Source organism: Lissotriton helveticus, chromosome 5_1 (genome assembly GCF_964261635.1).
Source record: "Lissotriton helveticus chromosome 5_1, aLisHel1.1, whole genome shotgun sequence".
Classification (NCBI taxonomy): Eukaryota; Metazoa; Chordata; class Amphibia; order Caudata; family Salamandridae; genus Lissotriton; species Lissotriton helveticus.
The window spans coordinates 1,537,391,609-1,537,535,787 of record NC_136065.1 but is presented as its reverse complement, the minus strand read 5'-3'; the positions used below and the strand labels follow the sequence as shown (position 1 = coordinate 1,537,535,787).

The 144,179-nt window shown below is 46.5% G+C and overlaps 1 protein-coding gene across 2 annotated transcripts; it reads right to left on the bottom strand.

The window, feature by feature from the left end:
* Positions 1-24,919: 24,919 nt before the first annotated feature.
* Positions 24,920-141,039, bottom strand: SLC41A1 (solute carrier family 41 member 1). 2 transcript variants are annotated; one of them, XM_078644594.1, is made up of 11 exons: positions 140,909-141,039; positions 117,870-119,247; positions 57,646-57,753; positions 47,732-47,803; positions 47,084-47,228; positions 38,833-38,979; positions 38,420-38,567; positions 38,217-38,296; positions 35,846-35,980; positions 35,468-35,616; positions 24,920-28,734 (listed from the first exon to the last, which is right to left on the bottom strand). In XM_078644594.1, the coding sequence occupies exons 2-11, from the start codon at positions 118,224-118,226 to the stop codon at positions 28,549-28,551; spliced, it is 1,527 nt and encodes a 508-aa protein (XP_078500720.1). In that variant the 5' UTR covers positions 118,227-119,247; positions 140,909-141,039; the 3' UTR covers positions 24,920-28,548. The 2 variants fall into 2 exon arrangements, with proteins under 2 accessions (XP_078500720.1, XP_078500721.1); XM_078644595.1 differs by having other exon boundaries at positions 140,828-140,929.
* Positions 141,040-144,179: the final 3,140 nt, after the last annotated feature.

Here is a 144,179-nt window from a genome sequence, read left to right as displayed (position 1 = left end):
AGGCTCATCTTACTGGAATAGATGGCGAAGTACAGCCTGGCCCACAGCTGCATCCTGCATCAGTTCCGTATCCAGGTAGTAGTGCCTGGTAAATGTATGCGGCGATTTCCAGGTCGCTGCCCTGCAGATGTCCAGAATCGGTACACCAGCGAATAGTGCCGCCGATGTGGACACAGCCCTTGTGGAATGCGCTCGGACTTTGGAATGTAATGGGCGTCCGGCTTTGTCATGGCAAAAAGCAATTGCCGCTGATATCCATCGCTTGGTTTGGAAAGTGGCATGCCTTTTCTAGGTCTGCTGAAAGCGATGAAAAGCTGATTCGTTTTTCTGAAATGTTTTGTTTAGGTAAAATTTTAGACATCTTTTTAGGTCCAAACAGTGAAGTGATCTCTCAGCTACAGTACTGGGGTTTGGGAAGAATGAGCGAAGTACAAGTGGTTCATTTAAATGGAAGTCCGAGGGGACTTTAGGAATGAAGCGAGGATTAGTTCTTAAAAGCACTCTGTCCTCTCTGAACTGCATGAAAGGTTCTTGTATGGAAAGAGCTTGTAACTCACTGACCCTTCTCGCTGAGGTCAAAGCCAAATTAAGTGCTGTTTTCCATGAAATGTATTTGATATCAGCCCTATGGATGGGCTCAAATGGGTGTTTCATCAATTGGTTGAGTACCACATTAAGGTGCCATGTTGGTGGAACTCTTCTTGGCCTTGGAAATGATCTATAGAGCCCTTTAAGGAATTGTTTTATTAATCTGTTGGACCATAGGGAAGGTCCTTTTGAAGTTCTTGTAAAGCAGGAGATTGCTGCCAGATGAACTCTAATAGAGGCATGTGCAAGTCCCGATTGTGCCAGATGTAGTAAATATGGCAGTAACTGCTCTGGAGTGATCTTGAAAGGATGGAGATTGTTGTCCTTACACCAAACACAAAAGCGTTTCCAATTCAAGGAATAAGTTTTGTTTGTGCTAACTGCTCTTGCTTTAGCTAGGACATCCTTGCACTCCTGCGGGATGTTTAGGTGGCAGAACTCTCGGTACTCAGGAGCCATGCCGATAATCAGAGATTTCAGATTCGGGTGGAGTACCTGGCCTTTGGACATCGAGAGTAGAGAGGGATGTTGATGCAGATGGATTGATGGTTGGACTGAGAGGCGACGGAGGTCCGTGAACCAATGCTGTCTAGGCCAGTATGGGGCAATGAGAATCAAGGTGCAGTGTTCCATTTTCATTTTCCGAATGACTCTGGTTATCAGGGGAAATGGCGGAAATGCATACGCAAACACGTTGCGCCATGCGATGGAAAATGCATTTCCTAGTGACCTCGGTTGGGGATGCCAGCTTGCGAAGCTGTGGCATTTGGCGTTCTCCCTGGTGGCAAAGAGGTCTATTTGCGGTTTCCCCCATTTCAAGATGATGTCGTTTAGAACTCGTTGGTCCAGTTCCCATTCGTGGGACAGTGACCTCTGTGTGCTTAGAGCGTCCGCTATGACGTTGTCTTTTCCTGGGACATACTCTGCTGTTAATTTGATGTTGTTGTGTACTAGCCAGTTCCAATTTTTTTGCGATTCGCAAGATAGTGTCAGCGAACGTGTCCCTCCCTGCTTGTTCAAGTAGTGCATTGTGGTTGTGTTGTCCGTTCTCACAAGCACTACTGAGTTTTTGATGCGAGGGAGGAAAGCTTGTAGAGAGTGTAGAACTGCTCTCAGTTCTAGGAGGTTGATATGTAGAGTCCTCTCTTGTTCCGTCCACTTGCCACTGATTTGCAATTCCTGAAGGACTGCACCCCATCCTTCTAGAGAAGCGTCTGTGGTTATGACATGTGGAGTTGCCGGTATCAAGAACGTCAGATCTTTCGATAAGTTCTTGTCTGTTTTCCACCACAGTAAAGCCTTGGTTATTTGAGTAATGACGATGTGATCCTCGAAAGAACCTGTACATTGGGTCCACTGCTTGATCAAGGCCTCCTGAAGGGGGCGCATTCTGAGCCGACAGTGAGGGATGAGTAGTATGCAAGAAGACATCATCCCTAGAAGGGACTTGAAAGTACGGACTTTGATGGTGTTTTTTGAAGACACTGCGGTAGCCAGAGCGATCAGTTTGTGTTTCCTTTCTTGAGATGGGAAGGCTTTGGAAGAGGTTGTATTTAGAGTTGCCCCCAGGAATGTTATAACTTTGGTGGGCTGTAAGGTCGATTTCTCGTAGTTGAGAGTCAGACCTAGGCATTGGAAAATAGTGAGACAGGCGTTGGAAGACATTTGCACGTCTGTCATAGATGGTGTCTTCACCAGCCAGTCGTCCAGGTAGGGGAAGACCTGGTGATTTTGCTGTCTCAGGAAAGCTGCCACAGGAGCCAGGCACTTTGTGAAAATGCGTGGCGCCGATTTGAGGCCAAATGTGAGGACACAGAATTGGTAGTGTTGACCTGCTACTTCGAATCGTAGGAATTTCTTGTGGCGTTTGTGTATTGGGATATGGTAACATGCGTCTTGCAGGTCCAAAGACATCATAAAGTCTCCTTCCTCTAGGCATCCTAGGATTTCCTAGGATAGTCACCATTCGAAACTATTGGCTCTTCAAGAATGTATTGAGTGCCCTGAGATCTAGAATGGGCCTCCATTTCTTCTTCTTCTGTTGAATTAAAAAGAAGCGGGAATAAAATCCCTTCCCTTTTTGAGCTGATGGAACTCGCTCTATTGCTCCTTTCTTCAACATTGAAGAGATTTCTTGCAGGAGTAAACGAAGGTGCTTGTGTTGAATTTTGCGAGGAGGAGTTAACGGTGGGATTGAATTGAATTCCAATGAGTGACCGTGCTGGATTAATTGGAGTACCCACCGATCTGTCGTCATCGATCTCCAATTGTGGAGGAAGTGTGTCAATTTTCCTCCAATTTTGAATGGACAAGACGGTGGGGGGACTGGCTGCTGGAAATGGTCATGGTCGTCCGCCGGCTGGTTTCCTCTGATATTTTCCCCTGAAGTTCGATCTCCCGTAGGAGGTCTGACGACCTTGTTGCTGCTGTCGCTGCTGATATTGTGAGCGATTTTGATTGTAGAAATAAGAGGATTTTCCTTGATATGATCCCCTGTAAGAGGGTTGACCCCTTCCTCTGTGCCCTCGAAAGGACTGGTTCTTAAATTGTAAAGTGCCGAGAGCTCTTGCAGTGTCTGTCTTTTTTGATTGTCTGCAAGGCCTCATCTATTTTTTCCCCAAGTAGGTGTTGTCCGTCATAAGGCATGTCCAAGACTTTGGTTTGGACCTCTTGTCGGAAAGATGTGGCTTTGAGCCATCCTTGTCTGCGCAAAACTGCTGCGCCTGCCAGCTGTCTGAAGCCTGTCATGGCGACATCTACAGCGGAATCGATGATCTCCGATGCTGACATTTGTCCCTCTTTAAGGAGTGATTGAACCTCATCCTTCAATTCTTCGGGTACATCCGCTAGATACGGAACAATGTCTTCCCATAATTGTCTATTGTATCTGCCTAGTAGCGCAATGGCGTTGGCCACCTTGATAGTCATAGCGGACGTTGTAGAAAAACGTTTGCCGATGCTATCCAATTTCCTGCCCTCCTTGTCTGGTGGTGCTGACAATGGCGAGGACGGATTTCTCGAATTCTTTTGTGCGGCTTGGGTGACTAACTAATCCGGCTTGGGATGTGCATTAAGGCATGTAGGTGCTGTTGTTGGTGCCTTATACTTTTTATCCAGTCTAGGTACCACTATTGAAACTGATGCAGGTGTTTGCATGAGTTGCTGGCCTTGTTCCCAGATGTGATCTATTATGGGAATCGATCTAGCAGTCTTTTTTATAGGATCCTTAAAGTCATATAAGAAACAATCTGTTTCCTGTGATTCTATAGTCATGTGGAACCTAGTGGCTGCTCTCTATTAAATTGTGGAATTCTCCGATATCCACTGGCGGAGAGTCTGAAGTATTGGGTTCAGGTGTGGCTAGAGAATGAGCGACATAACTTTGTCTCTGTTATGGGACAGGTCGTCTCGAACCTCTCCTTCTTCTGGTTCATCGCCTTCCTCATCAGAAGATTGAATGGGATGAACTGTTTCCCTCTCCTGAGGAATGTCCAACAGTGGTGGTCTTGACTTTGGAGATGGTTGCGGTCTGGATGATGCTGGAGATTTCTCCGTTGAAGGGGCCGTTGGCGATTCAGGGAATCGTTTTTTGTAGTCCTCGATCAAGAATTTTAGATCAGTGACTATAGCTGCCGGGAGGCAGATCATTGGAGTGACGTGAGTTTGTACTTGAGGTCATTTTTACAGAAGAAACTGTTCAAGCTCATCTCCATCATCTGTGCTCTGGCATTTTACAATGAGATCCAATGGACTAGTAGCCTGATCGAATTGGTCGTCCTCTGATTCATCATCTTGTAATAGACAAGATGGAGGTAATTTTTGAACCCTACTTGGCGATGTCAAGTCTGGCGTAATAGGGAGTTTGGTAATCTTTTGATGGAATTAACTCCGATTTTTTCCATGGCGTCGACGATGTTGGCGTCGACGACGATGACGTCGTCGGTGTCGTAGACGGTGCTGACGTCGATCATTTCTCAATTGTCGACGATGAGGTCGTCGACGGTTCCCTCGTCGACGATGAGGTCGTCGACGGTTCCCACCGTCGACGGTGCGGTCGTCGACGGTCCTGTCGACGGTGCCTTCGTCGTCGACGGTGCGGTCGTCGACGGTGCCTTCGTCGTCGACGGTGCCTTCGTCGTCGACGGTGCCTTCGTCGTCGGTGACTTTGGCGTCGACGATGCTCTTACCGTCGTCGATGTCTTCGTCGACAGTGCGCCAGATGTCGATGGTGTCTTCGGCGACGGTGTAGGCGTCGCCGTTTTTTGTATCGTCGTCGACGGAGTCTTGATGAACGTCGACTGCTTTTTTATCAGTATAATCGATGACAGTGGCTTACCCGTCGTCGACGATTGAGTGGTCGTCGATGAAGAGGCTGACGACGCCATTGTCGTCGAAACCGTCGTCGTCGACGTGGAGACATAGGTTGTTTTTCTTGAAGAAAACGTCGACGAACTCGTCGACGATGACTGCGTTGGCTTTCTGAAGGTGGGAGCATCCTTCACAGACGTATCAGATCTTACCTCAGAAGACTTTGTGGTAGTCTTTTTATGAGGGACGTCTGTAGGGCTAGGGGAAGCAGCCCTTGGCCTCTTCAAGGACAGTTTTGATGAAACTGAAGCCATTTCACTGCCCTCTGAGGACAGTACATCATCCTCTCTGGTTTTAAGTCTGTTCAACCAGAGGAGCAGTCTCCCTTCTCTGTCTTTAAGAGTCTTAGTAGAGAATGTTCTACAAATCCAACATTCTTTAGGAGAATGATCAGGGTAAAGACAGTAGAGGCAAGTTTCATGCTCGTCATCGACGTGCAGTCTCTTCTTACCACAAGATGAACAGGCTCTGAACAGGCCTTTCTTATGCTGATCAGCCATTGTTGTTTGTTAAAGCAAATTATCCAAGTTTTATGAAAAAGAGAGATAAATCCAAGACACCTGAGGAGAGCTCAGGTGGAGACTCCCTAGCACAACGTGCGGTAGAAAATCTGAGACTGAGGCTCCTGGCAGGAAGGTTCTAGAGGGAGGTGGTAGCTGATTGGCTACCTTCAGGATTTTGGTCCTTTTTACAAAAGGACATAGATAGGCTTCTAAGGCAAGGCCCTTAGGCCTACTTTTTTCTATGCACGTCTATAGGACATTACTTTTCTATGTACCGGGGGCTCCCATCTCGACGACAGGGAATGATTCAGGCATGTGAATTTATGAAAGACACCCATAACACTGGATAACCCCCCCTTATGGGGTTCGGGCTCGCTCGCTACGGTGCAGTATGCAAATCTGTTTGCGCCCCACCACTTTCAAATGTCACCAGCCGTCCCCAACTTCATATTCAATGTATGGAACGTGCTGCTAGGGACCTCTATTCAGAGATTAGTGAAGGAGTCTGGGCATCATGATCATTTTGCAAGAGCAATCAGACCATGCACTGTTAACACTCTCTGGGAGGTCCCAGGAAAGAGCCTGCCTTTGTCCGGTTTCCATCTAATAAATTCTGTCGCATGAGGGAAATGTTCATTCCTAAATATCGAAATATGGAAGGTTCCTATTTATTGTATCATGTATCACCAGATCTTGCTGTGGGGCAGGCAGGGTAAAGGAGAAACGAGCACGTTTTGGTCCAATTTACTCCTAGTCCGGAAACTGCCTTGAGAACTGCCTTGAGCATCTCCAGTAGATCCTTAGTCAGTCACCTCAGCTAGAATGTCTTTGATGTAGAGCAAGAGGTCATCTGCATATAGGGACACCACATATCTCCCCTCCAATCAGGATTCCCAGCTCCACCCTTAGTTCGGAAGGCATTGCACCAGCACTTAGATCACCAGCGCAAACAGCAGTTTTGAAAGCAGATACCCCTAGCGTGTGCCACACCCCAACAGGAAGTATTCTGAGATCAGCCTGACAATTGTAACCCTTGCGGTCAGTGCAGTGTACAGGAGTCTATAATCAGCCAGATTATTTGGTCTCCCAACTCTATTTAATGCAGTACTACAAACATGTACTCTCAGTCTAGCATGTCAAAGGCCTTCCCCAGGTCCACTAACAAGCAGGACGAGTACGGCCAGTGCACTAGGGCCTCTGCAATGATGCTGTGCAGTCTACTGATTGAGAGACTTCGATCAGCCAGGTATGAAACCATTTTGATTCAGGTGGATCAGAGTTAGCTTTACACCCAATAGCCTTGTCAACAATAACCCGCTATAGATTTTATAGTCGCATCCTAGCATGACGAGTGGGTGGTATGAGGTGACCTCAAGTGGACAATGACTAATGATTAGGAGATTGCAGGTGGCCGACAGCCAATGGAGTGAGTGCACCTCGGGCAGTAGTGAGAATATATGGTAGCAGATCAGGTGTGGCATGCTGCTTCAGGGGCCATGTCCAGCCCCCATGTTTCACAGGTCGGCAGCCACCCTTACAGCACTTAGATTAAGACTTCAGCAGTTTGAGGTGTCATTGTCAATGGGATCATGGGTGCCATGCACGAATGGGATGCCCGCAAGTCTTTACCCGTGGAGGTGCTGCCGGAATCAGTGTGGTGTTGGGCCTCTGACTTTCTAAGTTGTGATGCATTGGTCAGTGCTAACAATTTCCCATGGCACAATTGCGATGGTCAGGGGAGCTCGAATTCTGGTACTGTCCATGCAGTCCTGTGGTGCACACTACACCCACCTCAGGCAGACCTGGAAGTGGACCGTGAAGGGCTCCTCGCCTGTCAACCCGCGCAGCGCACTGCCCCATCCCATACCTCTGCAAGTTCTTTGAGGAACTAAGATCAATGATCACTTTCAATTTTGGCAAAATAGGTGCGAGTAGTGAGGAATGTGGCTCGCTTGCGTTGAACTGCAGTAGTGTAGTCTGGAAATATCACATGCAGATCTTCAAAGGTATTGAGGCCTATCTATTTGGCAGCAAGCAGGATTGCATCCTAACCTTTGTAATTTAGTATTTTGACTATGACCAGCCTGGGGGAAGAGGGGCACCCAGTGCACCCACTCAACGATGAGCCACGAGGAGAAGCCAGTGGGAGCAACATATGTCAAAAGCAATTTTATCACGAAAGCAGTGGGATTCTCACCCTCTACGCTTTCAGGCAGCCCTACAATGCGGACATTGTTGCATCTTAACTGTCCTTCCACGTTAGACTCCTCTCCAGAAGACAGATCTTGTCAATCAGATTCGAGATTTGGCTGCTGTGATCCACAGTCTTGGGTTGTAGGTTTTGTACGGCCAACTCCACTATTTATACTTAGTCTTAGAATTTTTGCTGGTCATCACACAGGTGTCCCATTTCAATCACAACAACATCTCTTTAGTGCCCAGTTTTATTCTAGTGCTGTCAAAAGTGTAAATAATTTGGTTGAGCTTCTCAGATGAGAAGGGCACCGGGGGGTTAAAAGGCCATTCTGTTCCTCCCCATTAGAGGGAACGTCAATGTGGCTCCACAGAGTGTGTAAATTAGGCTTTCCAGGTAAGTCCAGCTTGTGGGAGGGCAGGGACCAGTTATAGCCCCAGGCCCAGTACAGGACCTCTCCGCCTGGGGAGGCGCAAAAAGTCTGATCCTCCTAACTCTCCCTGCAGGTGCTAAGCCTCATCTCTCCAGGTTGAGCCCCACTGAGTAGCTACAAGGTGAGGCATAGTCCCATACCCCACCCCCAGTGAGCCAGGAGTCTGGCCCTTCTCTTCAGTCCCACAAATACCAATACTCCCTGCGACTGGAGGCGGGAGGGCCCCTCTTTCCACCCTGATCTCACAAACCTGAGTGCCTCTCCCCTTGTGCTCCATAGCAGCACAAGATTTTCCCTGTATCCTCTGGATCCTGCTGTAAGGGCTGTACCCCACCAACGGCAAGACAATTTGGCACCTTCATGCTGGGGACCCACAGCAGCTCAGGGTGTCCAGTCTTCCCCTTGGCAGCATGTCAAGGGGGGGCGCACACACACCCCACAGTCAGGCACAACACCAGTCACGGCCCTTCTCTGGGACTCCGGAGCAGCTGTCACATTGAACCACATCCAATCAGTGCAACAGCTGTACCCAGCCACCATCAATTCTGCCCCACATGACACCTGCTGAACGTCCTTGGGCCTCCGAGAGTTTAGTCTCAGCCCCTTCGTGCGCTACAGCTTGCAGATGTCAGAACAAAGCTGGATCTCCACTAATGATACCCCCATCTTGCAGTGCTTGATGACCCCCCCCCCCCCTCTTAGTTAATGTGTACAGAGGTTTTCTTGCTGGAGAAGAATTGAAGAGATCCTGTGAACCACTATGCAAAGTGATGCTGTTGGAGGCAAGTTGAAATCTTTCAGTGGCAAAGATCTCTACTGCTGTTGGTGCTGGCACCAATGTGATCTGCAAGGGAGGTGTGCTTGGTGTTCGAGGTGTATGTATTTAAAGGGGGTGTCAAACGTGTTGCCCTTAAAATTCCCAAAGGACTTTTACACTGCTACAGCCCAAACAGAATTAGACCAAATTTGTCAGAAAGGTAAATGTTGATCCAGGGATGTAATGTGCCTTTGTGATTTGGTGTAAATCCGTTAAGTAGTTGCGGAGTTATTAACCGAAATTCAAATAAATATATATATATATATATATATATATATATATATTTGAATTTCGGTGGTCAACCTCACAGATAGGACACTGACCGAAGGTTTGGGGACACTGACCGAAGGTTTGGGGTTAACAATCTGTCTCAACACGAATCTGGAATACACTCAGACAAGGATCGATCTCTTCCGTTTCACTAGGAAGCTTAAGCTCCACAAGTATTTTAAGTTGAGACCGCACACAAAGAAGATCAACAAAACAAGGAGCAAGGCTTACAGCGACGGATGCGTTGAGCTGTAGAGATCTGCCTGGGTTGGAGGCTATGGAGGACTTAGGAACTGAGCAGTATTCAAACCTGAATATGAACATGACACAACGAGCATTGTTGCAGGGAGTGGAACAGGAAAGGGACGAGAGCCATTTTAAGCCGCTATCTGTCTTCATCCCACAATCACCTTGGGATACTATCGAGGTCTTCACTGAAGCAATGACCAGGGATCTGGTGAAGTTTAGAAATACTACAAACCCCAATGTTCGGAATATCACTGAGTCTCAAAGGAAGGCACTGCAAGATCTCATGAATGATAGTACCATTGTATGGCAATCGTCTGACAAGGGGGGGGGGGGGTAACGTAGTCCTGCTAAGTAGAGACTATTACCGACAAGAAGCGATCAGACAGTTGTCTGATGAATATATGGCCACTAATAGTGAGGTGTACAACCAAAGCATCAAGGACTACAATGCTTTAATACGCAAATGATACGATTTCGCTATGCTGGGCAGGGATGAGCATATTTTCCTGCGCAGCAATAACCCCATGACTCCCACGTTTTATAATCTACCTAAACTGCATAAGAATAACGTATGCCCTCCGGGTCAACCCATTGTCTCTTCGATCAACGGTCTGACAGAGAATATGTCTAGATTTGTGGACAGTGTATTGTTCCCGTTTGCGATTAAACTTGAGTCTTCTATCCAGGACACCAAAGACTTTTTAAACAGAATTATGGACATCACATGGAAGCCAGACTATTTGCTGATGGTGATGGACATTACCAGTCTGTACACGAATATAGATCACCAACTTGGTTTAAATGCAGTCAAATATTTAGACCAGCGTCAATTGCGCTATGCGCAACATAACATGATGGTTCTTGAATTCATGGAATTCTGTTTAACGCACAATAAATTTCTATTTGAAGATAAACTGCTCAGACAAGTGTGGGATGGCGATGGGCACCTGCTTTGCCCCCAGCTATGCAAAATTGTTCGTAGGCTGGTGGGAGGAGCAGGTGCCCAGGAGCTGCAGTGTGGTACAGGAGAGTGGGAAGGCTGTATATTGGTACCACTATATAGATGACCTATTCATTGTGTGGCAAGGGGCAATGAATACGGCAGTAAGATACAGCGAGATCTTGAATAACAACCAGTACAATCCGCACCTTTCGGGGTCCATTAGTCCGGTGGCAGTCGACTATTTGGACCTAAAGGTGTTTATTGATAGCGGTCAGATCCATACATCACTATACAGAAAGTCAACTGCTGGAAATTCCACTCTATTTGCCAGCAGTAGCCACCCACCCCCAGTTGGTCAGAAGCATCCCCTAGGGGGAATTGCTAAGACTCCGTAGGAACAGCTCGCGGGACCAGGAATTCGAGGCGGCTGCCTCTGATTGCCTGGCGCAGTTTAGCCTCAGAGGTTATGATGAGACACAGCTGCAGAATACCCTAAGAAAAGTGAGGAGGATCCAGAGGGTAGAACTTTTGAAGAAAAAAACGCTGAACAAGGAAACTAGTAGAGAAGGTAAATTCACGATGGCGACCCCATATTCATCAGGAGCTAATCAACAGAGCCATGATGAGGAAGAACTGGCATTACTTATTCAAAGATGGCGTCTGAACTTGACATTAATGGTTTAGTTCCTCGTTTGTTGCCATTATAACTGTGCGGCTTTATCAGTAGTCACGAGTCAAGTGCCACTGACACTGACGAAGGCTAAACGCCGAAACGTGTTTGTGGTACGAAAAATAAAGACCGTTGAAAATTGCCATCCCCGGAGTGCTGTTTTCCTGCTTTGAGCGAGAGGAGATTGAGCAATATATATATATATATATATATATATTACCTACTGGCGGTCGCCAGTAGGTATATATAGTTAGGATTTTTTCTCTATGGGTTTTTTTAAAATTCTATGTCTAATAACTTTGGCGTTTGTGGACGGAATTGGCTGAAATTTTCAGGAAAATGGCACATTTTGTTTCTGAGCAGCCCCTGAAAATTTTGGGGGGGTTCGTCAAGGGGGGGCCGAGAAAAAAGGGGGGTCCCAAAACGCGTTTTTCCCATGTTAATTTCCATAGGGCGGTTGGCCTCACTTTTAGCCCGAACGGCTGAATGGATTTGCACGAAACTTGGCAAAATTGTAGGGACTGGTAGCCCGATGTGCCTTTTGTAGGTCTCAATATATGTGCTTCAGTGGATTTTGAGAAATTAACGTTTAAAAAAAGATATATATCTGTAACAGCGGACCGGGCAGCGCTCTGGTTCGCGGACTTTTCGCGCAACGGAGCTTTGTGAAGCGAAGCTGATTGGTTCTCCGGCGTCTGTCAACATTCCAAACAGTCCGTAGCGGCCGCCATCTTGTCTCTCGGTAGGATCGAGAGACAAGAGGAGGCCAAAGCGAAGGGGCAAATGACCATAAGGGGGCATAGTACATTGTCGCTCACCCCCTAGGTTTGATGTGGAGGTTTTAAAAGGGCCCCGCGGGGCAAAAAAAAATAAAAATAATAATAATCGAACAGCTGAATGGATTTGCACGAAACTTGGCAAAATTGTAGGGACTGGTAGCCCGATGTGCCTTTGCTAGATCTCAATATATGTGCTCCAGTGGATTTTGAGAAATTAACGTTCAAAAAAAGGTATATATCTGTAACAGCGCACCGCTTCGCGTACTTTTCGCGTTACGGAGCTTTGCGAAGCGAAGCTGATTGGCTCTCCGGTGTCTGTAAACATTCCAAACAGTCCGTAGCGGCCGCCATCTTGTCTCTCGGTAGGATCGAACAGCTGAATGGATTTGCACGAAACGTGGCAAAATTGTAGGGACTGGTAGCCCGATGTGCCTTTGCTAGGTCTCAATATATGTGCTTCAGTGCATTTTGAGAAATTAACGTTCAGAAACAAGATATATATCTGTAACAGCGCTCCGCTTCGCGGAGATAAAATTATATGTGTATTACCTAGCTGTTGCTAACACCAGTTAGCGACGGCTAGTAGAAGATAGCGACCATCTTGGGCCCCACTTTGCATGTGAGTGATATTTATCACTAATGACATGCAAAGTGGGCATGCCAAGATGTTAGCGACTGGAAACAGTCGCTAACATCGCTATCTCCTATTATCAACTTTTGGAAATATTCGAGATAAGGGCGAATATCTCCAAAAGCTACCACCTGCCCTGAGCAGTTCTTAGCCATGTTATCCAATGGGAGGTGGATAACATGGCTAAGAGCATTAGCTCGGTAATGCATGAATATCGCTGAGTTTTCAGCGATATTAATGCATTGCGGTCGTTTTTTATCGTATTTCCGATAAACCTTGATAATAGCAAGGTTTATCTGCGATAATTTCTGACGGTAAAAAAATCGTTGCTAAGCATCGTTAGGGATAAATATCGCTTAACTTTGGTAATATGCCCCAACGTCTGTTAACGTTCGATTCGAAGGAAATCAGGAAGTGTTGAAAAACATTGTCTGCGCCATCTTGTCTTTTTTCAAATGCCACACTTTTGTCGTGCACGGCAGCCATTTTAGATGCCTTGACCAGACCCACTCTGTGCACGCTGTCGATCCTTAGCATGGCTCCCCACCCTCGCAAGCATCTCCCCCAGGCAGTGGTCACCCCCGCTCTCTGTCTTATGCATGGGTAATAAACCTCCCCCATCTGCGCTGCTGTTCCCTGAGAATCACACCCTGTGCCCGCCCGACACCTCCCTTTCGCCCTATTCACTACCGCACCCTCTGACACTCCTTTTCCTCTGTGTCCGATTGTCCAGGCTGGTCCTAGGGTATCAGCTAGCCCTGCAGATGTAGTTTATGGCCACAGCTGTAAAGAATCACCCCTCTTCAAAGGAGTTATAGTAGATCAAGGCCCACACTCGATGAGATCCGTCACAGCAGAAGCGTTGCTATTATCTGAAAACCATCCTGTATTGTGATTGGGGAGGGGACCGAGCCTGAAGCGGAAGATTCCAGGGATGACTGTTTGTACATCAAAGTTTTTACAATTATGTGTCACATTAAAAATATATAGCACTCCGACAAAGTAGTAAGATTATAAAACTTTAATAATTTATAAATATATACAAGAAAACAAAAATAGTAATAACATATAAACATTTTTAGGGAAAAACAACGAAGTAGCGGTCGGCTGTGCGAATAGTCCCAACGCAGCACAACGTCCAGATTTCCGGCGTGGGGCGTCGCGGGGGGTGGGTCATCAGTAGCAAACTGTTGTGCGAATAGTCCCAAGGCAGCAGAACGCGCCGAAATCTAGATGACACGAAAGTGATGTCTAGTAAGTTGCCACCCAGCAAATAACGGCATGGGGCGTCGCGGGGGGTGGGTCATCAGTAGCAAACTGTTGCGCGAATAGTTCCAAGGCAGCAGAACGATGGCACCAAGGTGATGTCCAGTAAGTTGCCGCACTGGTTTTGGTATCCTACAATGCTGCTCCGAATAACGGCGTGGAGCGCCCCGGGGGAGGCGGCGTGAACGGGCCTCTCCAGGTGGAGTGTCATCTGTTGTAGTGGGGCGCCCCTTTACCGTTTCAGTTGCCATTCCGTCCGTTTTTGGTCCACTGTGTCAAAAGCCGCAATTCAGCTGAGTTGCGCCCACTCTTGCGGTGCAGCGATAGGCGGCTGTCACAGGACTCTCAAAATGGTGGCAGGCTGTTTCCTTTTTGGGCCTGGTCCACTGAAATGGCCCTGGGACACCTTGGAAATCGGACGCTTGTCTGCTAGGTCTTGGACCCCATTCTCGAAAGCGTCCCCTCCGCCTTGAGAATTCATCAAAAGTTTTGGGGGCTCCGACTCCTGCAGGCTTCTGGTGGGGAGCGGCTGCCATGATTGCTCGCGGAATGACCACGACGGAGCCACGAGATGGTGGTGCTTTCATGCTGACGCCAGCTTCAGTCTGAAACATCCAGAAACAAGGTGGGGCTTTCATCGTTTGGGGAAAAAAAAAAAGTTTTCATCCTATGAAAAAAGTGTTGTTTTTAGGTCACATGATCATGCCTTCCATCATTAGGAAACCAAAAGTAAAATGAACCAATGAAAAGTTTTATAAACAAGTCACATGACCTGTTATGCGGCATAGGGTGTAAAATGCGGAGAAAATACGTTGGCACGTGAGGCGGCGTCAGTAGCGGACCGATGTGCGAATAGGCCGAAGGCAACACAACGCGCCAAGATCCGGATGGCACCGAGGTGGTGTCCAGCAAGTTGCAGCACTGGTGTGGCCATCCTACAATGCTGAAAGTCGGCGTGGGGCGCCCCGTTGGCCTGTGAGTTTGCGTCAGTAGCGGACCGATGTGCGAATAGGCCGAAGGCAGCACAACGCGCCAAGATCCGGATGGCACCGAGGTGGTGTCTAGTAAGTTGCCGCACTGGTGTGGCTATCCAACAATGCTGAAAGTCGGCGTGGGGCGCCCCGTTGGCCTGTGAGTTTGCGTCAGTAGCGGACCGATGTGCGAATAGGCCGAAGGCAGCACAACGCGCCAAGATCCGGATGGCACCGAGGTGGTGTCTAGTAAGTTGCCGCACTGGTGTGGCCATCCTACAATGCTGAAAGTCGGCGTGGGGCGCCCCGTTGGCCTGTGAGATGGCGTCAGTAGCGGACCGATGTGCGAATGGGGCCAAAGGCAGCGCAACAATATTTTCTGATTTGAAGACACCACAAGGCGCTGAGATGCCAAGATCCGGATGGCACCGAGGTGGTGTCTAGCAAGTTGTGGCACTGGTGTGGCCATCGTACAATGGTAAAAGTCGGCGTGGGGCGCCCTGTTGGCCTGTGAGATGGTGTCAGTAGCGGACTGATGTGTGAATGGGGCCAAAGGCAGCGCAACAATATTTTCTACTATATTTTCGGAGTAGAAGACACCACAAGGCGCTGAGATGCCAAGATCCGGATGGCACCGAGGTGATGTGTAAGTTGCGGACCGATGTGCGAATGGGGCCAAAGGCAGCTCAACAATATTTTCTGAAGAGAATACACCACAAGGCGCTGAGATGCCAAGATCCGGATGGCACCGAGGTGATGTCTAAGTTGCGGACCGATGTGCGAATGGGGCCAAAGGTAGCGTAACAAGATTTTCTGTATGGAAGATACCACTAGGCGTTGAGATGCCAAGATTCGGATGGCACCGAGGTGATGTCTAGCAAGTTGTGCCACTGGTGTGGCCATCGTACAATGGTAAAAGTCGGCGTGGGGCGCCCTATTGGCCTGTGAGATGGTGTCAGTAGCGGACTGATGTGCGAATGGGGCCAAAGGCAGCGCAACAATATTTTCTGACTGACACCACAAGGCGCTGAGATGCCAAGATCCGGATGGCATCGAGGTGATGTCTAAGTTGCGGACTGATGTGCGAATGGGGCCAAAGGCAGCGTAACAATATTTTCTGTATGGAAGATACCACTAGGCGTTGAGATGCCAAGATTCGGATGGCACCGAGGTGATGTCTAGCAAGTTGGTGTGGTCATCCTACAATGCTGAAACTCGGCGTGGGTCACCCCATTAGCCTGTGAGATGGCTTCAGTAGCGGACCGATGTGCGAATAGGCCGAAGGCAGCACAACGCGCCAAGATCCGGATGTCACCGTGGTGGTTTCATAGTTGAGAGGCACTTCATCTGCAGTGGGGCGCCGAGATCCGGATGGCACCGAGGTGATGTCTAGCAAGTTGCTGTACTTGTGTGGTCATCCTACAATGCTGAAACTCGGCGTGGGTCGCCCCATTAGCCTGTGAGATGGCTGTTCTTTGGATTTGGGCCTGGTCCACTAAAATGGCCCTGGGACACCTTAGAACTCGGACGCTCGATTTTTTTTTCCTTTCCTGTACATGCAAAAAAAGGTAAATGCCCGGTATGTTACACGCTTCATCTGCCACGATGAACTCTCCAGAGGAACCGAAAAAAAATATAGTTGTGGTAACTATACCATGCATCGTCATATGGAGAGGTGGCACCAATTAATTATAGTGCTGCATAAAAGAGAGAGATTTGGAGGAGAACCCCTGACCTGCTAGTACATTCATTAAAGAAGTGGCACTGAGAGCTTCAGAGGCAAGGGAAACGGTCCCAAATATTTAGAAGAACTTTGGAAAGATTAAAATGACATGTTTAGATTGTGGTAAATTAATTTCATGTGGGCAGATGAGTGTTACTCTAATAAATACAGCATATGAACATCATCATAGTCGATGGTTGGTAGAGACATTTTGACTATATCCTGGACCTGCCCGTCCTCGCCCAAAATGGCGCCGGAATAAATGGGACTCGTAACTCCTTGTTGTGTACTGGTTGCACAACCTTGATATCACGAGATACGTATGCAGTTTTGAAGCACATGGCGGGCGGGGACGAGAATTGATTGAATATTTCGACATCCCTATTGATATTAAGTTCTGATGTGTTATTGATTACTGTACTGTTGAAAATTCGAATTAACGTCACCCATGGTACTTGCCCGCAAATGTATATCTAGATAATTTTATTGTAACTGGCCCGGTCGTATTTTAATTATAAAATGTACGTCCACCGATTCCGTAACTGTTAGACACCTTAGTTTTTGCAACCTAATGGCCCGCCCGTTACGTTCCTCTACAGTGTAAATGTCTATTCATCATATACGATTACAGTTTGCTCCGTGGCAGGCCCACGTGGTTATAGGCTCGTATTTGTATAATGAAATTTTCACAATAAAGGTTTTTAAAAGAAAACATGGTAGTAGTGTATACATTGGTAAAGTTTTTAATAATAGTCACTGTTTTAGAATCATTAAAAGGCAAGTGAAATAAAGCAGACCAATTACATGAAGGGTAAAAGGTATAATACGAAGGAACGCAGTAAAGATAAATGGTCAAGGGCTGTTGTGTTTTCTATTCCTGCAACATAAAGTGATCGATAAGAATCTCATATTCAGGCGTATCGGCGACTAAGACAGCAGGTCGACCCTCTTTTGCTCAACGGCTCCGTCATGGGACGAAGAAACGCTCTTTTTCTCGAAAAAAGAATATATTTTACTTGCAGGACAGTTGTAAAATTTCCGGGAAAGTACATTAGCCTGGAACATTATAACATATATTTAAGAGAAAATAATGTTCGGAAGTAATTAAAAGCGTAATTTTTAGGTGATATGACCAAGGCTTTCATCATTAGAATAAGAAAAGTAAAATGAACCAATGAAAAGTTTTATTAACAAGTCACATGACTTGTTATGCTTACGTTACGCGCTGCGCGCCCCGGATGACTTCCGGATGCGCTAACGCGGCGCGTCATATGACGCATTACGCGACAACGCAGGTCCAGAATATAGTCAAAATGTCTCCACCAACCAGCGGTCGAAACACAACCCCTTTCAGCAGGCTAAATAGTTCTGTTAAATGACAACAGAAGGGACAGGCAACAAGAACCATCAGTCAAAGAGGGGAGGGCTAGTTCTTCTCTACCGGGTTACATTGGGGCGCTACCGGAACTGATCGAATTGGTAGTCTACAGTGTTTCTGGATGTTTCAGACCGAAGCTGGGGTTAGCATGAGAGCAGCACCATTTCGTAGCTCCGTTGTGGCCATTCCGCAACCAATCATGGCAGCCGCTCTTTATCGTTATTTTGGGCGGGGTGGGTGGCGGAGCCGAGCTGTTTTGCAGCCATCATTGTGTGGAGTTCAGTTCATCTCACTAGTTTTGTATTTGTCATGAGGGGTTGTTCCTAATGTTTCTATTTTAGCGAGGTCAAAAAGAGATCCCATTAGTGGCCTACTGATTTTGCTCGATTCCTTTTCTTTTTTTTTTACACGATTTTTCGTTATCTGCAAAGACTAAACAGAGTATTGCGACTCTGTGTTTGTTTGTAAATAGAGAATGAACCAAAGAGAACTAATTCTAAAACAGTAAATACTTGGATAACAATCAATCAAATGGAGAGAGAAGCAGGCACGACGGATTACAACGGGGGCAAAGGCCTGCGTTAACTACCTTTCACTATCTGCAAAGAGAGAGTACTCCTAATAGAAATGAGGGGGGGGGGGCACCATTCAAAGCAGATCAGTGTGCATAAACACGAAAATGTTTTCACTTACCACGTACTTGACATTCGACAGCTTATGATATTTGCTATTAAAAAACCATTGAAATTCACTGAAAAAACCATAGGTTATAGACCATATATAGTTAGGAATTAGCATTTACAAAACCTTGAAAATTCACTGAAAAAACCATAGGTTATAGACCATATATAGTTAGGAATTAGCATTTAAAAAACCTTATTTTACTCACACAAAACCATTGAAAATTCCATATATAGTTAGTTGCACTAACTATATATTGCGCACCCGCAATCCACTGCTGATCATGTCACATATTACATCATTCATGACATGGTCAGTGACATCACTGATGACATCACTGATGACATCTCAAATGACATCACTGATGACATCTCATTTGACATCAATGACCACATCACTGATGATATCATTCATGTGACAATACAATGCATCTCCTCACATTTTAATATAACCTCTGTTTCACCCAGTGTTAAAATACATAGTATAATTTTTGAAACCATTGACACACCAATACTAGTTACTACATACGTACTCACTGATTCCTACGTCTACACACACATTCACCCATACAATCATTCATACATACAATCACTCATCTTTACAACACTATCATATGCACTCATACACCTATACAGACACTCACACTCTGCCACTCATCCATGGAGTTACTCACACACCTAGTCAGTCCTGTAAAGAATCAATCACACTTCCATTTTCTTGTCTATACAGTTAAACATAGAGCACCTTACATTTTCAAACATATAGTAACACATACTTACTTTCTTATACAATCATTGATACAAGTACACATTGATCTGCACAGAGTCACACACCTCCCAGCCAGCCACACACACACTCAGTCTCCCATACAAATACTTGGACAATCAATCAATAACCCATATAGTTAATCATATAGCTACTGATCAACACATGCAGTAGTTTACAGAACAGACATAATGATGCACAAATTAAGACAGTTTAGTCACTAACCCATGCACTCAGTGAGACACATTTAATCACTCACTCATACATTCAGTCATGCACCTACTAAATCCTTCGTCCAGACAGTTATACATCTACTCATTCTTCAATATCTAAAACATATTTAAACTTTACAGAAACACACAGTCACTGGATGATGTCATCAGTGATGTCATCAGTGATGTCATTTGAGATGTCATCAGTGATGTCACTGACCATGTCATGAATGATGTAATATGTGACATGATCAGCAGTGGATTGCGGGTGCGCAATATATAGTTAGTGCAACTAACTATATATGGAATTTCAATGGTTTTGTGTGAGTAAAATAAGGTTTTTTAAATGCTAATTCCTAACTATATATGGTCTATAACCTATGGTTTTTTCAGTGAATTTTCAAGGTTTTGTAAATGCGAATTCCTAACTATATATGGTCTATAACCTATGGTTTTTTCAGTGAATATATATATATATATATATATATATATATATGTACTTCTAACACCCCCACCGGGGGGGGGGGGGGGGGGGGGGGTGTTAGAAATACCCATACCCGGGCCTAAAAACGCATTAAAAACATTTTTTTTAAAAAGAATTTCAGCTGGATCCATCGCTACCGACTAAATTAGAAAATATATATTTTTTAAACAAAGGGCAGCTCCCACACTTTGTTAATAAATAGGCCCCTGGGTGGGCCAGGTCCAGGGGATTTGTTCCTAATAAAGGAATGGGGGGCACTTAGCACCCCCACTCCTGGGGACTGCCACCTCCCCTCAGCAGAAACGTTTAAAAACTGGGGGTCTTCTCGGACCGCTCCCAGGAACCACCACCTCCCTGGGACCAAATGCTAAAAAGAAATTTGCGGGCCTCTCTGCCTCCCCATATGCCCCAGGGACGATCACCTCCTTGGGGCTACTATATTGTAAGGGGGGGGGGTACCTCTCTAAACCCCGAGCCTTAAGGACCACCACCTCCCCAGGGCCATCTTTTTAGATAATTGTGAAGGGACTAGGGGCACAAAACAGCAAAATTAACTCACGGTACAAATGTTATCATCGGGAATTTCGAAGATGGGTGGCAGGTTCAGGGGTGAGTGCCAAGTCGCTATGCCAGCTTCAAGATCATCCTCCGTGGAGAAGACGAGATGACAGAGGGATGGTGGCAGCTCAGAGGGTTCCCACCCTAGTCGCCAAAATATTGTAGATGAAGAGTACTCCAGGATACGAGTGAGTAATCAAGATAGCGTTTTATTAAGCTTGGTACAAGTATTCAGCCTCCTGCCTCAGCAACCGCCAGGTCGGAATGAAGGGAATCTGGAATCCACTGCATGCAATGCATGATTCCAGATTCCACATTCCATGGTGAGAGGCAGGAGAAGCATGGAGATTACAACAGGCACCCTTCCAGCCCGGTTCACTGCCACCTCCTTGGGCAGGCCCTACACACAGCAAAGGAGGGGGGGACTGATCAGCCCAGCTTCTGAAGCCATAAATGGCCCTGGGGACCGCCACCCCCTAAAGCTGGCTGCTACATGCTGAGCCCTGGGGAATGGGATACACGGGCCAAATATCAGCCCACGTTCCACAGTAAAACAAAACTTTTTTTAAAAAGAGCAGCCCGGCAAGTCACTGGCGACCCCGCCCCCTTTCTCCACCACTCTGCAAGCACCCCTTCTGGCACACAACTGTTTGGGTGATTAAGTCTTCTTTACTGCTGAGGGTCCTTGTTAGGCCAAAAAGCCCTCCTGTTACCTCTAGTAACTGAACCAGAGGGAGATTGCTGTGAGGTCTTCAGAGGCCATGCCCCCTTTCTCCAGCACTCTGCAGACACACATCCTGGCACACTACTGGTTGAGGAATAAGATACCCTTTGATGTGGAGGGTCCTTGGGGACCAAGAGTCCCTCCTGTGTTTTCCAAACGAGACTACTGGTTTATAATTAAAATAAAAAATCCAAATTCAATTAAAAAAAATCCAAAAAGGTTACAGGGATGTAAGTTAGGAAATAGAATTTTTTTTAAAACTTTGAAATTCACTGAAAAACAAAGGTTACAGGGACGCTATAGTTCGGCTCAGATTTAACCTGTACAAAACCATACAAATTCAGCAGTTCTAGTTACCTGAGCTAACTATAACTTATGCTCCCACAATGCACAACTTATGACCTCACTGATTATAATCACTCATGACATGGTCAGTGACATTACGGATTCTCTCTATACAGGGAATCTTCATGACTGCGTTGGATCTCGAGTATATCTACATCCCTATCCAGCATATGTACCGTTGATTCGTTATAAATGGTCAGAACAACCAAAAATTAACAGTACTTCCCTTTGGGCTCACTACAGCTCCAGTGATCTTTATTAAGTGCATGGCAGTGGTGGTCACTCATCTATTCATAGTGGACATGAACATTCCATTTCTTGCGGACCAAGAGCAGCAGCATGCAGCAATGTCTAGCGTGCACCAACAGCTCTAATCCTGCTCCACAACTTGAGGTTCACTGGAAACACAAGAAGCCCCACCAGCAGACCTTCCTGGGCTCCATCAAACCTTGTCATACAAAAAGCATACACATGACTTCATAATCCTACTCACTAAGGAGAGTCAGATTTAATCAAGATACATTATTTTGAGGTTCTACTGACCTAGTCTGGTGAGAACTCAAACTGGCAAAGAACGTGTGTTCTGCTCATTCAGGAATGGAATTCTTGTGGTCAGTGGGAGGTGTGTGACCATTTCACTAGAAATGTTTGGTCTACCACAACATGTATTTATAATAGGTTTATTTAAAGTGAGGGTTTTTAAAATTAACTGAGACGCATTCCTGCCCTTGCCCTGTGACAAAGCAATCAGTGAATTGAGAGGCATGTCTGGGGCCATGTGTATATGTGGGCTAGATATTATACATGGAGCATAATTTTACTCTACTAAATCAAACAAGAGTTTGTGTACAGCAGATATGCTGAACAAATTTGAAGGCTCTCTCCTGTGTGATAATGAAGAAACGTTGTGAAACCGAATATTTGCAGAGGTTCACACAATTTGAGACTAGTTCATGGGTCAAGCACAATACATTTGCGTAGAGAAGATTATTCAGACCACTAGACCCGCAGGTCTGGTAACATTTTTGTGATTTTTCGAGGCCCAATACTCTACCCTGCAGAGGGTAATGGCATGTCAACATCAGCTCCCTCTTTCTCCATCCTCTTGTCCCTGGACTATAAGAACATTAAAGCATTTGGTTATGGTGGGATCTTACCTAGCAATTTGCCACAGGCCAGAATGCACATATGCCTATACCAACAGTTCCTCACGAGGCAATAATCACAAGAGGGGGGAGTGGGAAGATCTAGAGCTGATAAAAGCCAGCAATCTGCGCTCCCTGCCATGGTGGACCAGTAGCAACTCGTTGCTAGGCAGTTTCTTTTCCCCCAGACCTTCTTCAGCCAATGATCATTACCAATTATTTATTGATTGCTCATTGAGTGGGGACTGTAAGTCATAGATAGGACAGTGCAGGTGGTTTGCAACCTCCCTTACACCATGTGTCATCAGAGGGGTGGGAGGGGGGAAGAATACATCTACTACCGACAGCTCATGGCCATTCACCTAGCTCTGAATACCTTTTACTCACTTGTCTATGCAAGGTGGTCCTTTTAAGTATGGATAATATGAAAGTGATCTAGTCCATATGGGCCCCCTTCTGCCCCGGACCCCAACCCCCTATTGTCTGTGCTGGCACAATAAATATGGCAGTAGGCAATCGAACACAAGAGCCATCTCCTGGCAGAACATCCTCCAGGGGTGGACAGCCACTTTGTAAACCTGTCAAGCAGGAAGCATCAACAAGTCCACAAGCGGGAACTCCACCTGCAAGTCCTCCATAGGTACCGCCAGTGGTGTGGAACCGCAGCCATCAACCTCTTCTCCTTTGTTGGGAATGTCCTCTGCTCCAAAGCCTTTTCTAAATGCTAAGCACTCCTTAGGGTCCGAAATGAAGAGGACTCGAGAACCGCCCTGTGCCGTGCCAATGCTTTACATGCACCCCTCCTGATCTCCCCTCAGAAGCACTCCAGGACAGTGACTCTGGCCTGAGTATTGAATGGTCCTCAATGCAGAATGTTTTCAGTTTGCCGTAGAGGTCAAGGGCCTCGAAGATGGCTATTGCTGAATCTTCAGGCACGCTTAACACCTATTTCTTTAGTACTTTACAGTTTTTTGCACACAAATAAATCACACAAGGACGTGTTATTGTTGAGACAGAGGTTGTGCATGCCATGGCAGTACACCCAGAGATACTTGACATTGCACTGTGGGCAGAACTCTAAGGGTGTGTGCTTCATCAACCCCTTCTATGCATTCTATGAGGTGAGCTCCGTGGAGTACGAAGAGGACTCTACTAAGACGGTGACCGTGGTATTGTTTACCTGGGCATCAATGAAATTCAAAGAACAGTGGTCTACCCGTCAGGAGAAAAGCATGCAGTGGTTGTTGTCCAGTCGTTAGTCTTGAGGAGTAGAACAGTTGTGATTGAAATAGCCACAAACAACGTATCAATCTCTGAGCCACTGACAAACGCATCAAAACCTAATTGTAAAAGCAATCTTATGCATGTTCACTGGGTAGGAGTCACATCTGTAACTCAATGTTTCTTCAAAGAAAAACAATTTGTGTTGTCCGAGCCCAACATTAGGTGGCGAAGTATTCATGGCATGTGCATCTGCTGCCAGCATGGTTTTAATAGCAAGGTGTGAGCAGCTCAAAGAAAGCTTAACACAAAATTAGGAAAATAGGGGAGAGGATGCAAGGCAGTCTGAAGCTGGAAAAAGTCACACCCATATGAAGAGTTAGAAGGAAAAGCCAAGATGGAAGCTTGGACTAGATCCAGAAATGAGGTTATACACGCGGACAGCGAAAGATCATCAAAGAACATGAATGGTCAGAAAAAGTGTTAGTTTCTGTAATACCTAAAAAGGTAAGTTACCAAAATATGCGACAAGGAAGAGACTTTGTGGAATCAGAGGCAACAAATGGAATACAGAATGGATGGTGTAAGGGATTAGGGATCTTCAACAGTAAAAGGGATAACAATTGCTAAATAGTTGTAAGGTAAAGAACAATGGATTAAAGTGCCCAATGCCAGGTCGGATCTCAGTGGAAGGTGGGATATGGTAACCATTAAAAATAGAGGCAGCAGCATCTGTACATGGCCAAAATATACACTAATTGTATTGAGGCGACAGCAATGTAATCATCCAAGTTTAACCTAACCTACATTTTTTCTTATGCAGTCCTACCTGGACACTAAGTGCAAAGTTGATATCCATTCATCAGTAAATATATTTGAAGAACCATGAAAACTTTTAGAGTTTGCTAGGGTCTCTTTACAGTAATAGAGACTATTTCTTACACCAGACAAGAATTTACCAACCCTAGAAAAGAGGGTGAGGGAACATCTACAACCAAACGTATTTTAAATAAACATCTTTATTATACCAAATATAATTTAGTAGCAGACCATTTGTCAATTCAGTAAATTGCACATATAAATAATTACTTTTAAAGACCTCTGTTAAGTCAGTTTGCTTGCCGAACGCACACAAGTACAAATAGAACTGACATCTGCTTCCAGATCGGACAACGTTCAAGTGCATGGTAGTACAAAACATGCAGGTAACAAAACACCCACACTGGTCGATCGCATCTCATGATCCCTGCAAATTATTAGAACAATCAAGAAAGAATACAAAGCTATAAGCCTCACAGACAAAATGGATCCAATTGTGCTGTACCTTCAGGACCTTTAAGCCAATCCATGCATGGGTCTGGGTCATGACCCAGGCCTTCCGTCCAACTTGTAAACCATTCCAGCTCTTCTGCACCCATTTTAAAGCAGTTCAACGTGGCAGCCATGTTATGGGTGCCTTTGCAGCATGCACGCATGCTCCAACGCATCAGTCCTCCAGACCAGCATAGACTATTTCCATTTTAAGAGTGCGCTGATAAAGACATCAAGGTTGAACAGCTAAGACACAAGAGTCAAATCTGAGAATCTCAGACAAAAATTCCTAGTTATTCCCCAGGAGTCAAAACCAAAAAACTGCACCTGTATAACACCAAGACGAGAGGTGCAAGACATAAGGACAGTTACTTGTGCAAATGAAAAGAACAAATTTAAAAGAAAATCGGTAATGATCGGGTGGGGAATGGCTAGTCACTCATGTGGAGAAACTTAATTTTAATTTGAAAGAATTTGCCAATTACACTGCTTTGCACAAATACTGATTTTTTTGCATGGCACTCCTTTTTTCCGAATATTAAAACATTTATACACAATGAGATTCACATTTTAGCCTCCTTCATGATCCGCCATTGGGTTAGCATCACAAAGAATGCCATAATTGTACATCACACCGAACCCATCCCACTGCCACAAACCTATAAGACGGGAGTGCTCCCCTCCTGTCCAGTGGCATGAGGTTCTTGAAGAATGAAGAAGCACATTCCACCCGGGGCTGGTTCGGAAGGCCTCACACTTCTATAAAGTTCTCATCTGTATTGTGTGGCTTTGGTGTCAATGCCAATCCCTTCACTGGGCTGGTTTAGTCCTTTTTCAAGGTCTTCATGCTCTTGAAGGTCAGGATGAGCGGATATGGCAAGTAGGAGCGCCGAAGCTTAGGCACTAATGCAGGAACAGAACCGCTACTTAACAGCTTTATAAAAAGAATACATTGGGGACGGTCATACGAATCAAGGTGTGCAGAAGATGCATTCGTTTGATCTTTGGCTCTTGCAGAACATTTCACAGCCTTGTTTTAAGGGTTGTCTATTTAGATTATTTTTCTATTTGAAAAGAATACAAACACCTCGTAATGACACAGATTAAGTGCCGTTAAATACTTATACCCAAACCCGAGAACCTTGAAGATGGAGAAAAATATACTCCGAAACAAAAGTGAAACGTTTTAAACTGCAAAGCTCGCTGTTTCGAGATACTTTAAGCAATTTTACTTCTTGGTTCTAATCCCCCAAGTTCTGTGAATACACCCTTAAGAAGTCCAACCCCTTCCCAAAGCGGAAATGCTCACTTATTTCCTGCATGCACGAACATCTCTTGCACACCATGGTTCTCTGTAATAAATCAGACAATGCACCAAATTGCCTTGAATTTGGAGATCGTGATTCTGCTGCCGCAGCAGTACTATAACCCACTGTGCGGCTCAGATACTGGGAGTTAAATTACCAGGAGGCATTGCAGCACTGACGCAAGGAGCACTTGTATAGTAATTGCAAAATGCCCTAGGCTTACAAGGACACAAGATCACGGCGCCTGCCCCCTCCCCACAAATATCTGCAACCATCAACGTTTGCAAATTGCAAAAGGACAGACACTCGTATGCCTGAATTCCAGCCAGACTACAGCAGTGCGTCCCTACCCAATCCCCACCAGCCCAGGCTCACGTATGAGCCTGAACACACTTTCAACCCTCCGGTTCTGTTCCTCTCCAGTTACTAGTTACCTATCATTCTTCCCCACACCCCGTGCCAGAGCATCACAAGCCTACCATTATTTGGAAGGACGAGCAAACTCTGTAAGAAACATTGAAAGTCACATTCATGGATTTTGGACACCACTGAAGAGTACACTCAAGCTAAGAATATCCCTGCCCACAATGACCAGATGTTAAACTGCACTGGTTCTCGGTTTAAGGGTTCCTTCTTCTTAAGGACCGTTCTTGAAGGAAGACTCCATCAGTGGACAAAAATCACACATCCCTACCCCCACAAACACCGAAAACACTGTCATAATTCTTCATTTTGGTTAAATAATACTACACAAAAGGATGGCACACATTTTAGGTGAGTGTATGTTGTTCAAGCTCCAAACATCTCGACTTGGCCAAGCTAGCAACTGGGAGGATAAGCAAATAAACACCTTAAACAGTAATTGGGCCAAACATGACCAGGCATCACGAATGAATAGCAACAGACTGCCATTGAGAGTCATTGACCTTAACTACACCTTAAGGTCCTCTTGTTCCAGACCTAAACACCTGCTGTCCCCAGCACTGGAACAGCCACCGTGCATGCCCCCATATTCCAGAGCTTCTGTGTGATGTGGCAAAGACTTGCACAACTCCAGTATTCCATTTCTCATTCCCTATAACCTAAGCCTTCAGGTCTCATTGGGGTAGAACGTCTATCGCAGTGTGCTTAGCCCACACATTCCATCCTCCAAACTACCTTTCCGGAGTCACAAAACAGCCACCCATTCATCCTTTGTTCCTGAACTCCCATTACTTTGTTCCTGTGCTTCAAGGCATACGCTGTTTGTTACTGACCTCAGACCCCTCCTTAATTAATATTTAGAGCTGCACATGAAGTCATAGTATTAGTCTTATTGAAGCAAGAAGTTGGGTAATGCAATTCACCACCGAACCTTAGTTATGAGAACATGGACTAAGACTCAGCAATTGCCTAGATATCGTGTAAGCCAAGCCACATTACACCCCAGCTCAAATTGAAAGAAAGCAGACATTTCCAGAAAGTTGCTAGGAAGTTCTTCGGGTTGTTGAGGTTTGCACTGCGCATTTTAGTGACTGAGAAGACAAGGAGGATGCCTAAAAGTGCATCTTGAAGTGAGGCTAGCCAACACTGCATGGGCAGCACCACCACTAATGCAGGGCCCTTAACCTCTTTGAAGGCTAGAACAGAATTCAAAAAAGTTCCAGACCTGGAAATCGTTATATTCAGTAATTGCACTTAGTGACCACCTCTGTCCACCTGCACAGTTTGCGGCTTCGAGAGACCAGCTGGCACATAGAGAAACCAGGCAAACAGACAAGTCCATGTTTAGAAAAGGCTGAGGCACACGCAGACAGTCACAGCTTGGGTACGTTTAGCGACATTCTCCTTATTTTCCCTTACATCACCTGCAGCTTTCCTGCGGGAGGAGGGAAAATCGTCTGTACAAATAGTAAGTTTCGGTAGCAGCCCTGAGCAAAGTCCCCATTGAAAAATAATGAGAACTGTTCGCCACAAAGAGTCCATGAGTCCACGTGTGAACAAAGTGGTACGAATAGAAGTTGGGAGGGCAGTTAGTCCCCAACATCTGTGTCTCGGTCCCCAATAAGCCAGAGGACGTGGAAGCTCAAGGCAAGCAGGCCTGTCCCAAGAAGGTCACCCAGTGCCGTTAAGTACGGAATAGCAAAGTTGTCGGGATCCATGCCACGGCCCCACATCCAGTGGATCATCCAATCCGCAATATAGAGCAGTGTCAGCACCTGCGATGAAAGAGACAGCGTTACAAACAATGGAGAAGGTGCACTGGATGACAGTGCATGCCTATTAAAAACCAGGACCAATGGCCTTTAACACCTGCTGCAATTTCAAAATCACAATGTTTTGGGATAGGATTACCACCCTCTGACATGTAAGGTTATAGGGTTTAATAAAGCTGCATTTCATGTAGGCTTAGGAGACAATCTATGGGCATGCCAAGGGTTTCACCCATGGCCTCTAGATTACGTACATATTGTTTATAGCAGTATCAGATTATGCGTATATTTTTAACTCTTACTAGAGCTCCGAATGCCAAAACACTGAGAACGGAGTTGCAACTACCAATCTGCATTTGTTAGGAATGAAAAACATGCAAAATTCCCATGAATAGATTTACTACACGCAAGTACAGAGGAAAAACACGAGATCATGCTACCTAGTTCCCATGTCATGAAGTGCACAACCATCTGATTTATTATTAAATACATAGCTGGGTGGTGCTTTTTGGAGCAGTACAAAATAATCACGCTTTTCTTCAGACGAATGCTTACAATGGAGATAAGTGGCCACTTAGCAAAGCATCTGCCTAGCACAGGGGGCTAGATGGTGTGGTTTCCCCGTGATAACTTCTGGTCAATTAAGAGCACTGGAACGCAAATCCTTTGGTCCTATAGGCTACCAATGGGCTTTATCACATCTCCACGTGAATCCATGAGAAAGCAAAGATACCCCATTATTACAATAGATTTTTTTAGCTCCTTCTACAGTTCCCTTTTGATTTTGGGACAACTGCCTCTACTACCTCTAGCTCACTGAACTGTACTCTCAACATTCCTGTGAGGGTCTGATCTAATCCACCCCGCCCTTCACTACTCGAGCCCCCCTTATCCCAGCAATCTCCTTCCCAGCCTCGGATTAGTGCAGATGGATAGATTTGTTTTTCCATGGTATTTTTTTCGTTTTAGATAAGGGGCAGATTTTCCCATATTGCTCTGGATGACTAGTAGGTCTAGGAACCCACAAGGACTACAGCTCAACTGTCTTTCACTCAAGAAGACTAGACGTTTACTGTAATCAATGGTACTAGTTTTTTTTTCGAGCCCTGTGTTCCCTCTTGGAATCTTAACTTTCTTTTAAACTATTTCGAGGATACACAAATATCACTGTAGCCAGCTTTTTAACCCATTGATCTATTTAAGATAGTTTGAAGAGGAAGGTACGGTAAATGTGGAGTGGTCATGAACTATCGCCACTGGACTCAAAGCTTTGACCTTCTAGTCAGAGACCTGCTCTCTCCCCGAGCAGCTCCGCTGTTGTGCCACTGCTGCAGATACGTGTCTGGTAGGTTTTTAAGGCCCTCCTCCACCTGCAGGCTACTGCCTGCGCCTGATCCCTGGTGGTCCAGTGGGAGAGCCTTGCTCTTCAGTTCCACTGTTGTGCCCTTGGTCTCTAGTCTGTCTTCAGTGCATTTTTAATGGTAATTTCTGTGCTTGTCTGACTTTTTCTGCCCTGCTTAGGTTTGTGCCTGTGCCCTAGTTTTTCTCCTCCGTATCAGTTTTCACACCACTCTTTTCCCGCTGCTGCTCCCCTGTGGCCCCTCCCCCTGCCGTTCCCACTCCTGCCTCAGTTGAGCTCCCCCATCCCACATTTAATGGCAGATGCCGCACAGCCCCACCGCTGGCACGCCAAAGGCAAGCCCGTCTGCAACCAGCACCAGAGACCCCCGGACGTCCGATCACCCACTTCTACAATTCTACCGCCCTCCTCGCAGTTAACCCTGGAAGAAACATCAACTGCCATCTGTCTACACCAAAATCCACCGACGGCCAGTTCTCCGGCAGCCGAACCTGGACCACCCTCTACACCCAGACAACTGACACCATCATGCCGAACACCAGCACCCCGTAGGCCTGAGGTACAACTTCCTCAACATGCGCTCCCTGCACAAACACGCCATAGAGATCCGAGACCTAGACACCACCTTGCCTTCATGAAAACCTGGACCACCTCCGCCATCCCCGACAGATACAAGATCTAGAGGAAAGACCGCCCAACTGCCCAAGAGGACGACTCGCCATCCATCCAACTCACCACCTCCGCCACAAGAGACTTCCAGTCCACCACCGAGCACCTCCATTTCCAGATACAGACCAGCCCCAGATCCACCAAACGTGGCACGCCTGCCTGCAGGCCCCCGGGATCTCGAACTACATTCACCACCACCATCTCCGACCTTGTCACACCATCGCCTCCACACACTTCATACTCATCGGAGACCTCAACTTCAACCTAGACAACCTCAACGACCCAAACTCCTTCACACTCCTGGACAACCTCGGACTGAAACAGCTAGTCACCACTCCCAACCACAAGGCAAGACACCCTCGCCACTATCTTCGCAGGAGGCAGCAATATCCACTTCAGCCACACCACGCAACCCCTCTGGACGGACCACCACTGCGTACACTTCCATGTCAAAACCACCGCCCCCAAACCTGTACCTCGCCCACCGCGAAGGAACTGGAGCAAGGTCACCGAGGAGCACCTCAACTCCACCCTCAACCACGATGCTCCCTCAACGTCAGCTGACGACAACCTTGCAGCCAAAGAACTACACAGATGTTTCTCCAACTGCACTAACGAACTCGCACCCCGACAGACAATGCTCCAGGAAAGCCACCTGATTAACCGCCGATCTTCAAGAATCCAAGCGCACCTCAAGACATCGAGAAGAATTGTCAAAACAGCAAAACGTTGGACCACCGCACCACATACAAGAACGCCATGACCGAATACCACCATCTCACAAGTTCACACCCAACGCCAGCAACTCAAAGGAACTCGTCAGCATCAACCATGAATCCACCAAACCACCCCCAGTGAGGCCACAGACATCACCCCATCCCAGGACCTCTGCAACAAGCTCAGCTCCTACTTCCATTTGAAAATTAAGTCCCTCTATGACAACTTCAACAAACGGACACTAGACTCCGAAACCACCTCCACCCCCAACAACGCCAGCCAACCCACTATCTCCGCCTGAACCCCAGCCACCACTGAAGACACCGAATCGACTACAAAAGGCATCCACGGACCCCTGCCCACTGCACATCTTCCACAAAGCAGCCGCCATTGCACTAGAACTACAACGCACTATCAACACCATCTTCGGAACAGGCATCTTCCCTAACTGGAAACGCACACCAGTCAAGCCCCTGCTCAAGAAACCCTCGGCAGACCCTTCGGACCTCAAACTACCGACCCATCTCCCTCCTCCCCAAAGTCATAGAGAAGACCATTAATGAACAACTAACGAAATCCATCGAAGAGAACTCATCCTCGACCCCTCCCAATCGGGATTCCGCAGCAACCACAGAACCGAGACCACCCTTCTCGTCGCCACACATGACAGGTGCACCCTCCTTGACCAAGGCCATACCGTGGCCTTGAAGCTACTAGACCTCACCGCAGCCTTCGACACAGTCTCCCACCGCCAGACTCCACGACGCTGAGATACGGGGAACCGCCCTCAAATGGCTCTGCTCCTGCCTCACCGGCAGGACCCGCAGAATAAGACTGCCTCCCTTCCTCTCTGAACCCACAGAGATCAACTACAGAGTAGCTCAAGGATAGTCACTTAGGCCCTACGCTCGTAAACATCTACCCGTCGAGAAGAGTGTAACATTCAAGATAAACACCCACGCCTTCAGATGCCTCCACAACACCGGACCCCAATACCTCAATGAGAGAATCTCCTTCCACACACCCAAGAGAACCCGCCGGTCCGCCGCCCTCACCCTCACCGAAACCCCACGCATTGGCAGAGCCAGAATGGACTGAAGAGCCTTTTCTTACATCGCGGCCAAGACCTGGAAGAGCTCCCGATCGTCATCAGATGCGCCCCCTCTCTGAACATCTTCAAGAAGACAATCAAAACCTGGCTGTTCGACTGAACAGAGCATCTTACACCCCCAGCGCCTTGACACCCTCACAGGAGATTAGCACGCTTTACAATACCCTGATTGATGGATGCTCTCCTCTGCATGGTTACAACCTTCTCCTAGATGGAATTCCATTAAGCTCACAATGTAAAGAACAAGGGTCATCCTCGAATACAAACACGGTCTGAATAAGATTGGTTGAAGGCTTATTTAAAGGAGTCAACTGTTCAGGAAAACTACAGAAGCATATAAAGGTGGGCCACAATGCTTACTTTCTGATCCAAAGGGAACATCAAGGAAAGATTGAACAGCCACAAACAGAGGTGGAAGAGTACAGACTTAGAATTGCTAACCTAGCAGTAGGGGCATGGGGCCATAAAATGGCTAAAATTAGGCTTTAAGCAGCACGGCTCAAAAGGTATGTGGGCCTCCGAAACAAATCAAAGCAACTTGGGAGTCATTGTGGTGGGGAGTAAGAGTTGGAATAAATGGTGTGAATGGCTTGGGTTCTTCACCATGCCCTCTGCCCTGAAAAACGAGTCTGCTGCTGCACTAGCTTGGAAGTTAGTGACTGTGGATAAGCTAGACCTCCGGAAAATACCCTACATTTTCTGTGCTGCAAGAATTGTCTGGATCGGCACAACCACAGCACCCCAAAATCAAATTCTCTCCACAGCTTGAACTGCTCTCACAGCGAATCAGCTTTTTCGCTGACCAGTCTAGATCCAAACCAAAGGAATATCCATAAGGGACACTTGAAGATTCCCTTAAACATTGGTTGATTGCATCCAGGTGTACCTTCTGGGCACTAGTATTGTGCTCAGAAGGTACACCTGGATGCAAATATCATGACATATGCCATTGGACGTGTCCAGGCATTAAAGTAATGCCTACATTTCTGCATGGTTTAATTCTTAGATTGTTTGGGTCAGAGAAGCCCTGTGGTCCTCCAGGACATCCGGCAATATCTCAGTGGCCAGGTCCCATAAGATAAGGAGAGGGAATAACTTTCCAGAAGGAATACTGCATTTCTAGACTGTAAAGTTAAGCAAGCTGAGGAAAAAGTCTGCTTGCCAAAAGCATTGTAGATCTCAACTCCCTAGATAGGGGAGGTTTAAAGAAAAGTGTTAGGATTGACATTACTTGTTTATACCTGCTCCAGAAGTCTTTCCAGCATCCAGTGTTTTGTAAACGTTGGAATTGGCATGGTCTGCTCTCAGCCACCAGGACAAAGATTGGCTCACTAGACTGGCTGAGCATGGCTTAGACTAAGTGGCCATGAGAATGCCCATTACAGACTTGTTAAATGGTAACAGTGGATCAGATGAAGCTGGACCTGGTCAATAAATTGGCTTCAATAATATACAGTTGCAAACCTAGCAACACTGCTCCTCTTCGCACTACTGCAGAAAAAGAGGCACTTTCATCTGTTGGGGGGGCCAAGCGGTGAATCCAGCTCGGTCTCCAGTGAGGTACCAAGCATACTGGCATTTTGTATGCCAAGTACAGCCCTTCATCATTGTAACGAGGGGCATTAGGAATGCCCTGGACCACATAGGAGTTGAAATTGTATACGGCTTCAAGGGTTTGCTAGTATTGCTATTCAAAAGGCTGAAGTTATGGCTGAATAATCACTGTTAGTGCTTTTAATTATTTTGTAAAAACAACTTCTGCCTGGAGCCGGTCGATGTCAGTTGAAGGTCAAAGACTGTGCTCAGAACAAAGTCCAGTATTAGCACCAGCCAAGTCCATTTTAGCACCAGCCAAGAAGGAACTGACATGTACTTGGGGCCAATGTGGACCTCTGGACTGGTGTGGTTAAGGGCCCAGGAATGGTTCCCATAGGGGTAGTCTGACTTTCCATGGTGGGGCCCTCCCCGGACTCAAACTGGATGCCCCGAAGGTGCCAGTGGGGCCTGAAGACAAGCCAGAGGAAGCAGAGGGCATCTACAAAATTTGCAGCATGGCTTCCTAGAAGATCTTTACCTACTAGAAGATCTCCATTTGTTGTGGGGAAGATGACGGTCTAGAAATTTGTGGTGCATTGGGACCAATTGCAGGACTGGCTCAAAGTCAAAAGATGCAAAACCTTTAGAGGGATGCTCTTGCGGCTTTACTAGATTTTGAGAGGCAGGAGGGGACAGAGTCCAGACTTGGTTTTCTTGTGAATCTTTGACTTTGGCTCCTGAAAAACATAGAATAGCAAAGACTGACCGTATGACTGCGAATGACCAGGTAACTTGGAACCAGAGTCAGAGTGCTGTATCGAACCAGACGTCCTATTCTTGGCAATGGAGAGCTTAATCCTTTGCTCCCTAATCATCTTTAAATGCATGAGGGCACACTTACCACACAATTGAGTAGTGCCCAGAGCACAAACACCACAGACCTGCTGTGTGGGACTGTGACAGATATCTGCAGCTATGGACAGATATCTTCAGTTATCAAAAGCTTGTTTTAATGGAAAAATATCTTCCATTTTCTTATCTGGAATAAATTTGGAGTGGTCAGGAAAAAATAGTTGGGAGCAGGACTAAGGATCCTCGTTGAGTACAGAAAGAAAGACATCTGCGCACTGGAAAGGCACTTTATATGTGGCTTTGCTTAATCACTCTGGGGAACTTATAAGTCACCAACAGGTGTGTGCAGGAATCTGGATTGGGAGATTTTTCCAGCAGTCTGGCACCTTTCAATATTATAAAGTTTAGGAATCCCTAGTTAAAAGTACCCACCAAATGTTCTATAGGATGCTTAGTCACTTGTGGAAAATCGTTCAGTTCTTTTGGGAACATACCTGGAGCAGAGCTGCCGTCATGTAGAAGACAACAAAGATGAGGGTGAGGGTGGTGTGGCCAGCCTGCATGGAGCCGATTGTGTAGAGGAAAACCAGATGCCCTGGAACAACCAGGAGGAAAAGCACCCGAGCTGAGCGAGAGTTCACACCTATAAAATTAGGGAAAACATTAGTGACCAAAGAAGGAACATTGACAGCCAAAGGACTTCACTCACGCTTCATGAGAGATCAGTTCATGTCTAAACTTAAGTTCCATATTGGCTCAGCACATATTTCACCCCACGTCTTCCCACATCACACTCCACAGGTTCCTCTCCTGGCCCGTACTCCACTCACCCATTCCCACTAGACTACATACAGGCACTGCAGTATTCTTACTTGAAGTGAAGAAGGTGCCACAAGGGGTTGGGCACTTGCGCGGCACCACAACCACTCCTTCTACTGGCTTCTCCAACATGTGCAGGTATGTGGAGATCCGGCTTGCCTGCACCGCCACCAAATTACCACCAACTCCTGCAACATAGAAGTGAATCTATAAAAGTTTTGCACAAATAAATTAAGGCATCCAGCAACAGTGGTCTGCAATAGTAAATGCCGATCTTAAAATTCACTCACCCAAAACTATTCTAAGCTGTAGTGCAAGATTAATATATCGAAAAATAATCTATACGTTTTTGTAAGACCTAAGCAGAGACCTCGAACTGCAATCTCTGCAATTCACTTGAATGAGAAGGACATTCGTTCTACTAACTGTATGCAATTCATTTACAAAATCAAATCACAGGCCAGAACCTTCACCAACCCACTTTGCAGCTCACAACCGCTGCATGTAACCTTCAGTCATGAAACTGGGGTTTGCCATCAGCAATCAACATCCAAACACACATGCAGTTTTGAAAGTTAAACCCAACTGGTCCACCAAATGGGGCAAAGACCATTAATCAATCTAAGCGTGGACACCCTCCTGCCCCTGCCCCTCCTCTTCACCCCCATCCAGTTTTATATTTTCCCTACTCAGATCTGCTTGATCTACCCCGCTTACTGGAGATCACTAGAACCTGAAATCCCTACAGTAATCCAACTGTACTAACAACCTGCAAATTCTCATGCAGACTCATTAAACATAGCCAGAGTTAACAGCAAATTAACATTTTTGAAAACCCCTATATTTTTCCCCTTACTTTGCCCAGTGGAGGTATTGACATAAAACTCATACCAGATGCTAGACAAACAAGATTTGTACAACAATGTAAATCTGAATCAAAGTTATTAGCAAAGACACGTTTTATCCCAGTCTCTTAACTTCGTAGGATCTGAAGAACCAGAAAAGCAAAAGTGTGACAATAGACTTGCCATGCTAACAGTTAGTATGCCAAATTTCACACAGATTAAACTGCACAAATGGTGTTGGCACAACAAAACGTCTATGCCCCTCCACCCGGCTGGGTCTGCACAATACCTGCCACACCAACAGGAGATGAACATGGTAAACATCTCCCAAGTATCATGTACAGTCATCAAAAGAATGGTATGATCAGTTAACAAATACGCGTTTGAACACCCCTTTTTTACCAAGTTCGGACTTAATGGATCTCCACAAATTTAAACTAAGAGTGAACTAAACATTCTAAGCGTCTGGCAAACTTTGTGTACGTTCATCAAATGGCACTAAAGTTACATGGAAATGTTAAAACAGGTTTTCTGTGGTCAATAGATCCTACTTTTAAGCTTATAAAAGCTGCTACAGATTTTTGTAATGCAAATTTCTTGAAATCTTATTAACTGGTTTACACCAAACCAAGCAAAGGCATTTCCTAGAGTAGGTTTTATTTTCATGCCAAGCTTGCTGCAATCCCATTCAACACTTTATGTAGGAGACTGGAAAGACTTCTATGGAAATAAAAAATGAGTAATGCAACTTTTTTGGCACCCCTACATTTACGCAAGACTAAAGACATAAGCAAAGCTGCCAGGTTAGCAGACAAAAATGCAGGCCAACATACGCAAAGGCACTTTGAAATGGTTGGGAAACTTGGTGGCCTAATGGCACCAATTACTTGCTCTAAGAAATCAATTTATCTAGGTCTAAGTGGGTAAATGGTAGTTTCTGATTTTGCTGGTACACAACCACCACCATGGCTGTCGGTCTCAAGCCATTCATAAGGCCAATTAGCTTACGGCACAGACACATCCACTGCTAACCAGTTATTAATTTGTAAAAGAATACGTGCCAGGGATCACATCAGGAGGCAGCTTGCACTAGCCCATTGCTCTTGTTAGCACCGCCAAAAACAGAACCAACTACTCACCTTGAAAGTGGGGAAAGGATTCGGCATATTGGCCAGAGCGGCCGGCTTCAGAGCTGGAGAACCAGGGTTAGAGTCTCGGCTCAACATCTAGGCAAAATCACTTAATCTCCCCATGCCTACCATAAATGAGTGTCCTTTACTAGTGCTCACAAAAAGTGCCGGTGTTGATGCTTAAGTGCAAGTGCTGAACACCGGAAATATCGGCTCAAATTAAGCACTGCTGCTCACCTTCAAATATATAGTGGCAGATAGGCATTAGGGTTTAACTTCATGCATCTGCGTTACATCGCAACCTGCACAATTGCAGTATCTCATGCCAGCTCCCTGAATGCATGCATTCCAGCCACTTCCGCCATAACTCTATATAGTTGGAGGAACATGCATGTATGAGGTAACTTCCAAACGCACTGCACACACTCAAGATACTATAGCCTACTCACCATTAATAACCGGTGTGAAAACTGCCATTCCAGCAAAGTTCGGATTCGAAACAGTTCTGTCCAAGATCAGACCACCGATGCTGCAAAAACGGAAGAGAATTTAAGACTGTCAGACATATATTGGAAGTAGAATTCACCTTAAGCACCTAGAAAAGAGTCCTGGCCAAAAGAGTTCATGCAGCTCCTGAAACATTGCCACTCACCTACTGATTCCCATTGCGATGATCACAGGCTCCCACCCAGAGTATAGCACTTCACGGGTGGCCGGGTTACGCTTGGCAATGATGATCCAAAGTGGCAGCAGTGCTACAAAGAAGGCACACACCAAGGGGTTCACGTACAAGTTGACCTCTGAGAAGAAGGCAAACCAGAGTGAATATATAATGCAAGGAGGGAAACCAGAAGGATAAAAAGATATATAGATCTAAAGATCTATATAGTCTGGTATTTAATTGGACTGCAATAAGTTGTGCACACCAAAACAAGTCCCACGAAAACGGAGCCATCAGTGCAAAATAATTTGGAGTGGTTTGCAACTTTAAGAAACTGTGCAAACAGACTGCGTGGCGAGGTTAGCAATTGCGCACTCTATGCCTAAACAAGATCATCAACTCACTCAGTTCCTTGTAGAGCCCCCAGCTTATGCCAGATAACAGGGCGAGGGTGATTAGGTCTCCAAGGCTGGCAGCGATGGGCGTGGCCACATTATCTGGATTTATCCCAATCTTCCTGGATCCAATTATGACCCCAACCATGATCATGCCTAGGAAAAAACAGCAGATAAGTAGAAACTTAGGCAACCTGCTCAAACAAACACCAGAAAAAGTATCTTCAAGTATAGCCATATAGTCATACAGTACAGTTTTACTTTAGAATGGATTCACTGCAGTTACGTTTCTTGCAAGGTTTTTTTTGTAGTAACGTTTATATTGTTTCATTCATCATTTAAATTTCGTTGATTCATTAATAGTATTTATTGTACCTTGATACAAGTCTAGAAACCCCAACACCAGTAATGTAGTTTTGATTGGGAGAACAGCACATCTTGCAGTGTGTCTTGAATCCAATTCTAGTTTCATTTACTGTCTGGGATCCTCCAACTGTACTTTGTGTCTAGTTTGTTTTCTACAACCTTCACTATTAGTTCTGTTCATCTGACCGTAGCACTAGTTCAGCTGCACGGTTTTTCGTTCTTGGTTGCCCATTTGTGTTCTACATCTCCTGTGTTGGGCTGCCATGTCCTCCTTAGGGCAGGTACTGTCTGAGAGCAGCCCACACATCCTGCAGTTTGCCTTTCGAGGGTGAAGCGGTAAATAATGGTCTACTGCATGGTCGCAGAATCAGCTCTTTAGTCCAAAGTTTGATTTAGGGCCGGGACCTCTGCCCCTGGATATCGCTACTCTGCAAGCATATGGCCAGTAGATGTGCCAGGGTATCGCTGCACATACATTAGGAGCTCTAATGTAGCCAAGTATGGTCTCTACGACAAAAGGATCAATTCAACGTCAATAGTTTTTTATTTCAATACACACTTTCCAGCAGAACTCTGCAATTAAAGCATGCACATTATTAATGTACAGCTATCAGGTATGAGAGCCCCACAAGTAAAGTCAATCCTAACACTTTCCTTCAAACCTCAAGTCTATGGGGTTGAGATCTATAAATGCCTTTCTTAAGAAGATGCCTTCCTCAGCTAGCCTAGCTTTGCAATCTTTGAATGCAGGGAGTCTTCTGAGAAGGTACACCCACTCCTTGGCTTAGCTTATGGGACCTGATCAGCAAGATATTGCCGACACCCTGGAGGATCTCCGGGCTTTACTGGCCCAAAATAATCTAAGACAGACACGTTGTAGCAAACTAGGTATTGGACACCACCTACTGCAAGGTCATGGTGTTGCCACTGGTACAGGGCTCAAAAGATATGCCTGGATATGATCAACCACTGTTTCAGGGGGGATGTACAGGGGGTGCGGGAGAAGATGTCCAAGGGTCCCTCGTGAATATGCTCATCGCTGGATCTAGACTGTTCACCGAAAAGGCCGCTTTAGAAGAGCCATTTACTTTATGCCTGCAGAGGCAGTTGCTTGGGTGAAGAACTTTGTTCATAGTTTTATTACATAGACGACAACCATCTTCTGGTGCACAGCAGTGAAATACCCCCTACGAAGCAATGGAAAACCAACTCCAAAACAGGCACTGTCAATTCGAATAGGTCTGGCTTATAAATAAGCGTCTAGTCTCATTCATGAGTTTACACACTCAATAAGTCATCATACATGCACGGTCGCTCATTCGGCCACTGACTCATTCATGCAGTCACCCTCTGGCACAACTAAAATAAAACAGACACAAACTGAACATATGCAAGGTAGGAAAATAAAAATGTGCTGCCATCTACAAACAGGAAAAGGTTTGCCATAATGAAAGTAAATATAGCGAGTGCCAGTTTTGCACTGGTTTTGTACATATTGTAGTTTCAAAGTCCCATCTGAATAAAAACATTAATATACAATCGATGTACTAATGTTTTTATTACAAGATCACGGCAGGCAGTAAAGCTGGTCAGGCTTTTGAAGAGATTCTAGAGAACTGTTTCAGTGCAAACAGTCTACCACTAGGGTTTGTCAAAAGGGGTAAACGCCAAACTACTTCGCCACAAAGGTAATCTGGGAGAGGTAACTAGATCAAGACTACTCCGTACTTCATTTGAACACATGGAGGTGGGTACTGCCACTCCTTTTTGGGGACCAGCGCTTATATTTCCTCAGCAGACATGGCAAAGGGTCACACACAAAAAAAAGGAGAAAGGACCCTACAAGAGTAATAAAAGCACAGCTGCGAGTGTCTAGGAGTCAATTAAATAGGCAGGCGGTGAATTTCAGCCTACGCTGCATTGGTATTTCTATGCGCCATCGTCGGCTGCAGGCTTTTGATCAGAGCTTTGAGCAGTGGCACTTATTTTTCGACAAATTAAACACCGAGCCTAGTTCCTTTGTTGCAACCTTTCATTACAAACATATCAGATCTAGGACATCTGAAATACTTTTTCCTAGTGAACCAATTAGGCTTACCGCTGTCATCATGGACTTGCTACAATAATCAACTCAGGCCTGCTGTATTGAGCTTAAGTTTTCCAAGAACACAATCCTACCTATAACAAAACTACATATGTACAGAAGTACAGAAGTACAGCTGTTACATAAATAAAACCCCTCAGAGTCTAACAAGGATTATCGTTCGTGCAAGTTCTCTTTTCCTAGGATTTCTTCGGTCGGGTCACCAACATTAAAACCCTTGCCTAGTAAAGAAATCTGCAAGATTCTCTGTAATAAAATACCAGACCACAGGCTTTACCACAGTGTTATATCAAACTACTATTTAAAGCCAATTTCCTTGAACACATGCTTTTAACAACAAATAAGGCAGGCCTAGTTTCTTGGATACAACTTAACAGATCACATTTAAGAAATCGGAAAAAACATCAGTGATCCGATAATGCCTAAAGCCTTCACTAATAGCTTGACACTATAACATAGGCCTACTGAAGTGTTCATAAGCCGGTAACCATCATGCATTCTGTTCTAAAATTACAAGTGTGCAAAAGCAAAAATAGCAAAACCAGATACAACATCCCAGAGCCAAACAAAAATCACAGTCCAAGGTTTTTGTTAGAATGGGTGACCAATAACAAAACACTTGCCTTCCATGGTAATCTGAAAGATTACAAATAATAAAATACCCTGCTACAGACTGCAACAGAGGGATAACAATTCACTGTTGGGGGCCTATTAGTTTTAGCAAATGCTTTACACCATAAATAGGCCAGGCCTATTGCCTTTGGTATTGCTTTCTAAAATAAAAGGACCACAAATATGGAATCTAGCACAACTTTGCCGTGCACCAATTGGGCATTCTGTAGTACTAAGTGTCCGATTTCCCACAAGACAACAGCCATACATAGAAGTATTTTGCTTTGCCATCTTTAGTTTTGTATGAGTTTGTAATGTTATATTTTCAAAGGCAGCCTAATCAGGATTCTCACAGTGCAAACAGGTTGGTTAGCTGGGGTAACCAACACCAAACCCCTCGTCTACTAAGGCAATCTGAGATTCCATGTAACAAAATACCCATCTGTAGGCTTCAGCATGGTGCAAAAAACAATCCACCCTTAAATGCCTATGTACATTAACATATGGTTTTCAAACTAAATAGGTCCGGCCTAGTGCTTTTATTGTAACATTTCATAACAATGAGGCCTATAACCTTTATCAATGGCTTATCACCATAACCAACTAAGGTGTACTATGCAGGCCATGATATGTCCCACCAAAGCAACCATCCCGTATACCATTATATCATCACAAATCTATCCAAAACTAGTTGTCAAAACAATATAAAACGCTTCATATGCAAGTCTGGCCTCCTGGCTCTCATAACGTTCAGTAAAATACAGATTATGTTAATAGAAAGTATGTTAACTTTTCCCTTTGAATCACTAACTCCTACAGTCTTTACCATTGGATTGACACAGACAGGCCTATTTAAGTGCACACACTGGTACACATCGGAGTGCGGGGTTGAAAACAGCAATCCCTCATGACTGCCTTCCTCCCATCTGTGATGCTGCCAGAAAAGAAAAAAAAACACAACAAAAACCCACCATAACCATTTCATTGATCTAAGAAACTTGACCAGCATTAAAGATACCTGTGCATGCCCCCGAAAGGAAGTAAAGCTTCATTCTATTTAAGGTTGATACTTTATTGGTGCGAGGGACGTTTCTCTAGGAAGCCACACTGCTCCAGACTCCAGCAAGGCGATACAATATTCACAGCTGCGTAGGAGCGAAGCCCTATCAGTGGAAGCACACAACGACTTTCCAATGAAAACGTACTTCTTTGCAAAACAGAAATGCAATTACGTCCATGACTCCTCTGGCTTTACCGTTTTATCTAACTGAACAGATTTTTCTTTTTCAACCTGAATTTCCATCCAATTGGGACCGGATCAATTTCACTAGGTGGTGGCCCGGTTTGGTTTTAATTTCTCACCCACAGTTGTGTTTATAGGCCCAATTTATTGCACATTTACTCCAAATTATTAAACGTCATAGGTGTCAATGCAATCAATATTTTAAAATTATTCTGGGCCCACATTTTTCTCATCCATTCTGCTTGCACCATCCGATGCAAGCAACAAAGCATTTACTCGGAGTACTTGGGACCTGCAGGCAAAGATCTAATTTAAATAACTCTAATTTTCCACATGCAGCTGCTTAATTTCCATTTTCCATCGTTTGAATGCTGTCAAAATCCCTTTCAGAGGGCCACGAGGTACTGGGCCCAACCATGAGGGTTAAGGTCTTCTGCTACGGATGTCCCGAGCCGGACTTCGTTTGGGTCCCAAGTAAATGGTCTAGTGCTACCTTTCCCGCACTTGCTAAGTGGTAGAGAGTCGAGCAGTCCAAGGCTTTTCTAAAGGAGGAAGGTGTGAGGCATACACAGGCACAAGACTTTACAGTCGCCTCTTTGCAGTAATAGTGTGTACGTAAAGTCAAATACTTGCTTTTAAGAAAAAGAAAAAAAGCAGTATTTTAATGAAAGCACACAAAGAATAGAGACAACACACTAAATAATATCCACAGACTCTTAAAGTCGGTACGCTAGCATCATCCTTGGTGGTATCCCAGGGTACCCCAGTCTTTCTACAGAGGCAGCTTATGTCCCATTATATAGGTAGGCGATAGTCCGATGCGGCAAACGATAGTCACCTGCGACAAAGTGCGAGTTTAGCCTTAGAGTCAACCTCAGAAGAGCCATGTGCTAAGCTCAAGCAAATCCCCAACATGCCTGCTGGCCTCGTACAGTCTTACCAGACCACATGACAGGCCGAAAGTGTGGGAAGACCACGACATTTTGTCTTTGCAGGCTCTTGTCTCCCGATGCTGGGGTCCGTGACCTCCTGAGGTCTTTACCAGATGGTGTGTGGCCGCCTTTAGTCTCTGTAAGACCCACGCTGATGTTAAACATCCCCCTTAGTAGCTCCTCACAGCATTCCAGGCATGAAGATCCATGACAATGTCCCTGCCTCCACAATTGTGCCCCGGCGTCGTCCCCCCGGCGTGCGAGAAAGCAAGTGGGGCGATGCTCCTCCGCCCACATGGAGGAGCTGCCCCTCCCTGGGGGTGGGGGTGTTTAGGGTTCAGTCCTCACCTCTCCTAGTGTGATCAGGTCCGTTGTTTCCAAAATGGAATACAAAGGCCTCCAAGTTCTGCACTCTAAAGCCCCACACATCCCACCACTCACCTACAAGTATCAAGCGTGGTCGGGCGCTACACACTATAAAGACAGGACACTGGCGCGTTAAGTGCACAGCCACAGAACTTTACATGAGTGGGCTAGTAGGTACAACCATTGTGATGCAGGTTTAAAAAAAAAAAAAAAAAACATACTGTTCACACTGATCACTATTAAGTACAAACCATGTATGCTGGCACCACTGTGCTCAAGTCACAACTTCAGATAAGGGCAGAAGCCCTCTACCACTGCAGTTAGCTATGGTGTGCCCCACCCGGTCTGGCAAGATTGGCCTAGGTCATGTCATTCACACATAAGTACCCTCATACGACTAAAAATTATTAGAAGGGAGTCCAGATATCCAAGTAGCCGGGCACTCAGTGCAAGGGTGGACATTTGTCAACATGCCGGGGACTTTTTCGGTCACAATATATGCATATGCAAAATACGTTTGAAACATTTAACTTTTTATTGCTATCAGCATGGCCAACCCACACTCCATTATTTTGGTATTGCCCAAATACGTTTTACAGTCTTGTACATAGCACCATTTCCCATTTCATCTTGAGGAAACAGACGTTTCCTAAATTCCTAACACTTCCTTCTTTATAGACAACACTCTAAATTGCTGCCAAGAAAAAATCTGTATTGGCTCTTTCTCTCTAATGCTTTAGGTCTGACAACAAAAATTGTGCATGTATTCCATTTACATTTCTTGCTAGTATTGCGAGGAAATTAGTTTCATGCGAACGCACCAAAATATTCCAAATTTACTGTCTGGTTTGGTGTCCGTTTAAATTGCTCCAAAGCTGAAATCTCATACGTCAAGGAGGAACTCTACCCAGACTGCCCAAACTGTTCGTCCAGATGCCATGCCATCACACCCCCCAACCCCGATACTTTTTATTCTCCACTTTTTACAAGAAACATGCCAGTAAATGATGGCGAGTGAAAGCGTACAACTATGTACTATCTTTGTAGAATTACGTGAAAGTAAAAAAGCAGCTGAAAGGTTTCTAAATCTGTAAGGTGTATACATTTAACACTGCGTTTTCAGTTGACCTCCAAATCATCGACAAGGACATTAGTAGAAACGTACCCAATAATCTTTACCTATTTTGCCAGCCATCTTTTCAAACACACAAATCAACAAACAGGGAAAGCGTCTCAAGGGGGAGAATCATCATGGTAAGAACGAGGTGGGGGGGCGACCATTATCACTACTAGCTGAGAGATTCAAGGTCAAAACAAGCAGTGGCAAAGCCAATGGGTCTGGAATTCAATGCTGATCATTTGGCTAGGTCAATTTTTTTTAGCAACGTTTTGCTAAAACCTTGGCAGAGTAATGTCTTGGCACTAAAGGGGGCTACTTTATTGTATGTGCTCTTAAGTGGGGTCAATCACTGCTGAATGCTGTAGTAGGCTGAAGACAATATGAATGACCATACTAGACAACAGAAAGAAGAGGGTTAGTTAAAGGCACTTTTGAGTATATTAAGCTACAGTTATAATACAATTCAAAAGGCCTTGGCTAATGGCAGAATTAAAAATAGCGTATGAAGCAGAGTTGACCGCAAGGAAAAGGAGTAGCAGACTATATACTAGTAAGCAAGGCGAAAGTGGTATAGGCAAGTTTTTCAAAACATTTACCAAATAATTAGACAAAGAAACACTGCCCTGAATAGGTCCACACCAATGCAAACAAACGAAAAATAGAGTAACAAAAATCGTTTAACAAAACGGTTGGGAAAAACAATAATTGAAATATTTTGGGGTGGTCCATTTTTTTAAAGAAAATAAATGTTACTTAGCATGAAAGGCCTCCAAATGGTCAAATAAGGTACTTTAAATGGTAAACCATGGAAAAATATTTAATTTGGGGTCACTTTTCATCAAAGTTTTCAATAATGGAATAGAGTTCTTAATGAGAGTTCTCATCTGAAACAATGGGACAAATTCTCCCAACTCAGTAGTCTTCAAGGGTGGAGGTGTTGCGGCCACCGTTCCCACCATTGCCCCCCACCTCCCCTCCCTGACATATGGAGCAGCATTCCAGAGAACTCAATGAGTATACACGTTTGGGAGGACTGGGCATCTGGCACCCTTTCACTTTCTAGAACTACTTCCTTGTCCCTCATCCTCCCCAAATAAAATAAAAAAGAAAAAGTACATGTATTAAAGGAAAAACAAAACTTTATATTTAGGGTCTCCCTTTAAAATATTTGGCCCACCTACAGTTGTTAATGTTGCTTATACCAGTTGGTCAAGAGAAAAAAAAACCGTGCTTACACCAATTAGTTTCTACGTTAGCAAATGTAATTTATGGTGGATAAAGCAACCAAGTACTTAACAGTTCCTCAACTGAAGGGGAGATAATTAGGAATAATTTGAAGACCAGTGAGGATGCAATGTATAGTAAATTGGCTGCAGCTCTGCCACTTGCATCACTGTAACGAAGGTAGGTGTTGATGTGCCCTGTCCAAGTGCACATAGATTCACATTCATCACTCAGTCTTCCATCCAATGTTCCAGCCTTCGAGAACTCTGAAAAGCAGTAGACCACTAACTTACCCAGGATAAGTGATGCAATGAAGGCAGTGGCCACACTGCTGGCACACAGTAGAACTGCATGGCCAACATCGAAGTGGCCATCAGGGATCCATCCAAAAATCACTGCAGCAAGAGACGCCAGGAACCCCACCACAGTTGCCTGGACCTGAAACATTAAGATAAGAGAATGAGGACAGAATAGGCATGAGGGGGTGCTGGACAATGACAAGCCATTTAATCAGAGCACACACCCCAATCCACCTTTTTCCAAGGGCAAGGCCACAGAGAACGAGCTCCAGATAAAGAGAATATGCAGTATGAAAGGCTAAAACATAACATCCAGGCACCACAGAAATTAATGCGTCCCCGAGCAGCATTTGCTAACAAAATGGCAGGAATTTCCCATGAGCAGTCAGATCATGAACTCGCTTTAAAATGTAGGTACGTGCAACTTCTACCCAGATCGGAGTACAACAGTTACAGTCCATTAGATACAGCCCAATGTGCACACTGTTTAGTCGGTAACTGATGTACTCCGCCTTCAAGTATACAGCCAAGCAATAAAGAATACAGGTAAATGTGTCAAACATAACTCGACACATGGAGAGTAGGACACTTTCCTAATGCACAGAATGGTCCCCCTCAACCCTGGATCCTTGCGTCCCTCACCTGTATCAGTGCCATGTTCCCAGTGATCATGGACAATTGTTCCTTGGCAGTATCCATCTGACCAATGTTAGCCTATAGGGGGAAATTAAAGAGACGTTCATTAACTGGCAAAAAATTCAAAATAGAAGCCATACATTCTTACAGGGGACTCCTACAATGGTATAGGGCAAGATGCATGTGCAAGATCCTCGAGCCAAGAGAAAAGGACACTTTTTCGCATCAATCCTTAAATGGTAGGGGTGTGGAAAATATGCTAACACTCACAAAATAGCCTAGGTTGAGGTACTATTTGTACCATAAACCAAGACATTTAACACACTGGCTCACGTCATACTAGTTTCATAAACTCCACTTTTTGGCCTTCAAAGTGCTCAAGAAGGCAAGCAAGTCTTACAGGCACATGTGGTGATAAAGACCACTCTGGAGGCTGCCAGTCGCCCTTGTGACGATCTCACGCTCTGGTCCGCTACCTGCTGAACACTGCCACAGTTCAAATCCAAGCCAGATGGATTGGCAATGCCAAAGCTGGTCGAGTTACGATGTAAACATTTAAAAAGCCTGCTGCCTAGTAAATCATTGCTTTCTACATAAAAAAAGAATATATGACAAATTATTTCATGTGTAATGCTTCAGTGTATTTTGCATTCGGGAAAATCCGTAAGAGGCAGAATGATGAACTAAGCAGCCAATAGCATGCGGTGAGAGAATTACTTCGCTAGGTGCAGATACAGCATGCCATATATACTTTAAAGAATTGGTAAAAAAACAGTATGCAAACAGCAGCGCAGTGAAGCTGGAGCCTAAAAGTTTCTAGCATGGCAAAAAGACTTTTTTGGGGAATTCAGGAAAGCATAGAATAACCACAAAATCCATAGTCCATTACCGAGGTAGAAGCAATGTTCAGACAGAGGCATATTCACCGATCCTGAAATGCAATGACCTATTGCAGTATCAAGTTTATTTGATGCTGGGAATTAGCCGACTTGCCAACTCTCCCATTTTTAAACAGGAGAGCAGAGCCGCAGAAAGAAGGGTTACTTTTCCCCAAGAATATACAATATGTTAACATGGAGAAGCAAAGATTAGAACTTAGTTGCCAGGCCCCCTCTTTGCATGCACAACAGAGGTGCATAATTTCACCTGGGACAGGTGCGCCCCATACATCGAGGATGTGACACTGGGACCAATCAGCCCCAACACTGACATTTAACCAACCATCTAGAGTAGGTCTGTAAGACATGGTACACGATTACATACTACAAGCATAACAGCTAGTCATTATTACACGTTTGAGAAGCACATCGGTCACACAGGTAAGTGCTCAAACATCACCTGGGGTAAACCGGAGTCCTAAGTGTACTTGGGAGGTCACAACGGGCACCTGTTTGACTAATAATGGGGGTAGGCTGACTGGCAGTGCCGCTGGTCAGAGCGGCGATGCCAAAGCTGGACACAATGTGGAATGTCTCTAGGCAGGGGAACGCCAGGCTGGGAGGGATGGACGAGTACGGGATGAAGGCTGGAGCAGTTTTGGAAAAAGCAACAGGGCTGGAGCAGAGCAAGACGGACTCTCAAACGACTGTCAAAAGACCCCAAACACTTGGCATTCAGCACATTCTGCCATGTCCACAACACATTAACAGAACCTCAGTAAAGTCACCAGTAACCATGTGGGATGTAATGGCAGCTTTAAAAAGTAGCAGTTTCGATTATATTCATTAATACTTTCAACATTTCATATACTCCCCAACATGAGTTGGGAAATCAAAACATACAATTAGTAAACGCACACCGGACTTGTGTGTAGTTTTGAATAGTGCACCGACAACTCATGAACCAAAGTCCAACACCCTACACCATGTGCACCAGTCACTAGAAGGTTAAAGGGACCAGCACCCCAGTCACTAGAAGGTTAAAGGAACCAGCACCATGCCCTGCCAGCACGTTTGCTCTTCGGGATGAGATCAGTTTGATCATGGATGTAGTCTAAATCTTTATCCAAGTTGAACGTGTAAATTGTAATTCCCCCTCTCTACCCCTCCCCCCCAACCCCCTTTACTGGATTTCAGGGTATTTTTTAGATGGATGTGCATTACAAAAAGAGCCCGGGTTTCACGCTATGTGGGCAAGCCAATGGACGCTCACACCTACCATTTGGCTCTGGCTCGGCCTTTGATTCTAGTGGACTGCAGAGCCTAATTAGAGCCGAGCTGGCATCCCAGAACTTTCCCCATCTTCCCCCTTCCTCGTGTTAATAATATAAACAGAAAAAAATGAGGCCAGTGTAAGCCATCTTTGTGGTGTCTGTGGTCATTTTAAATGTATTTAATTTCTTTCACCATGGTGCTCGGCACTTTTTGCATATGGAATACTTCCTTGCACTTCTCATGGTAGTACAGGGACCCCAATGCATGCCATTTTAAGGGCTCTGTTAACTGACTAACATGCTTGTTCCAAAAATGGATTTTTAGATGTGCTCATTTCTGCATTTGAGATAGTCCACTGTATGAATTTCAGACTCCAAATCCAATTACCCCTCAAAAGAATTTAGTAAATTCAAAACACAACTGTTAAAAAGTGAACCAGCTTCAATTTGAATTATTTATAATCTTTAATTGTCTATATTTGCAACGCTTACTTTGTAGAGTTTTTTTCTACAGGTTAGCTGTTTGAGTTTTGGCTCTCCGGGCCAAACCATACCGTGGCATAGGTTCTGGCTCTGCTCTCCCTATACATTATGCTAGTTTAAATAGCTAGATTTTGCCAGTCGGTTGGAAAGGATAATGGCTGAAACGACAGCATCCTGGCCACAGTGGTAAAAGCTAGTCTGCTTACAGATGGTCTTCGATATATAACTCGAACAGCTATTAAAACATTTTTGCAGCAATCAAGGACACTGGAAATATGACTGACAAAAATGGACAAACAGCAGAAAAAGTGGCAGGAAAATACAGCACCAAAAAAACAAAAACAAAAAACGAACATGGAGTCCCTTTTGACGGTGCTCCGATTTGGCTTACACTTTATACAGTTCAATCCCAGATAAGAAGTCTCCGGGTTACTTCCCAAACGTTAATAATCTGATACACAATGTTTGCCTAAAGCCAGTTTAACCCCAGAGAAACAACCTGCCCTGGCCTAGGAGACGACTTGACCTGGAAACACAGACATCAGCATATTTTTTTTTAATCAGAGCCAGGAGATAAAGGAAACTCAAGGGAGGGCTGCACTGTAAATTAAGATAACGAAAGGAAACCGCGATAGTGGGGGCTATTCACTGTCGGGTAAAATAGGAAAAGCATGGTCAGGAAAATTAAAGTTGTGGAAAATGTAAATCTAAAAATTGCCAGCGTGCGCTGGATGAGTTCGTGCCCCTGTAAACTCCACTCGCTCACTAATCCCTGCGGGTGGGGCCGTTAACATGAGCAGGTGTTGATAACGAAGCTGCTGCGCTGCCCCCTCCAGGTGCGTGCAGGGAGGGACTGGTTATGCCCCTTTTACTCCTCCCAGATGAGCAGCCCCGCAGGCCATGTTATGCCCCAGAAGAGTGCGGATTGTTCATTATGCAACCCTTCTGCAGGAGCAGGTCGGGTCTGGAGGCCCCGACTTCCACCACTCCTGAATCCACCTTTCCCAGAACAGATTTTCCAGGGACCGACGTGACCATGAGTGACGTGGACCCAAGTTGAAGGCCCACCCGCCCTCTCCAGGACAAGAGGTGGACTTGCACGAGTTGTGTCGTCTGACGTCCGCAGGAACAGCTGCCACCTGGCATACCAGCGCAGGCATTTCAATCAGTAACTCGAGCGGAGCGATAAGGGCACTGTGACCCTAGGAGTACCCATCACAGGAAGGTTCTACGTCACCCCCTCGTACTCAATAATCTAAACCTTTCAATCACCCATCTTTTTTGGAAAAAACTTTTTTTGTAAAATGCGAGTTTGAGAACAAATGGAAATAAATAAAAATCAGTACAAACGCAATAATCGACATTACATCCTCAACAGTACAGAGATTAGCAGTATATGCGATATATGCTGGCCACACATGCTTGATGGCACTCACGCGCCCGAAGCCCATGATGGATGTGGTGTGAGGAGTTGGAAAAACAAAAAAGACGAAGAGGGCAACCCCCTGAAGGCAGCAGCGCCTGAGCACTGAACAGAAAATGTGTGCATCAGCAAATGTGCAATTCAGATTAAGTGCTCTAGAGTGCGGGCTCAAGGAGGACGCATGTCGTTGTTGTCCTCAACGTTAAGGAGAAAGGCCTCCCAGCACAAGACAACCCCTCATGCGGAGCCAGCAAAGAACGTGCGCTTCAGCGAGAGTCCATGTGAAGAGGTCGCGAAGCCAGCATTGAATGGCAGGTAGAGCAGTCGCCTTTGATGCCATTGCCAACAGACGTTTAACGAGAACGAAGGACCCAGTAGGCAAGAGGGCGTCTACAAGTATATTTGAGCTTCGGCACTATCTGGCAGGAGTAAGACACCATGCTCGGTTTTATTGTTTTCCTTTAATCTATGCATGTGCCAAAGAAAATACTGTGACCTATGTGAACAATGAACTAGGATGTTTGCTGTAACAAGGCATGTGTGTTCAGAGCTTTCGCTAAGAACTTTAGTGTCAGCCAGAGATCGAGAGCCTCATACCATGGACTGTTGTGCCATTTTGACCAACAGCTGTGTGAGGGACTCCAGATCTAGGTGAGAAGTAAGAAGGTTCCAATTACATTTCTTGTAGTAAAATCCACGGTAGAGCTGGATTTAAAGCACTTATTAGGGTACCATAGATAAGCAAACGTGGGCCCCCAGGCTGCTCAATTACGGAGAGCTGATTTGTTAGTGACAATACATTTCTAGTCTTATAACCAGTGCTTGAAATGGAAAAAATGAAGTGCAGGTACTCTGTGCCAGAGTACCTGCTTATTTCTGAGAAGTGCCGGTACTCTCCAATTAAAAAGTACAGCATTTCTCTTAAGTGCCGGTACTCAACCCACTCCAAATAAAAAAGTGCTGGTACTCTGGACAGTACCGGCCCATTTAAAACATTGCTTGTAACTAGCGATACACCTTTCACCAAAGTGCCATAGGGATACGAGCCATCAAAATCATGCTGAAGTGGGACTGATGACAGGTTTAGACCTCATGCAAACCACACAGTTTTATTCAAATTGTCTACCTGCTTCGAAGAATGCTGGTGACAGCCCTAAGCACCACAGACCGCGTTAGGCTAGTGTGTTAAAACCTTCATTCAGAAAGGTTATTCATTGGCATTGAGAATGTACTCATGGGTATGTTTTGGTAATCAGTTTGCATTAAAGAACTGCAAATGACTCCTTAGACAAGTACAACTCAGCTCTGAAGTTTAAAGAGAGCGCAACTAGTGCATCATTCATTCATAGTGCACGAAATGACCAGTGCTACAGTAGTGGCGTCATACCTTGGAGGAACTGCTTAGATCTTTCAGCAAGAGCCTGCAGAGATTAGGGATTGACAGTATCTATGAACAATTCCGACCAATGCAGGCTACCTTCCATGATACAAAATGCTCAAACAGACCTGGAGGAAGGCATTTTATGGAGAATTACGAGAGGGTTAAAAATATTCTGTCTTCGACAACACTTTCTGCGATGGCGGTTGTTCTCGGATAGATCTTTGCAAGCGCAGACATCAAAAATTTCCAGATTGTACCAACCAAGGCTGAAGGAGAATACCCTGTGGATCGACTGTTCCGGCAAACTTGTCTCGTATTGGGAGGTGAGAGGTCTTGGGGATTTGGGGGAGGGGGTTAAATATCAGTGGAGAATAGATATAAAATAAACCTACCCAACAGCCAGAATGGTTCCAACAGTGGTCCCGACAATGGTGGTTTGCAGACCTTCACCTGTCTGAGCAGGTACACTGGAGGTTGCTGTGCAGGCTGAATCTCCTCCACAAGTTTGGTCAGCCTAGCTCCTGAACGCCTACAATAAGGCTAGTTAAACCTACCATTTGAGTACCCAGACATTTTGAAAATAAGGCAAAAGGCCAAACGGCAAGCCACAAGAGCTTCATGCTCTTGTGAATGGAAGAGATTCTACATCTGGTGTGTACAACATAAAAAAAACTTTAATCTAACTACCTCTCAGGAAGCGCTGTTGCCATACCATCTTTATTTGGCCTGATCAGGCTAGCAATTGTCTTCAGTTAAAGTCTATTTGTTTGGTATTACTGCCTAAAGAAAATGTCACTCAAACACCCCAACCCACCCAAGTTCCCAGTGGTTAAGGACGTCCTTGAGGTCATTAAGAAAGTCTCCTGCCCCCTCCTACGATAAGGAAATACTCTGTGGGAATTGAATATTGCTCTCTCAGCACAAGTCCCCAGTTCAATCCAATTCTCAGCCTCCTTTCAGGATATATTTCATAGAAAGTTTCTTCCCTTGTAGCTGTAACCCAGCACTCCGGATTAGCTAAATTCAGGCATGTGCTCCCATGAACCTTACAAAGTATTCCATAGGAACAAAGTGGTCATGTGAACACAAACCAAGTTATTTCCTAAGGTTATTTTGGATCTCCATTTAAACCTAACTATTAATTTGTTGAATCTTACATAATCCTACTTCCCCCAGATAAGAGATATCTCCATATATTAAACACTAGAAGAGTGCTTACATTGTATCCAGATAAAACAGGAGAAGGAACACTACATTTGTGAACTATGGCCCCTTACAAACAGAACTTGACACTTTCAATAGTAGCTCCAGGTGGATAGTCTCTTGCATTCTGTTATGCTACAAAAAAAAGCAAACAAAACACTATCTGGTAAACCAGCTTCTGCTGCTTTACTGAGAAATATTCATATTGTGGAGAATTGTAAAGCAGCCATGTGAAGACAAATCCTTTGCAAGGCACTACGGTCTTAATTTAGAGCAGATGCCCAAGTAAGGCAGACCTCCTAAAGAGACCTCATTACGTGCTTCATTAAGGCCCCCCCACCCGAACAATTTTGTTCCTCCAGGGATGGGTTTGCCATTCTATTCAGAGGTTATGATCATCAACAAAGAATTCCTGAAGGAACAATTGCTTACCTGTAGATCTAGTTTCAAGGGGAAATGTGTACTAAAAACATAGGCCACTCCTACTCCTCTCAGGTGGAGGAGATTGTCACTTGAATCCCTGGGGCTTTTTGTAAGTAAATACATTGAATATGGAAGATTTCTAGGCTGCTATCCCAAAAAAAAAAAAACATAAAAAAACAAAAAAAAAAACGATATGGGCTAATTCAGAAAGGCGAATGAAAAATAGATAGTCTCTTTAAAAAAGTGCTTTGGGATCCTGGACGTGGGTGGAACTATTTAGTGCTTAGGATGATGAATGAATATTCCCCAGAAGGAGAAATAGGATTACTGGAAAACAAATTACAAATTAGGATTTCCATGAAAATCTGAAGCAGTTTCCTGTATCAATATTATCATGTACTTAACAGACAAGTTCTATGCTGAATTGAGGTCTGGCTAGAAACTGCATTAGAGGTGCTGTTAAAACCAATAAAATATATATGTATTTTTAAAGGGGGTCTTAGAGCTTCTACAATCAATGCAAAGTGAAGGGCAAAGGTGAGCTCTCTTCCCCTCGCATCCTGCTTCAGTGATTTCTTGTTGTGTCATGCACAGTGCTCAGCACTTTCTAATTAGGACACTTTCTTGATGTATGGTTACATGTGTAGCGTTTGTTATCCATTAGGTCTGTGTAGAAGTTTAAAGGAAAAATTAGCCCTCAACCACCTGCGCATCAAGGAAGCCAAGAGAATCGCCATCACTGCCCGCATCTAAAACACCACCAACTACACGAAGGAACTTCTCAAAATAGTTAAGGAATTCTCCAATCCGACAGCCAAACAACACCATCCACTCCTCCCAAGACCTCTGGGACACCCTCTCAGACTACTGCCACAGCAAGATTGCCCCCCCCTTTACAACAACTTCGACCCCCAACCCACTACTCTCAGCCTTTACCTCCTCAACCAGCCAAAGAACACCAGCCGAATGATCACCACATGGTCTCCGCTCACCACACAGACCACCAGTGTCGTACATTCACTCCTGGGCACTTGCCAACAGCTGCCCCCACATCTCTTCAACCCCAGAACCAACACAATCGGCATGAAACTAACCAGCATCTTCAACACCTCCAGCTCCATCACAACCTTCGGCTGATGGAAACACGCAGAGGTCACACCCCGCCTAAAGAAACCCTATGCTGACCCCAGCTATTTCAAAATTACTGACTGATCTCCCTGCTGCTCTATGCAGCCAAAACACTTGAGAAAGCCATCAAACAACAACTCACCGAACACATGGAACAAACCCACCTAATCAACACATCAGAATATGGATTCTGTGCCAACCACAGCACAGAGACCACGTTAATTGCTGCCACAGACTCCATCAGAACTCTCCTAGACTGTGGAGACACGGATCCTCCTTGACAAAGTCTCCCACCACAGCCTCACCAACAGACTCCACAACATCAGCATACTGCAAAATGCCCTCCAGTGGATTGCCTCTTTTACAAGACGCACACAGAGCATTCAACTCCCTCCCTTCACCTCTGCACCTAGGGACATCATATGCGGTGCACTCAAAATAATCATCCCTCAGCCCCACCCTGCTAAACATCTAAATGTCCCCCTCCATGTCAGATCCCATGGTCTAAACATTCTCCTACACAGACAACACTTAACTAATTCTCTTACTCACAGAGGACCCCTTCCAAAGCCACAAACAACTTCTGCAACACCATGACCAATGTAGCCAAATGGATGAGAGACAGCTGCCTCAAACTCCATTCTGACAAAATGGAAGTGCTGATCTTCGGGAAGTACACCTCTATATGTGACCAAAGCTAGGGTCCAGCAGAACAAGGACCAACACCCATACCAACAGACCACGCAACCTTGTAATGATCCAAGGCAGCCAATGGACCATGAAACATGCCAATGTAGTTGCCTCCTCCTGCTTCCACACCTTTTGTATGCTCCACAGAATATTCAAATGGACCCCAATCAACACCAGAAAGACTGTCACGCAGGCTCTCGTCATTAGCTGCCAAGACTACAGCAATCCTCTACACCGGAACCTCCTTCCAGCTACTCATTAGACTCGAGACCATATTGAACACTGCAGCCAGATCCAACACGGACCTCCCCAAACAGACTCACAACACCCCCACCTCAAAAACCTACACTGGGTCCATCCAGAAGAGATGCCAGTTCAAGATCCTCACACTCCTACAAAGTGTATACAATTAAGGACCATACTACATCAACCATACGCAACTTAATCTGCCTGCAAGACACCTATGCTCCTCCTCTTCCTCCCCCCCCCCCCCATCAGTCACAGCTGATGCAGTGGACATTCCTTATCCTAAATCGCAGCTATGGCCTGGAATGACCTGCCCCTTCACCTCTAAACAGCACCCTAAATGGTAGACTTCAGAAAGAACCTTGAGACCTGACTTTTTGACTTCGACCTGGCACCCTCAGCACCCATATGCCCCTCAGGGTGACAGTGCGGTGCTAGACAAGTGCAGATTAATTAAAAATATAGCGATTATTTTTTATATTATTTGTGAAACATTTTTGTGGCAATCTTCCATGCAGTGATCTAGGCCCAATTTGTTCCAAGAAACTTCTGACACCCTCAGATATTTCCTTCAAAGAAGAGCAAACAATAGTTCTCCCAACGTCCATCTAGGGAGTGCACAGCAAAATGGTCCAATGTGTGGTTCTGTCCCACAGGGGTACTTATGCCAGGTCGAACTATACAAGGGAGAGTGACAGTATACGGAGTGATCTAGTGCTTCCAAACCACCAACTTACAACTGTAGAAGCCAAGACCTGTCCCCCTTACACTTCATCCCAAGGAATACTCACAGCAGTGGAGAGTCTGGAAGCAAGCGTCATCTCGAGGTTCCCCTTCAAACCCAGTAGTGCTGGCACCAGGATGAAGACCTCGGTCACTTCTTGGAAGACTTCCCAGTGCTGGAATAGAAGAGGAAGATAGTTTAAGAGTGGCTTCTGGAGCAACAGAAGAGGTGGAGAAGACTACTTAAGGGCAGAGATCAGACACTGGTGTGGGAGGTAGAGACAGAGCTCCTTTGAAATTCAAAGAGTGCCTCCTTAGGGAGGGGTTGAAAATTACCTGTCCTTCTTGGGCACTGCAGGTTTCCTTTGATGGAAAATATGAAGGGTCGGCCTACTAACCCTGAATGACAGCTAGATGCCGGATCTCTCACCTCATGGTCCTATGTTGTGGGTCCCTCAGACCGAAGAGGAATTCAGTTTTACCTGCCCTGAGGATTTATTACTTTAAACAAAGTCACTAAAACAGACTGTGCTGGTCACTCAGTTCCCCCACAATCACCGGAGGAAAAGGGAAGAGCATCTGGAGAACAAACATTTCAAATACAGCATTTCTATTTGCAGTTTCCCTCCATCCATTTTTAATGGGAAATTGAAACTATATTCAACTGGATTCACCCTATGGGTGATGGTGGTGTGTACAGTGGCTTACGGAGGCCGCAGGGACAACAAGAGGTTCAACGCAGACACTGACCGAAAGTTTCGGTCCACTCCTCTGCCGGAATACTCCATGGGGCAAATTTGGCAACAAGCCAACTAATGCTCTAAGAGGGAATCCCCCTCACACATGTAAAGCATCTTAGCGAGTGCTACACATTTTCAAAATTACACAATCCCTTAAAATAAGTAACTTGCACCTACACACTTTGGTCCCGAGGAATGCCAGGTTTAATCATAAAGGCCTGGCTGAAACATGTAGACCACACCTGGATGTAGGAGACCCTAATTAACACTCCTATAACATCCGACAGCCATTTTTTTAATGCTAACAGTGACCCAGTTATTAAAATATAATTTACCCTCGGGTACTGGGATCCCTGTATAGCTTTTAAACTTTCACCTTCACGTCACTACACTGCACACTCCGAAACATGCCTGCTCCGCTGTATTCAGGCGTCGAAGCGCACCCGGGACAATCCGTGTCACTGGGTGGGCTCGATGAAGCATGCCACCAACCAGGTTGGTGGGTGAGGGCTTCATGAACAAAAAAAAGGGTTTGTACCCGGTCTTACAGTCTTGAGTCTATGTAAATTGACAAATAGGCTAGTCCTTATTGATTTCACATACAGTGGAATTGTAACATGCAAATGCTTCCCTCTACAGTTTGCCATCTCAGAAAGCCTCAATATTAAAAGAAGTCATGCATGCAAAACTTGGACTTCCATTTCAGATTGTAGACAACATTTTTCTTTCAAATGATTACTTCCTTTATACATTTCTCCTGCACAGTGATTGAGCCTCCACTGGTGTAAATGTATTTCAGAATCCCAGCACAATCTTGCCCTCGGATCGCCAATAGGTGTGCTTCTCGCCCTTAGCACACACCAACACCACACAGACGCACACGGGCAGGCCTGGGTTTCTCGCCCACTAACGTGCACACATGCACGTGAGACATCCACAAACCTCTACACCGGTAGCTTCGCTTCTGTGTGTTAGGCAACAACTCTTCACACGCATTACTTTAGTCCTCAGAGCGCGCACACACACACAATTAGCTTGCAACAAATTAATCTGCTAAACAAATTTCACTATTAAAATACTTGCTGCACTGTCCATGAGGCGGCTGCCTGATACACCAGCAATCACTGCCAAGTAATAATCGGCAAATTAACGTCACAAGGTAAAATCAGGGATCACAGTCCTTTTTGAAGCTGAAGCCAAAGCAAATCAGACCATTGGTTGTCACCAGGTCATCGATCCCATCCTCATCGCCAATTTCAAGATGTCACTCAGTTAAAGTGAAAGGAAGGTAGCTTATTATAGCTACCAGTAACGACCCCTGACGAGCAGCCACCTCACCATCAAGTGTCAGCTCCTGTTTACAAGAGGACTCTCTAACGTACATTCTACATTGCTGGCAGGAGCTGGAGCAGTAATGGTGGAGACACCATAGACTTACCTCTCACCCGGCACTCTCATTCCTATCACCCTCCACACCTCTCACCCTGAACTCAAACCGATCCTGCACTCACACTATCGATATACCACTCACCCTATATTTGACACTCAGACACTTATCAATCTTCATTCATGCGCCACTCACCCTGCACAGAGAGCACTCATACTATTCTCTCTGCACTCATACACTTAACATATTAATATTTCCATAAGCGAAGCCTAATGCATGTACTAATGTAGGATTTAATCTGTTGTTGCTATGCTCTCAGAGTACAGACCACAAGTCACATACAGATTTGCCTTAATCCCGATTGTCCCTTCACAAGTTGCCCACATCATACTTAAAGGATCACAACCTTTGCTTTCCATACTTCTTGAAACCCAATATATGATCCGTTAGCTCATCTATTAATACGGTCAGCCATTGCACGAAATGCCCCCATTTTCTCCCCTCCCTTAAAGATCATACCCAATTCCTCCGAATGTCATTGACCACAAAGAAACTGAATTAAAAGGCATGGAAAAGCCCCTGTGGAGCACAAGAATAATCCCTATAAACAATCAATAACTACAAAAATACTAACCTTTGAACCGGAGCAGCGCACTACCCGGTGTAAAATACATCAATGCATTATATAGCACTTACTATCCCGGACAAGGCGATTATGATACAATGTAATACATAACCCACATAAAAACTAATACCATAACACCAAGTCAGTCGATTGCAGTTCATACAGGCTGCCTAATTTCCTTTTACTGCTTCACACTTCCATTCACAGAAGACAAAACTGCTAAGGGTCATATCCATTAATTACCCCATGCTGTACCAGTCCACAGCAATAAACCACTCACCAACATCTGATCAGGCGTGGAATAACTAAATACATCATTCACTGGCAAAAGGAAGACCTGGAGTCCACCACTGTAGATCCCAGCTAACTACACATAACTATTACTTGGCATCTCAGTGACAGTCAGATTTGGGATGATATTAAAATCAATCCCAGCCGATCATCCACCACAAGTTTTTCAAACTATGCCTGCTCAGGACCGTAAACTTTTAACAAGCAATCTCAGAATGGACACCCCAGTGCAGTAACAAGCTAAGTGGACCATGAGCATAAGAAATACCAAAAAGGTACCTGCAGAGCTGCCACCTTACTGAAACAAACTGCAGACCCATCCTTCACACCTCCTCAGCCATCACTCTGCTATGTGCTGCGTTCCGTAACAGGATAAATGTACCCTTGTGGTCCTTAGTGGACCTGGAAACGCTTCCCACATAGGATTAAAACAAAGACAATACACTTCCAACCAACCACCCCACACGATGTAGCAAGCTACCCATGTAGGCAAGCGCTTCAGCGCCCTACATGGGGTAGTAAGCGTTCTATAAATATTACAATACTAGAGGGAAGGAAAGAGGAGGAACTTGGGGAAAGTGAGGGGGCTCCCTATGATAAGAAATGCAAGGAGGAAGATTAGGAAAGGGCTGCAGCACCTGCGTTGATGTTGTGCATGAGGTGCAATTATTAAAGTAAATAACCGAATGGATATCACTGATATTTGTAGAAGATCAGTTAATTCATCGATTTATCACATAGGGAGCGGAGGTGCAGACTACACAGCACCGCTACCAGTGCAGAAAGACCAACATTGCAGACCAATGTATAGTCGTGGCCGTACAGCTCAGCTGAAAAACTGAGGTCTTCTGTAGTAGTGCTGCAAAACCGATGCGCAAAAGGGTTTTCGCCTCTGGAACTGGCTGGTTTGTACAATCAAAATGCCCTCCAAACCATCTCCCTTCAATGTCATCTTTATATGCATAGGTAAACTAGCTTCTAGTTTGAGGTTTGGATATTTTCATGCCCACAAAACAAATGACATTACAAATATGTACGTGAGACGTGAGCTGTAAATAATCCTAAAACTTTGCTTTTAGAATACAAAAAACCCTACATTGCACAGGCAAGATCAGGGTTAGACAACTTTTAAGCTAATCAAAAATACTCTGTTACAAGGCCGTTTTTCAGTAGCTGCCGCTACAGACCTCGAACAGGTCATCCAGAAAGTCACCACCAGGATCACCGACAACACCGTCAGAATTGCCCCACTGAAAGATAAAAAAAAACTCCAAACATGCCAACTGGTACACCCAAAACTCAAAACTACAAGTGCAACTGCCTCCACCTGGCGAAACGATGCCACAGTACCAAGAACCCCACCGATCGACCAGCGCACAAAACAGCCCTCAGCAAATATCGCTGGAACCTCAAGAAAGCAGCCATCACTACCCGCATCATGTCAGTTGCTAACCACACAAAGGAACTCTCCAAACTGGTTAAAAAAAATTATCCAGCCCAACAGCCATAGAGAACACTATCCACCCCTCCTGAGAACTCAGTGACAACCTCAGACTACTTCTACAGCAAGATCAACAATTTCACCCTCCAACCCGTCACCCTCAATCCATTGACCTCTACCAACCAGCGAAACTATTGCCACCTGGTCTCCGCTCACCACCTGGTCATCCAGCCATCATGTCTTCCATCCACTCTAAGACGCCCACCGACCCCTGCCCCACCCACCTCTACAACCTACAACAAACCCAAAAAGCACACAACTCACTAGAATCCTCAACCCCTCCACAGCAACCTTCCAGGACAGACTGAAACATGCAGACATTGGACCCCTCCTAAAGAAAGCCTCTGCCGACCCCAATGATAAAAAATCATCCGATCTCCCTGCTAGCCCCCTCTACCCTGGATGCCTCAATCAGGATTCCGTGCCAGCTACAGCACTGAGACCATACTTGTACTTATTGCCGCCACAGACTACATCAGAACACTCCATGACCATGGACAAACTGTGGCCCTGATCTTTCTCAACCTCTCTACTGCGTTCAACAGTTGCCCAAAACACCCTCATCAACAGACTTTACAACATAGGCATACAGCAAGACCCCCCTCAAGTGGCTCGCCTCCTTCCTTACAGAATGCACACAGAGAATCCAACCGCCTCTCTTCACCTCCGCCCCAAAGAACTTATATGTGGTGTACCACAAGGATCATGCAGCAGCCGCACCCTGTTCAACATCTACATGACACCCCGCCCCCACTACTTAGACGTTGTCAGATCCCACGGACTTAACATAATCTCCCACGCAGACAATCAACTAATCCTCTCGCTCCCAGAGGACCCCTTCTGAGCCAAAACCAGCTTCTGAAATGCGATGACCACCCCGGCCAAATGAATGAGCCAACTGCCTCCAACCCAACTCTGACAAAACTGAAGTGCTGATCTTCGGGAAGAAAACCTCCACCTGGGACCACAGCTGGTGGCATGAACCTACACCCACACCCACACCAACTGGCCATGTAAGCAACCACAGTTCATCCTAGACAGCCAACAGACGAATAAACGACAAGTCCATGCAGTTGCCTCCTCCAGCTTCCACACACTTCGCATGCGTTGCTGAATGTTCAGATGAATCCCAACCAACACCAGAATAACCATCACTCAGGTCCTAGTCAACAACCACCTTGACTACGGCAACATCCTCTACACAGACATCTTCACCCAGCTCTACAGAAGACTGCAGACCAAACAGAACACTGCAGCCACTCTTCCTGGCCCTTGCCAAACTAATCCATATCACCCTCCACCTGAGTGACCTCCACTGTCTCCACATCCAGAAAATATGCCGGTTCAATATCCTCACACACGCCTACAAAACCCTCCATGACCTAGGACCTGCCTACTTCAACTGAACTTCCAACAACCCTCTAGACAACTGTGCTCTTCATTCGCCTTTGCACACACCCCTGCATCCATCACAGCAGTGGCAGCTCCATCTCCTGAATCACTGCCAAGACCCGGAAAGACCTTCCCCACCAGCTCCTTACAGCTCCCTCACTGGCAGACCAGAATAAGACGCAAGACATGGCTCTGACGGAGACACAGAGCCCAGATACACCTAGGGATGACAGTGTTGCGCTCTACAAATGCGGATTGATTTTGCCAAGTGCTTTTTTAATTTCTTGAGGTGTTATGCCTCATACCGTTTCAGAGGGGACACACACAATAATGACCTTCGACAAGGTTGTGTTTTGAACTGGAGAAAGTCTATGCTCTCAGACTGAAAACAATCAGTTTGCCCATCCCTCTTTTTCTACTGCAGAGTACCCCGTGGCTCTTCATTATCCCCCTTTTATTTAATCTTTACATCCACCCTACATAACCAAAAGTAAAAATATACTATTATGCTGATTCGATGCAGCTACTTTTTAACCTTGAGACTGCTCCTGAGTCTGTAGAATTCTTCCAAAACGACAATATTTATATGGGATTGGATAAATTGCCATCATTTAAAACTAAAAGCGGACAATACAGAGGTGGTGATGGTACCCCCCCCCCAAAAAAAAAACCCTGCATTGTTGGAGTCCCTCCTTTTGGCCTCTAGAGTTGGGTTCACCCTCCTACTCCACATAAAATAAATAAAATAAAAAACACTGCATATTTGTTGAACAAGATCTCTTAATGAAGCCTCAGATTGGAGCAGTGATTTAAGATTGGTAAAAATGTACATTTTAAATCAGGAAATTTGTTGGTCAAAGCTATTGTCCCGATTGTAGTCGCACTTGTGATTTCAAATATCAATTACGCTAATGCTCTTTACTTGTGTCTTCCTAAGGGCGGGAGTCAAAAACTGCAGATGGTCCACAACCAAGTAGCCCGACTGATCTGCCAACAACTCAGTTTCTGCCACACTAAATCCTCGTTAAAGAAATTGCACTGGCTTTCAGTTGCTCAGAGGTCCCGGTTTAAAACGGGATATAAGATTTCAAATGCACCATGGCAACACCCCGACTTTTGTAGCCCCTAGAATCCGGAACTTCTTCCCCAGGCAAAACCTCAGATCAGCACACCACAAGCTTTTAGAGGTTCCCAAATTCAATAGGAAAGGATTGGGTGATAACCAGGTTTGCTGTGCTGGCTCCTGATGTTTGGAATGCTTTCCTCAATAACGTAAGAGCCACAACCTCCTATGACCATTTTAGAACCCGGTTAAAAAAACCTGGCTTTTTATACAAGGCCATAACAAACATCCCTTTCTTTGTGTCTCCGGTTCGGTACGCTCAGTGCCATAAAACCTTTGAGTGATCGTGCACTTTAGAAATTCTTTATAACAATACTAAAAGAGGCACCTGGGCCTTTGAACTAACACTGGGGGAGGAGGTGGGGGGGAAGGGGGAAAGACTGGGAGATTTTTATTGGAGCTAGACCTTCTAGATTGCATTAGTGATGGAAAGAAGCAGGTCTCGAGTGGCCTACAAATTCTATTTCTGGTGAGCTTGTGCGGTGACAGGTTTAGGTCCTCTGAGACAGGAGACAGTGAGCTGATGCTGGGCTCTGATGTGTCCCTCCCATCCTCCTTCAGTGAGTTGGATTTCCTGCACGTTTGTAAAAGGAAAAATGTCTATTCCTCGCACGGAGGCAGGGACAGTGCCAATGATGGTGCAACATTATTAGGGTCTGAGAGTTCCTTAAGTACTCTAAAAGAGTTGTGGGACAGCTCTGGGCTGAGGTAATCTGGTCCGAGTAAAAGGTGGCCAGGGTAGTTCTACAGAGACCATGATAGTTTCTCTGGGCTGTTTTGCATTGGTGCTTACTGCATTCATAAGAGTCTCCAGTACCGCTCTAGGCCCTTGCATCATGTTTTCTCCACCCGTATTGCCTCTGAACCATGGGGCAAGAGGGGGGCCTAACCGGGCAACTAAGTCTGGTTGGCAGGACCAAATCCAATGACTCCCACAGACAGTCTTCATTCCTAGGCGGATTGAACTCGGCCACTTGTTCAAAGCTAGGCATCGAGCTCCTCAGTTGGCTGTTGAGTGCCAGGATGTCTAGTCTCGACCAGGCCCTAGTCTTAAGCTACGGGTCATGCCACACTCTGGGTAGAGCATGACCGGTCCACACAAAGAAAGGTACTGCATAGTGATCCAACCCGACAGGGGCAGTGTTAAGATTGTTTTATGTTGGAGAAGATTGGAACAAAAAGGTGGCCTGCTTGAGCATTGGTACAGCAGTGGTAAGAACCAAACGCCCTGAGGTCCGCAATTAGAGTCTGGCCAGGACTGCATAGATTACCCTCCAGATGGATACTGAGCTCCAACAATATAGAATTAGCAGATCGGAAGATGTGGGGGACGAGTAAATCAGGAAGCAACAAACCAATCGGCAATGTATCCCGGTGGGCGGTATATTAATGCAACAAATACTGTAAATGTATGCAAGTCCTAGTGAAAAGGACACCGCTTCATAGGCCAATCTAAATAGTTCCTGTATATTTGCATCTGTAATGATCTTTGAACACAACGGCAATCCCACCTACTGATTTGCAAGGCCTGTCCCTCCTCACCATAGAGTCATTGTGGCAAAGCAGCATAATATCAGGTATAGAGGCTTCATGGCGCAATGTTTCTATAAGAAAACTGGCATCCGGAGCATGATCCTCCAAAAATGATAAAAGTATGGTTGGGGGCTAGGTAAAGTATGGACATTAATGCTGTAGAAGTGTAACTTGTCTTCTATCCCATTGCGTGAGGCGTTAGCCTCACTGCTCACTGAAATGGCTGTAAAGGTTGCATTGCCTTTAGCAGATTGCAAAGGGTCATCGTGTGCAGGTTTGTTGGCTCTTCAGCAGGTCAAATGAATCTCGATAGGCTTCTAAACAAGTGGGCGGAATACTTTCAATTGTTGGGCAGAGAAGGTCATTAATTTTAAAATGGGCCAGCTCTTTCCAAGAAGGTCGAGGGTGAGATTTTTCCAGTAAATGAGTGGAGATGAGGCAAGAACAGCCAGGTCTTTGCAGAAGCCCTTTACTGCAGTGTCCAAACAATTTTGGCACACCTTACCTGCCTCCTGCCCCGGTCTACTCTTGCAAGTTCTTATGAGAATCAACAAGCTCCCACAGTGTAGCAGTAGAGGGTCAAGTTGGCGCTTGGCCAGCTTTCATTGGATTACCCCATGGAAAAATGTAGACCTGCCTACATTTGCAACCTTTTCACCATGTGAGGAGGGGCAGGGCCTTGAAAGGGGAGAGCTTCGTGCCAAGCAAGCCAGGGGCGTTTTAAATTCACTGCCTCCAAGTACACAACCGCCCTACTGGCCTCCCTCACACTATTTACTGCCCTACCAACACCAAAACAAAGCTGCTGAGGCTGCCGCCCATGTCCTTGGGAGGTTTCACACCTCAAAACGGACATCGGCTTTGCAGAACCTTAAAACAATTCGCTGGGAGCTTGCTCGCTGCAGGGAGTTCCAGATAACTGTGTGCACACAGTGTGATATTGGCTCCTGAACAGGTGACATTTGTGAAGGCAGCAGCTATCGTGTGACAATGTTGCAGTGTCAGTTGAGAGGTCTGAAAAAGCTCTTCAGCGCTTTCAGCCCCAGTTCTGCAGCAGAGTGTGGTGTTTTTGTGGAGGGTGGGGGGGGGGGGGGGGGGGGGGGAATACAGCAACAGCTAGCTTTTTACCTGTTGATAGTGGGAGTAATCAGAATACAGAAGTCAGAGGTGCTGCTTCTGCTGCCACAAACACTGCATTAACCAGCATTGTTAAAGGCAAAAGGTCTCTACTATGATAACTATTGGTTTTGGCAAGGTTTTTGTAGCATGGTGTACAGCAGTGTGGCTTAAACTAATTTAAGAAAGTGCTATGACCCAGCCAGGGCATATGCACTTTTTTTCCCTTTAGTGCTGGATGATTCATAGTTTAAAAAAAAAATCTTTTTAGCCATGCAGCACATCAGCCACGCTACTATACAGTATAGTTACAAACTATTGCCAAAGTTAGCAATGCTTATGCGGTACAGCATGAAGAAAAGGCAATTTCAGAGCCAAAAATGTTCAAAGGTGAGACCCAATGCTTTTTATGTCTGCACAACAAACATGTAATTGAGCAAATCAATTAAAATCGCCCATGTGTGAAAAGAATATCAAATCATCAAATCAGGAACATTTATTTAACGAACACATCACGCAAAGGTCTCATGGCACTGTCGGACAGCTCAGAGTTCTCAGCATAAGAGGGACAGAGCTAATGGTCAAACAGCCATGTTTTTAGATTCTGGCAGAAATGGTTCTGATCAGCGATGGTACGTAGGTGTAAAGGCAGTTTGTGCCACAGACTGGGGGCAATAAAGGAGAAAGCCCAACCCCCGACAGTATGTACTCTGAGCGGAGTGAGGAGGGATTTGTGACAGGATCTTAAGGGCCGGTTTGGCTGGTACCAACCTATTTTTTTGGTCCGGTAGCCCGGATCTCTACCATACATGTTTTTATGTGTTAGGCATAAGATCTTAAAATAGGTTCTCTTTACTGGCAACCAGTGAAGAGGTCTAAGGCTGGGAGCTGAGGGGGATCCTGATGGAAGATTCAGCACCAGCCTGGCTGCTGTATTTTGCAGGACCTGAAGTCTGGAAAGAAGGTCTACACTTATTTCAGACAGCAGAGCGTTGCAGTAATCCATACGGCTGATAATCAGTCCCTGTACCAGTGGTTTCTTGGCTTCTAGCGGGATCCACTTAAACACTTTGAGCAAATTGCGCATCATGCCAAAACAGGAGCCAATTATGTGGTTGACCTGATTTTTTCATTGATAAAGTATTGTCAATCTGAATTTGTCAATTCCTCGCCATCTGCTTTAGGGGCGGGCAGGGACCGAGATTTGGAGGCCACCAGTCATCAGACCAGTGCTCATGAGCCTTACCAAAAAGTACTCTCGGTCTTGCTTCAGTTTAGTTGTAGGTGGTTGATCATCTATTTATGTGAGACATACAATTCCTAAAACGTGATTTTGTATCCATAGGGTCAGGACCAAGGGTGATCAGAATGTGAGTATCATCGGCAAATGACATTACATCAAAACTGGATGATCTGATCACCGTGGCCAGAGGGGTCATATAAAGATTAAATAGCGTAGGCCTCACGATTGAGCCCTGTGGCACTCCCATCTTAACAGGCCTGCTACATCGCCAATCTGTACTGCAGGGACTCGATCTATTAGATAACTTTTAAGACATTTCAGGGCCTTCTCCCCCCCCCCCCCCCCCCCCCGACACCAATATCCCAGAGGTGTTGTTAAAGAATGCTATGGGATAAGGTGTCAAAAGCTGCTGATAGATTCAGCAGCAGGATGAGAATAGATGACTGGACTTTATCCAATGCTAGTCTGATGTCAGTGACTTCTACCAGTGCCGTTTCAGTACTATGGGCGGCCCTGAAACTGGACTTTGAAGGATCGAGTAGACTATGACTTGAGATGGTCTACGAGCTGTCGGTTAACCAGTGACTAGAGTACCTTCCCGAAGTAAGGGAGCAACGAGATTGGAAGATAATTAAAAGTTTTGGGTATTCAGTATTTTTTTTTTTTTTTTTTTAAGAAGTGGCCTGACTGGCAGTTTTCCATAGCTTTGGGACCACTGATGTTGGCAGTGACCTTTTAAATTGATTTGTGATACGGTCAAGAAGCACCAGCTCAATTTTAGGCAGAAAACGGGGTGACACAGGATTGACTGGCGAGCCAGATTTAATTTTTCCATGGCCTTGGCCACTTCCTCAGAGTTGTATTGGGAAAATTCCTCTAGCAGGGGGAGAGGTCAGTGGAGGAGGTATAATATTTTTCCTGGGTATTTAAAAATGTATGTGAAGGAAAGGAGCTGTGAATAGTGATAATTTTTTCCTCGAATTATTTGGAAAGAGAATCCGCCCTATCCTGTGAGACAGGGACACCTAACTGAAGAAGGGGCATCGTAAATTCCTTTAAGCTGTTCGAGTTCTTTATTGGAATTTGCTGCTTTTTCGATTCAGTTTAGGAGGAATTTTTTTTACTTTGCCTGATATTTTCCATACAACTACGATGGACATTTTTATAGCTCTCATGGTCAATTTGGGTTTTACTTCTCCATTTACATTCTGCAGTCCTACAGGAGGCCTTGAATGTGGACCGCTCTGTGAACCAAGAGGCAATTCTAGGTCTTATTTTAATCTTAGTAAGAGGAGTGATCTGATTTAGTGCAGTTGTCATTTCTCCCTCAAAGAGGGAGGCTGCATGATCAATGTTCTCCTCTTGACACTGGACGGAGGTTAAAATGAGCTGAAAAGGAGCTAGGAGTGACTTTGCCATGATCTACTCCATATAGTCTCACTCCTAATCTTATTTCCAATGGTCAGAGTTGGAATTGTGAACTTCAATAGGTCATGGTCTGACCATAATAGAGGGGATGGAGGTTCTACTATGATGTTTGTGGCATAAGTGAATACTAGATCAAGCATATGGCCCACAACATGGGTAGGGCCAATCACCATTTGAGTTAATCCTAAGGTGCATACTGGTGATCAACTGATTTGTATCTGGATCAGAAAAAAATCTCTTGTGATAATTAAAATCACCTATTAAAAGGAAAACCCTGGCAGCCAGGGCGTGAGGGGCAATGGCCTCGAGTAATTTATGGATACAGTTGTTTTTCGGGCTCTGAGGTCTATATACTAAGGCTCCTCTCAGTGCCTTGTTGAGCTATACCCTTTATTCCAAAAATACAAAGTTGGTCAGTGCCTATAGATTCCAGGGAAATTATTTCAATGTCCACAATAGTGGCTATGAGTAATTCTCCCCCTCTTTTCATCTTCCTATCCACTCTACTTATATTGTATTACGGTGGAAAGCAGATAGCTATATCCATGGAGCATGGTCATGCAACCAGGTCTCTGTTATAAAACAGATATCTGGTATCGCTATGGAGGGTTCTGGCCAACATGGGGCTCCCACAGTACTTATTGTCCCTATTAGTTAGGCTCCACCAAGACAGCTTTGCCCAAATCAGGTGGGGTTCCGGAGGGGAGAAAACAGGCTGTATTCCGGTCGAGAGAGGGGTCCGCCAGGGATGTGTTCTGGCTCCCACCCTTTTCTCCTTGTATATTAATGGGGTGGTGGAGCACTTACTTAAATTTCCATCTGACGAACCATCCCTGGGGGGGGGTACGTATACCGACCCTCCTCTTCGCGGACGACACGCTCCTAATCTCCAAAACCCCTATGGGACTACAGAAACTCTTGGATAACTTCCAATCCTTTTGCACTGACCGAGGCTTGGTCATAAATACCAATAAAACAAAATACCTCGTCCTTAATCCCCCTAAACAGAAAGTGCGCCCCCCTACTTTAAACACCGAATCCCTGGAAAGGGTGAAAGAATTTGATTATTTAGGGATACGCATTTCTGACAAAATGGATTGGACTCCCCATTTAGATAAGGTGCTGCTGAATCATAAAAGGATCACAGGTGCCCTATTAAGGGAGCAACGTTCCAGTTCGTTCAAACCAATAGGAACAGTCCTAGAGATCTATGCCGCCAAAGGTGTCAGCTCTGCGCTTTATGGAGCTGAACTTTGGGGCTTTGCATCTTCTCAAGCACTACAAAAATCTGAGAATAAATTCTGTAGGCAAATTATGTCGCTACCTCAAAGTACCCCCCTTTTGCCCTTATTTATGGACCTCGGCTGTACTCAGATCGGTGAAATTGCAAAATTTCGCCCTCTCCTATTATGGGCCCGGATTTGGCGGGTAGAGGAACTTAGTGCCTATGCGAGAAGTTTGGAAGAAATAATGGAGTCACCACACTGGGCCAGAGTCAAATGGTTAACTGATATGAAAAATCTATTGTCAAATTTGGGCCTATTAGACTTTTGGTCCAGCAGAACCTCTCCTCCAAAACAAGTTCTTAAAAACCTCTTTCGGGATTGGGCTTGCTCCCAAAGGCACTCTAGTCCATCCATTGGCAGACTCACAGAGGATTTTTTGATGTTTAAAGACTGTCCCAGGCGAGAACCCTATCTAGACACAATCGGGAAACCCTTTGCCCGGTCTTTGTATTTTAAATTCAGAACGGGTACTCTTCCACTGAACACTTTTACCAAAACATGGAAATCCTGTACAGACAAAACTGACCTGTGTCCATCTTGTTCAGCCCACCCAGAGACATTGGCTCATTTTTTATTTGTCTGCAAGGAATATGCCAATCCAAGAAGGGTGTGGCTGAAGAACTTGTGTCGGCAACTTGGAACTAGGAGCCATGCTGAGGCAACCAGGATACTTGTTTCGGACAGTTATGTACCCTATGCTTGTGCCCTAGCAAAATTTCTATTTTGGGCTTGGGCTATTCGAGCCAGAAAGCTTAAATACTCGGTTTAATTTTTTCTTAAACAATATTTATTCTAGTAAATGCTGTATTTCTTGTTATCAACTGGATATGTATCATTAATTTTATCATTACTTTTAAACTGCTTTTATGATAATGACATTTTATCGAAATAAAGCTTTTTGACTGACTGACTGATATCTGGTATTTCCATGTCCAAAACGTTCCAGAGCTCAACCACATGCTTAGGGATTGAGCGGGCATTAAGATAAATTGCCTTTAGCGGTTTGGTTTTAGCTAAATTACATTTTAGCTTGGGTATGTCCGGTGGTACTAGAGCCTTTAAAAACAGTGGTTTTCATGCATACAGTTATTAGCTATTCCCCTTAGGTCCACTGGTTATTTGAGATAAGGTTTATTTAAATTATTGAGCTCTTTACTAGAGTAGTATAATCTAGCCATGCTGAGCCACTCACCAATATGTAGCATAGATGTAAAATATGAAACAAAGATAAAGAGGTCCTGGCAACTGGCGGGCGTCCTGGTGCAGACTGCTTGCCTTTGGCATGCCGCTGCACGCATCCGTGCTCTGCCCCGCCTTAAATAGGCCTGGGAGCTGGCAGCATGAGACTGGAGCACCATCTGCAGTTCCGGTAAAAAGGCCAAATTAGAGCCCAAAGTCCCTCCGCTCAAACGGCACAAGAAGTGACGGAACGGGGACTACCGGCTGTAGATGCAGGTTAGCAATTTAAAAACACAATGCTAGCAGTTAAAACTGCATGAGCTGAGTGGGAAAATACACTTTCCAAGATGTGGTGAAAATAATAATTTTACATTTAGGTTTAAAAAAAAAAAAAAAACATAGCAAAGAATGATTTACTAATAAATCAATGCTGGTCCAAAAATAGCCGGCACTCAAAGTGTGAAAAGAATATAAATACGACATTGTGGCAAAACATCCTATCACATAACAAGCATTGGAAATGCAATAGGTCTCGCAATAACGCGAGTCTGAACTATTAGCATTGTAAATGATAATGCCCTTTATTTTTGCGTTCTGGTTTTTGGAACATAAATAAAAGGCTTTGTCATTTACAAGGCCTATAGCTTAAATTTGCGTTAAAACGAGACCTATTGCATTGCAATGGTGGTGGTGCTGCTGAGTTCTCTGAATCTGCACTCTGAATCTGCACCCACAATGGGCGAGTGGCGTGGCGGGGGCGCGAGTGGCGTGGCGTGGGCGCGAGTGGCGTGGCGTGGGCGCGAGTGGCGTGGCGTGGGCGCGAGTGGCGTGGCGTGGGCGCGAGTGGCGTGGGCGCGAGTGGCGTGGCGTGGGCGCGAGTGGCGTGGCGTGGGCGCGAGTGGCGTGGCGTGGGCGCGAGTGGCGTGGCGTGGGCGCGAGTGGCGTGGCGTGGGCGCGCGTGGCGTGGCGTGGGCGCGCGTGGCGTGGCGGGGGTGGCGCGTGGGCGAGGGGGGTGGCGCGTGGGCGAGGGGGGTGGCGCGTGGGCGAGGGGGGTGGCGCGTGGGCGAGGGGGGTGGCGCGTGGGCGAGGGGGGTGGCGCGTGGGCGAGGGGGGTGGCGCGTGGGCGAGGGGGGTGGCGCGTGGGCGAGGGGGGTGGCGCGTGGGCGAGGGGGGTGGCGCGTGGGCGAGGGGGGTGGCGCGTGGGCGAGGGGGGTGGCGCGTGGGCGAGGGGGTGGCGCGTGGGCGAGGGGGTGGCGCGTGGGCGAGGGGGTGGCGCGTGGGCGAGGGGGGTGGCGCGTGGGCGAGGGGGGTGGCGCGTGGGCGAGGGGGGTGGCGCGTGGGCGAGGGGGGTGGCGCGTGGGCGAGTGGGGTGGCGCGTGGGCGAGTGGGGTGGCGCGTGGGCGAGTGGGGTGGCGCGTGGGCGAGTGGGGTGGCGCGTGGGCGAGTGGGGTGGCGCGTGGGCGAGTGGGGTGGCGCGTGGGCGAGTGGGGTGGCGCGTGGGCGAGTGGGGTGGCGCGTGGGCGAGTGGGGTGGCGCGTGGGCGAGTGGGGTGGCGCGTGGGCGAGTGTGGTGTTGCGTGGGCGAGTGTGGTGTTGCGTGGGCGAGTGTGGTGTTGCGTGGGCGAGTGTGGTGTTGCGTGGGCGAGTGTGGTGTTGCGTGGGCGAGTGTGGTGTTGCGTGGGCGAGTGTGGTGTTGCGTGGGCGAGTGTGGTGTTGCGTGGGCGAGTGTGGTGTTGCGTGGGCGAGTGTGGTGTTGCGTGGGCGAGTGTGGTGTTGCGTGGGCGAGTGTGGTGTTGCGTGGGCGAGTGTGGTGTTGCGTGGGCGAGTGTGGTGTTGCGTGGGTGAGTGTGGTGTTGCGTGGGTGAGTGTGGTGTTGCGTGGGTGAGTGTGGTGTTGCGTGGGTGAGTGTGGTGTTGCGTGGGTGAGTGTGGTGTTGCGTGGGTGAGTGTGGTGTTGCGTGGGTGAGTGGTGTTGCGTGGGTGAGTGTGGTGTTGCGTGGGTGAGTGTGGTGTTGCGTGGGTGAGTGTGGTGTTGCGTGTCTGTAAGTGTTGCTGTGTGGGTGAAAGTGGCACAGAGCCTTTGATGTGGCCTGGCGCAGGAGAAATGCTGCTGCTGCTAATTAAATACAAGAGCGGCCGGGAAGCGGCCGGGAAACACAAGTACGGCCGGCCACATAATTAGGGGAGGAGAAGCCGCACAGCACACGCTGGGAGAAGCCCTTTGATGTGCTGTGCGGCCACGATGCGCGCTCTGTGCTGGGGGAGGGCCATTAGCCTGAACTCGCGGCAAGATCAAACGAAGGGTGGGAGGGACATTGAGGAACAGATGGCCATGAAAGTGTATGGGCCAAAAGCGCGTGCATGTGGCCACGTGCACTCGAAGAAAATGCCACGAAAAAATTTGGTGGTTTGACAATCAGTTCGAGCACTTGAATTCTCGCCATTTCCCATTCCTTCGGAATGGTAAAGGACGAGACCTAATGAAGACAAAATAAAAGTAGAACCTCAAACCCAACACAATCAGCAGAAGGACAGCAATCAAGCTGTTCTTGGTCCATGCTTCAGCAGAAAGAAGAGCAAGTGAAGTCACCACAAGCTGCTAAGCAATGGGCGGGCAGCAAGCCCAGTGTTATATACGCCATCTCTGGCAAGCAAAAGCGCTGTTGCAGGTGAGACCTAAAAATGAAAACAAGCTTTAGCAAAGTCAAAAGGTCCAGCCTTGGCTGAAAGCTTTTGATCTTTACCAATACTCATTTTACTTGGCCACAATTTTTTGTGAAACTTTGTTGGTCGAGCTGACGGGCCCTTCTACACTCAAAAATGAAGAGAAATAATTTTAGAAAAAGCAGCGAATAGCAAGCACCCATTGTCATAAAAGCTCCCTTGAGGGCCATGGATTACTTTGTGTGTGATGTTTATCTTGCAAAAGTGCAGAATACCATTACTCACAATAAAGTTACTTAATGACTGAAGTGGGCTGATCCTCTGCCCCATGCTGTAGCAGTAAGAAGAAAAATGTGAACAACAGAAAGAGCAAGCTGAAAGCCCCTAAAAGTAAGTAATATATACACATTTGCGAATATCAAAAAGTCTTGGTTTACGTCAGACATTAAAGTCAACAGGGTGCATGTGATGCCCCTATTAAATCAGTTTTAAAATGAGCTGTGTTCAAATACTGCCAAATCAGTTTTCAGTACTAATCACCCACACAAACCAGAAACAATCATTGACAAAGCCATTAGTTCCAACTTTCATGTAGTAGTAAAGCATACTAACACTGGCATGCACAAATGCTGATGTGATGGTAATAACCGTGTTTAACGGTGGCTTGCACTTCTAGCCGGACAAGAATGTTTCAAATATTCTACTATAGAAAGAATTTTTTATAGAAATGCATGCAAGAGAAAGAATCAAACTAGTGATTGTTTGCATGCAAAATAGTTACTCATGAATTTCAAAACAAACACCCCATAGAAGACAAAACAAAACACTAAACAGCAAACTACAGCTAGATTCATCAAAGTCCCGTTTTGAGAGTCTGTAATAGCGATTCATAAGGAATCGCTATTAAGTACTTTCAAAACGGGATTCATGTAGGAATTGCAAAAAATATTGCGATTCCTACATCTTCCTTATTTGCGATTAGCAAATTGCTAATCAATCGCAAATAAGGATGCGATTTCAAGGGTGCCAGGGGTGTCCAAAGGACACCCTGTAGCACCCCTGAAATGCAAATGTAGCGCACACACATGTTCAAAGGACATGTGTGTGTGTGTGTGTGTGTGTGTGTAACATACCACTCAGAAAAATGCACTAAAGTGCATTTTTCTGAGTTTGCTATTTACCACGAAGTCTGACTTCGTGGTAAATAGCGCCAAAAAATAGCGAATTCGCAAATAGAAAATAGTTAATGAATTGCATTTAAGGAATCTCAAATAGAGATTCCTTAAATGCAATTCCTCGCAAATATGCGATATCGCAATTAGCGATTTTTGCATTTGGGATGATGAATCCCAAATGCAAAAATTGCACTCGCAAAGGGCCAGATTCTCAGAATCCGGCCCTTTGCGAGCAGTTTTCTGCTTGATGAATCTAGCTGAAAGTGACAATACTAGTCTAGGTGATCTCAAAGTCACCCTGTATGTATATTGTAAAGAATGGTACCAACCGGTAAAACATGCAGTAGCCCTGTCAGCCCAGACCTAAAACATTACATAAACCAATAAGCCTGGCTGGCCATGGCAAAACAAAAAAGAAAAATGCCGCCTTGCAAAGGAGATGTGCATACATTCGGAAATAAAGGTTAGCACAAATTATACATCTTAAAAATAAATAGAAATGGAGAGGAGCCGCCTGGCGTCTGCTGTTTTTATTGTTTGGGGCCATCACAATCAACCACCCACCTTGACCCCAGACCCAGGGTGGTGTCTGCACTTTACCCGGGGCACTTCACTGTACTTTGCTGTACTTGGGCCATTGCTGATGCGACCTCTGGGGACTACTATTCCCATAATCATCTGCCTGGTCACCAGATGAAGTGGATTAGCGCTATATAAGCACGTGGGTGTCCAGCTGCACGGGTCAAGGATGGGTTCGTCCTGAGCGCCTCAGTGCCAGAACGAGCCACAGCAGCCGCCCACCCCCCACCTTTCATTTTTGATTCGGCCATCATATTGGTGGGGTAAAGATTTTCAACATTCATCCTTTGGGGTGCGCCCCCCCCCCCCCCCACCCCCATTGACATGGGCATGCACGCCGGTGCCTTCTTTGTATAGGGGTTCCATGCCCACCTTTGGGTTATTCTAACCCTCCCAGCTCCACGAATTCACATTTATGCACACCCGAGTGAGTGCCGAACCCTTTAAACACTTTTTTTATAGACTTTGCAGAGCCCACGTAGGGAAGTGAAAGGAAACAGATTTCTCCCCACAGAAAAATGATAAAAAACGTAAATCTGCTTCTATTATAATGAACACTTGGGCAGAGAGCACCACCCTAAAGGACATCAACACTTATTGAGGAAGTTGAATCCCTTCTGGTAGAAGATCATTGTAAAGGCACACATCCTAATACAGGCTCAAGGAGAGTTCCCTCCATGGTCTTACAGAAGCAGAAAACTAAAGGCAAAGCCCCCATGGTGTTGTAGGATTCTCTAAACCTAACCAGCCTCCCTCTAGAACCTCTTTGCCTGGCTTGAGTAATCTTTTACTCATCCTCCCCTACATCTTACTGCTGGGAAATTACCTGTACCATTAATCACCTCTGATATTATGTGCTAACAGATCTACACCTCAGTCTTCACATTCCCTCGATTTGGAACTGCTTAGGGTAACATCCAAATCTGCGGGGCTAATACCACCCCCTTCCCAAACCCTTTCTATAGCTCCAATAACTTCGGATTCGAAAATGTAGGTGGGTACAGAGGGCAGTGAAGCACTTAACTTGGTCTGCAGACCAATGTCTCGGACTGAAAATTCAATCTAGAGACACTAGCCCTACAACTCGAAGAGTTAAGCCTGGCAGAGGGATTACCATGCTCTAAAACCTCACAATGTGTCTCAGATCCCACCTATACAACTCTTATTAATCAGAAAAGCAGAGCAAGAATCCAAATGGTCCTAAAACGCTTCATATCTGCTATCATTTCTCACCCATCTCGGGCTCCATCTTTTGATAAGAAAACTAGGCCCTACCTGGCTTGCTCGGCTCAAGCATGGTCTAAACAGAACATTCCAAAAGTAACTAAAATGGATTACAAAAATCAGGATGGGCAGCCTCAGCATTTTGGCCGAGTTCTTCTGAGCAGCTGTGATGGGGCCTTTTAGGTTATCAAAGAGGCCCTCGATTAGAAATGAGCCAACAGCTTTAGTATACGACCAAGATCCCTATATTAACCGAACAGGTTTATGAAGAAACGTCGTTCCTTATAAATAAATGAATTTACAGATCTGTTCATTCACCATTGCTTATCGATTGTTCGGATATTCGACTCAAAGCGATTTCTTGATTCTTCTGATCCCTTCAACTCCCAAATGTATTAGGTTCGAGCTGAATTAGAGGGCTCTGGCCGAGGGTTTGGTGAACATGGAGTTGCGCCATCATCTGATAGCGGGACCAACAACTAGGTTCAAATGCAATCTTGCAGCAGACTGCAGCCCAGTGCTTTTGAGAGAAAGGACACGGTTTAGCCAGGACCCTGGGAACATCCATGGTAGACTGACTGGCTGAGCACCTACAACTACTGGAGACAATAGTAGAGACCACTGTTTTGAGGAGGAAATATTGTGCCTAGATAGTAACGCCCCCCCCCAATCTATATCCATTCACTCAGACCTTGTACAAATCACCCCTGATCCCATTCCTTGTACTTCCACTAATTTCAATATGGTTTCGTGGAATATCGCGGGAATCAAAGGCAAGTTGGGTGACCAGTCTTGGGGAAAATGTATTAATCAATTTGATCTGTGTTTCGTCCAAGAAACTTGGTCCAATGATCCACCTCATAGATCAGGTTACTTGACCTACCGGGAACCAGCCTGTAGCAATGGTACAAACCGTCCAACTGTCAGCCTTCTTATCTGGACCAAATCAACTATTCATGCTAAAACGCTCCCTTCCCTTAATCTAACATATTATAGATACATCAATCACTAGTTCCGATGCCTGGACCTACTTGAACAACGTATATAATAGGATGGCCAGGGGAGGGGGGGGGGGGGGGGGGAAGACTGAGGTGATGAGGGACCTTACCCTTCACCGGACCTCCTCCGACCCTTAGGATACTGCTAACTTTGCATGTTACTTTAATACTACATATGAGCCTTGTGACCTGGGCAATCAGTCCCCTATAAGGGAAGAGGCTAAAGGGTTTGGGATTCCAGTTCTCAATATTGCTTCTGTGAAAGGTTGGTCTGGAGCTGCATATCCCCTCCTGTCCTTCACTAGCATGTGATCTGAGGGTGGTCACTGACGCTCAGATCCCAAAGCTCCACACATCTTCAATCGTCCCAGAAGATACAGCACTGTATTATCCCTCGCCAGCTTTGGGGAAATCTAATTGATATGAAGATACTAAAATCGGGATAACAGCAACCACAATGCCCTCCGTTGCTCACTAAATGGCCTTGTTTTTTCCATCTAAATCGACGTCCTTATCACTCAGCTCTAATTTAATGCCATTCAAAGAGAGATGCAGGATCAGATGGGGATGCCTAGCCCAGGATTTGTGCACAAGAGATCGCATGAACCTGGCCCTTAGAGAAGCCATGCACGAACTAGATATGCTAACTCTCTCAGTTCAGGGACCTCTTGCTCCTACAAAATTACTGAAATAAACGAGGGTTTGATTAGAACCCTAGGAAAATGCTTCATAGGTAAACTCATGCCTAATGGGGCCCACCCCAAACCAAAATGCTTGCAGTATAATCAGGCCTGCAGTGGGGAAAAATGAACTCTAACAGGCCTTATATATGGGCAATATGTCATCGATAAAAGTAGTGAGTATAAGTCGATCCAAGCAAGAGCAGTTCAATCAAGAATCCAAACTATGGTAAGGCATCTATGAGGCTGCTGTGTTAAGAGAAACGATTTTGGAAAGTGGTAGCTAATGGAAACTAGGGTCCACTGGGGCTTATGGCAGACAATTTCCCCAAAGGTATGGCACGCCAATTTCACAGAGCTCTACAGGTCACAGCAGGGACTTCCTGCTCAGCATCAGGACTCAACCCTCCCACATATAGGACCCTCAAGTGAGAGATGAGGGATTCTGTTAAGGCAATTAAGGCTATTGCCCCTGCAAAAGCAGCTGGGTCTGATGCCAGCCAGAAAAGGGTTGCCCATGATACCATCAGTGACTGGGCTCTTTATTTTAACAAACTATAAAAGTATATCTTGGAGGGGGCAAGCATTCCTGCCAGCTGGAAGGCCGCCCAGATTGTGCCCATCTACTAAAAGGGCCAACATGATTCCCCTCTAAACTATAGGCCAAATAGTCTTATAGATGTGGCCCAAAAGGTATTCGTCAGATAACTATTCACAAAGCTGGACCTCTGAATTGAAGTTCACCAGGCACACCTCACTACAGGCAGGATTCGAAAAGGGGTCAGTACAATAGACCATGCCTTTAAATTTTTAATAACATACTGGAAAAGTGTCGTCCTACCAAAAGGTACATCTTTACCCAGTCTTCGTAGACCTAACGTCAGTGTTTGACTTAGTCCCTAGCCTAGAGCATACTTGTGAGCTGCCCTAAAGAAAAGTTGGATACCATCTGATATTCTGATGGATTGGTCAGTCGCCTTCATCAGTACAATTATGCCCAAGTGAGACGGGGCCGAGGAGGCTAATCTGATTGACATCCAAAAAGGAGATCGACAAGGCTGTGTCCCTGCTCCAACTCTGATCTTAAGGATGCAATACATTTGGAGAACACCTTGAATGATACTCCAGTTCGGGTGGCCGCAAAACTAGTTTCCCATTTTCCCGATGATACCCTGCTGATATCAAAGAACCCCCAGCAGCTTGCAGAGACTGGTGAATAAATGTGAAGCCTTTTGCACTGAACAAGGGTTTGGGACAAATCACTAAGATTAAGTTTATGGCTCTTGGCCCCAACAAAACTTTTAAGGGCCCGATTATATTGGGGGTTGTCCCTTGGACCCGGTATGGGAGTGTGACTATTTGGGTATTAGGTTATCTAGATCCATGTCATGGGCACCCCAGGTAGAGAAGAGCAGCTTAAATCGTACCCACTATTCTGCCACAATTCTAAAACTCTACAGGAAATCATGAACCAGGTGTATTTCTCCTGCACTTAAGGTGTATTGAGCCAAGGGTGAAGCTAGTGCCCTGTATGGGGCTGAAGTATAAGGCACTTGGAATTTGGATACGTTGGGGGTAGCGGAGAATGTTCCTGAGCGCATTACCCAACCTCCCAAAAATTACCCATTTAATATTGCTCCGACAATATATGGGTTTTAATTCATTGATAGATACAGCGCAACTGAGGCAGTTAGTTCATTGGAGAAGGGTTAAGTACTCCCTAGATCTGGATGATTATCGTGGAGCACTGGATGATGTATCACTAGATTGCTTTAGAAAAATCAAGTGGTTACCCCATGTCCGAAAGCTGCTAGTTCAAATTGGCCTTGGTGCCCATCGTGTTTCCCAGCATCCCCAATGTATTTATCCAAGACAACACTTAAGGACGCATTCTGAAACTATATTCATACCTAGCGAGTTCCGCAATGAGCCAGAGGGGTCACTTACCTACCTCTTAGATTTTAAAGAAGATTTCCAATTGGAGTCCTTTTTGGATTTTAATCGATCCCTCAGCTGCAAGGTCACTATACCTTGAATTTCACTATGGTACTTTACCAATACGGACTTTATTAGAAAAATAGAATAATCCAACAACTCCTATAAGCATTGCATGTACGGTCTGACAGATGAAACACTAGCCCACATTTTATTTTGCCCCAGATGCACTCGCCTAAGGAAAGCATGGATGAATCCACTGTGTAAGCAACTTGGCTGTCGCCATCTAGAACATGCTAAAAATCTTCTACGCTCAAAATCTTCACATCCAGTGGTCTGTGCTGTATCCAAGTATCTTCATTGGAGCTGCTCCATTAGGTGGACGGCAATATGATACCAAGCTCTTCTCTAATATGTATCTGTCCTAGGTCTACTGCCACAATGGCTTCGTTACACTATTAATATATCTCACGTTTGTATTTAGCAATTTGAACTGCTCTTAAAAGTATTTATCGTTAGAGAAGATTTTATGGGCTTTTTGTAATGCAATTAAATTTAATGGTATATTTTACCAATTACCAAAACTTTTTGGGGTATGGCGCAGTGCCGTTCTTTTGTTGAGTTCTGTGTTTTAGATATAGTCTTCTCTATGCACTGTATTTGTATGTACTTTTATGATGGGACACAGAATAAAGTATTTGATGATAAACCGAAATAAAGCCACGAAATTATGGTAGTGGTTGACCTATCTGCTCTGGCAGAGACATGGACTACTTTCTAGACAAGTGTACACACGTGTGGAGCAGTGCTGAAATTGAAAAACATTTACTCTGGTTTCCTGTAAATAGTGACTTACAGCAGCAGAAAAGGGGTCGAGTCACAAAAGGTGGAGCCAGGAGAAGCAGTCAGACTGTCAACTTGTAATTTGTAACCCCTTGCGTGCGCATGACAAAGGCGCCGTCATGAGCCACAGGCGGCATGTGTTAATGACAGCGTGGTTCCGTCATGCTGCGGCCGCTCCTTCCACACGACTGAATCCCCCGCCAGTGCGGGCGAATTAGTAAGCGGGCGGGGCCGTGACGGAACCACGCCGTCATGAGCACACGCCGCCCGTGGCTCATGACGGCATGTATCAGTCACAAGCGTGGAAGAGCCGCACTCCCCCCGCATCCCCCCCACCCCATTGAACATTGCTGCCAGGTTTTCAGTGTGCTTACGTGTGACATTTCAATGTTGTGTTCTTATGTATAACGTTTGAATGCTTGTGTGACGGTGTCACAAACTAGTAGAAAAAACCCAGTTCTATTCACGCAATACAACATGTTTCACAAATCTTTATAAAAGGGAAAAATGACGGGGAAATAAATGTAAAACATCCAACACTTCTTGTGTGTGTAGGCATAGACAGCCTTGTGAAAGTTGGTTGTTAGCTGGCACCTGGTGTATTGTCTGTGGAAAAATTAGGCTGTTATCTTTTGATGGGAGTCCAATAAATCTGGTCCATGGCGTTCCTCAAAGGCTTAGCCTCCATCTCACCAAATTATCTACATTTCACTCCATTTTCTAACTACTCCCAAACAGCTTTAATCCTATCAATCTTCGCCAACGATGATACAGGACAAATAGATGAGCTAGGCATCAACAGCCGACTTAAATAATTCAAGATCGCATTCTGATGAATTGAGAAGTTGGGAACATCCACCTCCAGTCCACACGGAGATTTCCATCCCCACCCCGATCCCCCCCACCTGCCCCAACTCACCGCCACACTGCACGCACACACACACACACAGCCATGCTGAGGATACTGTAGCAATTAAGCCAAGAGTCCTGGTGCAAGGGTGAAAAATTACTCATTGCGTGGCACTGTGTGCACGGCACACAATGTGAAAAACAAACAATGACTGACGCAAACCCCCGCGGCTAGCAGATTTTCCCTTCGACACTCTCTGAAGTGCAGTAAAGTAATTGGTTTAATAAAAGACGCCCTTGTCGACAGATCCTTGGACAGTAGCAAGCAAAGGATGTTAATGCTGGTGGTAGGGTCATTGGCGGCTGAGCTTGAAATGGAAAAATAGAAGTGCAGCTTCTCTGTAGCAGAGTACCTGCTTATTTCTGAGAAGTGCCGGTACACTCCTCAAGAGAAATGCTATACTTTTAATTGAAGTACGCTTCCTCCCAAAATAAAGTGCAGGTACTTTGTACCGGACAGTACCGGCCCATTTAAAGCACTAATTGGCGGTGTCCACTAGGAGATTGTATGCACAAGCATAGGAGGAGTTTTTAGAAACAGGAGCTCCGGCATAGACCAGCGGGGTGGGGCAGTTAATGTGGTCTTTGACAGAGGGCACTGTCCCAGGTGACCATTGCAGGGAAATTGGTAGGCATTGCCTGCCTGGGGTGGGGGTATTGTCGAAGAGAATGGTTGGGGACAGGGGCACGCAGGCCATAAGAGAAGGCCTTGGACATAGCACTTATTCTGTAAAGTGATCCAAAAGCTGCAGTCACTATGCAGCGGGACAGTGGGGGTATGTAAGTTTGCTACTCTTATGACCTGGATGGTTTTTGGTGCGTTTTGGGTGTCTGAAATATTGGGGAGGAGGGAATGCATATGGGGTTGCTTTGGGATGAAGTGGTGAGATGAAAGGACCAACTGGAGATATGGTTAAGCAACTCCAAGACGGATCAGAAGCAGAGGGACCAAAAAATGTGGTTTTGCAGGCTTATCCAGTGAGTGCATGCTGCCCAGTAACCAGGGGTGACTGGTTGTGTGACCGTTTGGAGGGGAAACCTGGATGAGAACTCCAGGGTGGGGTCTTTAGACATGTGGGTGGTGCTTCAGTGGTGGCGTTTCAACTGTTGTCAGTCTCGTGGAAGGTGCTGATGCATTTGGGGGTTGTAGAAAGTGAATATGGGACACATTCTATTCGCATAGGGGTAGAATCTGAGGGCAGGCCCGCAGGAGGGGCTGGAACATAATGCTTTTGGGGAGGTGGTCCTCAGATTGCTTTCAGACGTATGAGAGGATTGATGGGGTGGATAGTTAAAAGCAAGTGCAACTGTTCTTATTTTTATTGCAGTTATTTGTTGCAGGTAATTTTCCAGGCCTGGCAGCTGAGGATGTACCCATGTGGGTAGTGGGCCACTCCTTTGTTAAGTGGCCAGAGGCAAGCAGCTCAAAGAGAACATGAGAAAACCTAGGTTTTGCCTGTCATTTGTTCCCAGGTACTTGGCAGGAAAAGGAGGCATGCACCAGAAAGAATGTATGAGTGGAATTCGATAGGTGAGTGTCCGGACATCCTAGTAATCCACTGTAGGGAGAACGACTTGGTTGTAGGGAAAGGCTTAGCTTTTTTGTGTGCAATGGAGAGAGATAAGAACCTAGGCAGGGTGTTTTGTTATTTGGAATGAGTTTATTCCTAGTTGGATTGAGAGGGGCTAATAGGCCGGCAGCTATGAACAAGGCAAGCTGAAAGATCAACAAGGAAATTGGTTTGTATTTGCAGGGCCTTGGGTTGACAGGATCGTGCATACAAAGTACGACAATGTCGAATTCTTTCGGAGGTGAAAGGTACATCGTTCGAGGTGCAGTATGGAATTGTATCTGCTGGAGTTAAGGGAGGGGAGTCTGAAGCAGAGTTGATTTTGGCAACAAGGGAGCCTCGGCAGAAAAAAAAAAAAAAAAAATCAGTGAGCAAGGCTTTTTTCTGAGTGGCTATTGGCTGAAGAGTTTACAGTTTAGATAAGTTTTATTGTTGGGTGAACAAGCTCACATCTGGACGAAACAGGAAGTTAAAGGCTACGCTACAGGAAGTTATGTTGGTTAGGTGTTAATAGATGCAGGGATCGGTTGTAGGAGAAATAAAAGGTTAAAAATTGAAGAAGTGCATTACATAGTTGCACAGTTGAGTTATGAAGGGGGGCATATAGAGGTAGGGGTAGGACAATCCATAGTTGACGTTTTGTATGGTGAGGCTTTAGTTTCCTAATTTGGAATGCCTAGGGAAATCGTGATCTACTCAATAAAGCGGTCTTTCTAATGTTAAATTAGGTCAGCGGTCTGTGCAGCACCCCTTCACCCAAAAGGGGAGTGCCGCAATGGCTCTATCTGTTTTTAGGTCTCGCCTGTCAATGCGCATGCGCATTGAGCAGAGAGACTATAGAGGCTTAAACAGAGCTTACCTACACTGGCGATTCACTGGCGATTTGATGAAGTGCATGTGCACTTTTAACTCAATGCGCAAGCGCAATTAGTTAAAATGCGCGTGCACAGCATCAAATCGTCAGCTTAGTGCCACCAGCTGCTCTTCCCGCTCCTCCCTCTGCTGCATCAAAGACTTGGCGCTCTGCCTCAGCCCAGCCATTCACCTCCCCTAATTACCCCCTGCTGCATCAAAGGCTTTTTCACGGCCGGCCGTGCTTTCAGTTTCACGGCCGGCCGGCCGTGTCTCCTTTTCTTTTTTTTAATCCGCTGCATGTTGATAATAACGATATCTGCTTGCTTTGCTTTATAACACTTCTTATCATAGTTTTGCCGTTTCTAAGTTCTATCAATCACAGGTTCTACTGTTATCATTTTATTTGTACTGAATTTCCCAACCTCAGAAGCATGAACGCCTAAATAAGTCTTACTGAGATTCAATCTCATAACCTGCGGATCATGGAAGATGTCAGAGATACATTTTTAATGTGATGCAATATCTTGCTGGCATCCTGAGCTTGACTCCTCTAATCAGAATGCTTAGAATGCTTGCATTAAGTAACTACTATTTGCCTGCCTTGTAGTTTTAATGTTGGGGACATGAAGCGTATGGAAACAGCCTTGGAATGCGCTCACTGGTAATCTCCCCATCTCTTGCCCACAACGAATGGATAACCAACATGTAACGGCCGGCCGGCCGTGCTTTCAGTTTCACGACCGGCCGGGTCTCCTTTTCTTTTTTTTTCTTCTTCATTAATTGAATGCGCTCACTGGTAATCTCCCCATCTCTTGCCCACAACGAATGGATAACCAACATGTAACGGCCGGCCGTGCTTTCAGTTTCACGACCGGCCGGGTCTCCTTTTCTTTTTTTTTCTTCTTCATCAATTGAATGCGCTCACTGGTAATCTCCCCATCTCTTGCCCACAACGAATGGATAACCAACATGTATAAAACCTCCTCATGAGTGCTGCAAAGCCCACGGCCCCCCTCCCCTCCGACAAACTTTAAGAAATCCAGGAATGCTGCTGATTTCATCTGTCGTTGAGCCCACAGCGTCTCAGAACCAGCTTGCTTTTTTTTTTAGGCATGCCATAAGTATGCGCTATATCCACATCCACCACATCCACATCCACCACCACTTCCACCACCACATCCACCGCATCCACATCCACATCCACCGCATCCACATCCACATCCACCACCACATCCACATCCACCACCACATCCACCACCACCACCACATCCACCACATCCACATCCACATCCACCACCACATCCACATCCACCACCACATCCACATCCACCACCACATCCACATCCACCACCACCTCCACATCCACCACCACCTCCACATCCACCACATCCACCACCACCACCACCACATCCACATCCACCACCACCACCACCACCACCACCACATCCACCACATCATCCACCACATCCACATCCACCACATCATCCACCACATCCACATCCACCACCACATCCACCACCACATCCACCACCACCACATCCACCACACCCACCACCACCACCACATCCATCACACCCACCACCACCACCGCATCCACCACCACCACCACCGCATCCACCACCACCACCACCACCACCGCATCCACCACCACCACCACCGCATCCACCACCACCACCACCGCATCCACCACATCCACCACCACCGCATCCACCACATCCACCACCACCGCATCCACCACATCCACCACCACCGCATCCACCACCACCGCATCCACCGCCACATCCACCGCCACACCCACCGCCACACCCACCGCCACACCCACCGCCACACCCACCGCCACATCCACCGCCACATCCACCAACACATCCACCAACACATCCACCAACACATCCACCAACACATCCACCGCCACATCCACCGCCACACCCACCGCCACACCCACCGCCACACCCACCGCCACACCCACCGCCACACCCACCGCCACACCCACCGCCACACCCACCGCCACACCCACCGCCACACCCACCGCCACACCCACCGCCACACCCACCGCCACACCCACCGCCACACCCACCGCCACACCCACCGCCACACCCACCGCCACACCCACCGCCACACCCACCGCCACACCCACCGCCACACCCACCGCCACACCCACCGCCACACCCACCCCATCCACCACCACCACCACCACCACCACCACATCCACCACCACCACATCCACCACATCCACCATCACCGCCACATCAACCATCACCGCCACATCAACCATCACCACCACATCCACCACCACATCCACCAACACACCCACCAACACACCCACCAACACACCCACCACCACACCCACCACCACACCCACCACACCACCCACCACCACACCACCCACCACCACACCCACCACCACCACCCACCACCACCACCACATCCACCACCACCACCACATCCACCACCACCACCACATCCACCACCACCACCACATCCACCACCACCACCACATCCACCACCACCACCACATCCACCACCACCACCACATCCACCACCACCACCACATCCACCACCACCACATCCACCACATCCACCACCACATCCACCACCACCACATCCACCACATCCACCACCACATCCACCACCACATCCACCACCACATCCACATCCACCACATCCACCGCCACACCCACCGCCACATCCATCACACCCACCCCATCCACCACCACATCCACCACCACCACATCCACCACATCCACCACCACCACATCCACCACATCCACCATCACCGCCACATCAACCATCACCGCCACATCAACCATCACCGCCACATCAACCATCACCGCCACATCCACCACATCCACCAACACATCCACCAACACATCCACCAACACATCCACCACCACACCCACCACCACACCCACCACCACACCCACCACCACACCCACCACCACCACCACACCCACCACCACCACACCCACCACCACCACCACCACCACACCCACCACCACCACCACCACCACCACCACCTCCACCACCACCACCACCACATCCACCACCACATCCACCACCACATCCACCACCACATCCACCACCACATCCACCACCACATCCACCACATCCACCACCACACCCACCACACCCACCACCACACCCACCACCACCACATCCATCACACCCACCACCACCACACCCACCACCACCACACCCACCACCACACCCACCACCACCACATCCATCACACCCACCACCACTACATCCACCACATCCACCACCACCACCACATCCACCATCACCACCACCACATCCACCATCACCACCACCACATCCACCACCGCCACATCCACCACCACCACATCCACCACCACCACATCCACCACCACATCCACCACCACCACATCCATCACATCCACCGCCACATCCACCGCCACATCCACCTCCACATCCACCGCCACCACATCCGCCACACCCACCACCACTACATCCACCGCCACATCCACCACATCCACCACCATCGCATCCACCACCACATCCACCTGACAAAGGTATTAATTTTGCTATTTTCAAAACCAACTCATAAATAAAAAAAAGTCAAACTCCTAATGAGAGACCTATTGCATTTTCAATGCTTGTTTAAAGTCTCCCCATGCTCTGCAAACCACATGCACATCCGAAGACACGTGGGCAGGCACTGTCTTTGCACTTGTGAGCCTGCATTGGCCGAGGCCCACCAATCGCAAGTAACTACCGGGGAGAGACCAATTCTAGTCCTGGAACCTTTCGAGGGGTAATCAGCACTGTGGTGCTTTCTCATTGGCTCAGTGAGTCAGAAGACACTGAAAATGCATTTCTAAAACTGCTAAATTGCGTGAGCATTCAGCGGCATTGCCGGAAAATCCACTGAATGAGTTACTGTAAGCTGTGACGCTTGGTAGAGCCGTCAGAACAGCCTTCTCAGTTAACGCGAAATGGACTAATGAAAAGTAAAGTGCGTTTATAGGGCATCGTGTAAATAAAATCAGAGCTCAGCATGCTGCATTGGCGTCTGTTCCTTTAGGGTTCAGATATTCCCAGCAGAAATAGGGCTTACTTTCCCTTCCTAGAAGCAGATCTTCATAAGTCCGACAGCCCTTGATAAATTAACAGAACCCTTTGTATTTACTTGAACTCACCCGCAGCCTACCAAACAAGCATTAACAAAGCCAACAGGTTTCGTGTCCGAATTCTATTGCGCCCCCCCACACAATGTAGAGCAGTTGAATGCCTGTGCGATATGGCTTGCAAAAAAATAAAATTAAGCGCCATGACAGAATGTTGGGCGCAACATAACGCTTTTAAAAAAAATGTTAAGCCATTTTGCACAGCATCTCAACTGCTGTGCGACATGTAAAGCAAATAGCATTTGCTTAGATAGATCCTAGTGGCTTTTCCAATGCATTACAAGAGAGTTCTTAAGCACATCGCAAGCGTTTGCAGGCGAAAACTTAAAAGCGCAGGCAAGTGGTCCCCCTATAAATATTTAATTTCATGCTGGTCTTCAATGCACGCCAGCCCAGAAAGCCAAGAGGCCTGTAGTTCAAACACGATTCCCTGAGCTCACTTTAATGCACGCTCACAGCTGTATTTTAAGCTTCAGCTTGGCTCCAGAAAGTGCTTTGCCAGAACGTGTGAGTCAAGCACGGCATTGAGCATGTGTAAGCAGGCTTAGGAAGGAGCCTTTCAGCTCCATTCTTATCTGTATGTTGAAATGATTAATTAGCACGGAGCTCATTCGCGCTGCATGATGGAAGGGCCAAGGCATGTATTGTAGAGGGCATTTATGTGACTGACATGGGGGGTTGGCTGAAGCAACGGAGTCTTAAGGGAGGTGGTGGTGGTTTAAAAGCAAGAAAATAAAAACAATTAAGTAAGAGTGAAGAAAGGAGACCGTCCTAAAACACATGCACTCCTATGGAGTGATCAAACGTTTAAAAAAAAAAAAAGTTTGAAAAATGTACAAAAAAAAAAGTTACGTTTCTTAAGAATAATACGGCCCGTGGATGGAAGGATACTGGCCTTCAGCCAGAAGCTGCATTTGGTCCAAGCTGGGGGAAGCAGCAGAGGAAAGAGAAAGTGAAACCTGATGACGCGACTAGGATGCTGGTGACCAGTGAGAGCGACTAATTGCATTTATATAACGCTTACTACCCCCGACGAGGAGTCGAGGCGACTAAAGCCTATGAATGATGCAAAATTAAAACACCCAAAAACTGTTAGTACTTGTTGCAAAAAGATATTAGAAACCGTTTTATAAAAGTCAGTTCAACAAAATAAAATAAAAAGTTAAAGCTGCTGTAGCTCCAAATATGAGCTCCAAATATGTAGAAACAAGAGCGATTATAACTTTACCATAAGACAGAAAGTTTTATTTTTGTTGCTTTAAACAGCTGCTCTGAGGTCTCACCTGCTTTTTACCACAGTTCTGTTTATACAGGTATTGTAGAATCACATGTATTATAAAGATATTAGAGACAGGCAAGTATACCGGGACTGCAGAATCCAATGTATTATAAGGGTATTGGGTATTGCATATCATCTCGGAGTTCAATTACCTTATAAAAGGAACTCAGTCTTCTGCCTATTTCTGCTACAGAGCCACACAACTCTTCAGCGACTTGTAATATTCTTATAATGTACAGCAAGAAGTACTTTATAACATAAGCAATTATGGTCTCAAATATGCAAAGCATTGTACTGCCCTAGTCCATCCGCTGGTATGGGTGCCCAGGTGCCATTATGTGGGAACAGACTTGCGAAGGAGACCAACCCCCTCTCCCTACCACAAGCACATTCTGATGAAGCATGCCTGTCAAACACGCAAAGGGAGACTTGCGTCCTGCTGTAGGCCCAGAGCCCCATACATTAGAGGAGCAGCATCCTTTGCCTCTAAGTGCTCCTTTCAGACTGTACCCAAGCCCCAGTACCCACTGATGACTAGCCTTTACTGCCTGTCTGCCCTCACTCAACCATGAAGTTAATAATCCAGTTAGTTCGTAGCATCACTACTACCCTAGCAGCCCCTTCTACTTTGTGCTTCACCCACAGACCCTTTCCACTAGACCACATGCATCATGCATGCGGACAAGTAAACATGCATCATGGAAACCGAGTGGTGCGTACGGGGGGGGGGGGGGGGGGGGGGGGGGGGAGCGAGCGAGCAGCAGTCTCGGGAGATCCCAAGAGCACGGAGAATCACTTGTCAGATGTGCTGGCAACGTCAGCAGAAAGGCAGGCAGTATCCCTTTACAGGACAGAGGTAATCCAACCGCAGCTCTACTACTAACCCTTGGCATGGAAGGGTAGCGGAGAGGTCACTTGCTAAGGCAGGATAGTACGAGAGGGGAAGAGCACTGCGCCCACAAAAAACAACAAGCGGTAAAGCCAATCAGCACCCACTTTAGGACCAATTGACTTCGGCAAAGGTTTTAAGCTATACTAATAAAGTGGGTGGGAAAAGCAATAGTGGGGGCTGGGGAAAACAACAACGGGGGTACAGGGACCGGGAGCATCAACGATCGAGCACACAATGGCGAGTACTGAGTGGGGAGGAGAAGCAACATGTGTGAATGGAGGACCAGAGTGGGGGGAAGCAACACAGAGGTTGGGGACAAGCAATGGGCAAAAAAGCAACTTTGAGTGGTTTGGGGGCATGCGAGTGAAAACGCAACGCGGAGTAGTTCATGAGGGGGAGTGCAGCATGGAGGGGATTAGGGAGAAGCACACAGAGGACAGAGAGCAACTGAGTGCACAGGGGAAAGGAGGTTCACAAGAAGACCGCTGCAAAGAACATGCAACCACATGGAAAAGATTTGCGCTTGACAAGCAAGCAGTACAAGGAAAAAAGCAAGACAGTCAAACGTGATGGTAAACAGGTAATGTTCCATAGAGAGCCACATTAGACTGACAAGTGGAGACAAATAAGAAGCAGCTATGGGAGAGTGGCATGAAAGCCAACCAAAATAAGGAATGGACAGGCTGTAAGCACCTGTATGTTCTTGCTCACAATATCCCTGCATGCGCGAGTCTAGGAGTCATGACCCATTGGGCAGAGTGTGGACGTAGAACACGGTTTAAATTATGAAACTAAGTTTCTCAGCCAATCCAGGAAAGAACGTTTTTGAACTCCCCATGAAACATTTGAACCTGCTCCAGTTGATGACGTAGAGATTAGAGAATAAACTAGCTTCCCAGAAAGACTACAGCCGTGCTATCACACACACAGAGGTATGATATATCAGTGTTCCAGGGCACACAAAACTCTTGCAAGTGCCAAGAGGAAGTTTAGAATGTACTTCTGTAATTTACTACAGAAAACATATGTGGTGGTGGGCACAATAAAGCCCAGTTCAGACTGATTAGGTGAAGACTGGTGAATGCACTTTAATACCCACAGTTTAAACTGCACACTCAGTCAGACTTCTATGGGAGTCGTCCAAGCAGTGGTCAATGGCGGTGGCACTCCTTTCCTTAGCCAAAGAGTTTAACCCCTTCGACGCTGATGACGAGCTGGGCTCGTCATGAGGTAGCCTCCTCGCACGCTCATGACGAGCCCAGCTCGTCACGTAAAGTGCGCTTTCGCAAATCTCAGCGTACGGGCAGAATTCCGCCCGCACGCATGCGGTTAAGACCATCACACAACTATAGTGGTTGGATGGGTGAGTGTGTGGAGGAAGATCCACTGCATCAAACAAGCGGAGGTGTGAGATATCACTAGAGAGGTTACAAAATACACAAACAAATACCGAGGTCATGCCAGTGCAAACTCTACCCAAGGGCCAGGGACCATTGTGCCAAAAATTGACAGAGCATTACACTAGGGGTGAGACTCATTGTGGCACTAGTGTCATCAATATATCAAGAATGACCACTATTTTGCTAGCAACTAGAAACACTTGTTACACTTCTGCTATCTCCACCTCTAAAAGTCCAGATAGTGACATATTTGCCTTTGTGAATAAACACGGTCATGAAGTTGAACTGTACTTCTCTCACCCCCACAGTATTTCTGTGACTGTCTTTGCCAAGATTCAGAAAACAAACTGGATTTTCAACTGGCTAATAGTATAGGCCTGTGGTCCCTCTCTCATAGGTATTTTGTACCCCGAAGCTCTAGCCGGATGAAGTTAAAGTCCAAAAGCATAAACCGAAGTAAACGCAAACTTGTTGGAAGCCAAATCAGGCTCTTCGTTTGACCCATGGCCTCCGCAAATCATGCAGCTCGTCGTCAACAAGATGACTTTAGCCCGCACTAATCTTTACAATGGTTCATCAGAATCTGCTTTGGTTCCATCAACATTGAGAATGGAAATGCTCTGCCAGTTCTAAAGAAACCCCCAGCAGATCTGGCACTTCTTTGTAGCTACAGACCAATACCTTTGGTGCTCTTGCTGGCCAAGTTTACTAAAAACATTAAGCTCACAATATTGGGAGACAACCTTCTCGACCAGACTCAGTTTGACTTTAGACCTTCTCATAGTACCGAATCAGCTCTACTGAACAGGACTTTCAAATCCTTTTTTTGACCAGGGGTGGGTCTGTCGCCCTGGCCCTCCTCGATCTTTCCTCAGTCTTCGATACGGTCTCTCATTCAGTACTCTCAAAGCAGACAGCTGGAACCTGGAAATCAGCCCGAGGTTGGATAGGAACTTTTACTGTAAGAATCAAGGTGTAGGAAGGTGGATACCGGACTATGATTGCCCCCAACTTTTTGCCTAGTGTTTTGCTGGTTTCTGACTTAGTTGGCCTGGGATCCTGCTATTCAGGACCCCAGGCTTCCTGCTCTCTCTGTTAAAATGGACTCCATGTACCCTAGGTACATATCTAATTGGATACTGAGTCACCTTATCAGTCCCTGTACAGTGTACCTTAGGTACCCAGGGCATAGGTGTACCCAGGGCCTACCAGGGGCTGCAGCATGTATTATGCCACCCCTGGCTGGCCATCCAAAACTGACAACTGGCTGCACGACAGCTGGGGCAAGGTGGTGTAATCACCCTTTGCTTTAGATATAGTATACCTATATCTAACCCTAAAATGGACACATATATTCCTATCAGTCACTCCTATGGCAGGCCTTATCAATCCTGAAGGCAGAGTGCTTGGAATTATGTGAGATGGTGCTCTGGCATGAGCTGAGCCCGTTTGCAGCTTGCGGAACCAAGTCCAAATAGCAGTTCCATGATAACGCTATACGATATACTCTTAAGTGCATTATAATCCTCGCGGTTAAATGCTAACTTTGGTATAGCATTATCAAAACATGTCTAGTAAGGTGTCATACGAATTGGAATACTAACCCCTCGCCAATTCTGGCGACGGGGTTAGCATTCCACCCTTCTAGAGGGACACGACATGTATGTAACTGTGAACCCCGGTTAAAGTCAGACAGCCTCAGCTCCACAAAATGGATGCTGCCACCGAGACACAAGTCTGCCCTCCTGCTGCTGGGAGTCCTTCCAGCAATGGAGGCATGGACAAAGGGTTTCCTGTCAGGGGCGGTGCCAGCACCATCCCAGACAGGATTTTGTGTATTCCAGGTAGGCAGGGCTGAAAGGAAGGTGACTGCAAGTGGCACCCCGGTGCTCACTGTGCATATGCCGGCTCAAACCAGTTCCTGGGGCACACCAGCCCCTGAGCTGGGGAGAGACCGGACAAAGGAGAGGGGTGTAACCACCCCCCTCCTAGTCCCACCCATAGGGCAGGACTTAGTCGCGTGCCAGCCCCTTTCCTTAGTATAAAGATAGGAGCAGGCCCCCTTCCCAAATTAGATAATCTTGGATCTTGAAACTACTTTCCACAAAAGGAACTCTTGACTCTTCTGAAGACTCTCCCTTGTGGCTAAGGAGTAGCCACCCTGCACCAGCAGGCACCATCGAAGCTCTTGCGGTTTGCTGAAGTCCATCCTCCGGATCAAGACTGCCCAGCTCGACGAGACCCGGTTTTCCCTCCATCTCTGACCTCTACCTACATCATCCAGCCCAGCTGAGATTCGTGGGTGCGACGAGACCCGTGGGACCGGCCATCTTCAAGACCTGCACGACGCTTCACCAGCACGACCCCCGAGAGACCCTCGAGTAAGTGCATTGGGGTTTGAGAAGCCCTAAGCAGCTCCAGCACCGAAGTCCAGCCTCCCAGCATCCACGAGATCTGAGTGGGGCCCTTCTGCTTCTTTGCTGCTTGCCACGTTGTCCGGTCACTTGCCTGTTGGCTAGTGACCCTCTTGACGACGTACCACGACGATTTCACTGCTGGTCTGGTTGCTCCAGACTGGCCCTTGCTCCCCTCCAAGAGAGGAGCACCCCGGACCCTCCTGGTCCACTCCAGACGCCATCTTGACTCCACCGCGTGGGCTTGCCTTTGCCAAGGTTTGTTGCCCAAATCCTGAGTCCAGCATCGCCGACAGCCTCGTGGGACAGCTCGCACCTCCAGCCTGGACGCCGACAACGCCTCCTAGCCCGTGGGACTGCAGAGTCCAGCGTCACCCACTCACCTGGTCGAGGTGACTTCATCCGGTGCCATCCTGGTGCCCACATAATCACTGGCTAGTGATTAAGAACTGAGTCCCCTCTGCTTTCAGGTCGTCTCCTTCACTGATCCAGCCTTGGATCACACCGAACATCTTCACTGGTCGCCTGCCAGCAACTTCTTCTTTCAGGCTCCATAGACTTCAACGAGGATTCCCAACGTCTTTTGAACCCTATGCAGCCGCGGCCCTTGGCTAGGTAACTTGAGTATTTCGGTACTCCAGCACAGGTTCACTATCCAGGTGTCCAGATCCTTTGTCGTTTTCAGTCTATCTAGTCGGATTCGTCCGGAAACAGTAACTTTAGAAACGCTAGCATCCATAGACTTCTTCCCGCATCCCGCGTGAGAGTGCACACTCTGCACCCGATCTCCCTAGGCCTCCTGCTCGTAATCTTAAGGTTCAGCAGTGTAGTTCTAGCGATCCTGAAGCCTCTGGATCTTGTTACTTACCTGTTAGCATTTCGCATTCCACTTTGTGTATATGGTTTTTCGTGCCCCTCGGGTATTTGTGTAAATTGTGCAACTTAAAGTATTTTCGTAAGAGTTTTGTATTGTGCTTAGCTCCCCGACTCATAAAGAGTTCAGGGTAGACTGGTTATAAATAAATATCCTTTATTTTCATAACAACTTGTGTGGTGTCCTTTCACTTGGTGTTCAAGGGGTATATGTGATGGTAAAACAGCTGGCTTAACACGCCCTCTAGAGTTTAGCCTGAAGACTGCTCGTGTCCATGCTACTAGGATAGCTGGTCTAAAAGTTTGACTTACAACCAATCAATAAGGGTTGTTTGGTATGATACACAGTGATCACTAGAATAGTGAGCACTATATATCAGGCCAACTTCTCACACAAGGTTCTTGCATATTCTTACCAATTTTTCCTGTTTACCTTTGGAGTTCCTATGTGGTTTAAGATCTACATCGCTCCCTTAGCCTCCATCGTCAAATTCTTTGGTTTCAACAGGGGGTTGTATGCAGATGACACAAGTCATCGCCTCTAACGCCATCACCAAAACTCTTCATGCAATGTTGATCTGAAGTCATTTGATGGATTAATTCAGTTTGAAACTGAATTGTGACAAAACAAAAAGGTATCTTGATCGATAAACAGTCATTTCTGGTCACCACACTGGAGGCCAAAGAAACTTGGTTACAACCCCCCCCCCCCCATCGCCCCCATTCGTTCAGCAAAATATGTAGGTACCATTTTTTTTATAACCAATTCTTTGCTGCACATACTAATCGCGTGACTGGTTTCCACATTTTCCAAATATTTCTACCTCATCTACTTCCTTCTAGCAAAACAGTAGTGCAGGACCTTCACAATGGAATACCATAATTCTCTTGAACTGGGGGCTCCCCAATATTGCAGACAACAGATACAGTTAGTCCAGAATGACTATTTCAGATTGTTCTTGGCTTACATTAACGAACTCCCACTTTCATGGCCTGCACTGGTTTCTGGTATACATATACATTCTTTCTAGCCTCTCTGATTCATATTTAAAGCTGTGAACAATGAAGACTGTTTACCTGAGTAATTAATGACGGACCTTTTTGTTGGTTCCTTCGTTCAGCCACTTTAAATCTTTTAGAACTGCAGACCATGCGATGGGCCAACCTGGTTTGTTTCCCAGCAAAACACTGTGGTTTTCCAAAGTGACAGCGTCCCTGCAGCTTATCCCTCCCCAGGCAGTATTAATGCGGTCCGTTTCTACTCTTTGTTCACTGGATTTTTCTTCAATGCGGTGGCATATTTTACCCATGCACAGTTGGCATATTCTAGTCATCACCAATAGACACAGCTCAGTGGATGCCATCTCTTGGCTCTAAGTATAGTTGGTAGCGGTATTTAGTGCCCAGAACTCTTCTGTAACTCAAGAGGAATCAGCTACAGTGTGAACTTGCGCAGAAGTGGTGTCCATGTGCCACTGCATCTGGCGTTAAAGACAGTCTCTGATCATGGCCAGAAAAGTCCGTTACCAATGCTGAATAGGATGTTCGCCAAATGGGCCGACGCAAACCTGTCTAGATCAGTACACCTCCTAAACTCCAGAACCTCAGCTTGCTCGAGTCTCCAGGTCTGTCTGGAACAGTGCAATCCTGGCTAATACGGATTTATCCTCCTTGATCTGCATGAGGAGAAGTGTTATTCTGGCAATCAGTTATATGCCCCACTTCGCACTACCTGCCAGAGGACCAGTGACACTAACACCAGGATTAATCTAGAATACTTCATCACCACGAGATATCTTAATGACTCCTAGCACCTCTACTTGCTTGGTGCGATCTTGGCCAGGTTGGTCTCCCTGCCCACCAGCTTCTAGCTAAAGGTTTGATTTTGGGCACTTAGAGACGGTGTAGAGGCCCTCACGAGGCAGCACCTGAACAAGACAGGTGCATCATAGTGTTGGAAGCATTCCGCCTAATTCACACCAAAGGCCCCTTAGGAAGAGAGGCGCTAGTCGATTGCTTTTCCCCCAAATAGTGTTATTGTTAGCCCTTTAGCACGAAGATGATCGCTACTGCATTTGAAAGACCATCTCTGCCCTCTTAACCACTGGGCTAGCGAACACTTTTTTTAAAAAAAAATCTAAGAAAACCTGGCACAAAGTCACAAACGTATGAATCCAGCAGTTTTTGAAATGGACTAGACTAAAACACCATCTGACATTTGAGCCATCACCAGTTTGCATGCTGGGATTTTGATCCGGTAACGAGTGTTTAAAAACAAAATCTAGCTGAAAGCCCAACACTGCAGCTTGTTGTCTGAAAAGCCAGGGGTGGCTAATGGGATCATGTCTAGGAGCGTAGGTTTAGGGGGTGCACTTTAAATGTTTCAAGGCCCCACCCCCACAAAAATATTCTTGGCTTGGTAGTCTAGTCCATTTAAAAAAAACTGCTGGATCTACACGTAAACCCAAAAATTAACCGCTCACATATTTTGTGAGGGTTCTCACATTTATTTGCATCATATGTTAAAACAAATATAGGCAAAATGAATACGAAGTTATGGTTTGCCTAGTTTGGGAGGGGGTGGGGGGGTGGTGCTACATAATCCTTATGTAGACATTCATGTTCTCCCTTTGTTAAACCTATATTAAGATTGTGGGTGCAAGCTAAAGTGTTTACAACTGCAAGATAAAAAGAAGCACTTGCAATAGGTCTCGCATTAGGAAAGTTTGAGCTATTGGTATTGTAAATGACAAATCTTTTATTTATGTGTTGGTTTTGAAAATGGCGAAATTAATAGCTCAGTCATTTACAATGCCAATAGTTTTAACTTTCTCAAATGTGACACCTATAGCATTTGTAATATATTATGTGCTGTATTTATGTGACTTAGATGTATTGACATTACAAATAATGGATTTTAATTTTTAAAATACTTAATAAAAGTTATTGTATTTTATAATGGCAATAGCTTAAAATTTTGTAAATACTTTGGTGAAGATTATGTTCAGTGTATTTTATTGTGACGAAAATCCAAGAACAGAAGTGAAATATTAAAATTTGTGACATTTGTAATAAAGCTTGAAACATTGAGAGAACATTTGAACCAGTTGTTGATGAATGGTTGCACAGGTTGATGCTGTGGTGGCGTTCAGTGATGCTGTGGCGGCGCTCAGTGATGCTGTGGCGGCGCGATAGATAGAGTGAGGGCGATAGATAGACTGCTATCGCCCTCACTCTATCGCCCTCACTCTGTCTAACAGTGTCCTCTCCGTGCTATGGTGTCACCTAAAAATCGATTGAGAATGGTAGTCTTCCAAGAAGCTAGACAATTGGCTACCAATGGCTTTCTCCAAGATCTTAGTAGGAAACAAGAGTGACATAGGCCTGTAATTGACCGATACAAAAATAAATAAACGTTGACACTATAGTATTAATAAAGGCTGTTCATGAGCCTGTTGCTAAGAAGGTGGAACCCTCGCCAATTCGATAAGAGTGGTTTAAGAGCCTTCAACGTGGAAATCCAATAAGATGGAAATCCAATTTGAAAATCTGAAGAGGGTATGGATCTGCTGGTGAACCAGAACAAGATAGAATGACATCCATTAATTGCATTAGGGAGAGGTATGAGGTAGCTAAGGCATGCCTCGTTGGTGCATCTGAGCACACAAAGAGGTAGATCGGTATTTGCCATCCTTATTTTGTAGCTATCAAATCCATTTTTGCTCTTCAGAAACCGGAAGAGCACCCAGAGGACACCATTACCTTGAGGTGACATTGAAAGCTAGAATTATGGAGGCGGCCTCGTATGGAATCAAGCACGGAAGCAAGGTTAATTTTGCTGGCAGGTTAAGAAATGTTTGACGTTCTCAAGTCAGTGAGAAAGCATACAGAATTATAGTAACGTCAGAATGTAATACTTACAAACAGGAGAATCAAAGAGAATAGCCTAGGGATGTTCTAGAACACTGTAGATTTACACCCCCCCACGATCCGAACATGTGCAGCAGAAATGGCCAAATCATTCCTGCTAACTTCCTCGACATGAGACTGGCATAAAGAGACAGTGAGAGAGAAAGTGATGAGGGAGTGAGACGGAGAAAGAAAATGAGAAACAAATGATGGAAATATAGAGAGAAAAAAGGAAAATGCAAAGAAAAAGAAGAACAAAGAAGAGGAAAAGAGAGGAAAGGATCATGAGAGCCAGAAAAAGACAGAGGACAAATGATAGCGGGGAAAAGAGAAGAAAAAGAAATACAAAAGTGGAAACGACGAGAGAGAGAGAAAGATTTGCGGAGAGAAAAACAAACAGGATGGAGAGAGAAGGGCAGAGAGAGAAGTGCTAAAGCAAGACTCCTAAAGAGAGTGAAATATGAAAGAAGGCGGAAATGAGCCTGTATATGTCCGCCGGTGCATATATTTCCCTCGTATAGCACAGCCGCAGCGCTGGAGGGGTGTGCAATTAAGAGAGGCTGGAACCCCCATCGAATCCCCCTTCTCGCACAGAGCACAGCAGACCCCAGAGGCCAATGTCGTCTCGAATTGTCAAAATAAAGCAACATGTTCAGCAAACAAAACATCCTGTACCTTTTCAAGCGGAGCTGCTCATTAATGTTTGTTGATCCCTTTCAGATCGAGATGAAAAGAAATGAAGCAAGATATCCAGCAACCATAAAGTAAAACTAAGTTACCATTATCTTTTTAAAATTGCATTCCGCAGCTCTCCTAAATATCCTTAACTTTTACAATAAGGCGGTTTTATTAGATTGTCTTTTATTTGACCTCTACAACAGCAGTGCTGAACTAAACGGCCAGTGACTGGCAGAAAAGTAAACGTAAATGTTTGGGTCAAAGGGAGGGGGTTGGTTGGAGAGGAAACCATAGCCATATGTTCTACAACAAGCTCTCGGCATTGCGTGGTAGGGGAGCGGCATTGCGTGGCGGGGGAGCGGCTTCCTTTGAAGTCAAATGGTGTGCGATGTGCACGCACCCGGCTCACATGCACTGTAGGCAATCCGCATAGAAAAGCCTTTGGGTGCATTTTTGAAAGCCCCTACATAATATCTCGCCAACAAGCATTGCTAAAGCAATGCCTTAGGCTCGACCTAACAAGAGGATTGAGCAACGTCCTTGCTTCTCTTTTCCAGCAAAATGTTTAAGCACTCAAATATTGCCTGTAGAGTCAGGCACCTTCCTCAGGACAATACGAGTCTTAAATGGTCATATAGTTCCTGGTTCATAGAGTATGTTATACATGTGGATTAAATATATAGTTTGTTTTTCCTATGAGGTGGTAACAGCAGAGGGAACACCCTAAACTGTTACACATTAGGCAGAAGCATTGCAAGACTCTTCCTAAGGTGGCAGCAAGGGCAACATTAGCAACTGTGCATCTTTCCCCATCACATAGCACACAAACTAGGAAACAGTGCAAGCGTGGCTTCCATGCAGAACAGGTGCATCACTGCAGTGGCAAAGAAATCTTACCTCTCACATTAGGCAACCAGTGCAGTCTTTCATTGCCTGCAGACAAGATCCAGCAGGGCAGACTATACCAAGCTTTTATCGCTCACAGAACATGTTCAGTTACAGATCGGTCTCTAGAGTGGGTTCATATCTCACCGAGAGGAATGTCAAGCTGCAAGAATGTGAAGATGAAAGTTCTGGCACCATTTCACATCTGGAGGATACTCTACATCAGCAGTCTAAGTGTCCTGCTGCTGTCACCCGGAAGACACCTGCTCGTCTTATTTAGTTTTCCACAGATTGAGAAGTAGCAGTTAACTTGCAGGTATTGTTGTTTGGAGCCATGGCCTAAGTAACCATGCTCTAGACAAGTAGACCGGTGGTCACCTCTTCATAAAGGTTTTGAATGCACACATTGAATGCTCTGCAATTTCACCCTTGGTGCTGCTCCTGTTCAAAATGTTGAACAGCCACTTTTCTAATCAGCACTTGAAAAAAGTGCACTGGCAGTAGAGGTCTCCATTTAAAGCACCAGACCTGGGGCATATAGGTGGTTGTGAGATGTGAAGTTTGATTTGGAGACAGGGCCCGACTTCGCAGCTGCGCTCAAGTCTAACACTGGAATAGCGGTGTATGAGCTCATCCTCGTCAGCGCTGGTATCTAGGCTCACAGAATGAGTTTTACCTAAGCCGTAAAACTGGATATAAAGGCTTGGTTACTGGTAGTGAGGCCCAATTCGTTTGAGATGCTTAATATGCGATAATGGTAGTGAAGCCTACCCTAGATGTGTATACCTAGGCTCAGGTAGTCCCAAGCGGCCATAAAGGCCTCATTCCCATGCCTAGATTCACTGTTGAACCCTACACCAGAGATTCACTCAGATTAGCATCGGCAAGCTATAGCACCTCCTGTCTGGCCAAGTGCCACTGGTCCCCCCTTCTACTGAGGGAAAGAGGATGTATGGCAGGCTCTCCTTTTTGGGAGCCAGACAGGCAAGCAAGCCCCACAGGGACAGGACATGAAGTGCTTTACCAGTCCGGCAGAAAGAGACTGGGCAAACACATTGCTCAAGAGCAGTGAAGATTCTGTCCATCTCATCCCTCACAGCAGAGCATGGCACACAGCTGTCAAAGGTGACCTGGGGAACCTAATGTGGAGACAGGTTTCAAAGAACCAGCTGCCTAGGGAAGCCTGTGGAGGATCTACAAGGCAGTAATCCACGAGGGGGTGGGGGATCACTCCGCAGCTTTTACCACTCTGTATATGCTCTGGAACGGTAAGGCTTATCACTTCTGCCCTGCCTGCCAGGTTCTTATTCCTAGATGTTGCATGGGGGGTGATAACTGGTGGGTGCGATGCAGGAGGAGTACTGGGACACAAGATGTTGGGTGGGGTTTTGGGTGAAGTACCCGGAAGTGAAAATATGGAGAAGAGCAGTTCCCCATGGTATTGTGAGTGACAGCCATACGATACACTCCCAGAGTATGCTCTGGGACCAGTCATCATTCTACACAGTAGGAAGTTTTGACAGTTGCCTGGTGCAGGGGGCAAAGTAAACCAGAGTGAAGGAATATCACTTTGTAGAGGGTGGTTTGCCCATGTGCTCTGGGACCAGTCTTCATTCTGTACAAATGGGAAGATTTGACAGGTGTGTGGTACAACAGGCAAAGTACATTTGTTATTGTCTTGTATTACAGATGCATGCACTGGAGTTGGTCACAGTGTTATCTGAATGTTAGTGTTTAATGTAACTCTAGTGTGTAGTAGACTAGTACTTACCTGCTGACGTAGTCTGGTGTCCGGGTTTGTAATGCTGGACTGCTCTAGTGCACAGTTGGTGTGATGTGCCAGTTTTTCCAATATGCGTACTGGAGGCTGTCATTGTGTTAGGAAGACGTCCAACGTTTGTTTGCACACTTTTCTGTAGAACAAAGTTCAGATTATGTGCTTTGTTTGGCCTGGCACTTAGTCGTGTTTTTCTGTCCACAACCAACTAGTTTCAACACCCCAGACATTAATCCTTTAATTAACGTGATCAGAGCAACAGGATGCTAGTGCCCTCAGCCAGAGCATGCCCACAGCTTCACCCTAGTTCACCCATCTATATAAACAGCTTCTTAGCATTCAGCAGCTGGATGGACACCAGCATTAAACTAGATTCATATTCCAAGTTCACCTCATGCTTGAGAACTTCAGGGAATATGCCCATGTGTTATGTCCGTATGCCAGGACCAGGGCCTTTTAATGAGCCTTGCACCCCCTTATGTGCCCTCAGTAAACTTTACTCCAAGTATTTCAAGATGTATGACCTGGTGAACCATGCTCAGTTTATTGCAGTACACATACTCCGGAATACTTCGCTTAACAGTATCCCACAATGTAATGCAGGATAGATGCCTTCACCATGCTCCAGAGAATCCCAGGATGTCTATCCTCATTTGAAAGGGACTACAGGATGAATGACCTGGGTACTTGTGTTATATCTGCCGGTGCATGGCTCTGCAGTGGGTCAACGGGTGGTGCACTTGTGCTTTATTAGGTCTCGCCTGTCGATGCGCATGCGCATCGAGCAAGCGAGACTATAGGGGCTCATCCACACTTTATCTAACTTGCAAGGAATCGTGGCGATTCCTTGCAGTGCCCGTGACTTTTAAGCTCAATGCGCATGTGCATTGAGCTTAAAAGCGCGTGCACATGCACCCAGCCGCCTACTCTCTCTCTCAGCCTTCCCACAACTCCGCCCCCTCACTACTTGATTGCACGGCCGCTAGGCCGTGCCTCCCCTACTCTCCTCCCCCCTCCTCCTCTCCTCCCCTGCCTGCCTGCCGCTAGGCCGTGCCTCCCCTACTCTCCTCCCCCCTCCTCCTCCTCCTACTGCCGTGTCGCACCTCTCCCCTCTCCGCCCCCTCCCCTGCCAGCCGTGTTACGGTGAAAGGCTTGTTTATTTTACCCGCCGTGTCTCTGCTGCTTCCCCCTGTCCTGTCTCTCCTCCTCCCCCTCTCTATACCCTCCCCCTCCCCCCCACCACTCCCATCAAGTCCCTCTGGCCCTTCCCTCCTCCCCGGACCCCTCCTCCCCTGCCCCCTCCTCCCCTGCCCCCTCCACCCTTTCTTGTTTAAATTAGGATTTAAATATAGTTCAAACAGCTTCATCCCCAACCCTAACGCTCTTTTGGAAGCTGCAGCTAATTGTATGCAACAGCTTTGAAGATGAATATTTTCTACTTAGCTCAACCATCCGGGCTAAAGGCACAATTTTTATTAACCATTTCACTCTCATATAATTGGCGGCTTTGTTTCTTGCTTATCCGGCTTATGCATCAGCAGGTTACAATTTCTAACTCTAGATGTGGCGTATAAACACTGCCGCGGCCCTTTCCACTCATTTATGTTTTGGACGGCATTTATATTACCCCCGCCTCAACTTTCCCTTCTGTTGCTTCCTCATCGTTTTTTTGGCTTTCTCCTCCCTCCTCGTGTTCGGAACCCTCTCCACCCTGGAAGCACAAACGCAGCTGTGGATTTCTCACAGAGGAGAGCCAACGCTGAGACCTCGCACTGCATATCCACTCCCCCCTCCAGCACTCTCACATTGCCTGCCTCTGTTTACTTTGGCGGCATTTTCAGATCATTAACCCTTTCCCCCTCTGCCGATACTTTCAACAATGTGCAGTGCTACGTGGCCTACTGCCGCTTTAAATTTGCCCTGTTTCCTTCTGATCCTCAGCAAAGCACTTTATCACTCTGTACCCTAATCCCCTCTCATCATAACATTTGAGACTCCTCGAAAGAGTCTATCCTGATGCTGCCTTAATCTTTGTATACAGAACTGAAGTGTTCATCACCCCAGCGGAGTAACACGGGTCACCTGCAGAGCGGCAGGCGCCACCCTTCAGGGGCCCACTAACCCATCATAAGCCAAAGGACAGTGAGTATCTGTGAGGTATGGGGGTCCTCTTCACATTCTGCGGGGTGGGGCATTATTTGCATTACATCACTGCATCTGCCACGTGGAACACCAACAGCTAGTCCTAGCTGTTTTGGACAGCACTTTGCATGTTGGGACTCGTATTCTATCACCAGTTTCCGCAATAGGTTAACATCACAGCATTCAGTGCAGTTGGTCAAATGACTAGGCTCATTAAGTCTCCCGACGGCTTAAGTTACACCTCCCTCGACAAGAGGCGTCTACTTCAGTGGGCAAGCGCTTCCTCATGCTGATCCCTCACGCACCCCCCACAGGCATCATCTCTCTCCCATATGGATCGCCCTTTTCGTGCCTTACCAAAACACCACCCTTTGTACCAACATACAGAGCGCCCAACCCTTCTCTCTGAAAAGGTACTCACTAGCTCCCTATCTCGTTCAGAGAACACCCATCGCTCCTCTGGCTTAGGGCACCCTCGGGGATTACCGACGGATTCCTTTACCAAAGCATCCCGTGCACTCACTACCCGAGTCCCATCCCTTCCCTGTCTACTCACTCACCGTGTGTCCATTATTTATTTCCATGTGCAATCACTCGAGTATCAATTGCTTCCCTGCGTACTCACTCACCGAGTATCAATTCCTTCCCTGTGTACTCACTCCTCGAGTGTCCATTCATTCCCTGCGTACACACTCACCAAGAGTTCATTCCTTCCCTCCTTAGGGTACACTCTAGCCCCCTGTGGGATTACCCTCTCCTTCCTTTGAAGCGTACCCCCACCCTTAATGTGAGGGACACCCGTGCTACAGCAGGCTCTCAATCTGCAATCTCAGCCCCCTTCTCCCTTCGAGCACCCTCCAAATTGTCCACAGAGCGCCTCGATCTCTTCCTGAGACTGAACGCTTTAGTTCTCGGACACTGCTCTCAAACCCCATCTCCACTCCCCTTCTCCTCTCAGCCCTCCCCATCCTCCTTTATCCCAGCCACCCAGTCTGGCTGTCGCCCCCCATCTCCTCCCCATCCTCCTTTATCCCAGCCACCCAGTCTGGCTGTCACCCTGTGTCCTAGTTTGACAGATTAGAGAGCAATTCCGTACTGACAATTTTGGCGTGTCGACCACAAACTACAACAATAACACCACCATACACACTCTTAAGAAAATACTTTTATCTTTTCCTTCGTTCCACATACATAAATAAAACAATACGACTTACCATCCACACTCTACATACAAAAAAAGATTCTCATAAAAAATAGATTTCTTGTCCATCTCCACCACACCACCACCAATAAAACACACTGCTTTGAAGACACAAACCACCAACATGGCAAATCCCACCACCTGCTCACAAATCAGAGTCCAACATACACAACAACATATATCTCACGCACCCAAAACAACACCTGCAAGCCACTCTACGCCCCCTCCCTCTCTCTACGCCCCTCTCTCTTTCTCTCTACGCCCCTCTCTCTTTCTCTCTACGCCCCTCTCTCTCTCTTTCTCTCTACGCCCCTCTCTCTTTCTCTCTACGCCCCTCTCTCTTTCTCTCTACGCCCCTCTCTCTCTCTTTCTCTCTACGCCCCTCTCTCTCTCTCTTTCTCTCTACGCCACTCCCCTCTCTCTACGCCACTCCCCTCTCTCTACGCCACTCCCCTCTCTCTATCGCCCTCCCTCTATCTATCGCCCTCCCTCTCCAGGATTCCTCGTACAATTAAGTAAGAGGCTGATTTTATGTGACTTCTCACGTGTTTAGTTTAGCCAGTGAAGACCACAGTAATTACGCATGTTTCATGCTTTTTTTCTCAGACAGGATTCCCTGGTTTTAAAAGCAATCCTGAGTTACAGGACAGTGATAATTTGAATGGGCAATCAACCTGACATTAACCTAATTGCACTCACCCTCAACCCCTCACCCTCACTCACCCTCAACCCCTCACCCTCACTCACCCTCACTCACCCTCACTCACCCTCAACCCATCACCCTCACTCACCCTCACCCTCACCCACCCTCAACCCCTCACCCTCACTCACCCTCAACCCCTCACCCTCACTCACCCTCAACCCCTCACTCACCCTCAACCCCTCACCCTCACTCACCCTCAACCCCAACCCCTCACCCTCACTCACCCTCAACCCCTCACTCACCCTCAACCCCTCACTCACCCTCAACCCCTCACTCACCCTCAACCCCTCACTCACCCTCAACCTCACTCACCCTCACTCACCCTCACTCACCCTCACTCACCCTCACTCACCCTCACTCACCCTCACCCACCCTCACCCACCCTCACTCACCCTCAACCCCTCACCCTCAACCAGTGGAATAGGTCTCGGAGCATTTGAGTTAGAGCTTTTAGAAATGTTTATGGTTTTTTTTTTTATTCTTTAGCATTGGCTACAGGAAAAAAAAATGCTAAAGATTTACAAAAAAACCCATAAACAATTCTAAAAGCACTAACTCTAATGCTGCGAGACCTATTGCATTTCCAATGCTTGTTCTACTGGGTCACGGGGCATTGTACTGGGTGAAAGGGCGCACGCCGCCTTCTCTTGTGTTATATCCACTGGTGCGAGGAGCATTGCAGTGCGCAAAGGGGCACGTGCACTTGTACTAGATCTACTGGTGCACGATGCATTGCAGTTGGCGAAGGGGAGCGTGCACGTGTGCCAAATCTACTGGAGCAGTGGCCATTGCAATGGGCGAGGGGCCAAGTGGACTTGTGATATTACTACTACTGGTAAAGTGGGCACTGTAAATAGCGAAGGGGGTACATGCACTATATTTACTGGTGCATGGGGCATTACAGTAAACAAAGGGAAGCGTGCATGTGTGATATATTCTACTGTTGTACTGAGAATTGCAGTGGCCGAAGGGGCGTGTGCACTTGTACTATATCTACTGGTGCACAAGTCATTGCAGTGGGCGAAGGGTGCGTGCACGGATATCTACTGGTCCATGGATCTTTGCAGTGGGCGAAAAAGGTGCACATGCACTTGTGTTATATCTACTGGTGCACGAGTCATGGCAGTGGGCAAAAAAGGGGCACGTACACTTGTGTTCTATTCTGCTGGTGCACTGAGCACTGCAGTGGGTGGAGGGGCATGCCACGGGGCATTGCAGTGGGTGAAGGGGGGCGTACATTTGTATAGTTGTACTCAGTAGGAGAAGGTGCGCGCACTTCTGCTATGCTCTACTGGATCACGAGGCAGGGCATCCCCCCTTCATTCCGCACTTGTTAAGTTGATCAGACAGTTTATACAGCGCCTCAGACGCACAGTATTTGCACCAATCAGCGTAAAAACGCCTTTTCCACTGCCCTTCAGAGCGCGAACGGGCAGGCTCATGTTACGTATGCTCCTATCTAAACTGGTAATGAAAGTCAGGGGTTTAGAATTTTCTGCTGAGGCTTTTGTGTTAATCTGCAGATTGGTACACTCGCGGGGGTAACACTGCCTTTCATCCTTCTGTGGTCGAGAAACCAATAACATTCAGTACTTAGGCACCAAGAGGAATTTTGGTTTCTGGTGCCAGACTACTAATCAGACGCGCTTCTCTGAGGGAGGGGAGGCTGATATAACGCCTACCATAGGCGGGAAGTGGGGGTTGCAACTTGCAGCCCATGAGAGCAGATTTAACTGGAGGGGACTGAGAAGCAATGCAAAGCGGCTACTTAGGATATACTTTAAGATGTTGCCACAAAGAACAAGAACCCATGAGAGTGCCCAGCGCCTCCCCCTGGGCAGAAATGCAAGTTCATCTAGCTATCTTGCTAGTTTCTCCAGGCGCGACACAAAATACACCCACTCCCAAATTTGCTTTTCTGGAAAGGGGGGGGGGGTGGAGGGGGCAGAGCGGTCGTGCTGTGCGCTCAGCTGTATCAACTGGTCTCACTCATTCACTCACTGAGCCTCAGAACAAGGAGTCCCAGCTTCCTATGGAGCTTCCTAACTGGACTATGCAGTGTTATCTTGGGCAGATATTCAATAGACATTGCTCAAACACCAAACGCGTGTCTTTTCAGCAAAAGATTACAAAAACAAGCGCTCGCCAGCCTTTTGCCTTTAAGCCCCGTCCTTTTCAGACTGGGCGTCACGACTTCCTCCTGGGGTAAAAGGTTCCTTACCTTCTTTATGGGGCCATCTGGACCCATAAAGATAAGAAACCTTTTACTTCAGCAGTAAGTCAAGGAACCCAATCTGAAAAGGACGGGGCCTAAAGAGAAAGAAAAACGTCACTAGGACCTCTTCTCCAATGGCTGGCCACCGTTTAGTAGGCCAGCCAATGGAGAAGAGGGGCGGGGCTTAACCCTCGCTAGTGTAGTTCTCTTTAAAACCAGTGGCGGCTGGTGACATTTGAAAGTGGTGAGCATAACATTACCACCGAACAACCTAGGAGGGGGGGGGGGTGCGGGGGGTGTTCTCCCCACAAGAACATTTTGAAAGAAGAGTGGAAGAACTGTGCATTGTCATGCAAATTTGAGGAAGCAGGAAGGGTAATGAAGCAATTAGTGCTGGGCCTAATACACATAGATCCATCACTGCATAAGAAAAGCTACTGGAGGCTGTGCAGTTGGCGAGCAATCATTGCAGGTGGCTAAAATGGCAATGTGTAACTGCAAATTCCAAGAGCAGCTTTTGCAAATCCCCATGTCATCTCTCCCAAATTCAGTCCCCCTCACACTTTTTTATCCATGCATTTGCTGCAACAAAACAACCTGTCAACCGAGAGAAGAGTAAGTTTAGCAGCAGCACAGTAGAACGGACCCCGTTAGTATGCATGGCAATATCACCTGAATGCAGAGTACCGACCACAGATTGCATGCAAGGAAAAAAGGGCACTTTTACAACCATAAATGCTCATTCAGAGACTAATTTGAGGCAGTGTTGTCGGTGCTCGGCATCCGGCACTTTATCAACACTGTCACTTAAGTCAATCCCCCGCAAGGTGGTGATATTAAAATTTATGTGAGGTAAGCACTTTAGCAGAGAATTCGGCACTTCAATATACATTTACAAATAACAATGCATAATACCAACAGGTGCAGGCCATTCTTACAGCTTTGAGCGTAGCACTGTAGCGTACCCTCTGGAACAGTGTTAGCACCTGCACTAACAGGCCTTAAACTGCTTTGATGTGCCTTGAACACCACATCAACGAGGCGCTTTGTGCATTTGTCCATCGCACGTCCGTCATTGTTTCGAAATAATGGGACTGAAACGCTCAGGGTGGCGTACATGACCGTGCAACCTTTAACTATGGCACATCCTGACCTGTAGGATTTGGAGGCAATGGGGCAGAAAGAATTCCAATGTTACCTAGGCCGTCTATTGCCTTTGTCAAGTGCCATTAGTCACATCTATTGCCTCCTTTGTGTAACCCACTCGTGTGCAGTGCCTTACCCTTCTATATGCAAATTACTTGGACTTTTCACATTATTCCACATTTGCATTATCGAGTCTAGTTTGGCCCTCTGTTACGGAGTTTTTATACCCAGGCAGGACTGCAGGGAGCAGTATGCCAGCAACTTGTAGAGACACAATACATTATTTCAAGACGAAGAATTTCATGGATGAATCTCCGCTCTCTGGACTAGTACAAATCATTTGCATGAAAAGTCTGTGGACCTGCACCGCATAAAGGCACCATGTAGAGCCGAATCGGAGGGCACACCACGGTAGAGCTGCTGCACTTTGTGGACTGGTAAACCCAGGGTTGGGCCACGCAAATACAGGGCATGGCTGTAAACCACTTCTTCGGGAGGTGCTTTGTGAATATCTGTATGACCAGACAGGCGAACCCAACATCGGGTGGAAAGCAATTACGTTTGATTTTATCTTATTAATAGGCCTGGCTGTGTTGCCTTCCCCCGTCTGTCCCAACATGGTTGAATGTGACACACATGATTAAACACAGCAAAAATCTTTGAATCAAGCAGTTCACTCCACATCAGACGAGTTAAAAAAAAGTTAGAGAAACATTCCAAAATAGCACTATGAGGCCAGGGGCAGTCTGCCTATAGTCTAAACCATATTTTCCCACTATAGAGAAGCATACAATTAAAATTAGCATACCCAGTGCTGCTGCAATAATTGGCGGTCCATCCATCCGTAGTAGGCACAAACTGTCTGCACAAGTCACAACGACGAGTCAGTCACGCGCTCTCCTTCCTGACTCTGACTCAGTACTTTCACTATCACTATCACTTTTGTTGTTATTTAGTTGTTCTGGCACTAGTGCGCCACGTGCGGTGACGTCACTGCAGCTTAGAGAAATGGCCAATCACCTCCACATGGCTTGATATAGCCATATGTGATTGGCCATACAGTGCGCACCCACGCGAGGCACCATCCTGCTGTAGCAAGCAGTGTCTACTCAGCCAATCCTGGCGCAGTCTTAACAGCTGCACTGCCCCAGGATTGGATACGAGCATGCTAAAATCTGCCCATAATGAGACCGGGGCCCCGGGTCCCTGCCTGTGTCTCAGTGCTATAGGGGGGGGGGGGGGAGGGGGGGGTAGAGAAGGTCTAATAAATGTACGCATGCGCAGGCCAGTCTAAATTAGGAGTACTCCTGGCTGTCACATGCGCAGTCTGTCACCAACGCTATTCTCAGTGCTCTGGCTGCCTGTGCGCTACTGCGCTGTCACTCTCTGCTGCAGCCCCGCACCTACGTCCCTCTTCCTTAAGCAATGCCCGATTCTGTCGGGCTTGTCCGGGCAGGTAGGCTAAATCAGTGCGCTCAGATTAATAAAAAAAAATATGCTAGTAAAACTTTTGTTATGCATGTTGTGGCACAGTGACGGTCGTCCATGGCTAGTGGGGCAACGCCCCAACGCCCCCAATGGACGCACCGCCACTGTTTAAAACATAAAATCTCGCGAGCTCGACTGCGTATGTGCGCAGTACGCCACACGAGACCTAAAAAGTTACTCACAACTTAAGAAAAAAAATATTTTAAAAAACAACTTTATCCAGCGAATTAGACCCTTCAAAATCCAAGTGGACTGGATTACCTTAACTTAGAAAAGTGTGACCTCCAACACAGTAGTGAAGCGCACTGGACTGAAACGGAGGCACAAACTGTTATGCTCTCTGCAGTAGATCTACAAGTGACCTGCACAACGACTCCCACATGCTAAAATTGACTAATGCTTTTAAACCTGTAGACCAGCTTACCCCAGACCAACTAGGCAGAATAGGAACTAATCGTACAAGTCTTTTCTTGGTTTCACTCTTTCCTTACAGATTAGAAATTCTCTCTATGCCTCTTTTTACCTCAATTTGCTAAATAAATGACTGGGATGTTCCACAAGGTTTTTTCCACCCATAGTGGTCAACATTTATATAGAAACACTAGCAAAGCTAATTTAAACTTTTGGCTTCCATTTTATACTTATGCGGAAGACCGATAAATTCTGAGTCTTGACATTTCTTTAACATCCACCAGTTCAGCAGTTATCTGCCTTGTGGCAGTACATGCCTTGATAACAGATGAAAGCACAATACTTGTTAAAAGAGGAGAAAAATCATTGTTGCGGTCTACCATCTGGCCATCATCTCTAGAGCTCCAAACATCTGAAAATGTGCGCCTCTATTGATGCCCAACTTACAAGGAAAAAGAAGGATAACATTGTGGCTTCCTTTTGTCGGTCAATTAAAAGAGTCCAGAAAACACATCTCCTTTACTTCTAAAGCACAAATTATAAATTAAGTCTCCCTTCCAGATTGGACTACTGTATCACTTTATATTGGGAGGGGTTGGAAGAAAAAGGGCCATAGGGATACATCTTTTGGAGGCATAGATCCAATGAAGAGAACATAAAGGATTAGAGATTCTAGACTGGTTATTAAGGCCCAGAGTCAAGTATGCTGCTACGATTTGAATGTGTTGCAAAGGTTTAAGAGTGTAAGCAAGAAGATTGACAAACAGCATTACAACAATTTCAGCGCAAGAGGGTGAGTGCCTGACCTATGGATTTTTTGAAGACCACACGGAGTATAGGCAAGAACTTTTTGTTAGTTCTCACAGAAAAACAAGAAGGGAGTTTGATGTGATAGTAACTTTTTATGTGGTGCTTCATACTCCATTTATGCTCCAAGTTCTGTAAATTACAGGTGTTCCTATCACAACAAGTATTGGCAAATAGGTCTTGCCTATGTGAGAGCTATTGACTGCGCCAATGTTTTTAAGCCACGTTGTAGAGCAGTACAAGTTAGAAAAAAAGTGTTATGATGTCATGAGCCCCCCCCCCCCCCCTCAACCCCACCCAAAGGCAGGTGGGATAGACAACAGCAGGGATGTAAGGAAGAACAGACGAGAAGACAATGGGAAGGGGTGTGGGAGGGAATGAGCAAGAACAGAACATGTATATGTATATACACATATATATCAAGCCAAGTTGCCCTCAAGCACGCCACTCCATGAGAAACAAGTTCACAGAACCATTTATTTCTGAAACCGGCTCCAGCTTTTCAATAATTTACATCCCTGACGCGTTTCGAAGCTCCTGCTTCTTCTTCATAGGGAAAACACAAACTGTCAGCCACGGATCTGCGCAGCACCCTTTCCATCCCTAATTGTACTCCTTTCATTTATTGTCCTCAGTGGGCCTCGCACTCGCAGGTGAGTAATTTTCAATGCATGATGGGAATGGAAGTCGCTGCGATACATACGGCATGCCCAGTGCTTGCCACGTCATAGCGCTTTTCCTTATGGCAGGTGGGAACAACACAGACAACAGAAAGGTTGGGGTGGAAGGCAAGAAGCAAAATGGACAAGTGTGGCGGTAGAAGGAAGTAGTAACATAAGGGTGGGTCAGAAGGGAAAGAAGCAGCATGAACAAGTGTGATAGGAGGGGGGAAATAGACAAGACAAGGAGGGGGGGGGGGGGGAGAGAAAAAAAACACATACCTCAATCACAGCATGCGCAGCAGAAGGACACTAATCAAGAGGAAGCAAATCAGTCCTTGATTCATGCGCCACACGAAAGGGGGAAGTGAAGCCAGCACACGCTGGTCAATTAGGAGGGAGCAAAGGGACAATGAAACGAATGATAGGGAATGTTCAGGCTCCAAGCCTCTCGTGGTATGCAATATCTCTTGCAAGCGACATTGACTGCATGCATGTCTTAAGCCAGACCTAAAAGGTAATTACACACAATTTACTGACAATGGAAGGATGAAGTTTGAGCGTGCCTTTTTGAGATTCTAACCTGCCCTTCCGAGAGGAGATTGTTCAATGGAACGAGACATCCTGCCTGGTATGATCAGTTCAGTCTCAGCTCCCCACTCAAACCCACATGCGCCAATTCCACAACCCACCTTTCGGTTTTAAGAAAAAGAAAAAAAAAAGTCACTCTCCTCTACTAACACAAAGTGTTAAGAAAGTACTCACTCAATCACATAACCATAGCAAGAAAGAAATATCTTTGGGGAGAACCCTCCTAGTCTAAAGCAAATAATATGAATATTAAACGGATTACTGGGAACGCATGCGACCAGGAGGCCAGGGCAGGTCGCAACTCTATTATCAGCTCCTCTACATTTTCACTTTCATGATTGGACAAGGCTTACTGTTTAAACGTAGCCACAGCAGGCATTAAAATAGTTATTGGGTGTAATACCGTGCAATCTTTGCCAGCATAAAAGGCTCCTATGTAAACGTGTTACAAAGCCAATGGCAGAGTCGAAAGTAAACAAAGATAAGATTGCAGCGAACCTTCAAAACTAACGTTAGGCAGCAGCAAACACGTGTCCAAGAATTATGGCAGGCCTCTACACCACAATTAGTAAAGTAAGAGACGTGCAACAGTCACCAAATACAATTTAAAATATATAGAAACCCTCAAAACAGCATATGGTTTTGTTCGACCAATGTGCACAGTTGTTAAGTGCCCCAACTCAAGTGCGACTTCCTGCAGTATATACTCTTGTAGCTATCTTATGGTGCCTACCCACATACTTCCTACCCCTCAAAAGAAATCACTCATGCATGTTAGACCGAAAAAGCTTTGCTCCTCTGCCAGGTGTAAGAAACTAATCAGGTCCTTCTATATATATATTGGCATTCAAGTCCTGCCTTTATAAAGGGGAAAAGATTACAGGTTGTGGAATGCAACGAACAAGAAACAAAATCAAGGTAGTGATCAGCTGAAACAACTTGCAGCCTCATAGACGTCACTCAGTGTCCATCAAAGGGAGCTACCATAATGCCCACTACTGGGCCATTAAACTACCTATCAGCCAGGGCTCTCCTGATGCCCATTAGGCAGTCTGCTTGCTGTCAACACAAGTCCATACACGATTGCTGCTTTGTGCGCATCAATGCCTGCATGCATCTAGTTCTCTGAACAGATGCCTATACATTTGTGGAAATAGGCGACTGTTGGTGGTCTGTGTGCATGCATCATGTGTGCCCTATGTGGTGTGGCTCTGCACAAACACGATAAGGCTTTTTTGACGTCTAGTCCACGCTCTATTATGGAGTTCTCAAATCCCCTCTAGTTGTTAAGGAAGGAGCCAAGAGTCCGTCCAGTATGCTTAACACACACTGAGTGGAATGACAATGGGCCAGGGAGCGGGTGATAGGTGAACCACATGAAGGGTCGGCTTCCAGAAAACAGCAGGAATCTCAAGTTATATAGACTCGCACAGAGTCTCCTTTCCAGTCCAAGAAAAGGAAAGGTAAATATTTTAACATGCTCCACTCACCACCAGCCCATTTGCACTGCCTGGCACTTATGGTTATTGTACTCTAAGCGAGGTTTGCTCTGCTGCAGACAGGGCCCTGCAGTTAAATTAAAGAAGTAGGATCCAAGAGACCTGGGTTAGAATTCCTGCTGCATCACTTGATCATACGGTATGAACTCCACGGTCTCCCCATGCCTCGGATGGTGGTAATCCGTAAACGCCATACCATTTTTAGTACTTTGAAGTACCATATTTAGTACTTCATTCAATAACTGGGTTGGGTTGTATAGCTGGATAACATGCCGCTATCTCATGTGTAGCCGACAGCCCTTGGGCTGTAGTTCTTTAGCTCTTTATAATAATAATAATAATAACTGAAGGGGGGAGCAGTAGCAATATAAAGAATGTGCATTGCTCTGCACTCGGCCTAGCAGTTTTGTAGCACTGTAAATACAAAGTGTTGCGATTACTCAAACTTATTTAATCCAACTCAAGTCTACAGAGCACAGCCATATCTAAAAATGTCTCCATGGGCTCATCCTCCTCAAAGGGTGACCCTCAGAACGTTTTTCGCCCTCCTAGGTTTCACTTATATGATGTTGTTGAAATCCAAGCCCCTTCCCATGGATGTAGTTCGCTACATAACTATATATATTATATAAATATAAATAAATAAACTACACACACACACACACGACAGTCCAAACCAAACTATTCCACTCCAATGAGACAGCCTCCAAACGTTTCAGAAAATTGGATTATTTGCAAAACTGGTCCAGGATGTTGCCTCAAATTCATACACATCTGCTATGATCGTACACAGAGGACCTCTTAGCGGCAGGGAAGAATAGAAGTGTGTGTTTGTGTGTGTAGGGGGTGTTGGGGGGGGGGGCGTGGGGGGGAGAGGGAGGAGGGGAGGTTAAGGCCACTTACCTGCACTATATCCAGTACCATCCCAGCAGCCACAGTGCCGAACCCGGCCAGCAGGAAAGGAAAGAGCACTTGTAGGCCAATGGAGAAGGAGGTCTCCTTCAGAGGTTCACTGGGGCTGGGGTCCTGGTCCGTGCTGAGGTCATCACTCTCCGTGCTCTGGCTGCCGTTCTCCAGCAGGGCGTCTTCTTCGCAGGTGCCCTTGGCGTTGGCACGCGAGTCGATCACCGCCAGCCCGACACTGTCCCGCGGCCCCAGGAAGGAGGCCTCTACTCGCTCCAGTTCCAGGTTGCCATTGTAGTCCTCATGGTGGGCTGCGCCATTGGCCAGAGAAACCTCCTTCTGCTCCGTGGAGGACATGGCAGACACCACCACTTTGTCGCTTTCTGGCTAATTTGGCATGCGGTGATCACCTGTGTGCAACACTGCCTGAGGGTGGCACGAGGGGTCCCCTCTGCCCAGGCAAGCCAGCTCCAAGAGAACCTGGCCCTCACCCACTACACCCAAGACTGCTCGTGCGGCGGGAATCCCCATCAAGTACACAATCTCACAACCAGGAAGACCACATAAAACAAATAGCAAATGCTTAAATTACGCTGTCCGAGGAGCTGGCAGTACCAGCTCACAGGTTCCCTCGGGGCAGTTCTTCAAGAGCTGGAAATAAACGGAAAGTTGCCACTCCTGGCTGGGTCACAGCAACCGCAGTATGAGGGTATCGCGTTTCTGTTGCAATATGCGCAGACTACCCACTCCACATCCTGAGGAACGTCATGGTTCGGATTCTCTCAGACGACCCAACAAGTTTGCAAAAAGTGATTTACTGCCTCCGAAGATTTTGCAACAGCAAGCACCTTGCAGCCGAACACGGCGGTATTAATTCGATGTTGTCAGATAGTTAAATTGCAGTTCATCACAAGGTGGTCTTCCCCACGGAAGCGCGAGGGCGACGTTCGTCTAATAAAACTCAAACAAATATCGAAGGGCTGGAGGCACACCGGTAACCCGAGACCCACCACAGACGTCAGATATTCCCTAGATGCGTGTCCACGTCATGTTTCTTGTGCTTTAGACCCGGGGTTCGAATACGCAGTCTTGCAGTGGAGAGTTCGGCCCTGTCTATGTATGGCTCCTTCCAGCCTGAACTGACGGACAGACACTGCCCGGCTTCAGAAGGGCACAGGAGTGACGCCGTCCCCGCTCCGAAAGGAGAGCTCACCTCTCAACACGTGGCATGGCGGGGGTCGTATTTAAAGAAACAGGAAGTCCTCGGGTTTGGTTTCAGACCCGGGCAGCGCTGGCATAGGCCGGACTGGAGGTGGCGGCGTGGGAGGGGGGCCAGCTGGCAGCGACCGACTCCAGCAACCAACTGCAAACACGTTACCTACGAGACAGAAAGAACAAAGTCAGCTTAGCATTGCGAGAACGACACTTTCTCAGAGTTTGGTACAGTGTACGCAACGAGCAAGACACTAAAGGTGCAGACGTCTAATGTTATGTTTTGTTTGTAAAGAGCAACTTACACAGAAAAGCCAATAGCGAACGCCCAAGGTGGGCGGGGGGCAGGAAGAAAGCCGCGGAGAGGGGATTTGTTTGACCAACTTACAAATCATAGTTGTAAAGTCTCTTAACAGCCAGGCTAGCTTGCATCAATGCTATCCGGCATCCCAACAGACGCTGTCGCACTCCTCTGCCCCCTTCTATTCTACTGAACTTACACCACACATACTGCACCCAGGTCGGTCTCCGAACGTAGAAATGACACGTCTGCAACTCTCCAAGAAAACTACTATTTACAGTGGATAGCGAAGCCACGATTACAAAATGACAGCTGTGGCATAGAAGTTTAGGTAGAGTAAAGCTCGAGTTCAGACAAAACTCGACAACAAGCACTGGCAAATGCGATAGGTCTAGGAAGCCTGCAATTTTTTCTAGCAAAAAAATGCAATTTACATGAAAAGTGTAAAAGTAAAACATGTTGCCACTGACAAGTGGCATGCACACGTTTGCACAAAACAAAAATACAAAACTCATAAACGAGCAACATAAAAATACACTAAAAAATAATCTTAAAAAATAAACAGCAATTGGCCTGCCAGCCCTGGCTCTGAATCACTACTTCTGAAATGGGTTGAGCATTGGCCAAAGGAGTGGTGGAAGCAAAATGTGAATTTCTCTTAAATATAATTCAAACAAAACGGGATGACCAGAAGCCCCCCTCAATATGTACATATAAATGTGTACTTTTTTAGATTGTTTTTTTATAAAACAGGATCCTGACAAGACAGCTTGAGCGGTTTCTAGATCAGACCCAATAACAGTTATCAAACTTAAAGGTTAATGTCCAGTCAAATGGATTGCTTTGAAAAGGAATGAAGGGTCCATTTACATAAGTGTGTTAACAGGACATAAACAAGTACATTAGATTAAACGTCCACGTACTCTTCCTCCCTGCTACATTTAGTGTAGAAAAAAAAAAAAAAAGGCTTTCAATGGCAGAGCTGTTGCCAGCGACACCATGGCAAACCTATTCCGTATAGCACCCAGACACAGATACCATTGTGAAATGACAGCCCTAGGTAGAAAAAGTCCCCAAGTGCTGAGAGAACTATCAGAGCATGGGGGTACATTAGTTATGTTTTCCCTGAGGTGAATTTCCGGTTTGAGGTCTGTCTTCGGCCATAAGCTAGGGGTCAGACAGGACTGCAAAGTATGCATGGCAGACTAAACGAACCATTATTTATTACTATTCACAGAAGCAGCTCCTGCTGTGTATGCAGGAGAAGTTTCAGGGGAAACATGTCAGCCTAAAGGACAAAAATATTACATTAGGTGGCATGGCTGCAGCGCAAACCTCCCCACACTAGCCCTTTAGTGACCAGGCATTCAAACTTAATATGAGGCCGGCAAATAGACAGCAAGGCTAAATGCCAGGCACTGGTTTTCCCGGTTATATATTTAAGGCTTCAGGGACCCGAAGTACATTTTACAAAGGATACCATAAACTAAAATAACTTTAAGACTACTGCTTATACTTCCACATCGTTTAAAAACGACTGCGTTCAAATATGCATCATAATATACGTTTCAGACAGGATTAACACACCTTGATATACTGTAGGTTTTGACAAAGCTGTGAGCATTACAGTTTAAAGTGAATAACCATTACTGGTGCCTCTGGCTTGTGTTTCCATATTGCAGCCACCAGATGAACTAGTTTGCTGGTATTTGGATGGTGTTAGACTTAGTGCGTACACTTGTAAAGCCTTCTGAAGGACCCTTCCATGCAGCCTTTATTGCCCCGTCCCCATTGAGGGATAAAGATGAGACTTACTAAACACAGTAGCAACACGGATATGCAGTTTGGCCCGTACTGGCCTAGGACCCCCCCTTGTGGACTACAGCATCTTGAGTTCGACAAAGGACAAAGAAATACAGTCTGAATCATCTAGAACCAGAATACTGGTGTGGGCCAAGCCATCACAAGGTTCAGAGATCAAAAGTCACAGGGACCAGAACACCAGACGCTCAGATGAAATGCAACTCACAGGCCAAACAACTACTGTCAAAACATGGAAGGGGAAGGTGGATGGGATCAGAAGGTGGAACATGAGTCTACTTTAGTCCACGTAAGGGACCTTAACATTGTCTGAGCTCCAAGCTTTTAATCACTAAATGTTTGGCAAACCATGTCTTCTGGACCTGTGGCTCCAGACAACTTCTGGTTGGTTTTACTTACACTGGCAATAGTTACTGTAATTGTGAGGGGTAATTTCAGTCAGCTGAAAATTACATCCACAGACAAAGCTCTTCCAAGTTGGCACCAGGTGTTGAAAGGGCGAGAGAGTGTCCCTATCGGCCAAGTGACATTGTCGACATCACTAAGTCAAAATGGCCAATGCAGCCATGATGCTGCTTTTGCTCATGTTACTACATAACTTTATTTTTGCAAGACTCTGTTTATACCTTACACATTAGAACTGTCTGTTGTGTTCGTTCTCTGCCTGCTCCTGGAATTTAGTCGGAACATTGTGAGCAAGGTGGATAGACAATGCCCCCTGTTTTCTGTCTGGTCAGGACCTAGCACCTAGACAAAATATGCCACTGCAGCTGGAGACTCATATTTTGATATTATGGGGATACATGTTTAGGTAGACACTCTGAGTGGGATCTTTCCAGGGATAAGAGCAACACTCACCTTCAATGTAGAAATCACATCAATACTCTAAGATATGGGATCTGCTGACAAAACCCAGAGATCTTCTAATAGATAATATTTCTTTCCAAGGGGAAGGAGGTTAGGTATTATCGTCTTTCTCCACTGTCTTTATAAGATGACATCTCCCTTCATAATGCACGGACTGGCTGTGATGCCGGCTGTATTACTGTTATGCATTTTTCTGCTTGTGGCATGTATACTGAATGTTAGAGCATGTTACAATAAACATTTTAAGCTATATGCCTGTCTCGGTCAAATCTTATTGTGGACCGGTACGATAGTACCTTTCACAGGTAAATGGTCAATCGGATAGCTTGCGCACTTGTGGCCGCGTTTGTCACCAACAACTGATGAATAAATAGGGTGTTGTGGAGGGCGACTATTGACGTATCTGAACCAGGAAACAACGCCCTGACAAGAAGAAAAAAAATACCTGCCCTACCCATAATGCATTGCATGCAAGACAGTGCCACAGTACATTCAATATATACAATTAGTAGCTTTGAAACGGGACAAAATAATTATTTTATTAATTCCAGATTAGGTTGTACTCTATGTGGAGCTGGTGAAGTGAAATAGGTATAATATAAATGTGAGGTGTGTAGGTGCAGTACCACAAGCTGTGCCTAGAGGTCCCTATTGAGCATCAAACTTTGAAGATATGGTAAATCCACCCTACCCATAATGCCTTGCAAGTAAGCCAGTACATTCAATATATACAATTAGTAGCTTTGAAATGTGACAAAAGAATTATATTTATTCCTGATTAGGTTGCACTCTAGGAGGAGCTAATGAAGAGAATTGTATAGAAGGTCTAATATAAATATGTAGGTGCAGTACCGCAAGCTGCGCCTAGAAGTCCCTAGTGAGCATCAAACTTTTGGTCACATATGGTACTCCCATAATACATTGCATGCAAGACAATACCAGAGTACATTCAAATGGCTATGTCCATATATGCAATTAATAGCTTTGAAATGTGACAAAGCAAAGAAATTATTATATTAATTCCGGTTTGGGTTGTAGTCTATGTGGAGCTGAGGAAGGGACATTTATAGAAGGTCTAATATGAATGTGAGATGTTCTAGCAAGTAAAGTAAGCACTGCTATCCTTGTTTAGGTCCAAGTGATTGCCCTGTCTGAAGGCATTTAAGAAAATAGTGCCTTGAGGTTGTAATTAAAACCTAGGGTGCAACTACACATGTAATATGGGATGTCCTCATGGGAGTTTACAAAAAGAGACAAAGCGAGACCTACAAACCATGTGGATAACCGAAAGATGGCAGATGGGATATTAGGACTAGTGATTAAAGAGATGGTGTATTATAATCCAAGACTGAATAGGACATGTACTCACATCTGTGAGGAAAGTGGAATATATGAGGTAGTCGTGCAATCTCACTGTGTACAACATTTAACTAAGTAGTCATGTTCGCGCTTTATAAAACTCTGTATAAAACGCTGTATAAAAATAAAAAGTATGGGATTCAGGTGAGGTAGTTTAAAAAACTCTAAGTTAACCATGGGTAGCTGTAGCTCCGAGCTGTCAGGCATCAGAGGAAAAAGCGAAAAGCATTAAGAAGTGCCAAAACACCTGACTAAGACAAGAATGCAACAGAATAAAATTCCATCAATTTATAAAAATAGTTTTTATTTTTTATCTTAAAAAAAACACATCGATGATAAAAATACACTGGCGGGTTCCAGAGATGTGAATTTTTAAAAACAAACAAAATCACAGGTTTTCACTTAGCGTAAATAAATCACGGTAATGTAAAGCAACTTGCAGTTTAGTGTTAGCCACAAGTAACTTGGATACAGCTATAAAGCCATCTTTGTGGCAACCAACTCTGGCAGGGAGCGAGTCACTCGGACCAATAAGGTGGAGTAGAACAATTTCCTCACAGGCAAAGTGGTCCCCAGTCCAGTTTCAGACTCCGTGGGGGAACCGCCATAGAACGTAATGGAGTGGTCCTTATGAAGAGGATACCAGATGATGAAGATACTCAAGGATGCTGAGCTGGTGACTTGAGTCGTCTCGTGCCACCCCTCGTGTCGCAAACACAGTGTGGCAACCATGGTCACAGAGTCAATGTCCCTCGGAGTGAAGTTCAGTCAAAAACCACTTGCCACTTTCCTCCAGTTACAGCGAAACTAGCAGTTTTCTTAAACTGGTGGTAACTTCCTTACTAGGCAACCAAGCTGCACTCCAGTGGCTCCCTTGTCCGGCAGACCTGGGTGCAACCTTAGAGTATCAGGACTATCACAATATGCTTAGCAGCGGTCAGGCATTCTTGGCTACCACCTCAAAGTGGCAGGTTTCTTCAGCTTTTGTAGCCCCGAAGCTCTCACAGGAAGTCAGCCAAATTACTTTTGGAGTCACTTCTGTCTGGGGCTTGGGGATGACTTTTCCTCAAGCAGGGCACCACAGGCACAGTCCTCTTTGCTAAACCAAGGAGCAGCAGGTGCAGTATAAACAGCTGGGCATGCCTTTACTCCTCTCTCCAGTTCAGATGTGATCTGGTGTGTGGATGCCACTTTTTAGCCTAGGTTTGTGCCCTCAAGGTATGTGGAGACTACTAGCTAATGGGCTACCAGGTCCTCTCCAGGCCTAGTGACCAATTCCTGTAAAGTATGGCACCTGTCTAGCTAAGAATACACCATTCTGCTGACTCCAACATGGCAGAACATCTTTGTGTGGGAGCTCCCTTTCCCATCCCACAGAAAAAAACGGTTTGACAACAGCTTCCTCTTCCCTGTCCCATATGCCATCCTGTCTGCAAAACCAAGAGCAGCCGCTCGTGTGTGACAGCCATTTGCCCTTTAACAGCAGTTGCCCCTTTGAAGGCCTCCTTTTGGTCTCACATCCTGTGGCCGCCCCGTCAGGTGGTTACATGCCTCTTTCAAGAGGAGTCCCTGCAAGTCATTCACACCTCCCCAGGAAGGTTTGCGTGAGGTCAGCAACCTTAAACTTCACTGGAAAACCTTTAGGCTTTCTAAAGTTGCCATTTGAGGAAGTTACATTAAATTAGACTTGAGATTCACTTTGGGATTAACACAAAGATTTGTTTGATACCTCAAAGTATCATATTTAGTACTCCCATTCAGAAGTTCGCACTACTGAGTTGTCAGCGTGTAACTCTATACTCGCCAACAGGGCGACTATCCTTTCCACAGTAAAAGGACACTGCACGGTTTTTACTTTCAGGATATATACACTTAGGGACAACATGTCCAACTTTTTCCTATAATGCACCCTGATCTTAGGGCTTAGTAGGCCTGCCTTATCAAAACTTAGTAAGTGCTGCAGTCCACAAATTATACCTCATCTTACAGGCCATGGGTATCCCTGATACCATATCCTAGGAATTTACAAGTAAATAAACGTATGTCAGCTGTGGGTGAACCAATCAGATGTATACTTCTGAGCATTCAGGCACCAGCATGAGGCTCGTTTGTCAGGACTCCGTACGCTTACAGAGTTGAAAAAGCAGCAGCATCAATCCAAAAACATAGGGGTGGCCTTGCATCATTCCTTACATCATTGCACCATTACATAGTTTTAAATATATCGGAGATGCAGCATTGAAAATAAAGGGTAAGCTAGCCCCAAAGAAGGTCTGTGATAGCATACCAAAATGTTTGCTACTTGTACCCAAGAATGATGACCATTGTCATCATGTGCTTTGACTGTTTCCCTAATGAACTAAAAACTGATTTGAGACCACTTCAACACTATCAAACTTGATCGACCTCCACGGTTGTAACTACAGTTGACCATCCAGCAGGTATTTGCACCCTGCAACTTAGAAGCTTGACTGGCACAGACCTGCAGTGGGTCACATTCTACCTTGACAACTGACAGCAACTCTTTCAGATAGGCACTACCACATCCTATATTCTCTGTCACCTGCAGAGACCCCCAATGCTCCATCATGTGATCAATAAATTTCAACCTTTATATGCGACCCTTGGAAATCATCCTTGCACACAGCAACGTCAATGAGTATGCTGACCACACCAAACCATCTCAAAATATTCTCAAATAGCAACATGCAGTGACTAAGCCTAACCAGCCCTGAGATTCAAAGTACCTGAAGCTAAAACCAGATTAACACAGAATTTCTCTTGTTTGCACCAAATTCCAGATATTCGCTGACTTAAACCTACCGGACTTCATACCACAACGGACTAGACAGGACAACTCATTTGATTCACCCTTGACCAAAACTTTACACTTGGAGGGCACATTGGCAAGACAACAAAAAAAAAACCCACTTACGAACAGCAGTTAAAGTCCTAAAGCTCTCCCCTCTCAACTGAGGCAATGCCCTACCGACCAACATCACAGAGACCGCCCTTCCTCTCCGGAAAGGCATCCTTGATGGAGCAGAATGCCTCATCAGGGAGAAAATCAAGTCTGACCAGATCACTCATGCCAAAGGATCAACAAAGGCTCACTATGCAATCATGAAGCATCTCAAAGATCAACTGCACCACTTACCTGGCACACTACAACAAAACATCTATTGTAGCCAATAACATCTGGAGCCCTGTACTAGACCAGGAGATCCACACACCACATCACAGGTTAGATAGTAAACACTACAGGAAGGCTGCAAGCAAGATAGCAAACCTTCGCTTATATGCCCATGATCTGGAACAACATCACCTCTGACATTCGATCAAGACCAATCCTCCAACAAATCAGAAAGCAACTAAAAATGCACCTCGTAATGGAAAACTACCAAATACAGAGCTAGTGGAGGGGTGAAAAGTCAGCCTCTTCCACATGTATCCTCTCACTGCAAATAATCCACCACTAAAGCTTGCCCCCTATACAGTAATCCTTTGCTACACCTAGATTTGCAATTTAGAAACACCAAAAGTATAAATACCAAAAGTATAAATACAAACTTTGCCTGGCAGCTCGTGAGGAGAGCTGCACAGCCCCATACTTCCAGCCTTACCGCCATCCTTCAGCCCACCGAGCGCCGTGAGGGGAACGGCCGGGCAGGCAACCACAGCTCCCAGCTCACAGGACTCCATTTCCCAGGTGCCCCGGTGGCAGAGGCGCACCTGGGACGTTGCAGGCTGCGCCCGGAGGCGCCTACAAACACCGGAGCGCCGATAGCTCCGTGGGGGACAAAACTTTGCCTGGCAGCTCGTGAGGAGAGCTGCACAGCCCCATACTTCCAGCCTTACCGCCATCCTTCAGCCCACCGAGCGCCGTGAGGGGAACGGCCGGGCAGGCAACCACAGCTCCCAGCTCACAGGACTCCATTTCCCAGGTGCCCCGGTGGCAGAGGCGCACCTGGGACGTTGCAGGCTGCGCCCGGAGGCGCCTACAAACACCGGAGCACCGATAGCTCCGTGGGGGACAAAACTTTGCCTGGCAGCTCGTGAGGAGAGCTGCACAGCCCCATACTTCCAGCCTTACCGCCATCCTTCAGCCCACCGAGCGCCGTGAGGGGAACGGCCGGGCAGGCAACCACAGCTCCCAGCTCACAGGACTCCATTTCCCAGGTGCCCCGGTGGCAGAGGCGCACCTGGGACGTTGCAGGCTGCGCCCGGAGGCGCCTACAAACACCGAAACGCCTCCTGTCCCGCGGGACAGCGCGCGGGACGTGCCGGGAGAAGCCCGGGACAAGGGCGGGCCCTCTACGGCCCTCAAAGGCCGGATAAGGACGGGACGGGCCACCCCCCTTGGCTGCTACATTGTAGGTCATTAAGAAGGTAAAGACCTTTACTCACCCATCAGTCTCTATATTTATGGTCTTACTGACATATCGCTGCCTTACATCCCTTTATCAACATGACTTCTAAAGTGGATTACTTAGCCAGCGTAGCAGGTACAGACCAAAAGTTCTCTTGGTTAGACGAGTTAAACACCTTATGTCAAACCACCTACGCTATATCAGAAACTCCCCTTCCGCCTAAAAGCGATAATATACAATCGGACAAGCTCACACTCAGAGTACCCCACTTCATCCAACAAAACTTGCAGTCTGAACAATCCAGGTAATCATACCCCGTGCCCAAGCTCACTCACTGTTAACTCCCCAATGATTTCACCGACTGTTGAGCTCCCAGATGCCTTAACCCCCCCTCCACACCTGCATATACTTCTGCTCATTGAACAACTGCTTAGTTCTCTGATAGCCCCGTTGTTGGAAAAAATTAACTTGTTAGGGGAGAGGCTCATTGGAATAGAGTCAGCCATCAAGTCAAACCGGTTGGCTGACAAATGCAGTGACACACACAACCGCCTAAAGTCACCTCCCACTCAAAGCTCTAAACCATCTCTGCGGGATAGAAGCTGCCAAATACAATTAACTGGCCCTAGTACAGTAGGGCAAAAAGTAATTAAACACCCTCCCAAAGTCTCCTCTCCCCAGTTGACCGCACCTAGAGTAGTTCATAACAAGGCTAACTATCCATTTACCACCGGAGGCGGCCCCATATGTGTGCATTCTTGCGGGGGTCCCTACTCTTCCACCTGGAAAAACTGAGAGTCAACATGACTTAGTTAATAAAACCAAATTTTGGCTGTCAAAAAATAGGCCACTGCCACGTCACTTATATGGAACAATAAGGAGCGTTAGGAGGGTGGACTGGCTGGGTTCCCTTCCTAAGGATATTCCTGGGGACCTGGTACTCGTGAGATTTAGAGCCACAAACATTGTCCCTTACCTGAAAACCTGGCCGCCTCAAGAGAGAGACGGCCCAATATCTATATGGGACTTATATGACTTTTATCCCTCAATTCCTGGTTTTCCCCTTTTTCAGAAATCACACCTTACATGGTCGAACTTATAAAATACATCAGGACCTTCCTGGGAAACACTTGGACTTGTAATAACTAACTTTAATCCCTATGATACCATCTGTATTTGGTTGTTTGTAATGCTGTATATACTGATGACATTCTTAAATGCTCCTTATTTTGCTTATTGTATTTTTTAGCTGACAAATTGAGGATTTTAGATTGTACTGGTATGTTCCTTAAAATTATTGATATTTTTAATTTATTCCTATGTATGCTTATATGATATTTCTTTTTGAATGTCGAATAAAGCTTATTTTGAATCTTTTGAATACAAACACTAGGTGACCAGTCCGATTCAGTATTCCAGTTATCATTGATAAAGGAGTACTTTTTAAGCAGTTAGTCATGGGAGCCAGAGATTAACAGAAAGGAGCTTGATCTTGAAGAAAGACCACTGACCAGTCCTGGGCATTTTCATACAGGCTAAAATATACTGACCTTCTAGTATTGTCTAAATAATACCCTGCATTCTCATTTTCAGCCATAAGAACTAGTTACAGAAATAAAGCATTTGACAGCCTGTGGGTAGTTTATCCAATTTGTCTCTCCTGTCTGGGTTAGGTCGCTTGCCTAAACAAATTAAGCAGGGTCAGAATGATTTCCCCTCATAACCATGGAAGACAGCACAGGTATAATGCCTTCAGTCAGTGCGAGGTGGTGCCCTATAGTAAGCGTGTCACCTTATGGTGGATGAGGGTCTTCCATCCTAATACCTTCAGCTCCCGACAGGGTCACCTTTAGATCTTTCAACAAACTTGGTTACAAGAGTGTTGGGATAACATTAGGTTCCTACTGACCACTTCACAGAACACTTGGTATTTATGAAATAAAATGTTAGGAGTACTCTTGGGTTTTTACTCTCCCCATTTAATAACATTACAAATAAATCCAGTCAATTCAGAATTTTGCCTTTTTCTGTGGATACAAGTAAGTACCCAACTGGGTATCACTTACAACAAATTGCAGATTTACATGTCCCTCTCCCAGAGGGTGGGTGAGGCAGTGCTCTACAGCTTGCTGGGAAGTGGTGCTCCATCCAGCTTTATGGAAGAGGGCTGGTGGGACAGCACCCACCTCCAGGTCTTCAACACACTGCATAAAACGCTGTTCAGGCGAATGGGTGGCGTGGTTTAACTGAGTTGGTGGCAGATTAATTTTGTCCTCAATTCACGGTGGTCTACTCACACCCAGCCGCAGATATCCTTTTTAAGAGTTAAGCGGCACTGTTCAAGTCTGCCTAGACCCAGTGTCAGGTGCCCCACAAGACTTATCTTTGCTTGTGACGTAATTCTGCAGAGACAACAAGAGCACCCGTTCCTGTACCCACCTGACCCTTGTGGAAGGTAAGACCCAGCAGGGATGAGATCGACGCAGGAAAGGGAGCCAGGGTGTAGAGGCTAAATGATAGCGTGGAGCTGGCGGGGCGTCCCGGTGTCAACTGGAAACCAATAAGGAGCCAGATCAGAGAAAAAGCCAGATCAGAAAAGAACCACCCCACAAAGGCACACACAGACCTAGTATCCCTCTAAGAACTCACCAATGCTTCCGGGAATAGTGGTCCCCAGACAGGTTCAGCTCCGGATAAGGATAGCCAAGGCGAGGCGCTCCTGCGCGATTCACCCAAGCCCAAACCAAAAGAAGCGCTCCTGCGCAGATGCCAAGGAACCAAATAAAAAACGGGTAAGTAAAGTGCTCCTGCACGTGTAGCAGGGAATAAGACGACGTCATTCAACCTGTGGCATCCCTAATAAGTAACACAAGCTATTTCCAACACTCCTGTTCGCTGTTTCCCAAGTAGAACTCCTGCGCGGTGGGAAACCGAAGTTTCAAAGATACAAAACCAAAACAAGCACTTCTGTGCAAAGGTCCTTTAACCCCCTTAAAGGCGCTCCTGCGCGACAAGGGTTAAAGAAAACAAACAGGTACATCCCTGGATAACACAGGAGGGAATACAAGCAAGCGCTCCTGAGCAGCGCAGACGTGACAGCAGAACAGCGCTCCAGCGCGGCGTGACTCTGCGGGTAACTGGCAAGTCTCAGGCAACAGCAAACGAAGTCCGCCTCACAGGTGCATCCACAAAGGAATTCGAAGCACAGAGCCGACGGGAAACGCAATGTTTATGCGACTCCCCCGGAAGTGCTTCTGTGCTCCCAGGTTGCTGCCCGGGACTAGACCGGGTCTCAACTTCCGCCTGGAAGTGAGTATTCCGGCGTTCTGTGTGTGCAGTTGCGGGGATGGCCGGAAGCAGCAATCGCCGCGAACCGTGACAGCACCCCCCCCTAGAACAGAACCCCCCCCAACACCTCCGGAAATCAGAAAGGAGAGACAGGGCGAGGGCTCAGGGGATGACTCAGATGGAAGGCACGAACCAGAACAGGAGCGTGGCGCACATGGGATAAGGGCTCCAAGGACCGCTCATCGGGACCGTACCCCTTCCAGTCCACCAGGTAGAAGAGCTTACCCCTGGTACGACGGGACCCCAAGATAGCCCTGACCTCATACTCAACATGGCCCTCCACCACCACCGGAGAAGGGGGAGACGGAATAGAGCCGCCAGACTGGACTGCATGCAGAAGGGAGACATGGAAGACCGGATGGATCTTCATGTGCGGGGGAAAGCGACAGCTTCATGGCCACAGGGTTGACCACCTTCGATAACAAAGGGACCCACATAACGAGGCAACAGCTTCTTGGGTCCGTGCACGTTCAGGTGCCGAATGGAAAGCCACACCCTATCACCCGTGCGATAAGCGGGCTCCTCCTGTCTATGAGCGTCAGCATGCGCCTTGTAGGTGTCCTTTGCCTTGGCCAGCTCGAACCGTGCCTGCTGCCAGAGCCCGAGCAGTGACTCATGGTAAGACCGCACAGTGGGCCGTTGGCTCTCCAGAGGCACCTACCAGGCAGAGGTGCGGGGATGACGTCCTTGGAGGCAAAAGAACGGGGACATGCCGATGGCTGAATGCTTGCTGTTATTGTACGCGTACTCTGCCATCCATAGCACCTCGGACCATTCCTTCTCGACCGTAAGCAGCAAACAGCGGAGGAACTGCTCCATGATGTGGTTTGTCCTTTCGGCCTGACCATCGGTCTGGGGGTGGTATGCTGAGGAGAGGCGTACGTCCATCTCGAGTATCCTGCATACCTCCTTCCAGAAGCGGGACACAAATTGCGATCCCCGATCTGTTATGACCACAGACGGGATGCCATGGAGGCGAACCACCTCTTGTACGAAGATCAAGGCCAGTTCGGCCGCCGTGGGCAATTTCGTCAAGGGTACGAAATTCGCCATCCTGGAGAGGTGGTCCACTATGGTGAGAACTGTGGTGTGACCAGTCTTGGTGAGCAGGAGCTCGACCACGAAATCCATGGAGATGGTGTTCCATGGAAACGGCGGTACAGGAATGGAACGCAAAAGGCCAACCGATGGTTCTGATCTGTTCTTGCCTAGCAGACAAACGGCGCAGTTCGTCACATGGTTTTTTGTGTGGGTCACCATCGTTGGGCACCAGAACCGCCTCCGCACGAAATCTAGCGTTTTGTGGTAACCAGGATGGCCGGAGAGGACATGATCATGGCACGAGTAAAGGGCTTTTTTCTGTCCAGGCACCCCTGGTAGGTACCTCTGTTCTCCTTTATACCGTGACCCGTTCACACACGTCCCGCCTTCATCTTCTGCCAGGACCACTGGATCGGACTATTTCCTGTCTGGTTCCACCTGGTAGATGGGATCCCTAGATGCGACTATGCCCTGGAAATGTTTCTCTGGTATGATGGAGACAGGCTCGAGGTCTTCGGCGTCTTCGTCGGATTCAGCTAGTCGCGAAAGCGCATCCGCTTTGGCGTTGTCTTTCCCTGGCCGGAACGTGATCACGAAGTTGTACTCATTGAAGAACAGGGTCCATCGAAGCTGTCGGGCTGTGAGGGCACGTGCTGATCGTAGAAACTGAAGGTTTCTGTGGTCTGTGTAGATGGTTACTGTGTGTTTGGCGTCCTTCAGGAAGTGGCGCCATTCCTCGAACGCGGTCTTGATGGCTAGGAGCTCCCGATCAGACACGGTGTAGTTGCGTTCAGTGGGTTGTAGCTTCTTGGAATAAAAGGCCACAGGATGTAGCTGTCCTGTGCTGATGCTTCTTTGTGATAGCACTCCACCTATGGCGTCCCTAGAGGAGTCTGCCTCCACTATGAAGGGTTGCTCGGTGTCGGGGTGCACCAGGACCGGGGCTACGGTAAACCATCTCTTTAGTTCCTGGAAGGCGTTGTCTGCTTTTTGGTCCCAACCAAAACGTACCCCTTTGCGCAGCAAGCGTGCGATGGGGGCCACCATCTCGGAGAACCCTGTGATAAAATCGACGGTAGTAGTTGGAAAAACCGAGGAACCTTTTGACCCCTTTTACGGACTCCGGGGTAGGCCAAGACAGGATGGCTTCCACTTTCTTGTTGTCCATTTGGATGCCTGCCGGAGTGATGATGTGTCCCAGGAACTGAACAGATGTGACGTGAAAAACGCTCTTCTCCAACTTCACGTACATACGGTGTTTTTCCAACTGTTGTAGGACGGAACGCACGTGTTGAACGTGCTCTCCGGTGGTCTGTGAGTAAATCAAGATGTTGTCTATGTAGACGATACAAAAGACGTCGATGAAGTCCCTCAACACTTCGTCGATGAAGAACTGGAACACTGCGGGGGCATTGCAGAGTCCGAAAGGCATGACCTGGTATTCGAACAGGCCGAACTTCGTCCGGAAAGCGGTCTTCCATTCATCTCCCTTCCGGACTCTGACAAGATGGTAAGCACCCCGTAGGTAGAGTTTCGTGTAGATGGAGGCGTTTTTTGACCTGGTCCAGGAGATTGGAGATCAACGGTAGCGGGTACCGGTTTTTCACGGTGATGAGTTCATCGCGCGAAAGTCTATGCAGGTCCTCAGATCCCCTTCCTTTTTCGACACAAAAAAAAAAAAAAGGAAGAGAGGAAACTGGAGATCTGGAGTGACGAATAAACCCGTTGTCTAGGTATTCGTCCAGATAGGAGCGAAGATGGATGTTCTCCTTTTCCGTGAGCGAATAAATCCTGCTGCACGGCAACGTGGAGCCGGGGATCAGGTCGATTCGGCAGTCGAACGACCGATGGGGTGGCAGAGTGTTGGCTCCCTTCATGTCGAACACTTCTGCTAGGTCCAGATATTCCTTCGGTATGGTTCCTGAGGAAACCATCCCCATGCCTAGTACTGGCAACAAGTGTGCTTGTACGGAGCGAGTGCCTGGCAGGTTGTCCTTTGCAGCAATGTTCCGACTCTAGGTAGATGATTCTGGTCACCCAATCGATGCGGGGATTGTGCTTCACCAACCACGGCAAACCTAAAATCACCTTGAATTGAGGAGTGTCGATGACGTCGAAACTAATGGACTCGGTGTGGTTGTTAGAAAAGGACATAGTCATGTTCTCTGTTCGGTGTCTGATAGGGCCGGAAGTCAGGTCCGTTCCGTCACTGTGTCAATGCCCAAGGCACGGGAAAACGCTGTATCGATAAAGCAGCCTGTCATCCCGGAATCCAACATGGCGGTCACCAACCAAGTCCTGCCCGCCAGATTCCGTAAGGACACGTCCATGCCGACATGATGACTACCATCGTATACTGCAGGGATTGCTGATGTACCAGACAAAGAACCCAGAGGACGGATCCCCATGTCTACTGGGTTGTCTCGTTTCCCGTCTTGTCGCCCTTGCTGATGGGCAACGCATACGGCCTCCTGCCTCGCGGTTTTGTTGGTTTCGCAGGGCATTCCCTCGCGAAGTGTCCGCTTTTGCCACAATATAGGCACTGGTTCTGCTTCCTTCTTTTTTCCCTTGCTTGACTGGTCAAGGGTCCCCTTATGCCGCCGATCTGCATGGGTTCGGACGCCTCACCCTGGGGATTAGCTTCCTCTTTGGCTCTCGACGCCCTTGTCCCCAAAGGGCAAGAGACGGTTGTCGCTGCCTTTTGCCCTGTCTGTTTTTCTTTCCTGTAGTCGCAAGTTCATTTTCACCACCATGTCGATGAAAGGTCCTATAGCGTCCGGCGGATCGGGATACTGCGAGATGAGATCCTTCAGGTCATCCCGTAACCCCCGATAGAACACCGACACTTTCTTGTCCTCAGGCCAGTGGGCCTCGATAACAAGCCTGCTGAACATGGTGATGTAATGGAGCAAGTCCTGGTTGCCTTGTCTGAGGTTGAGCAACTCATTGTCTGCGGCTTGCACGAAGGTATGGCGAGCGAACATGCCCCTCATGGCTTGCTTATACGTTGGCAGGTGGTTAAGCATGGGATCGTCGTTCTCCACCAAGGAAATGGACCACTGAGCAGCATCCCCGCCCATGTAAGACAGTATGTAAGCGACCTTGGAGGCATCATCGGGAAAGGCGCGATCCTAGCCATGAAATGCAGTTGACATTGATGGATGAATATTCCGTACTTAGTACTATCATCATAGAAGCGTTCGGGTGGTGCCAATTGCACAGGATGGGGAGTGACAACCTGAATGGCTGTGTCTTGGTTGGTGATTCAGAAAAGGGGGTGGTGATGAACAGAGTGTCTGAATTAAGCAGACCACTCTTACCCAGTCCAAAGATCAGGGCTTGATCCATCACCGTTATTTAGCTCACTGCCCCATCCCAGCTCAGAACCTGGCTATATGCAAATTAGTCTGCCCTGGCCCAGTGCATCATGGGAACAGGGCAGACCAAACTACCAAGCCAATTCTTCACCAGAAAGGATACAAGCTACCGGGGACCGGTTTCTGGCATTTCAGCCTCATCGGCCCGGCTTGCTTGAATCCTGATGGAGCAGTGAGCAAGGGACTCATGTCTGAGTATACCCTGCCACACCTATAGTGGCCAAAAACTATTCAGAAAAGGGGGTGGTGATGAACAGAGTGTCTGAATTAAGCAGACCACTCTTACCCAGTCCAAAGATCAGGGCTTGATCCATCACCGTTATTTAGCTCACTGCCCCATCCCAGCTCAGAACCTGGCTATATGCAAATTAGTCTGTCCCTGGCCCAGTGCATCATGGGAACAGGGCAGACCAAACTACCAAGCCAATTCTTCAACAGAAAGGATACAAGCTACCGGGGACCGGTTTCTGGCATTTCAGCCTCATCGGCCCGGCTTGCTTGAATCCTGATGGAGCAGTGAGCAAGGGACTCATGTCTGAGTATACCCTGCCACACCTATAGTGGCCAAAAACGATTCAGAAAGCGTGTTTCCTTCCCAGTATAAGAATTGGCTTGGTAGTTTGGTGTTCCCTGTTCCCATCATGCACTGGGACAGGAACAGACTAATTTGCATATAGCCAAGTTCTGAGCTGGGATGGTGCAGTGAGCTAAAAAACGGTGATGGATCAAGCCCTGATCTTTGGACTGGGTAAGAGTGGTCTGCTTAATTCAGGCACTCTGTTCATCACCACCCCCTTTTCTGAATCATCTGTGTCTTGGTTGGTGGCAGCGGAGGACCCCCCCAAAGGTAAACGTGGGTTTTCTCAACAGGCCATCTTGTCTGACTCTAGGGCTAGGAGTGGCACCCCAAGGACTGGTGACCCCGGCTGCCATTTGGCCCTGTAGGGCCGTTAGGTCATGGCGCAGAGCTAGGTTCTCTGTCTGCATGGCAGCCAGCATGACGGCGATATCTTGCAGAGTGACCTCCGGGTCGCCCATGTCGTCTGGGCGGAATGGTTACCGTGGGCTTCGAATTCTGTCAGGTGCCCCACAAGACTTACCTTTGCTTGTGACGCAATTCCGCAGAGATGACAAGAGCACCCGTCCCTGTACCCACCTGACCCTCGTGGAAGGTAAGACCCAGCGGGGGTGAGATGGATGCAGGGAAGGGAGCCAGGGTGTAGAGGCTAAATGATAGCGTGGAGCTGGCGAGGCGTCCCGGTGTCAACTGGAAACCAATGAAGAGCCAGATCAGAGAAGGAGCCAGGTCAGAAAAGAACCACCCCACAAAGGCACACACAGACCTAGTATCCCTCTAAGAACTCACCAATGCTTCCGGGAATAGCGGTCCCCAGACAGGTTCAGCTCCGGATAAGGATAGCCAAGGCGAGGCGCTCCTGCGCGATTCACCCAAGCCCAAACCAAAAGAAGCGCTCCTGCGCAGATGCCAAGGAACCAAATCAAAAACGGGTAAGTAAAGCGCTCCTGTACGTGTAGCAGGGAATAAGACGTAGTCATTTAACCTGTGGCATCCCTAATAAGTAACACAAGCTATTTCCAACACTCCTGTTAGCTGTTTCCCAAGTAGCGCTCCTGCGCGGTGGGAAACCGAAGTTTCAAAGATACAAAACCAAAACAAGCACTTCTGTGCAAAGGTCCTTTAACCCCCTTCAAGGTGCTCCTGCGCAACAAGTGTTAAAGAAAACAAACAGGTACATCCCTGGATAACCCAAGAGGGAATACAAGCAAGCGCTCCTGAGCAGCGCAGACGTGACAGCAGAACAGCGCGGCGTGACTGTGAGTAACAGACAAGTCTCAGCAAGCGCTTCGGCGCGTGTAGCAGACGTTCCAGCAGAACAGCGCTCCAGCGCGGCGTGACTCTGCGGGTAACTGGCAAGTCTCAGGCAACAGCAAACGAAGTCCGCCTCACAGGAGCATCCACAAAGGAATTCGAAGCACAGAGCTGGCAGGAAACGCGATGTTTATGCGATTCCCCCGGAAGTGCTTCTGTGTTCCCAGGTTGCTGCCCGGGACTCAACTTCCACCCGGAAGTGAGTATTCCGGCGTTCTGTATGTGCAGTTGCGGGGATGGCCGGAAGCGGCAATCGCCCCGAACCGTGACACCCAGACCATTCAACCAGGTCTGTTCAGCATACCTCCATTTCTTGGACACTACTTAGAGCTTAGACGCTACGTGGGACTCACCCGGCTGTACGGAAGCATGTTTCTTTGTCCAGATGCAAAGACAAGGTACTTAATATAGTAGATTAACAGCTGGTCATAATTCTCACCTCTATTTCCCCAAATACAGCAAACAGGTGAAAGGTGCTCCATTTACATCTGCAAAGCACTGGGAGTTACACTGAATTACAAATGCAGCACACCAAAATCTGACATTTTAGCTAGAAACCGAAAATATCTACAAATTACAAAGAACACAGAATAAATAAATTAATAAATAATAAATAAATGTAGCAAGTGTAAGAAATGTGTACAATAAAAAAACTGTAACATTAGATTAAGTTTAATAAACCCAAAGAAAGGAGCATCGCTTAACTGCATGCACCATGGGTTGAAACAGTTGGTGGAGGGACAAGAGGACGATTAATTCAGTAACAGTCTAGTAAAATAAGGGTATCGGTACTTCATAAACTGCTGTTAACCACAAAGTAACCAGTTAGTCACGCTGCTTCCCTAGGACGAGAAGAGAGCACTTCTGTTGCTCCTTAAATGGATTGACCCTAGAACCTTGGCTGGTAGCACTTTGGGACTGGCTCTTAATTGTCTTTAGGATCACGTGACAATAAACAGCTACAAATGGAGCTTGGGTCCAGATGGACGAAAAGACTCCCTGCAGAAACCTACCGCAAACTCTGCATTGACTTTTATAGCTAGGCTTTAATTTTTCAATGCAACCTATGTATTAATAGGTAGCATACAATAATGTTTGGTCGGAGGACACCCTACATCAAGAATAATAATTGGAACGTTCGACGATACGACCCCCTGTGACTTGATAAAACGGGGATGGATGTCCACAAGGACTTTATTTTTTATTAAGCAGCCTGTGTTCCTTAGGAAACCAGTGCAGCTTTTAAGAGAGAAAACAATCCAATTTGGAGTAAGCCGAGGAGGGGGTGGGTGAGGGGGAGCAAAGGACAAGTGGGCAGTAACACATCAGGAGCAGTTAGGTGCTGTTATTGCGCACGCGGACTCTTTCTACTTTTTTTTTCCCCAACTGAAAGTTCTCTTCATAGCTTTCTAAAAGCACGCGCTTTAATTTCTCCAACTACAAATCTAAATACAGCAGGTGCCACTCGAGCCTCTTCGTCACACTGACATGCACCTGAGGCCAGTTCTCAAAGTTCTGAGGATCAGCAGGAAAATAATAACTTGTTCCTGGATAACCAGTTCTTCGGTTTTCAGCAATGATGCACTGGTTACACCCAGTGCAGCGCTCTGCAGCAAATACCTTCACATGCCACACAAAGGCAACAATGTAGTAGAAAATCCAGCAGCCAATGCCACGTCCGTTACAGAAGAATGGCAACAGCCAGCAAACTGGCATACCGGCAGGCTTCGAAAAATCACTGCCCGGGGAGGAGTATGTGAAAGGCTTGCGCCGGCTTTCCCCAACCCCCAAAGAGTTACGGTCCAGAGCCGTTGGAGGGGATAGGTGGCGGGGGCGCAGGGTGTAACCTCTCCCCTAAAACCAATCGCTGACCAGATAGAGGGCCACGGGCAGAGCTACAAATGGAGGTTTGGGGGGGTGGGGGGGATACATATAGAAGTGCAGGGACTACATGGTCCAGACTATCTGTTTACTGCTAATAAGTGCAGGTACTATCCCATGAAAAGCACTGGAGCTGTGTGGGTACTGTTCCTTCCAAATGAAAGAAGTGCAGGTGCTGAGCAGGGCTCGAGTCGGGGGTACACGCAGGTGGACGGCGTCGCCCCACTGTTTGCACAGGGTGGACGCCGCCCCCCCTGCCAGGAAGCTAGTAATGAGTTCATTTACATATTGTCAGTCCCCCGACTTATTTTTATAGGACTTGTGCCCTGGTGCCGAGTATCGGATAGCACCTGGCCATTTAAAGCACTGACCGGTGGCACACTGGTTAAATATCGTAAACCACCAAGGTTATTCAGGGAAGAGGAGGGTGGTGGAGGTGGTTGTAACTGAACTACTAAGTACAACGATGCATGGTGTACAAGTCCAAACCCTTCAGTGCAGGTAACAGGGGAATACACCAAGTCTCTGAGCGTGTGAAGTCAAACGCCACCCTAAATTATTATTATTATTATTAAACCGGGCAATCGGGTGCATTCCTCCAAAGCGGCCACTGTCTACAGTCGAATGAACACTTTAAATACCATTAGACAGGACCGTGCGAGAGAGCGCCGGGCAAAGGCTCCCAAACGCACAGTGCATGCGAGGTGGAACCGAGTAATTTATGCAAATGAGTAATTTACTGCAAGTGACAGTGTATGAATTGACAAATAGCCCCTGAATCACACAAAACACAAAGACCACAATTTGTAAAATAGCTTAACCATATGAAGTGCAAGAGCTCAACTTGGCAAAGACCACCCACTGTACCCGCTACCAAAGCGGCAAGATACCCGTATACCACTCGGAGATATTTAAGAATCAACATGTGCCGGGTCCTTTACCTTTTGGCGGCTTATCGCCCCCTCGCCTATCCGGGATCCCACCGTCCAAACAGTAAAGGCCCCTAAATAAGCATCAGTCACTAGCCTCGTAACTCCCCCACCTACCCATCACTCTTACCATGCACGCAGGCTCATTAATCCAACAATCACAAGTATACCCCTCGCCTGGGAGAATTGCACCAAATTGGGCTTTTCAAATTAATACCCACATCTCCGACCACCGGCCCCGTGCAGTCACCACGCTCCCACCTCAAAGCACCAACAACCTCGCGCCGCTTCCACGGTTCTCTCTCCCACTCTCATTAATGACCGCATCCACCACCACCCCGCTCCGGATACCCCGCTCACCGCGAACTCCTCAAGCACCATCAAGATCCTGCAGCAACTCTATTATTTATTTATTTATTTAAGTCCACCCGGGGGTCACCCCTTCAACGTATGTGTCCATCTCCTGCCCAGTTCCCGTGTCTTGCCACCTCTCCCTTGAGCCCGTCCACCCATCACCTTCGTAAACACCTATTTGCAAGGGACGGGGTATCACTCACTCACCCTCAAGATCCAGCCCCCGCTGAACCCCCTCTACCCTCCAGCTCACCGCCTGCATTCCGTGACTACTTGTTCACTACTTACCCGGACCGTCCACGGTTTCGGGCTCACGCCCGTGGCTGCTCTTTTCACGGGTGTGATGAATATATCCTTAATTTCAGCATTTACGGGAAGCATACCAGCCAATCTTAGAGTTGAACACATTCCACGAGTCGTCCAGGAGTGGGCGGCACCGCTAAATATAAAGTGGCCTGACATTGGACAATTAGGGGTGTATTCCAACCAATCCAAAGCGCGATACAGAATCTCAGAGTGCTGATTGGCCGTGGAGTCCTCACGTTCGCTCAGTTTCCCCCTCTACAGCCACTGGATGCCGGTGTTCCGTGGTTAGCTGGTGGTCCATCTGAGTAGGGTCTGTCTTTCACCAGGTGAGGTGGCTTGTTTCCTTTTGGACTAGCAGACGAGACTCGCCTCTCTTGCATTCTGCATAGAAAGACGAAAGAAGCATTTGCAATGCAATCGGTCTCGAATTTGCGAGAGTTTGAGCTAATGGCATTCATTGCCACTTATAATGTCAATAGCTCAAACTCTCGCAAATGCGAGGCCTATTGCTTTTAAATGCTTGTGGTTTACTGCTAGCATCCTGCATCGCTGAATAAATGATTGGCCTTTATTTGGAATACTAAAGTCAAACTTTGAAAAAATAGCATGTCTGCTCTAGGTTGAACCTCCCACTTTCAAGAAGGAAAGAACAATGGCCCAATCCTTTTCAGGCAACGCAGTGAGAATCTGGAACTCCTTTCCACCTCAGCTCCGGACCACCGCCTCCTCCCAGGCCTTCAAAAGGGACCTCAAAGTTCTCCTCATCCAGAGACACCTCCAAAAGTAATTCACATCCTCTTGCTATTTGTGAGGAAGACTTCCCACTACTGATAATTTCTACTTTCCATGACCATGGAAGTGCCTTCCCAGTGTACGCCTGTGGTTGGAGGGTCTGCCTTTTTGCAATATTTTCCATGTACTGGTGTTCGGTGCCCTTTTGTAACATGCACACACCACTCTGCCCTTGTAACACACGGTTGCTTCCTCTCACATGTTTTTACCTTTGATACTTGCACAAGTGCCACCTTGTCCACGTAACGCTTGTTCTTGTGCCTGAATGTCTAGCACTTATTGCAGTACTATACCTCAAATTATACTCTGTTTTCTCTTATAACTGCACACTTGTCACTTTCCTCTTGTGCACTTTTGACTACCTCATGTATTTTTGGTTGCTCACAATTTTTACTCAAGTATTTTGTTTGCTCACGATTGTCACTATTACCTTTACTACCTCATGTATTTCACAGTTTTTACTACCTCATGTATTTTGTTTGCTCACAATTGTCACTATTACCTTATGTAAGTAACGTATGTTTTTGCAATCTGTTCTTTTGTAATGTTTCTCATTATGTTTCATCTCTGTTCCTAATGTGAAGCGCTCTGACGCCTTCGGGTAAAGTCCGCGCTATATAAAAATGCATAAATAAATAAATAAATAGGTTTATGGTATCCTTCCTGCTTCCGTTTTCCACGCTATCCTGTCATCGCCTGCCATTATCCTAACTCGTCACAATGGAAAAAGTTAAACAAAGTAATTTAAAATTGAAGAGAGAAATAGATCTATCTACCTACCTATCTCTGTGTGTGTGTGTGTAAATGTGTGTATGTGAGCAACAGCTTGTGATACACATATTTATCAATGAAAAGCAACCAACCAATTGAAATTTTAACTCTTTTCAGTGCAAAACGTTTCTTTGGTTATGTTTAAATAATTCGACATCCGTTTTCGGTGATCTTGGGGTTTTTGTACTTTGCAGCCTGAAGATGAACAAAGATGACGAAAACGGCTTTTGGCAGCATTTGCTTTTTATGGCCCCTTTTTAGGTCTCGCATGGCGTACTGCGCACATGCGCAGTCGAGCTCACGAGATTTTATGTTTTAAGGAGAACTTCAATAGCGAGGGTTGATGCCAGCCAATGGAGAAGAGGTCCTAGTGACGTTCTTCTTTCTCTTTAAGCCCCGTCTTTTTCAGATTGACTTCCCAGACTTACTGCTGGAGTAAAAGGTTTCTTATCTTCTTTATGGGTCCAGATGGCCCCATAAAGAAGATAAGGAACCTTTTAGCCCAGCAGGAAGTTGGGGAAGTCAATCTGAAAAAGACGGAGCTTAAAGAGAAACTTTTTTCATGTTAGTATAATCGCGGCGCATTATACCAACATGAAAGAAGACAGCCTGCAGCTGTCGGCGGTTCTGCTGGTGTGAGAGGAGCGGCCGCTCGGTGAGGCCGGCCCTGAGGTGATCGTGGGCTCTGCGCTGCCGCTGTTAGATGTACATGTGCCCCCCCAGCCGAGTAAACTTCACTCAAGAGGTGCTTTTAAGGCATTGCGTGCAGCGGCCGCGGCCCTCCATCCATCTCTTGTTGACCATAGAGTGAGGAAGTCGGTGCATGGAGTTCAGAGCAACAAAGAAGGGAGCCCGGGGATGCTAAAATTGACAGGCTGCGAGGTGATTAAGGTCGCTTTGGAGAAAATGCAAGGTGAGGCTGTCTCAAGGGCGAGGGCACAGGTGGGCTAATGCCGCAGTTGTTTTGGCCAGTGCTTATTTATGGAAGGGGTGCTATGATACTGAACGCGGGGTTGGGGGGCTTTATAACTCGGCCTCATGTCCTAGGCTGCATGCGCTACTTAAAAAAAAACTCAGCTCGAGGCGACTTGTAGGCAATGGTTACCCCTTAAACAATAGAATGTTAATCGTGTAAACGGATAGTTTATTATTTAAAGGTGACGCAATTAAAAAAGGCCAATGTCACAAAGGAAACAGAGATTAGTAAAGGGAACGTGCATCCCTTTGAAGTAATGAGTGTGAAAGGGCAGAAGGGTAAGGCATTCAGAGGAGCTGCTCCTTTGTCTCAGCGATAGAGCGCTTCATGCATGCCTTGTACTCAGTGAGTGAATTCCGCGACAGAGCGCTACATGCTCGCTTTGGGTCACTCAATTAATTCTGTGGTGATCGGGCGCTTTCTGCATCTGGCACTCTGAATGAATTCTGCATGGAGCACTTTCTGCAATCGACGGCTTCATACTCGCTGAATGAATTCTAAGAGATGAATGCGTTCTGAGATAAAGCGCTTCATGCACGCCTTGCACCTACATCGCTTCGATGCGTCTGGGGCTCACTGAATGAATTTCCGGATTGGGGGCCAGGAGCGAGGCCCGACATCGCTGCAGCAGCAGTGTGTGCCCTGCATCCCGGATGCTGTCCTCTCCAGCCGGCCAGATTACCGTTCAATGTTGGAGCAGCTGCCTTCCCGTCA

Bases quoted from the DNA above. Each gene is read 5' to 3' on its own strand.
- SLC41A1 (XM_078644594.1), bottom strand. From the start codon at position 118,226: ATGTCCTCCACGGAGCAGAAGGAGGTTTCTCTGGCCAATGGCGCAGCC. The intron at 47,804-57,645 runs GTGAGTATTCCT...TTCCCCCTATAG, and splicing joins CTTCCAGACTCTCCACTGCT to GCTAACATTGGTCAGATGGA. The intron at 28,735-35,467 runs GTATGTTCCCAA...CTTTCATCGCAG, and splicing joins TGACGGCAGCTCTGCTCCAG to GTGCTGACACTGCTCTATAT.